The 137,702-nt window shown below is 58.1% G+C and overlaps 7 protein-coding genes across 8 annotated transcripts; 2 read left to right on the top strand and 5 right to left on the bottom strand.

The window, feature by feature from the left end:
• Window positions 1–21,000: 21,000 nt before the first annotated feature.
• PHF24 (PHD finger protein 24) lies at window positions 21,001–24,158 on the top strand (the record flags this gene model as incomplete). The annotated part of the gene is made up of 7 exons (XM_084278098.1): window positions 21,001–21,369; window positions 22,188–22,373; window positions 22,804–22,882; window positions 22,973–23,175; window positions 23,433–23,599; window positions 23,847–23,945; window positions 24,062–24,158. The coding sequence occupies 7 exons, from the start codon at window positions 21,001–21,003 to the stop codon at window positions 24,156–24,158; spliced, it is 1,200 nt and encodes a 399-aa protein (XP_084134224.1).
• A 24,567-nt stretch (window positions 24,159–48,725) lies between these two features.
• Window positions 48,726–57,943, top strand: DNAJB5 (DnaJ heat shock protein family (Hsp40) member B5). 2 transcript variants are annotated; one of them, XM_084277878.1, is made up of 4 exons: window positions 48,726–48,884; window positions 48,975–49,219; window positions 51,372–51,970; window positions 56,172–57,943. In XM_084277878.1, exons 2-4 carry the CDS (start codon window positions 49,009–49,011, stop codon window positions 56,403–56,405), a joined length of 1,044 nt encoding a protein of 347 aa, XP_084134004.1. In that variant the 5' UTR covers window positions 48,726–48,884; window positions 48,975–49,008; the 3' UTR covers window positions 56,406–57,943. The 2 variants fall into 2 exon arrangements, with proteins under 2 accessions (XP_084134004.1, XP_084134005.1); XM_084277879.1 differs by lacking the exon at window positions 56,172–57,943 and adding an exon at window positions 52,310–52,668.
• Window positions 57,944–61,425: 3,482 nt separating this feature from the next.
• VCP (valosin containing protein) lies at window positions 61,426–85,264 on the bottom strand. Its single transcript, XM_084278307.1, has 17 exons — window positions 85,128–85,264; window positions 80,272–80,383; window positions 79,731–79,903; window positions 74,152–74,294; window positions 73,038–73,168; window positions 71,357–71,488; window positions 70,875–70,977; window positions 68,973–69,106; window positions 68,594–68,729; window positions 67,493–67,605; window positions 66,717–66,881; window positions 66,483–66,605; window positions 65,229–65,441; window positions 63,871–64,179; window positions 62,867–63,022; window positions 62,385–62,539; window positions 61,426–61,965 (listed from the first exon to the last, which is right to left on the bottom strand). Exons 1-17 carry the CDS (start codon window positions 85,142–85,144, stop codon window positions 61,860–61,862), a joined length of 2,421 nt encoding a protein of 806 aa, XP_084134433.1. The 5' UTR covers window positions 85,145–85,264; the 3' UTR covers window positions 61,426–61,859.
• Window positions 85,265–86,576: 1,312 nt separating this feature from the next.
• On the bottom strand, window positions 86,577–98,999 carry FANCG (FA complementation group G). The gene is made up of 14 exons (XM_084278918.1): window positions 98,874–98,999; window positions 98,641–98,731; window positions 97,858–97,989; window positions 97,042–97,235; window positions 96,131–96,284; window positions 91,969–92,099; window positions 91,467–91,613; window positions 90,567–90,727; window positions 90,289–90,355; window positions 89,484–89,821; window positions 89,312–89,367; window positions 88,815–88,952; window positions 87,204–87,336; window positions 86,577–86,853 (listed from the first exon to the last, which is right to left on the bottom strand). The coding sequence occupies exons 1-14, from the start codon at window positions 98,970–98,972 to the stop codon at window positions 86,736–86,738; spliced, it is 1,959 nt and encodes a 652-aa protein (XP_084135044.1). The 5' UTR covers window positions 98,973–98,999; the 3' UTR covers window positions 86,577–86,735.
• A 4,096-nt stretch (window positions 99,000–103,095) lies between these two features.
• Window positions 103,096–115,039, bottom strand: PIGO (phosphatidylinositol glycan anchor biosynthesis class O; the record flags this gene model as incomplete). Its single annotated transcript, XM_084278251.1, has 10 exons — window positions 103,096–103,216; window positions 103,844–103,914; window positions 105,084–105,286; window positions 105,586–105,789; window positions 106,275–107,841; window positions 109,706–109,879; window positions 110,713–110,872; window positions 111,838–111,961; window positions 113,084–113,227; window positions 114,547–115,039. The coding sequence occupies 10 exons, from the start codon at window positions 115,037–115,039 to the stop codon at window positions 103,096–103,098; spliced, it is 3,261 nt and encodes a 1,086-aa protein (XP_084134377.1).
• A 951-nt stretch (window positions 115,040–115,990) lies between these two features.
• STOML2 (stomatin like 2) lies at window positions 115,991–121,435 on the bottom strand. Its single transcript, XM_084278003.1, has 10 exons — window positions 121,238–121,435; window positions 120,350–120,502; window positions 119,910–120,009; window positions 119,253–119,311; window positions 118,808–118,909; window positions 118,068–118,202; window positions 117,128–117,272; window positions 116,733–116,812; window positions 116,385–116,513; window positions 115,991–116,278 (listed from the first exon to the last, which is right to left on the bottom strand). Exons 1-10 carry the CDS (start codon window positions 121,286–121,288, stop codon window positions 116,132–116,134), a joined length of 1,101 nt encoding a protein of 366 aa, XP_084134129.1. The 5' UTR covers window positions 121,289–121,435; the 3' UTR covers window positions 115,991–116,131.
• Window positions 121,436–122,437: 1,002 nt separating this feature from the next.
• Window positions 122,438–130,795, bottom strand: ATOSB (atos homolog B). Its single transcript, XM_084278863.1, has 7 exons — window positions 129,636–130,795; window positions 126,297–126,355; window positions 125,923–126,022; window positions 125,306–125,464; window positions 124,319–124,387; window positions 123,692–123,897; window positions 122,438–123,352 (listed from the first exon to the last, which is right to left on the bottom strand). Exons 1-7 carry the CDS (start codon window positions 130,713–130,715, stop codon window positions 123,199–123,201), a joined length of 1,827 nt encoding a protein of 608 aa, XP_084134989.1. The 5' UTR covers window positions 130,716–130,795; the 3' UTR covers window positions 122,438–123,198.
• Between the last annotated feature and the right edge of the window lie 6,907 nt (window positions 130,796–137,702).

Here is a 137,702-nt window from a genome sequence, read left to right as displayed (position 1 = left end):
ATTTAAAAGCCAGGGATGTGTTCTGGTAGCAAAAGCTGTCCTCCTTCTCATTGCTGTGGTCAGCCATGCATGACTCCAGGAGCATGGAGTTTGACACACTTCCCAACTTCCCCTTTGCATCTGCTCGTGCTGATCGAGCTCGTTTTGGGCAGCTGCTCCCCCTTCTCTGCTGAGCCCTCTTCCTCACTGCACAGTTCAGGCTTCATCCTCTGATGCTGCCTTCCTAAACCACACACCTTTGTCACTGGCCTTTTCAGCCCCCACTGCTTTTCTTGCTGTGAAACTTGCTCCCTGACAGAGATATTAAGTAATGCTGGTCCCAGTACAGACCCATGAGGGGCACCACTCATGACCGATTTCCACTTGGACACTGAGCCACTGACTGTAACTCTCTGGATGCAGCCATCCTGCCAATTCCTTACCCACTGCTCTCCCCAAACTGAGCAGAGATGATGGCTGGCACTGCCGCAGCACCCTGGGCACCCTCAGCTTGGTACAGGTCGCACGAGCACACATGCTTGCTGACAGGGGCACTGTGGTTTGCTCCTGCAGTTTGCTTGCACGGCTCCTGCACTGGTCAGCTGTGCTGGCTGGGGGTCTCCTCTGGGCTGGGGGATGTTAGGCTGGGAGGTGGCACAGAGGGCTGGTGTGGCATTCCCTGTGGGAGGCCACCATGAGCCCATCTCTGCGTGGCAGCCTTCCTGACAGGACACCAGCACGGCCCCCAGCCACCGCTCCAGTCCCTCTGTGTCACATATAACATCAGGGCTGAGGGGGTTTTGCAGCCATGCAGAGGTCCAAGGGAGCAAACAGCCCCCAGCTCTGCTGGTGCTTCTCTCTCTGGGTCTAGTCCATGGGGCTCAGGCTCGCAGGGGGACTGAGGTTCAGTTCTGCCCCACAGGGGTGCCCACACTGGGGGCAGGAGGGAGAAGGAGCATGGAGCAGAAGGGGAAGCAGTGCCTGGTGCCCTGGGCTGAGGCAGCAGCCTTGTTGCAGTTTGAGAAAGTGCTGCCCTAGTCCGTGGGCACTGGCTGGGCAAGGGGGGCAGCACAGGTGGTGTGCATGTCGGCTGCACACGGATGCCCTGACCTGCTGAGGTGTGACCTGCTCCAGCTTCAGGAGACACTTTGGCTTCAGCAAGGGGACCCAGGCACGGCAGGGACACCAGCAGCCAGCCACTACCCGCAGGAATTTGGGTAGTGGCTGGTCCAGCCTCTCCATCAACCACCACGGGATGCTGGCTCCCATCCTCAAACTCCTACAAGCACAGGGAGGTGACGTTGGTCTGACAGCCATCGTCTTCCTTTGGCAGATTCCAAGCTCATCCTCCTGGCAGTCCTGCTACCCATCCTGCTGTCTTGTTGGCCGGGCCAGGAGTGGCTGGAGCTGAAGCATCCATGGACAAAACAAGGGTGAACTGGCAATCTTCCTTCCTCCAAGGCAGCCACCCACCTGGGGGAAGGAGGGTCTCATGCATGATACCCCCCCAGCACTGGCTCTCAGCTGGCACAGGAAAAGCAGCACTGACACTCCAGGGCACCGGTCACGTTCCCCATATCCCTGTGTAAGTGCCCCCCCCCCCCAAACAGCGGCAGGGAACCTGCCAGCCATGGCAGATGGCACATCTTCCCATGCTAATGAGCCGGCAGGATTTAATTCCTGCCTCCCATTAACACTCATTAGAGTGTCACTTGGCCATTCTTCTGTGTCTATCACATCCCTGCCGCTCCTGCTTCAAGATGTTAATTCAGGGCTGCCTCTGGGGTGGCCGTCATCCTCTCCCTCCTCCAGAAGGCTGATGCCTCACTGTCCCCCAAATCCTGCATTAAATAGGAGGAGGAGGCAGGCACAGAGCAGCATGCCCCACACCTGTGGGATGGGTGGATGGATGGATGGATGGATGGATGGATGGATGGATGGATGGATGGATGGATGGATGGATGGATGGGTGGATGGGTGGATGGATGGGTGGGTGGATGGATGGATGGATGGATGGATGGATGGATGGATGGATGGATGGATGGATGGATAGAACTGGTCTTAAGCCACGGACTGGGTTTGACCTCAAGGTTTTCCCACGGCATCCCAACCTTGCCCAAAATCCCACACCCCCACCGTGGGCACGGAGCCTCAGGAAGATGCAGCCAGACCTGCTGCAGCTTGCCGGGGGCCAGAAGTAGGTTACTTTTTGCCGTGCATAGAAACGATATGATGCATATTCATCAGCTACGGATGTGCACAGATTACAACAGTGGCATAAATTGCAGGTTTGGGATTGTCAGCTGCACTCCCTGACTTTCCCAGGGCTTTATTCCGTGAAGAAGAGATGGAAATTGGGACTCATCTCATGAAGAATAAAGGTCAGTTTAAGTGATATCTTAGAAGAACAGTGTTTTCTTCCCCCCTCTCAGGTGAACAATCCAGCGATCATAAGCATCATCTTATTATTTAAAATCGTATTTGTCAGCTGTAATTACTCTCAATACATTTTTGTTCTTAAAAATCAATTTACCAAACTCTTCATAGGTACGGTGGAAGCAAATTGAGTTTGAAGCCCAGCCTTGCAGGATCAATGCTAAGCAGGTCACTGCATCTGTTTACAAAGGGAAAATATTCTTTCATGCCGCTGCCTTGGAGCATAGTGGAGCCCAGGGAGCCTAAAAGCTTTAAGCAGTGGAGAGGATTTGGGCATCGATTGAGGCTCTGCCATCGCCTGTAAAGGCCAGAGTGGGGGGCGAGAGCACCCTGGGACATGCTGTCCTGCCTCGGTTTCCCTGTCAGGTGAGGGTCTCTGCAGCCCCTTGTCACCAGCCTGACCATGCCACCAGCTCCCCTTGCCAGCCTCAGCTCGTGCTGGCTCCCTCTGAAGTCATGAGGACACAGTGATCTCTCTGCACCCCTCTCAAAGTGCCACTCAGCATTTCTCGCTCAGTGCATAGAGAGCTGTGAGAGCCCCAAAACTGCTTGATTTCCCCTCAACCTCAGGGTATGAAGTTAAGGGGGAGGGGAGGTGTGGGCAAAGTCGTGCTGCGGTGCTTCAACATGCCCATTACAGGCGTGTCTCATCTGAAGCTCCGAATGGGCCAGAGTTGGAAAGAGAAAATGCCTGACCCAAGCCAGGGAAGTGAGCAGGCTCTGTGCAACAGAGAGCCTGGGCAGTGGGCCCCAGGCAGACCCTCATTTCTGCTGCCTGCTCCTTTGCAGAGCGCTGGAACTGTCGGCTGCTCGTAGCAATGCTCAGCCCAGCTAGTGAACACTCGCTTCTTCCTACCTTCAGCTCCCACCCAAGCAGTTCTCTAGCCTGCAAACAGCCCCACAGACCAAGTATTGCTGCCCTTGGGCTGAGGAGTGGCTGCACAGCACCACAGGGCAACCAGACAGGTTTTGAGAGGCTCAGATTTTGGGGCATCTGGGACCACGGGAAACAAAACCCCAACAGGCTCTTTTCAGCCAAGTCTTTTGTTCGTTTTTCATCCAAAGGAAAAGCTAGTATCTGTGCTCAGCACTGGTGAGGCCACATCTTGAGTGCTGTGTCCAGTTCTGGGCTCCTCACCATATGAAGGACATGGAGGTCCTGGAGCGAGTCTAGAGAAGGGCAACCAGGCTGGGGAAGGGGCTGGAGGGCAAATCCTATAAGGAGCAGCTGAGGGAGCTGGGGATGTTCAGCCTGGAGAAGAGGAGGCTGAGAGGAGGCATTATCCCTACAACAACAGTTGTGCCACCTACAACTACCTGACAGGAGGGTGCAGGGAGATGGGCCATGGTCTCTTCAGCCAGGTGACAGGTGGTAGGACAAGGGGAAATGGCACAAAGCTGCCCCAGGGCAGGGTCAGTTTAGATATTAGGAAAAAGTTCTTCACTGAAAGAGTTGTGAGGGCCTGGAACAGGCTGCCCAGGGCGGGGGTTGAGTCACCACCCGATGTGTTTAAAACACAGGTACTTAGGGATCTGGTTTAGCATAGGATGGGAACAGTTGGACTCAATGATCTTAAAGGTCTTTTCCAACCTTATGGTTCTGTGATTCTGTGATCTCAGTGTAAAGCTGCTTGCTTCCCCAAACATCTCGTTTGAACTACATGGGACTTTCAGCAAAGACCATCTATATCCCAAGCAAGTGCTGCAATTGCCTTGGGATAACACTACAGCTCCCTTTTATTGCTCCTGCAGCAAGCCCTTGTATCATCATCCACATTTTCACATCTCTCTGTCCACAGAGGAGGCTGGGGGAGCGCTGCTGTTAGGAGCTATTCGAGAATGGCTTCCGCGATCTGTGCATCCTCACCAAGAAGAGGAGATAATAACTTCCCTCAATCTGCTGGCCACGCTCCTCCTAATGTAGCCCAGGATGCGGTTTGCCATCTTCGCGACGAGAGTGCTCTCCTGGCTCACGTTCAGCCTGGTGCCCACGCAAACCCCTGGGCCGTTCCCATCAGCACTGCTGTGCGATGCTCAGACCCCAGCACGGGTTTACTGCACCTCAGCACAGCACTCTGCCCCCCCCCCACCACCACAACCCCGCTGCATTTCAGGGGGTCAGAGCTCACATTTATCTAATCCCCCCCCAGGCTGAGGCTGTGTCAGGTGTCAGCCGCCCTCACCCGAGGCTTTTCCGACTGTTCATCCTGTGTCAGTGCCACTGCTTGCTGATGGCAAGCCCTGTGTCAGCACACCCGGGTGCTTCAATCATTACTGGCCACCCACCAGCCGTCGGTGGCCACTCTCGACATCCCACATGGTTTTTCCTCAGGGGGTCTCTGCTTGCCCTTTACGTGCTCAGAAATGGCTTCTGAGACACTGTGCTCCACAGTGGTTCCCACACCAACCACCGCTCCCACTGCTGATCCCCGCCTCCCCTTCCCCCAGAGAACATAGATCCCCCCTGACTCCTTGGATGGATAACCCCCACCAGCAGCCAGCCCTGCACCTGCAACCACACAGCAACAGAAAACACAGAAAGCGGGGGGCAGAGACCATGAAAGGTCTCTGTGCCCCCTTTTTGCCAGCCCAAAAATTCTCCTGCAGGATGAACCACCTCCAGCTCTGAGGAAGGCTTCGGGTGATCCCAGCTGCGAGGTTTCCGCCCAGGATGGAGCTTTGCATACCAGCAGCAGCCTCAGCTAGTTTTATACAAAGACGTTAACGAAATTCAGGATATCTTGGTTTTGAAAGCACTGCATAATTGCAAGCTGTTATTGTCTGGAGCCGCACTGGCAAGATGCAGTCTCAACAGCCAGGCAGTTTCGGGGAAAGGAGCGCTTGGTGTGGGAGAAGAAGCTCCTCTGCAGAGGATACAGCCTCACAACACCCTTGACAGGCATCCACAGGTCTTTCCAGCTGCCCAAGCAGAAACCTGCAGGCAACATCCTACCCGAACTCCCCCCAGCCCTTGCCTTAAGCCCATTCCTCTCTATGCCATGTAGGATCCTTCACCACACCATCAGCATCAGGTAGCAAAGGCCTTCAGTGGCCTGCGAAGGGGCAGGTCTACAAGCTCCCCACCCCGGCCTGCAACATCCAGAAAGCTCTGGCAAAGCCTCCATGTACTCGTTTCTACCCTGCTCACAGCACCGCTGAGGTTTTTCAGATGGTGCCCTTCCATGCAAGCCCTTCTGACCCCTTCTAGGCTTCTTTTCCTCACCTGCTGCAAGAGCAGAGGCCTGGGAGATGCTGGGTTTGCACAGGCTTTGGCAAAGCTGCAGGCACGAGTGTTATTTCAGGCACACGATTCAGGGAGGAACTAGAGCCCTGCAGGAGGGGAACAGATGGATTTTGTCTTGAGTTTTGTAGTTACACATCATCCAAAAAGCTCAGCTACATTGGGCGAGATCCTACACCTGCACAAAGGTTGGGTTGATGGCTCAGTGCTGCTCAGGTTAAGCGACAAGCTCAGCCTTTCCTTGCAGGACATCCCTCGGCCTAGAGAGGTGGCCAAATGCACTCCCCGTCACTGCCCACGTATACCCCATGCTTCATTCACGTCTTCACTCATCAAAACCCATCCACAATCAAACTTTGGAGGACTACTTGGGTCATACATAGGCCAGACCGTGCCTTCTTGGTATTACTTGTGCCCGGGAGCTGAATTGTGCAGTGTATCGTGGTTTGTGATGCATGGGACAGTCCTACATGAAGTCTGGCCACTGACAGGCCACCCAGTCCTTGGGGACAAAGAGCAGGGAGCATCCACATTTGGGACATTATCTACATCTGGCTTGTACCTGAGGGCAGGCAGGATCTTCTGAGGCAGATGTCCCATGCCCTCCTGAGGTGCTGGAGGATGGAGGTGGCTCAGAGACAGAGGGGACATCCCCTGCCAAAAGATGCAGCAGGTCCTGTGAGTCTGCTTGGGTTTGACAGGAGAGCAGCTCATGGGGGAGAGGCCCACCGAGGCCAGCCCAATTCTCCCCCTGCCCACCACTAACCCCAGGGGAGGGTGGCAGGGCTGGTGGCCAGTCATGGTGGCCAGTCATGGCTCCATACACGGCCCAGCAGCATCAGTGTTCACCGGGCTCTGCCCCTGCCCTGCCAGGAGCGCGAGCCTGCCTGCAGAGCTGTGCTTCCAGAACGCGCCTTGCAATTACATGCCCTGCCACCAGGCAGGAGAGTTATTAATATTTATTAGGCTCAATTATTCATGGCCTCTTTAGGATCCTGTTGTTTAAGTCCAGCTTGAGATCTCCAGGCTAGCAATCACAAAAGTTGCTTTCCAGAGGAATTACAGTAAATCAATCCTTTGGAGATACTCCAGGCAGCTGTAAAGCTCACCGATGGAGCTGCCTGGAAGGGAGGCTCACACCCAGCCCTCTGAGGCCCAGAGGTCCCCGAACACCACGTCCCCTCTCACCACCACAGACATGGAGGTCACACTGTCCATCTCCTTTTAAGCTGCGGGGGGAGAAACCGCGCAGAGATAATGACTTGGATGTTTCTCCCTGTCAAGAGGACACCCTGTGAGGATGGAGACCAAACCATGTTGCTTGTGGCAGAGCAAGGCAAAGCAGGCAGGAGGACACAGCCTGTCCTGGCGGCTTTGACAGGGCATGCCTTTGCCTGCCCCAGCTCCTGGCTGGTGCTTGATCTGCAGCTGGGAAGCCACAGGGAGGGTGCAGGGTCCAGGAGGGACACCCCAGGGTGCTCCCACCAGGCAAAGCCCTCGACAGGAGTGTGCACACAGCCCAGAGGGAAGGCTTTGCCTGTCTGCCCTGCACTGTGGCAGCTCTGGGTGACCCCAGTACCCAGCACCGAGCACATCAGTACCTTGGGGTGCAGGGAAGGAGGCAGGGGGTCTGCCTGCACACCATCTGCAGCTGCCGTGAGCTGCCAGGGACAAGCTCTGCCAGCAGAAAGCCATGTGGACCACTCAGAGATGCTCGGCAAGGCTGATAAGCTGAGCTCTGGCACCATGCTCGCTGCGGCCGCCGAGCTGTCTCACGGCTGCTTGCAAAGCCCTGGGCTGCACAGGCGATCCTGGCACCTCTCCCGCAAAGCCTGAGCCACCATCCTGTGCTGATCTCTGCATCTGCTCCCAGCCTGAGGCTCAGAGCTGCCATCCCACAGCTCACAGCCACTTCCAGCAGCTCACAGCACTCTAGAAACACCCAGGTGGGTCAGGGGACTTGCAGGGGCCTGCATGCCACTGGAAGGAACTGTGGAGTGAGCAGGGTCCCCCAGGTCATAAAGCACAGCACAAGAGGTCCCTGCGAGCCTCCGTGAGTGCTGCTTGATGCTCGCTGACCACGATGGTGATGAGGGTATGCAGAGCTCGTGTAGACACCTGGGAGGGGAAGGAAAGAGGCTCATGCAAGAAAAACAGTCCTCTGCCCACCTTCAGTCCCTCCCCTCAGCAAGGGCCGGTCTCTGGAGAGCTGGGGTCTCTGAGGAGCAGAGCGTGACCAGGGCAGAGGTGCACAGCAAGGAGGGAGCATGGTGGACGGGCTCTTCTCCAGGGGCCAGAAACGCCTGAGGAGCAGCCTTGCCCATGGTGACTCATGGCTGAGCCGCCTCACCAGTGTGCAAGGGATGGAGCGACTCACTCAGCGCAGAGGAGGAGGGAAGCAGCCCTACATGTTGAAGCCTCAGTGATGTGCAGGCAGAAGGAACTGGCTGCTTCTCCTCCAAAGCCAGGGCGATGGCCCTGTGCCACCAGGCTCACATGCTGCTCGGGTGGGTGTCAGAGCCCAGCCAAGGGACGCCGGGATGGAGGGGAGCTGGGTGGAGGCACTCAAATGTGGCAGCAAGGGCCATCCCACGAGACGGGATGCCAAAAAGGCCACGTGTCACCCTTCAAAAACTGGGTTTCCTTATATGCCATCCTCCCTCCAACCTGCCCTCCCCTCTCCCCGTCTCCTCCGCATCTCTGCAGCAGCCGGTGCCTCCTGCCCATGACGTAGCCCTCCTTTGACTAAAATCTGCAGAACTGTGCTTTGCTCTGGGCTCCAGCACGGCTCAGCAGATAAAATTTTGATCTGTTAAATGGGTTTGCAGAGCAAAGCGGGTAAGCAGGAGGGGGAACTCACACCCACCTCCATAACCCTCACCCAGGTCTGCTCCCTCTCCTGCACCAGGGTGGTCGCTGCCAGAGAGAATGAAGGTGGAGGGGTGGGGGCAGAAGGTAGTGGGGGGCCTCATGCCATGTCAGTGTAGGCAAGGAAAAGCAGCCCAGAGCCTGCCTGGTTAGGCAGGAGGTGATGGACAGGCCTGATCCAGCTCACGGAAAGGCCAAGATTGGCAAAGAGGTGGATTTGGAAGGAGGAGAGACCCCGGCCCACCTTCAGAAAGTGGGGCCAATGCTGCCAGGATAGGGTTGGGCCCCACACCCAGGAACACACCAGGATGGGGACAAAGGTGAGCCAGAGCCTCTGAAGTGTAAGATCTGCCCCACATTACCCCCCAGCAACCTTTTCTCCCTCCACCAAGCCACAACTGGCAGCACCAGCAGCCCGGGCCGCTCTGGGGACTGTGGGTTCCTGGGGTCAGTGCTCTCTGCCCCGGGGGCACAACCTGGGCCCACTCGACTCACAAGCCCTCCTTTCACCCTGCTTGAAGAAACCGAGGCGATCCTCAGACAGACTCCAGCAGGCAGGGGCATTTTCTTTTTCCCCAAAAAGCCTCTGAATCCCAGCGAGAGCCATTTTAATCAGAGCTTTCTGCCCTGCGGGACTCCGGGCGGTGTAATGAAAGAGGCGCAGACAGCCCTTTTACTCTCCCCTCCCATCAACCCTCTGTTTGGCCTCCACTCCTTTTTATTTCCACACACAGCATCCCCCCCACCCCCCCCCTTCTCTGCACCCCCCCCCATTGCATTTCAAGCCTGCTTGGTAAATGTTTGAAAGTGATGCTGATGTGGTTGGTATGGCAACGCCAGGCTGGGGCCCTCGCCTGAAACCCCAAACACACAATTAGCTGATTAAGAGGCGAGCACAGAGCAGCGGCGTGCCGGGCTTCTGCCGCTCCACGACGCTGCCTCTGCTCACCGCCCTTCCAAGGTGCTTGGGGGCACCCAAAATGGGTAGGAGCCAACAGGTCCTACCAGGGGCTGGGTTGCAGCTCGGGGAGACGACGCAGACCCTCACGTGTGCAAAGGACCAGGTTTCCAGGCTTGGAGAAGCTGGAGATCAGCCTTTGCACGAAACCTGCCTGTAGGATGCTGGAGCATGCGAATGGGGCTGATAGAGACCCCAAAAGCAATGTGGAAGCTGTTGGACCCACTTGCTGCCCAAATAACAGCACCTGGGAGACCTGGATAGCACCTGGCTTGCATGTGGCTGACACCACGTCCTTCCTGCACGGTGGGGCAGGACCCAGTTGTGCCCCAGAGGGATGGAATGGTCGGATCCAACACTCACGGCTCTCATCCCCATTGGACCATGTCCTCCTGCAGCCAGCTGGGCTCTGCATCTACTCCCAGCCCCAGAGACTGCCTGCTTGCCCCCAACACCCAAAACAGACCATGGCAGCAACCTCACTGGCAGGGCAGAGCCATGTGGTCAGGCTCTGGCTTCTCTGTTCTCCTCTCTTCCTCTCTTCCTCTCCTCTCTTCCTCTCCTCTCCTCTCCTCTCCTCTCCTCTCCTCTCCTCTCCTCTCCTCTCCTCTCCTCTCCTCTCCTCTCCTCTCCTCTCCTCTCCTCTCCTCTCCTCTCCTCTCCTCTCCTCTCCTCTCCTCTCCTCTCCTCTCCTCTCCTCTCCTCTCCTCTCCTCTCCTCTCCTCTCCTCTCCTCTCCTCTCCTCTCCTCTCCTCTCCTCTCCTCTCCTCTCCTCTCCTCTCCTCTCCTCTCCTCTCCTCTCCTCTCCTCTCTCCCTTTCTTGCACAGCTTTATTGCTCATAAAGCTGCTCAGGAAGGCAGCAATCATCCCCATGACAGCCTCAGTTAATGAAGTCGGCCTTCATTAGGCGTTTCCGTTCCACTTGAAAAGCTCCTCTGTGAGGATGCTCGACCGGCCTGCAGCAGAGATGGCTCCGCCGAGGGGAGGACACGGGGATGGGTGACGCTGCACGGGGGCAGCCAGGCTGGCAGGGGTGCAGCAGGGAGGGCTGGCACCCCTGCTCATGCCTCCCTGTGGGGATGAGTGTGTCCCTTGCAAGGCCCTGTGGGGCTCACACCGCAGCACCGCAGCTGCAAACCCTGTGCCCATCCAGCCCCCAGCGCTCCCCACCTCCCACCCCAGCCTCAACCCTCCTCCCCAGACCCAGGGCTCACCCTGCTCTCCAGAGCCCTGAGCGTCCAGGGCCAGGGGGTGAGTCTGCTGTTTGGGTACACACATGTTTAGGGCAAGGGGGCACCAGTCCCTGGAGAGCCAGGGCATCTGGGCTGTACCCTTCATGGAGCCTGGCAGGCAGAGGGGAGGAGAGGCAGGGGGAGGGATGCCCGATTGCTGCGAGCTGGCTGGAGTGGCCTTGTGAAAAGGGTCATTTAGCTAATGCCTGGAAAAGTGCTCCTAGATTAGAGAGCTCTAAAGCGCTCAGCTATTATCTGTCCTGAGAATCCTTGTTTCCTGAGGGCCAGGCCTGGTGAGATGCCAGCTGCGGAGATGGGGTCGAAAGACCCACGACTCGGTGCCCCTGCTGCTCTGCAGGGATATGCCCCCTCCCCAGGAAGGACAGCCCAGGGTAAGCCCAGGCAGCTGCCCTTGGGCAACACTTCCCTCCTGAACCTAGACCCTGAGACATCCTCCTAAGGCAGGATGTGTTGTGACTTCCTCCTGCCTGCTTCATGTCCCTGTTTCCCTCCCCCCTGCACCCTCCCCACAGCATTTTGGCACCCGTCTGCACTGTCAGACCATGTCCTTCCCCTGTAATCCCTCCCCAGGTCCTAATGCTGGTCCCCACAAGTTTTTCCCCCTGGGATGGGGGCAGCTCATGGAGGAGCAACGTGGGCAAGTGGCTGCATGAAGCAGCGTGTTGCTGGGTGCCTCTGAGGCTCCTCAGAGCCTGATTTTGTGCAGGGAAAAGGGAACAGCCGAGCAGCAGCTGCCGGACAGCAGCAGAGCACAAACATCAGGATGCAGCTGAGGACTCAACACGAAGGCAAGATGACGGATGGGCTGGGTGCAGGCTGGCTCTCCTCCTTCCAGCAGAAGGAGAAGCTGGCAGGGTGCGTTGCCCTCTCAGGGCTGCACGCCCGTTGCACATGGGGCTGCCCGGTGTGGATGTGGTGCCAGGGGCTCTGCGCAGAGGTAAAGCCACCCAGGCAGCACAGCAGGCTCCTGCTGCAGGCAGGGATGTGGGGGCAGGCTGGAGTGGCAGCTGGGCCTGGATTCGCAGCTGAGCGAAGGTGAGGGGCCTCCTACCTACTGGAGCAGGACCTGGCCCTGCCCCTGCTGGGATTTTGGCTGCCACACGCATCTGGGCAGGGCTGCACTGCAGGGTCCTGGAGCTGCAGGGCTGAAGGCGGGTTCGATAGGCGAATTCTGCTCCAGGCTTTTGTGCTGGGGGATTTTTGGGTGCTGTGAGAGCTGCCTGGGAGCAGGCAAAGCGAGCCCTCGCACCCTGGCCATGCACACAAAGCTGGTTGGTAATTACCCCCCTTCAGGAGCTCTGCACTCCAGCCCTGGGATGGGAGGGAGAAGCTCAGAGCGACCAGACACGGAGCCACAGCAGCGAGGCGCACAGCCAGCATCTGCAGCGTCTTAACCTACTTCAGGCTTGTTACTGCTGCGGGGGCTAAAGGAGGGGCTGGGCCTGTGCTGGGCACCATCCGGCAGCTCCTGCACAGGGCACCCTGGGCACTACAGGCAGCAGGAAAGCCAGGCCCTGCCATCCCCATCCCTGTCCCCATCCCGGTACCTGAGACCGTGGCGGGGTGAATTCAGGGAGCAGGAGCAGCCACCCCCCCTCCCCACTCAGCAGTTGGCACCTGCACTGCACTCCACTGCCAGCTGCAGGGACTGTTGGTGGAGACAGGGGTGGGACAGGGAAGGTATCAGAGCAGCCCAGAGCCAGGGGCTGGTCCAGGGAGTTGCCCCCCCCCTCCCCCCCGAGGGAAGGGGGGACAACAGGGCTGCAGCCTTCCCCCACCATCTGGTAGCAGGAGGCTGTGGGGACCGATGGCTGAGCCGTGGGTGTGTGGGATCACCAAGGCTGGCTGCATCCATGGCAGGGAAGTGTGACAGGCGGTCTCAGTCCCCTGGCCTCAGCAGTGGGCACATGGCAGGCAGACATCAGCATCACACACAGCACCTGCATGGGTGGCCAGGGGTGTGAGGGACAGCCGTTGGTGAGCCAGTGTGAGTGTTCAGGGGCAGGGATGGACAGAAGTGAGAGTGGACATGACAGACAGCTGTCGGTGGACATGAAGGTGGCCTTGGGAGGTGCTTTCTGCAGCCAGCATCAGAACGTGCCCTGCGTGGGTGCTAGTGGAGAGCGGGATCGTGTCTGCAGCTGGGACCAAGTCCATGGGTGGGATCCCCAGCTTCTTCCCCTGCATGGAGCCCACACAGGTGGAGGACGCAGGCTGGGACAGCTGGAGGGAGCCAGGCATGGCACCCCTGCTCAGGGGCTTGCTGCTGCACTGCCTATTCCCAGTGATGGGCGATGCTCTGCAGTTCCCCTCTCACAGTCTCACACAGCAGCCCCTCAGGCAGCCGCTTTCTATCCCATTTCATGCTGACTTTGGCATCATCCTCCCTCCCCGAACCAGCTGCCGCGAGGTGTGCCGATGCCTCCCCGAACCCTCCCTCCTGCAGCGTGTCAACACTATTATCTCCATCAGCCAAACTTGTAATCTCCTGAAAAAAGATAGCTCGCTATTTTGACAAGCTCCCTTCTCCATCACCTCCCGCTGACTGGCAGGAACGCTGGCTTGCGCAGGCGCCCCGCTCCTGCCGCTCCCGCTCCTTGGCAGGAGCCAAAAGTTCGGGTTCCCCCCAACCAAAGGGCAAACCCTTCGCCCTACAGCGCACACACACACACACACACACACCCCCCTCATCCCCCCAGGGTGCTGGCAGTTTTGGGGCTGGGGGCCGGGTGGGAATGGGGCTGAGCCGAGGTGGCACAGGGCAGCGTTCCCAAGCAGTGGGCTCCAGAAGCAGCCGCAGATGGTGAGCCCACACGCCGCGTCGCTGCAGCAGCCAGTGACCTACACGCGGGCGTCATGCGAGATTTTGGAGGGGGGGGGGGCCGCTCGGGGAGGGGGGGGAGAAGAGCTGACGAAAATGCACATTCCCGCTGCAGCTCAGCTCTCACCTCCGCCCCTGCAGCCCTCCTCCAGCAGCCCGGCGCTGCCGGCTCCGCCGAGAGCTTTCCCAGCCTGTTGCCGTCACAGCCGCTCCGGCGGGTACCCAGACACGCTGTGGCTTTTCATAGAGCGCTGGGGACCGTGTCCTCCTTCTCCCTGGGGAGCGCAGGAGCATCCTGCACCTTGCACAGGCTGGATGCTGCTTGCAGAAGTGGACTTGGGCTGCAGCAGGTCTGCTTTGGTGGGACACTGCACCTCGAGACGGGCCCTGGTGCGCCCAGGGGCTGGTGAGGAGCTGCCATGCCCCAGGCTCAGCCAGCACCATCCACGGAGCCTTGCCGCAGGGCCAGAGCATGGCCATGCCACAGAAGGGACTGCAGAGCACCAGGGCAGGCGGCAGCAGGACCCCTAAACCCCTCGGCAGCCTAAGCAGGAGCAGGATTTGGGCTCCTCCTCACCTTTGCTTTTCCAGGAACTGCTGCACTCACCCAGGGGCTTGCCAGGGCAGGGATCTCCCCACAGAGGCAATTAAAGCTTTAGCTGCCTGCCGGCACACTCTTCCTCCTCCCCCTTTTCCCCAGTCCTCTGGGGCCAGGGTTCATCTGCAGAGATGTTTTCCTCCAGTCCCATTTGCAGCTGGCCACTGTACCCACCCCACGTGCACCCCAGCACCTTTCCACCACCTCCCCGGGCCAGATAACACAAAATGTGATTCACCCTAAATTAGGGAAGCATCCCTGTCGAAGGATGAAGCATCCCTGGGGAAGGACAAAGCCCAGAGAGGCACCCCAGGCCAGGGCAGGGCAGCTGCAGGTTCCCTGCGAGGCTCCCACAGCCGATGGAGCAGAGCAAGACAGGACCTGACAGCCGTGAGCAGGCAGCAGATAAATCCTCTCTGCAGCCAGCTTTGTGCATCTCCAGGCAGCAGGGAAGGACCAGCTCGGGTCACAGTGCAGCGCAGACCCTGCCCTTCCCAGCACCCGGCTTTGCTTGCAGGTGTCATGAGCTGCAGACGGTCTCATCTCACTCCTGGATGAGACACACGGGAGTGGGAAGGGTCCATATGGGAGGTACTGGTATCTGGGGACCAGTGTTGGCACCCACAGGAATAGAGGGATGGCGCAGGGTGAGGAGCAGCAGTCAGGGGCCAGGGACCAGCCTGGCACCAGTGTGTGGCACAGGCTGGAGCAAACCTGACCCAAATGCACTGCTGGGAGCACCCTCCAGGCAGTCCTGCCCCAGCTGCTTGCTCCTGGGGGGACGGGGCACAGCAGGGGCATTGGATGCTGAGTCCACCACAGGCTTTTTCGGAGATGGAGAAGACCTCAGGGATGGTGCTGCCCCTCTGCTGGGAGCCAGCAAGCTCCAGATGTTGAAAGGTCCTTCATCCCAGGGCTTGCACACCATGCTCCCTGTGCTCCAGCTCGCTGCCCTGCCAGGGCCTCCTGAGCAACACCGGCACCGCTGCTCACAGGCTCACACGTCCACACCTCCGTGGGGTTGGCAGCCCTGCACGGAGCAAGCCGGGCTCTGCACATTGGGGGTGTGGGGCTGGCATGACTGGGATGTCAGGTTGGGATCTGGGGTTCCCCCCAGCAGCATCCTCAGGACTGGGCCAGTGCAGCCGGGCTCAGCAGAGCATCCCTCTCCTTTAGTCAGGAGAGGAACTCTTGTATCCCACCTGGCTGAGGTGGGCAGCCCCCCAGACATCCCCACTGCCCAGGCCCCTCTGCTCTAACCTTCAGTACTAATCCCAGGCCTGGCTGGACGCTGCTCCTAGGAGGGTTTGGGGGCTCCTCCACCCTAAATCCTCCCTAGGTACAGCTGACAGCTCTTGAAGGGGAAAGCATGACCCCGTCAGCCAGTGGAACCCCCTCCCAGGGCAGTGTCAGGGGCCTGAGTGACCATCACCGGGACAGTGTGGGGCAGCTGGGGATGCCCGTGGAGCAGATGATATGACCCCCTCAGAACCAGTGCATTTGGGCTGTGCCCTCCTCTCCGCCACCAGCATCCTCCCCCCTGCCCCATCACCTCCCTCGCACCCTCCACGAGCCCTCACAGCCCCATTGCAGCCCTGCAGGTGCACGCCCAGGTGACACCCATCCCACCCCATCCCGGGCACCCGGAGAACCGAAAGCCCAGGTGCTGCATTGCACCGGGGCACGGAGTGCTGCACGTAGCCGGGAGTCACCGTGCCCCTGCCGCACCCCGGCACCAGCAGCGCAGCTAAAGCGGCTGCCGGTAGCCCGTGGCTGGGGCACCGGGGTCGGGGAATACCCCAGCGGGTGTGCAGGGGAGACCTTCATCCCTCCCCGGGTGCAGCCCCATCTCCACAGTCCTTGGAGGTGGAAGAAAGGCAGCCCAGCCCCAGGGGACAGGAGGGATGCAGGGAATGCTTCTATTGGTATCTCCCGGCACACGTCAGCCCGGTTAGGGGAGGAAAAAAAAAAAACCCAGCAAAGCTTCATGTCTCAGAGAGCTGCTGAACACAGCGCAGGCAGCAATTGGTACAGGGACAGCAAACCAGGCTGCATCTGCTCAGCCCCAGTCACCAGCTCCCCGCTTCCTCCCTCGGTGTGTGTGTGTGTGTGTGTGTGAGCGTGCGGGTGTGTGTGTGTGCGTGTGTGTGCGCGCGTGTGCTAGACACAGGCATCCGCTCCCAGCATCTCACTGTCTCCCGCATCCTCCGGCAGCAAGCGCGGGGCTCTGGCTCCCCGGGTACCAGCCCCGCCGCTCCATCCTCCGGCGGGGATTTGCACGGGATGCGGTGAGCATCTGCGGGGGGAGAGGGGGTCGTGGCCAGAGGCAGCAGCGATGGACGTCGTGCAGACCGCTCTCTAGGGCTCGTGCTCCCCAGAACGGACCCTGACCCCTGGTAAGTGGCTCTTTGGCTGCTGTTGGTGCCTCGCACGGTGCATGGCATGAGCTGGCCGCGTGTCACGGCACCCAAGGGTGGGTCCCCTGGCTGCCCCCCCCCTCCCCGGGGTCCTGGTGCCGGGGAGGGTGACTAGAGCCCCTGGGATGGGGTGTCCTGGGTGTGGGGATGTGGATGGGGTGGGAAGGTTCTGCCCCAGGGGTTGGGGTCCTCGTGTGGGGGCAAGGGAGAGGGGCTGAGGAGGGAGAGGAGGAGGAGAAGTGGGGAGCTGGGCAGGAGCCGCGGCTGCTGCAGGGGAAGGGACTCTGCTGTCACGGCATTTTCTCCGGGAGACGGAAACGTGCGACACACCTATAAAATCTGCCATGGCACGGCAGGACGGGCAGCCTGATCCATCAGGGAGAGCAGCTCGGTGTCCCCAGGAGGGGCACACGGCATAGCTGGGGCTCCAGCCACCACCACCCCCAACCCATCCCCTGCAGCCCTGCAGAGGGTGGGGAGGGTACCATCAGCCACGGACCTCCCCTGCCCCATGGCAACCAGGTCACCTCACAGCGGCAGCCCCAGCAGTGCCATAGTCCCGGCATGTGCCATCTGCCAGGAAGAGTGGACAAGGGGGTGCTGCCAGACCCCCCTGGGCATCCCCAGCCAGCTCGAGGAGGTGGGATGTGGAGTCCCCCGAGCAGAGGCTGCTGCCTGCACTGCCTGGTCCCCCTCACCCCCAGCAGGCAGCAACTGGCAGGGTGTGCAGGGCTGTGCCAGAGCCATGGCAGCCCCTCCCAGCCCTGCTCCGTGCCCTTCAGACCAAGCCCAGTGGCCAGCCTGCCATGGGTCCTGAGGTGCCCAGGGTGTCCTCCCCATGGGTGCCCCATCCCTCTGCCCCCAGGTCCCTAACGCTGCTCCCAGGAAGGCGCAGCACTAGAGGGATAAAAACACCAGGATCTTGGTGGGGGCAGGGAGGAGGCCGGGCCCACGGGGACCAGGCGTATCCTTCCCCACCAAGCAGGGATCCCAGGAGGGGTCCTGCTCCCAGCACACCCCTATTGCATCCCCCTGAGGGTGGGTGCAGGGGGTGCCATGGATTTTGGTGGGGGCACACATCAGCCCAAGCACCTGCCAGCCCTGGGTTTGCAGGGGGGGTGCTTTGCACCACGGACATGCAGTGGGGCAGGTGAGCAGGGGGCGGGCAGGGTGGCACAGGCAGCCCTCTGCGCCCCATGGCTCCGCACCCCTGGCTCCGCTCGCTGCCACCGGGCACTGCAACAACCCACCCAGCATCCACGCCCCCCGAAACACACCTATCCCCCACCCCCAGCCGCCAGACACCACCCCACACCCACAGCTGCTGCAACATCCCTGCACCCAAAGCCACCACCCACACCGTGCCCACAGCCCCCCCCCACCCCCAGCACCCCCCAGCCTGTGCACTGCCCGCCAGGCCAAAACACTCACCCCGTGCCGTGGCACGTCCACCCCTAACACACCCACCCCCAACACACCCACCCCCCAACACACACCCCCCCCAACACACCCACCCTGGTGCCGCTTCCTGCCGCATCCATCCTGCACTCCCAGCCACCACAACACCCCCACCACCACCACACTGCAGTACACCCACCCACACGTCACCCGCCGCCCTGCACCCACCGCCAAACCTGGCACCCTGGCACCTCAGCAGGGGGCACGGGTGCTCCCCGCTCCCACTGACACGGGAGAGAGGACGTTTTGGGGACCGCTGGCTCTGTTTGCATCGGGATGCTCTGCCCTGCTTCCTTCTCCCAGGGTGCCCCTCACGCTGGCCAAGAGCCCGTGGGCTGATCCTCATTCCAGCTGCACCAGCCTTACCTCCCTGCCTCAGTTTCCCCAAGCACAGAGCTGCAGGGGGCTGGGAAAGATGAGTCCATGGGTGCTAGGGGGATGAAGTGCTTTCCAGCGTGGTGCTTGGCTGCGGGAACAAAGCAGCAAGGAGCAAAATCCCGTCAGAAGAGCAGGGGGAATGGGTGCTGCCCGGGGGACGGGGCAGGGGGCTGGGGGCAAGGGAAGGGAAGGGGAGGGGAGGGCAGGTGCCCACCACCTGCTGTGACAGCCCCGGGTGCCGGCAGGGCTCGGTGGAGCCGGGTGTTTGCAAGCGGATCCGGCCCGTGCCCAGATTTAGCTCCTCCGTGGGGGCGACCTAAAAATAGCCCCCGCACGGGCACCCGGCAGCAAGGTCGAGGCTCCGGCGCCTCGGCCGAGGTGAGCTGGGTGGCCACACGGGGTCTCCAAACACGGGACCCCTCGGGGGTGGGCACAGGCAGCAGCGGAGACTCCCTCCCCGCCAGGGGCAGTGGGGGATGTGGGGGCTGCTTGGGTAGCTGGGCTGCAAGAGGGCCAGGGTGCCTCTGGTCCCCCCCTTCCTACGCCCAGGGGTCCCCAGAAAAGGGGTGACACGCACACACCCCCACCCAAGCCCAGCAGGACCCTAAGGCCGGCCCGGCTCTGTGTGGGGGTGATGTCCCACCCCACACGGCCAATGGGTCAGGTGGGGCATGGGGGAAAAGTGGGTCCTGGGGAGGCAGGAGCAGGTTTGGGTGATCTGGGGAGCAACAGGGCCCGTGAGAGGCAGCGAGTCTGGAGATGGAGCTGAGGGTGAAGCCACCCAGCCCCCAGCGTGCAGGCAGGGTGCTGCTGCGCAGTGCTGGCAGGGTCTGGGAGGCCAGCAGGGCTGAGGACAGACACAACTCATGACAGGAATGATGCCAGCCAGACACTCCGTGGCCAGTGGCACTGACTGTGGCAGGAGACACTTGGGGTGACCTTAGAAGGGGGGACAGGAAACAAGAGGTGGGCTGGGAGTCTCCAGCAGCAGCACACAGCAAGGGGGGCAACCATGCCGTGAACCTCATTTTTGGGGGATCCATTTTTTTTGGGGGTGGTGGGAGGGAATTTTGCAGGACCATACACCAGCTGCTCTGCTGCTGCCTGGGCTGCCCTGCCACGCTGCAGCCCACCAGCCCCAATCCAGCCATAGGGGCCAAAGTTGGGGAGTGGGGGGGGGGCAAATAACCTTGTGTATGCCCACCCACCGCTGAGACACACACATCCCCCCTCCCCAGAAGACAGAACGGGGCCCAGAGCCAGCTCGGTGCGTGGGAACCTGCTTGCAGATGGTCCCACAGCAGCAGGGAGAGGCTGGGAAGTCACATGCGTGTGCACATGGCTGTGTTTGGGTTTGCACACCCACACACACACGCGTGTGTGTGTGTGTGATGGGGGCCCACGCTGCTGCGGGGTGACGGGGCAGGAGTCGGGGGGGGAGGCAGGGGCAGGCATCTGATGGTGCTGGGGGGCACTGGTGTGGCAGGGAGCCTGGGCAGGGGGCTCACAGCTGCCCCGCGGGGGCAGCTGTGAGCCCCCTGCCCAGGCTCCCTGCCACACCAGTGCCCCCAGCCCCCTGCCCTCCCGCAGCTGTGAGACCCCTCTGCCTGCACCCGTGTGGCCAATTATCCCGCTACCTGGGGGGCTTCCCAAAGGGGGAGGAGGCTGCTCTGGAGTCCCCCCCACCGCCCCAGCGCTGCCCGATAGCCCTGGAGCCCAGCCGGGGGTGCTGTTAGGCTGCAGCATCTTCCACCACGCGGCTCCTGTGGGGCACGGGGAGGGGGGGAGAAGCAGGGACCCTCATGGGGGTGATGCTGTGCCCCCATGCTGCTGGGCACCAAACCTTCCTCTGCTGCAGCTTCACCCTTCTCCAAGCCCACCCCGCTGGCATGGAGCCCAACCCTGCTACTGCTGCTGCCACACAGCCCTCCCTGTTTTACCCTAAAATGCTCTTCCCTCAGCCCTACACCTAAACCCCCTCCTTGGCATCCGTGCGCCCCCAGACCCATGCAGCGCACCCCTTCCCTTCCTGCACCTTCTCAGACCTCCCATGGCTGGTCCCACCGTTCCACATGGCTCCTTGCAGGATGCAGGATGCCCAGCAACGAGGGCAGCCCAAGACAGAGCAGGGGGTGAACTGAAATTTGGGGAAGGGAAGAGACCCAGCACCAGCTCTGCCATGTCCCAGCCCTGGGCAGAGCTGCTGGGAGGACACTTCTCAGCCTTGGCTGGTCAAAGAGGTGTTCTCTGATGAAGAAAGGGGCAGGGCTGCAGCTGGTCCCAGTCCCTCTGGGATTTACTGGTCTGGTGTGGGAAGGACAGGGCGACAGACAGCTCCCTGCCTGCTGTCCTGCACCCCCACCAACACTCTGACGCTCCATGCCCAGATCTCCACACGGCTCCAGGTCCCTCTCCCCATGGCCAGCGTGGATGCCACAGTGCTGGCTCGCCAAGGAACCCCCTTTTCTCCCCACCCTGCTCCCCGTACAGCTGGGGGCAAAGCCACCAGGACACCTTTTCGGGCCCAAGGACGTGGCACAGGGGTGGGGAGCTGTACTACCCGCTGAGGCCTCCCCTCGCCCCCACAGAGCCATGGGGGTGCTGATGTCCAGGCGCCAGACGGTGGAGAAGGTGCAGAAGGTCAGCCTGGCTGTGTCAGCCTTCAAGGACGGGCTGCGGGACCAGCCATCAACGCGGCGGCGGGCGGAGGCCGGCGGGACGCGCCGGGGAACGCTGGAGCAGGCGGTGCAGGAGGGAGAGGAGGAGGCATCGGCGGGACCCTCCCAGCCGGAGGAGAGCAGCGCCGGCAAGGCGGCCTGGGAACGGCTGCGGGATGGCCGGGGGGTGGAGCCCGAGGAGTTTGACCGAGCCAACAGGTTCACGCCGCCGGCTTTCATCCGGCCCAAGCGGGAGCTGCACGACGACGAGCCCCCGGACATCAGCCTGGAGCAGCGGGAGCAGGCGAGGGGCCGGAGCAGGGGCAGGGGGCGGGAGGGATGGGGAAGGGGCCGGAGGTCTGCAGGGGAGAACCCAGGGTTGCAGGAGCATCCCCAGTGCCCTGCGGGCAGTGGCAGCCTCCCCACAGCGGCGGCTCAGTGGGGCAGCTGGAGATGCCAGGCAGCGAGGAGGAGGAGGAGGAGGGGGGTGCAACTGGTGAGATGAAGCCTGGGGTGTCTGGAGAGGTCACTGCTGGGCACGACAGCTCCACCTCTGTGGAAGAGAGGAGTACCATCTGCTCTGCGCCCCTCCCAGCCTGCAGCCATCCAGCCTATGGCTCACCCCGTCCGTCTGCACCCGTGGTCCTTAGACCCCAGCCCACCTGCCACCCAACAGTTTATCTGCCCGGGTCTGCAATCCGACAGCCCCCCCCCCCCCCCCATCACCCTGCCCACCCCAACAAACCCACAGCCCAGCTTACCTGCCCACACCTACAACCAGCCAACCCACAGACCAGCACTTCCACCCCACCACAACCCCAAAGACCAGCCAACCTGCATCCCATGGCCCAGACACCCACGCCGCACCCCAGGGAGTGCACAGCCCCACTGAGCCCACAGCCGGACCATTCAACCCCCTGCCCCCTCCCCTAGACCAGTCAGCCACGCCCCCCCCGACCCCACCACCCCTCGGTGTGGCTACACCAGCCCTACGCAATCCCACCCCCCATCCCCTCCCACCCCCAACACCCACCCTAAACCCGCACCTCGCGAAGCCAGCCCCCTGCCCACCGCCCCCCCCCCCTCCCCCCGCCCCGAGCATCTGCTGACCTCTCTCCCCAGGTGCTCAACGATGAGATGTGTGAGATCTGCGAGGTGTGGACAGCCGAGAGCCTGTTCCCCTGCCGCGTCTGCAGCCGGGTGTACCACGACGGCTGCCTGCGCCGCATGGGCTACCTGCAGAACGACAGCGCCGTGGAGGTCACCGAGACGGCGCACACCGAGACCGGCTGGAGCTGCTACTACTGCGTGAGCGCCCGGGGTGGGGGTAGGGGGGTGTCACGGGGCTTCTGCGGGGCGGGGGGGGTGCTCCCTGGGGACACAAGCAGGGTGCCACGTCGCAGGCTGGCCTGGGTGGGTGGGCGAACTCCTCCTCCTCCCCAGCTCCTGCTTGCTGCCCACCTCGGCCCGATGGGGAGCCACGTTCACCACCTCCCCACCCCTGCGGCCAGCCCCCCCCCAAGCCCACACCTTGGCAGGGGGTGTGACAGCACGAGGCGTGCTGCTGGACACACAAGGCAGGGCATGGATGGCACCCAGAGCTGTGGAGCCCTCCCATGGCAGCACCCCCTCTTTGTCCCTCTCTGCATACCCACACCTACATGTCTTCAAGTGATCCCACGTGCTCCCCCCACCTCATGCTTTTGCCCTGTGGCTTCTCTCTGCTCCCCCACCCCAGGACAACCTCAATCTCCTGCTGACGGAGGAAGAGATGTACAGCCTGATGGAGACCCTTCGGCACTGCAAGATCATTCCAGGTGTGGGCCCTCCCTGTGTCCGGTCCCAGAGAGCTGGGAGAGGTGAGTGCCCCCTCCCCAGGTACCACACAGCCACTCTGTCCCCTGCAGAGACCTGCCTGACCCTGGATGACTTCCTGCACTACAAGCACCTGGTCCACAAGCAGCAGTTCGAGCGGCCCATGCCCGAGGCGCAGGAGGAGCAGGCAGCCCTGCAGTTCTCTGCCCTTGACCCTGACAAGAAGGGGCACATCGAGTGGCACGACTTCCTCTCCCACGAGTCCATCCAGCTGCTGCAGAAGCTACGGCCTCAGGTACGTCTGGAGCACCCAGGACCGAGTCCCAGAGCCAGCACCCACGGCTGCAGCACCTGGGGCCAGCTCCCATGGCCGGCATCCACGGCTGCAGCACCCATGCCCAACTGGCACAGCACACACCCTGATCCGGCTCCCACAGCTGGCACCCATGGCAGTGCCACCCAGGGTGGGAGACCACCACGTGGCAGCAGGCAGAGGAGCAGGGAGGGTTCCCATGGTACAGCTGCTCCCCCTTCTGCTCTCTGCCCCCACAGAATGCCCTGCTGCGGCTGCTGACGGCCAAGGAGCGGGAGCGGGCGCGGGCAGCCTTCCTGGCCCTGGACCAGGACAGCGACGGCTTCATCGGGCAGGGCGAGTGCCGCCGCGCCCGGCACACCTGGTTCCGCAAGCACCAGAGGGAGATGCCGTCCTGCAACGTCAGGTATGGGGACGCCCGCGGTGGGGGTGACATCCCTGACAGGGCTTCCACCACAGCCCCAGCACCCACCAGCGGGGCTCAGCGTGCGAATGGGCGCACAGCCACACCCCCCCTTCCCCCTGCCCCACCACCCCCCCTCACACAGCCCTGGCCCTGCGCACACTCTTGCTTCCCCCTCCCCCCCCCCCCTCCCGCCATGTGGGGTGCAAGGAGGGGATGGAAGGGCATCCTCTTCCGTCCCCCCCCACAGCATCAGCCATGTCGGGCCCATGTCGGAGAGCAGCCCCGCCAGCAGCGGCAGCGGCCAGAGCCAGAAGACACCCCTGGCCACAGGGCAGGAGGAGGCCAGGTGAGGCTGGAGGGGGTGGATTCGGGGGGGGGGGGGGGGTGCACCTCCATTTTGGAGAGGGGCTCCAGGGCAGCCGCAGCGTTTGGGGCGGCCGGTGAGCCTGCGTCTGCCCGCAGACCCATCGACTGGCCCGGCTTCCTGCGGGAGAACGTCGCCTACATCCTGGCCGCCCGCCCCAACAGCGCCGCCCTCCACCTGCAGCCCCCGGCCTAGTCCCCGGCGGCGCCATCTTGGGCAGCGAGGCCTTTCCCGCCGCCGGGGCCTGCCCCGCCCTTTCCCCCACCCCTCCCTCCGATGGGCAGAGCTGGCGGCTGATTGGCTGGCGGGGGGGAAGGGGCTGCGCTACCCTCTCTCGCCCCGCCTCCGCTTCGGATAGGCTGGGAAGAGGATGGGTGCCGGGCTCTGATTGGCTGTGGGTACAGGCCTGGGGTCTCCGATTGGCGGGGGGGTGGGGGCAGCGGGGAGCGGCCCCCTCACACCCCTCGGGCTGAGGGGGCGTAGGGAGCCTGTACCCCCCCGCGCGCCCCCGCCCCCTCTGTGCCCCCTCCGCCCCGGCCCGCCAGACCCTGGGGCCCACAGGGACCCTGAGAGAGGGGGGGCCCCGCCCCTGCGGTGAGGAGGAGCGGGGCTTCCCCTGCTCCTGGGCGGCTGCGGGCTGAGAGCGGAGCCCGGGGCTGGCCCGCAGCCGCAGCCAGCCCCCCCTGCAGCGTCCCCCGCACAGCCCGGGGCCTGCAGCGAGCGCTGGCACCGCTCATCCCCGGGGGAAGGGCGTGGGATGCTCATCCCCGGGGGAAGGGCGTGGGATGCCCTTCCGCGCTTGGCCCCTCTCACATCCTTGCCTGGCTCCAGGGGAGTCCGGAGCACGGTCGGACCATCCTTACACCCACAGCCCGTGGCCGTGCCTGGGAGAGCACATGGCTTGACCCGGCCCTAATGGGGACCAACTGTTCAGTGCCAACAGTAACGGGGTGGGAAGGAGCCCTGGGGGGTGGGAGGGCAAGCTCAGGCATATGGGAGTGCTCCCCCAAACCCCTCGTCCCCTTCTGTCCCCCTGGTCCCAGGGGATGCTCTACGCCCCCCCCCTCCCCACTCAGCATTCTGGTCTCACACCAACCCTGTTCATCCCCCATCCCCCCCATCCCTCCCTCCCCAGCATGGCGAGCAGGCATCCTCACCTCACCGGGAGCATTAGTACTCAGGGCAAGGAGGAGAGGGCAGGGCACAAAGCCCCCCGCTTCCACCCCGGGTGTCAGCTGCGGGGGACGAGGTGCTCACCGCACAGGGGTGATGCCCAGCAGCCCTAAGGTGTATGGATGTAGGCAAAGGAGCAGGGACCCCTGGGAACCCCACCCAGCTTACGCCAGCAGTTGGGATGTCGAGGTCCACAGCAGCCTCTGCAGCTGCCCCCTGCCCCCCTACCCCCCTCCCTGTAGTCCCTCCCTGCCTGGCATGCCTTGGCTCAGCCCAGGCCATGCACAGACCAAATGTGCACCCGTGGCAGGCCGATGGCTCCCTCACCTCCACCCCGTCACCCCAATGCGATGGGGTTACCGTCCCGTGCAGTCCCCTTGCCCCAGCCAAGGACCCTCCCCACTGCAAGACCAAGAGGCACACCAGTGCCACAACACCTTCCTCTACCGCCCTGCCATACCAGGCCCATGGGGATATTTCAGGTGCCAGGTTTGAGACAGGGCCGGAGCCGTGGCGAGGAGGTGGCTGGGGATGTGTGTGTCTGTTCTGTACTGAGAAGCGTCCATTAAACAGCTGTGTCCAAGTAGCCTCCTTCCGGTGCGCTCTACGGGGCTTCTGGCTTCTCTCCAGGGATTTTTAGGGGACCCCGCGGCTGCCTGCCTGTGGAGCTCACACTCTGCCCCAGCCTTGAGCCCCTTTCCCATTAGGCAGGCTGGGCCTCATGTCCCCAGGGTGTCCTACAGGAGCAATGGGGGGGATGCCAGGGGGTGCACCCAGGACCCTGCCAACTTGGGGTGCCTGACATCTTGCCAAGAGAGCAGACGGGGGGACAGAATGCCTGGCTGGCCCCACAACCCCTCCAGTCCCTCCAGCAGGAGGGACATCCATTCACTGGTATGAGGGTGCTCCTTGCCTGCGGGGGTGCTGGAGGCTGGGAACAGAGCACTGGGCACAGGGGACAGCTGGGTGCTGGGACAGGCTGTTGGCAACAGTGCTGGGAAACCTGAAATAACCCTGCAGAGACACCAGGGGGTCCCTGGGACAAGGTGATTAGAGAGTGATCCCCATGACCTGAGACTTGTCCAGTGCTAGCCACATCCACAGAGCTCCCAGGGAAAGCTGCAGAACTTGCTGGTAGCACGTGTTCTTCAGGAACCAGGCTGCCAGCAAAGGGGGCTTGTCTGTCTGGAGGTGGCTTCCCTTGCACAGTCCCCATGATGCAACTGGGAGGGCAACGGACCTGGAGAAGTGGACCTGGATGGGGGGGTGGAATTAGTGGGGGGAAGCTGCCCTGGAAGCATCCATAGGATCTGTGGGGACACACAAGCTTGTTGCTAAAGCTGGACTTGGATATAGCACCCCATTTCCACAGCTGCCATTGCATCAAGACCACAGTGGTGGTGTCCAACCGGCCTGCCAGAGAAAAATCCAGCCTGGGGAACAGTCAGTGTTTCAGGCCTTGGAAGCTGAATTTCCTGGGGACCCACAGTCAGCACCCCAAACCCACACTCTGAGCATCCTTCCGGATTCAAGCTGGGAGGGCAGAACCCCCCCCCCCAGACCCTGATCCAGCCCCGCTCAGACCCAAGCCTTCCCCTGGGAACAAGGTGTAGGCAGCTCTCACAGCCCAGCCTACCCTGCCACCTCTGCCTGGGCATGCAACCACCCAGTGTCCCTGGGGAGCTGGCTGACGGGAGGGCCACAGGTGGCCAGGCTGGCCCACACCCCGCAGAGCTGTGCTGTCACCTCCATGGCACCATCTGCCTGGCACACGAGCTCTGACGTGGGGCGGAACGTGCCGCAGACAGCTGTGTGTCTGCATGGGCAGCCTCGAGGTCTGGCCAGAAGCAGAGGACATGGTGAGGGAGCAGGCAGGGTGACCTGCTCCTCTGAGACTGGTGCTTTCCAAAACCCTGTCCCTAGAAAGTCCCCAAGGCCTGGAAACTTCCTTCCTAAATGCCGCTGCAAACCTACCTCTGGACGCCAATGTAAACCTTCCCCTGCTCATTGGTGCAGAGCTCCTCACTGTCCAAATGCTGGGGCAAACCTGCCCTGAACGGCTGTGCAACCCTCTCACCAAATGCTGATGGAAACCTCACCCTGAATCCCCCCAAACTGCTGATGCAAACCTCCAACTGAAGGTTTGTGGAACCCTTTCCCTGAATCATGGTGCAACAGTCCCTGGGAAAAGCCCCAGAGGACCCAAAATGAAGGGTGGGGGTGCTCCTGTGGTATTCGAGGCGGGGGCAGGCATCAGCTGTTAAGCCCACCGCCCCGGGGACCTCACTAGGAAGGCAGCCCTGGGGTGTTAAAGTCATTCTGCAGTGGTGGTGTCTGCACAGCCCCCGTGCCCATCACCCCAGGTCCGTCGCCCACCCCTGGGGCCAAGCAGCGGGTGGTGAGGCTGCTCCCCAGTTCCCGTACGCAGGCTCCAGCCCAGGGTCACCCAGCCTGGGGGCAGCGTGATGGGGTCCTGGGGGGCAGCCCCAGCTGGGGTGTTACGTCTCACAGCGGGTCAAAACACCGACTGCCCTTCACCCACCCGGGTGGTCCTGCCAAGGAGCCGAAGCACCTCGTGCTGCCCGCCCCGTCCGGCCCCGGGTGTCCCCGCTGTGCCATGGGCACCCGGGCCGCAGCCGTGCCCCTCTCCGCGGGGAGACTGCACCCTCTGCTGGGGTGCGCGGCCATTGCGCGGGGCTGCCGCCCACCCCAAAACCCCTCTGTTCCCGGGGAAGGTGTGTGCTTGGCTCTGCACCCTCCTAACAAGCCCGGGCGCTTTCTGGGTCCCCCCTCCCGGGGGGCTCCCCTGCGCCTGGCGAGGCGCCACCGGGCCCAGGAGGTGACCGCGGCGCGCCCCGCGCCAGAGCCAGGCAGCCTTCGGGGACGTGCGGGGGAACCGTGCCGGCCGGGGGGCACCCACAGGCGGCGTCACCCCGACGTGTCGGAGCCCCGGTCCCGTCACCGCCGCTGGCCCGGCCGGGCACCGCCGGCAGGACAGAGCGGGGAGCCCTGGCAACCCGAAGGCAGCGCCGCGCTGCGGGCCCCGGCCGCGCTTCCACTCCCGGCCCGGGCAGGGCTCCCCGCGCAGAGCCGGGACAGGCCCCGGGACGGCCGGGGAGAGGAGGCCGAGGGGATGAGGGGCACAGAGCCGACCTGCGGAGGCCGGAGGTGGGTCCCGCCCCATCCCGGCTCCCTGCGGGACCGACCCGGGGCGCGCCGGGGGGGGGTGGTCCCCGCAGGCTGGCGGCCACGCGGTGTCGCCCCTGCACCGCGCCGGGAGCGGGCGCTGCCGCTTCGCCAGCCGCGCACCGCGCAGCCGCCACGGGGGGGAACGGCCCGGCACGGCCCGGAGGGGCAAGGCACGGCCCGTACCGGCACGGCCCGGAGGGGCAAGGCACGGCCCGGCACGGCCCGGAGGGGCAAGGCACGGCCCGGCCCGGTGCGGCACGGAACGGAGGGGCACGGCACGGCCCGTACCGGTGTGGCACGGTACGGAGGGGCAAGACACGGCCCGGCACGGCCCGGCACAGTACAGAGGGGCAAGACACAGCCCGGCCCGGTATGGCACGGCACGTACCGGCACGGCCCGTACCGGCGCGGCACAGTACGGATTGGCAAGGCATGGCACGTACCGGCGCGGCACGGTACGGAGGGGCAAGGCACGGCACGTACCGGTGCGGCATGGAACGGAGGGGCAAGGCACGGCCCGGCACGGTACGGAGCGGCAAGGCACGGCCCGTCCCGGCGCGGCACGGTACGGAGGAGCAAGGCACGGCACGTACCGGCACGGCACGGCACAGCACGGCATTGCCCGTTCCGGTACGGTACGGCGCGGTACGGCCCGCACCGGCACGGCAAGGCACTGCACGACTCGGCGCGGTACAGCTCGGCTCGGCACAAGGCGCGGCACCCCCCGGCACACACAGCCAGGCTATCCCGGTGGAGCGGACGGGCTGCCGTCGCCGTGCCGTGCCGTGCCGTGCCGTGCCGCGCCGCGCCGTGCCGTGCCGTGCCGTGCCGCGCCGCCCGTGCGCAGCCGCCGGGGTCGCAGCCGCCGGGGTCACAGCCGTCAGGACGCGCAGGGAGGAGGGGTGCAGGACCAGTCCCAGCCCCCAGAGAGCGTTCTGCAGGGCGGGGCGTGACCCCTTCTTCCTCCTGCCCAAACCTGGCTCCCACCTCAGTCTCGGCCCCGTAGCATCCTCCTCCTCCTCGGCTATCGGCCTGCGGTGGGGGAGCGCTGAGCCACGTGCCCCACATCAGGAGGGAGCAGCCCAGGCTCCTGCGCTCAGGGATGGGGGCTTAGGGGGTGGGCCTCATACACAGTAGCACCCAGGAGTCAGACAGCCCAGGAGTCAGACAGTCTGGAGAAGACGGGCTGGCCCAGGGCTCCCTCAGGTTCAGCACCCCCCAGACGGAGTTCCCCCCCTCTCCGTCTCCCCTGGCAGGAGCCATGGGCACTGCCTGCTCTGCACGGAGCTGCTGCAGCTCGAACAAGCAGCCCAGGGTCTCTCCACAGGGCTGGGGAGGGTGCCCAAGCTGTGGAAGTGCAGCCAGGCACTGGGAATGGTGACAGGGGTGGTGGCAGCAATGCCTGTCAGCACCTGCTGGGACTGGCCACATGCTGCCTGGGCCCACAGAGCAGCCTAGGGGGACCTATACAGGACCTGGGGGGGGAAGTGGGGTGCCCTCCCCAGCACCCCCCAGCACCTCCCCAGCACACCAGTTGTCAGGATCAGCAGGATGAGCAGCCTGGACAGGACACGGGTACCCAGCAGGTAGGTGGGATGCTCCTCTCCGGGGTGGATGCATACATTTCTGTTATCCACAGGAGCCCGTGCAGGAGGCTGTGCCTGGCTTCCTGCTGGCACACGGTGCCGCCAGCTCCCACCACCCCCATGCTGCTGGCTCGGTGGCCGTGACACGGCGCAGGGCTGCCAGACACCACCTCCTGTTCCTGGCACGCTCGTCCCGCTTTCCTCCCCACAGCACAGCCGTGCACGGGGACACTGGGTGCCTGTGTGGTGCAAGGGATGCGGGGGGGGGGAGGGGGGAGGGAGCAAGGGGAGGAGGGGGGCATGGTGTGGTGCTGGGTATGGCGAGCATCTTGCTACCCGCAGCGGCTTCACTGTGACTCATCCTGGCAACCCACGCAGCGCCTGGGCTGGGTGTCCTGGTCATGCAGGAGCAACACATTAACACCCCAAGTCCTGGGTGCATCACTGTGCCTATTGCCTGGGCTTTGGAGGGGAGCTGGGAGGCAGCTCTGGGGGTAGCACCCACAGCTCCCTGGGGCTCCTGTGTCCTGCCGATCCTGTCTCCACAGCCACCTGTGCCCTGCTGCCCCTAAGCCACTTGGGTCTGTTGTCCAGGCTGATGTGGAGGGGGCCATCTGCTGCTGAATAAAAGGAAGGGAGGGAGATGTTTCGGGGTGCACCAAAGGTCGTTCCTTCCCATTTCAGTTGCGCGGATCCAAGCCTCATGGCTGGTGTTGGGGCAGATGCTGCCAGTCTCCCCCCAGGGTAGCACAAGTGGGCAGCTGTATGGTGCTGCATATGTCCCGCACACTCCAGCATCCTTTCTCGTAACACATGTGTGCTCCACACCCCAGCATCCCCACTCCATCTGGGATGCACCCCCGGACCTGAAAGGCAGTGCACGTGGTCCCCTCTGCCCTCCCCCACACCCCCCCCCCCCCCCATGTCAAGGCACCTGATGCTGACACCAGTAACAAGGCATCATTCCAGGACTAATTTGGGAAACACATGGGGCCAAAGTGTACCCTGGCTGACCAGGGAAGGCAGAAGGCAGCCAGGCTACCTGGAAAGCAGGGATTTGGATCCGAGCTTCTCCAGAAAGCCTGCGTTGTCCTTGGCACAGACAAAGGCATCCAGTCCACCGCTGGACCGGGACACAGAGCCCCATCTGGGTCATCTGCCAACCCACCTGGCATCCGGAGGTCCACTTGCTCCACGGGCCAGGGGTTCTGGCAGCGATGACAGGGGTAGTAAAGGGGAGAGGCACCTCGTGTTTGGCACAGGGCACCCCGTGACCTGCAGCAAAATGATCTGGGGGCTGGAGTGACTGATCTGCGAGGAGCCGCACGCAACTATATCTGTCTCGCTCGGCTGAGCGATGACTAAGGGAAGGACAGGAGAGCAGTCTGCACACCGCCAGGCAGAGGAGGAATTATTTAGGCTGGAGCGCGGGGGCGGAGGGAAGGGGGCTGGAAGGAGATGGGTGGAGGGAAGCTGGAGGCTGGGTGGGATGCTCTGGCAGCACTTCCCCTCTATGCTGGAGGGACACCCGGTACCGGGATGGCAAGAAATGGCACAAGAGCTGGGGGGGAGGCTGGGAGCTGGCGGCTCACATTTTTTGGGGAAAATACTTTCAGTGAAGGGGGGAGGTCCTGCCCGGGGGCGTCCCGACCTGGCCCCAACCCTACAGCCAGGCATTGGCTCAGAGCCCTGCCACTGGCGCTGCAGGACAGCCAGCATCCCCAGTGCTTGGGAAAGCGCCCAGCAGCTGCCTCACAGGGCAGGGACCCCAGGCACGCACAGCCCCGTCCCTGCCCTCCTGCGACATGCCGGCAGCTGGACCCCAGGCTCTGTGCTGGAGCTATTTCTGAGGGTCTCAGGGCTGTGTTACTCCCACGCTGGGGCCAGCCCTGTGCCTGTGGTTGGGCTGTGCCACGCCGGCTGCAAGGGGACAGATGGACACTGGTCATGTCAGAATTCGCCTCGGTGCCCAGAAGGTGAATTTTTAATGGCAGGGAGGGGAAAGCTGAAAAATTACCCGACTGTCTGGCATTCCTCCTGAGCTCTGGCCCAGCAGAAAGCACTGCCCTCGTGGTGCACAACAAAAACGAAAGGCAGGAGGGGATGCTGAGATCCAGGGGCTCAGCATCCTCTGGGGCAAATCCCTTCTCCTGGGAAGGAAAGGACCCCATAGCGTGAGCTGCTCCCGCATCCAACAGGTACCCAGCCTAACCCCCTGGGTCACCCTGTGCTTTGGGGTTGGCAGCAGGGTGGAGAACAGCCACTCAGTCACACAGAGCTGTGAGTCCTGCTGATAATTCAGCTGGGTGACCCTGCTTCATTAACCTCCAAGTTGCAGGTCTCTTATCCACTCCACAGATTCTTGCAGCACAACTGGGGCACAGACACCCCGACCCAGCCGGCATGGGAAGCTGGGGGAGCCTGTGGGCTGCTCCAGCACGGGGAGCAGAGCCAAGGGACATGGGTGCCCACTGGACTGGCCAGTCCATGAGGATGTTTCCAGGGGAAGCACCATTTCTAACCCAGAGAGCCCTCAAAACTTGTGCCCAGGAGTGCCTCAGGTGTCTGTGGCTTACCTTAAGGGTGCAAACTGAAATGTGTGTTACTGTCAGGGTGTGGGGATGAGGCAGGGTATGAGCCCCACCAACTGAACATCTACAGGCTACCAGAGCAGAAACACCATCCAGGACGGTGCAGGAAAGGGAGTTAAGGAAGGGGCTGTAACCAAGTACAATTTCATGCCTGTGTATTCAACAGGGCTTGTCAAATAATCCTGGCTTCTTGGTTTGATGACTTTATAAACGTTCAGTCACTGCTGTGGACATGCTGGGCTGCTGCCAGGTCAGCCTCCAGTACCCTGAGCTCTGAGCAGTGCCAAGGGATGACCACAAAGCCAGTGACCTGACAGGATCCTGCCCCGGGGACTGCCACCCCCCCCCACCAGCTCCCACAGGCAGCGACACCTCTGCCACTGCCTGCCCCATCCGAGCCAGCCTGGCAGGTCCCTGGGCCAGCAGCCAGGTGGGTTTCGGAGGACATGGCATCACCCCAGCTTCATCTTCCCTATGTCTCATCCTCAAAGCAGCCCAACATCCTCTTCCAACACCCTCAGCGTAGCCTGGCAACAGCAGTACCGCCTGTATCTGCATGGCAGCGACTGTACTGGCATGGCAACAGCGCTATCGGCATGGCAACGCCGCTGCCAGAGGAGACACAGAAATGTCAGGCAGATCTCCCCCCACTCCATCCATCCCTCTGCTTTCCCTCTGTCTCCCCTGGGTACCTCCACTGGGCTATGGGTGCTGGGCACGAGGGGCCCCACCGGCTCCATTTCCTTTTCTCCCAATTGCCCAGCATTGCATGAGATGAGTTGGTGGGTCTCAGCTCAGGTCTCACAAGTGCTGACATGCAGGGAGATACGCTGGCATGCCGGTGTCTTTTGCAGGTCCAGGGGGAGACCCATGCCCCCCCTTTACCTCTCCCAGGCCAAATACCCAGCCTGAAGAGCACAAATTTGGGGGGGTGCAGGGAAAGAGTGCCTCTGCTTTTCGGCTGCCAAGGGCTTTTTCCCTGTAGCCAGTCCCTCTGTCCACTGGAGCAGGCCTGCTGCCTGAGACCAGCCCTCCCTCTGTCACGGGGAGAAAAGCCACCGGCATCCCCGGGGGGGGGGGGGGGGGAGGGGAGGACATTTGGGCTGCCCCCTTTGCCCCGTTTGGCCTCCCTCCTCGGCAGCGGGCAGGGAGGGCAGCTGTAGCATCCCCCTTTTCCCAGGGAAGGAGATCCGGCCAGGGCATCGGAAGTTACACAATGCTGCGCCAAGCAGACAAGGCAGCGAGCGCAGCGGGGGCGCGCGCGCCAGCCCCCGGAGTGAATTCCCTGACGTGGCAAACATCTCCCGAAAGCCCCCTCGACGCCCACCCGCAACACGCAGGCAGGAGCCCACGCGCATACGCAGGCAGGAGCCCACGCGCCCGGCGCATGCCTGCCGCTAAAGGAAAAGCCTCGCCGGAGCCAGCGCCGAATTAGTGAATTGCCTCATTCATTCACCCTCTCCGGAAGCTCTGCCCCTACATGCAAACATACGCGCAGCCAGGCATGTGCGCCCGACACGTGCGCCCACCCCTACGCTCTCCAGGAATCCCCCCCCCCACCTTGCCCCCCCCCTACAACCTCCTCAACCCCCATGTCCCCAGCCACCTTCCTCACCGCTACCCGCTCGGAAGTGCAAGCGCAGCATGGAGCTGTGCGTGTCCCTCCAGGCCAACCCCCAGCTCTAGCAGGTAGGAGAGACCCTGGCTGGAGCAAATTCTCTGTGCGTCCCCCTCTGTGGCGTGGCGGGAGGACTGATGTGGCCCCCCTGCCACTTTTTGGGTCTCAAGTCCAGGCACCCCGAGTTAGGAGATGCCCCCTCAGCACTCGTGTAAGCGCTCCTGGATGGGGTTGCCCCTAACGGCTTGGAGGATGCTGCTGTAGCAAAACCCCCTCACCATGGCCAGATGGGCCCCTCCATCCCCAAAAGCTTCAGTGGGACCTGTCAGGGGCCACGCAGCACACGCATGGCATGGGGCACATGTATGTGCATGGTGTGCAGCGTGTGCACGCCCAGTGCCACATCCCTGGACCAGAAACCTCCGTTTATAAGCTGCGAGGTCCAGCCTAGGGTTGTGACCCACAAAACGCTGCCCTGGGACACACAGGCTTGCAGCACAGGCCTGGGCACAACCTTGGGCAGACCCCACGCTTGCCCACACAGGTGTGTGCACAGCCTTGGCATGCTCTGCCATCCAGACCCCACGTGTGGGTCCAGCACGCGCCGGGCACACGTCAGGCACGGCCAGGCAGCAGCAGGGCAGAGCGATGCCCGTATCCAGCCATGCCTGCCCACAGCCCTGCTCTGCCAGCACACAGCCCTTGTGTAACTCCAGCCCAGTGTGGGACAAGCCACCGGCACCGAGCAGGGAGATGGAAGCGGATTCAGATTGCTTCTTTTCCTGGAATAACTTCTCTTTTTTTAAGCCCTGCGAGGTGCCCAAGAAAACATCCCATCTCCACCACCCGCCCCCTCGCCTGGCAGCCTCCCAGCAGCACCGAGCCGTGGTGCACGGCGTGTGCAGCCAGCACAGCATCCTGCCCTATCCAGGGACCCTTTCCTGACCTGGAGAGCAGGTCACAGGTCCTGGCATCCAGGATGGTCAGCTATCACGACGCTTTCCCTGTCCTCCCCTCCCTCCCCTCCCACAGGAGGGAAGCGCTGATGTACCAGCCTGCACCCCAGGACCTGTGGGATGGGCACACAGCTCAGTTCCCCTCTCTCACTGCTGCCATGTGGACATCTGTGTGGGATGGGGAGCAGTGGGGATCGCAGCTCGCATCGGTGTGGCCCAGGGATGTGGGTGCTGGGCCACACACCTCAAGGAAGCAAAAGCATTACCCCAGAACCTGCACCTTGCCCCCACCTGCCCCTCGCTGGCTGCTCTTCCCATCTAACTTCGAATATTCTTTGTTTCCCTCCACCTCACCTAGAATCTAAGGCTGCTCACAGACTGTACCTCCCCAGCTGCTCTTCCTCCCTCATAAACACAGCTTGTTCAATACCTCTTCAGCCAGGGCAATGCTTTGTAAGGACAGCAGCGCACCAAAGAGGAGCCCTGCTACCATCACAGCACGTGGCAGCGATCCAGGAGCCATGGTGGAGCTCAGCCCCTCTCCCCAAGCCCAGCACACTGCGGTTTTGTTCCCTTCCAGCAGCAGCAATTTCTCCTCCACGCCTTCCTCCCACTTCTCACCCTCCTTCGGGCGGTACATTCAGTGCCACTGCCCTTAACGAAGGTGGAAGCAAAGCAGGGAATTAGTTTGGGGCTGTATTTTCCCCAGCATTAATTCTCCCAGCCCTTTCTCACGTGGAAACGCTGCTGCTCTCCTCGTTTGCTCCCTCATTACGCCGCGCTGTAACTTCTCCTTCTTCGCTCGCTCTCTTCCAGAAAATTGGATGCTGGTGTTTGCCAAGGCTTGCTTCCACCTTAACCCACTGCCGCCCGCCACCAGGATCAGATGGGGCTGGTTTGTGATGGAGGCAACTGCTGCTGGCTGTGCGGTGGTGCCTTGCAGCAGGTCTGGATCCCGCACGCCAGCGTGAAGCCTCTCTGCCATCCCCAAGGGGTGAGGGCCTTGGTTCAAGGGGCTGCTGGGCAGCACTGGGGGGTGCTGGGGAACAGCCAGCCCCCCTGCCCTGTCCGTTGGTTGGGTCTGAGGGGAGAGCCTAGGGCTCTCTGCTCGCTGGGTGTCCTCCCCAGTCAGCGTTACAAGAGGGGTATGGGAAGGCATGCAGGTGACGACCAGGAGCCCCCCTTCACCCTGACCAGGCGCAGGAGGAGCAGGACAGCATGTCACAGGATGCCAGCAAAGCCGACTGGGCAAGCCCAACCTCCTTTCTCCCCAAGGAGCAACACATCCAGCAAATCCCCACGTACAGGGCAGCCACCACAGACATCTCTGCCGGTCAGGAGAGGATCAGTGTGCCCGGATACCACAGCGATGGGCACTCAGGGAGGTTGGATTAAACAGAAACCTCCAAAGCCTGCCCTCTGGGCCAGACACACAGGAGAAAGCTGCTTGACCTGCAGTTTTGGTGACCCATAACACTGTTCTCCACCACCCACCTCCCCACACTCTCTCTGCCTCTGAGAGAGAAACAGGCACAAAGGAAAAGCATCTTTGCTACAGCCAGTCCCCACCAGCATCCCTGGCTCACTCACTACCCCATCCACTCCCACTTCAACCCCAACACCGGCTGGTGCCTCAGGCTCCTGATTAAAAGCTCCAGGCAGGGATGTTCCCTGCCAGCAGCCGGCAGTGACCCGGGAGGCTGCAGAGCCACCAGACGACTGGAACAGGGCCAAGGGCTGGCAAGCACCATGGGTCTGAGCTGAGATGCCCAGGGCCAGGCAGTGCCACAAGCCCATTTGCTCTCCAAGACAAGACTGGGTCATCTGAGCACCCTCCAGCACTACTCTTTACAGCTTTACTCACCCATCATCCTTCACACTGCTGCACCAAGGAGACGGGCTGCTCAGGAAGCAGCAGGGTTAATAGTTACAGGTTATGGTGGGGAGGGAAACAACCTGGCACCAGTGGTGTTTTCTGCCCCAGGATAACATCACCGGCATCCCTCTGAGCATCATCTGCCATCAGCCCAGGGCAGTCACAGGCAAAGAGGTTCAGAAGGCAGTGGAGAAGAGGCAAGACCAGAACAAAGGCAAGCTGGCCTGTGTGTTGCCAGACAGCACCATCTTCTTTTCTTTATGTGTCTCTTTTTTTGAGAGAGAGAGAGGTCACAAATTCAGTAGCACCACAGGGGCATTAAGCTTCCTACAGCAGTCACCTAAGGGGTGCTGCTTTGTGTCCCATCACATCTTACCACTCTCAGCTCATTTAGCAAATTAAGAATTTGATGCCAGGCAGAGCATCAAATGGACAGACCCCCAAGAGGTGCAGCAGGGTTTGTCTCTACATCCCTCCAGGTGCGACCTTCAGGGCCGGCATCCCTGCTGGGAACACCCAGGGATGCCTCTGTCCTGGGAAGCAGGGACTCGGGATGCGTTTCAACACCAAAATTCCCCAAATGGTGGTTGGTGTGGCTGGAGAGACTAAAAGAGCTCAGCGCGCCTGGCACCCAAACTGAGACTGGAAATAACTTGGTTAAAACCTAACTTGGAGAGAGACATTCCCCCAGAGAAACCATCAAGTGCTGCAGGGTGCCTTCGCTGAGGAAAGCGGAGCGAAGGCTGGAAGCTGAAATGGAGCCAAGCCAAACTTCAGCACACGTCCTCCACGCACAGATGGGTCCCCAGGGGCTGTTTGGGGATCCTAGCATGGCTTGCCTCCCTTCCAGGCGGACAAATGAGGTTAGAGAGGAGAATGCCAGGGCTGCAGAGGTGCTGCTGGCTCTCATCCACCGTTGCCCGGCCTCACTGGACAGCACCTCATCCAGCCTCCAGCCGCTCAGGGTTTGGGTCCCGCAGCGACCCAAGATGACTCGCTGTGCTCCAGCATCTGCAAACCGGGCTGGGGACATCACCTCTCCTTTCCCAGGCTGGCAGAGATGGCTACATGAAGGGCTCTCCCAGCCCAGTTTAGACCTGTGTGATGACATGTCAGGGCAAGACCTGGTGGGATGGGTCAGGCCAAACCAAGGTATCCAGAAACAGGACATGCCCGGCGCAGCCTTGCTCCTCCCCAAGTTCTGCCCCCCCAAAAAAAGCACCGTGGCATCCCCCCATGCCACCCTTTCCTCCTGCTCGCTCCTGCCTCCGGGTCTTGGCCGCTCTGGCATAGTCCAGGCACAGGTGGGGGACAGCAGGGAACAGGAGGGGACAGAGATCTCCCACACACCCCTGCCCACCGCCGCGCTGAGCCGCTCGCATCTCCCCCGCACGCAGGGGATGTGGGTGGCAGGAGAGCCCCGGCAGCGCTCATCCAAGGGGGTTTGCAAAGGTCGGCCTGGGAGGAGGGTTCTGGCGAGGGATGCGTGCCAGCACCGGCTGGGAATCACTTGAGAATAGAGGCAGGAAGGAGGGAGGGAGGGAGGGAGGGAGGGAGGGAGGGAGGGAGGGAGGGAGGGAGGGAGGGAGGGAGGGAGGGAGGGAGGGAGGGAGGGAGGGAGGGAAAGAAAAAAAAAGGGGGAAAAATGTATTTGAAAGGAAAGGAAAGAAAAAAAAAAAAAGGAAAGAAAGAAGAAAAAATCCCACCCAGCTGGTAGCACAGACGCTGCCGGGAGAGGAAGCGGCAGGTTGAGACAAGGACACGGCTCATTATGCCACCCCCGCAGGTGCGGAGCGGAGCGGCCGGCTCGGCTGCAACCGGCAGCACGCTGGCACGGGGGAGGCAGAGCCCGCGTCCTCAGCCCCAGCCGGGGAGGACAAACCCAACACCATCATTACGGGTAACAGCAGCTTCCACCCCCTCCCTCCCTCCTGCGTGCCCTCGGAGACCCAGCAGGCTCTGGTGAGACACAGCACCGCGAGGAGGACGTGGGAGATGCTGCTCGAACAAGCTCTTCCAGTGCCATCCGTGTCCTCGGGGATGCTCAGGGTCTGCCTGGGTAAAGCCCTGAGCATTCCGATCCGACCTCACGTCTGACCCAGCTTGGAGCACGAGACTTTCCGGGGACCGTTCCCATCAGGATTATCTCGTGTTCTGAGCTGGGCTGGCACAAGCCCACGGCGTGCTGGGGCTACCAACAACTCCAGGGTGATGGGGAACTGGTGTGAGCCGTTTCCTTGGGGGACATGCCAGGGGCTGGATGAGCTCCAAGAAAGAAGGTCTCATGTCCCCAGGGCAGGGCTTGCCTGCACAGGCAGGGCTTTCAGCAGCAGGTAAGACCCAGGCCTGACCTGGAAAGGGACCCACCAGCATCTTCTCCTCAGAGATGCATCAGCTTCAGACCACAGCCAGGACAGCAGCAGGAGAGGAATGAGGAACGGCAGTAATCCAACAACAAAATGAAAAAAAAAAAGACCAGGCATGGATTTTTAAATTTTTTTTTAATTATTTTTTTTTCTTCTTCCCTTGCAGCCCTTTCCTCATCCTGCAGCTCAGGGTGCTGGAAAAGGCGGGTGGCATCTCCACGGATGGGAACAGGCAGGAAGGAGAGACAGCACTGAATGCGTGGGCGCTGCTCTCGCTGCGGAGAACAGAGTACAAACCCCGCTGCTGCCAAGCCCAGTGTCCTCAGATGCATCTCCCCAGCTCACCCAGCCACAGTCGCTGGAGACTTCCTCAAGCCACACCAAGCTGGGGAGTCCGAGCAGGACAGGGGGAACACCACAGCGCGGAGGGAAAGGTCTCCTCCATGGCTTTGCAGTGCCTGCTGTGAACACACATCACTGCTGGCCCTCAGGCAGGAGGCTGCAGAGCTTGCTGGCCTTGTCCACTGCTCCGACACTCAGACACTGAGCGATGATGCTTTGACACAAGAAAAGCCCAAGCCACAGCTCCCCACCTTGCCATCCTCTCTGGGACAGAGACCTGTGTCCAAAGCCATGGGAGAGGCTGAAGCTTCTAGGGAGCACAGTACAGGGATGTGATCCCTGCAGCCTGGGGATCTCCCACACCAGAAGCACCGTCACTGGGCTCACCAGCCCTCAGTAGATTTCTCTTTAAGAAATTTGCTTAATTGCCTTTTTGACTACAGACAAGCTTTTCCCAACTTCCCTCCATCCCTCCTCCCAAGGCCACCACCAGCTCGCCCCGAACTGCTTCACAAAAGCCCGCTCGTGCCGGGACGTGCCCCTGCCCCGCCAAGGGAAGGGAGCTCCAGCAACCCATCCCCTCTCACCTTCCCCCCCCCCACCCCATCCACCGCAGAGGGTTTTATTATTCCCCGTCATGCCTCCCTCAGTCATCTCTTCCCCCAGACGGAAGAGAGCCAGTTTATGTAATTGTTCCTTCTATGGAAACGGCTTCGTACCTTTAATTATTCCTGCCACCCCTCCCTGCACTTTCCCGGCGTGTCTTTAAAAGGGTGCGGATGTGCCGGCAGGCTGACGGGGCTGTGAAGGAGGAGCGGGTTTGGATAAGACCCCCCCCACACTAAGAAGGGAGCCCGTGCTCTGCCCTAACCCCACTCCATCCCGGTTGTCAGTGGCAGAGGGGCTGCATCCAGCCCCAGAGCACAGATCCTCATCCGTGCCTGGGCCGGCTGCGCGCCACGCGGATCATTCGGGAGCGTGGGGCTGGCAGCGCCGGCTGCTGCCGGGAGCACGGGGCCTCCAGTGCCCCCGATGACGAAGGGCCGATGGAAAGAACAAAAAGCACACGCAAGGCCAGGGCACAGGCTCGGCACAGGCTGAGCCCAGCAACTCCCCCCACCCCCCCGCCCCGGGGGGCACGCGGCCGGCCGAACGAACAGAAACAGGCGGTAACAGTAAGTGCTGGTTTAATATCAGGATGACTCAGCCGCTGCTGCACGGGGAGCACAGTGAGAACACTGACTCTCCCGGCACAGAGGGGCTCCACAAACACCTCACGTGGGGGTGAAAGGAGAAGGGTGGGTGGGCTGCTCCACACCCTGCCCCAGGGGACCCGAGACCCCTGCCCCATCCCAAGAAACAACAGGCAGACAGGTGCTGTGACCAAACCACAGGGAAAGGATGCGAACCCCAGGAATCCCACAACGGTGGGAGCTGGCATGGAGCTCTAGAGATCGTCTGGTCCCACCTGCTTCCAAAGCAGGATCACCCAGAGCAGGATGCACAGGGCAGCATCCGGGTGGGTCTTGAATCTCTCCTGAGAAGGAGACTCTACAGCCTCTCAGGGCAGCCCGTCCCAGCGCCCTGCTGTGCCTGAGTGAGGAAGCCGTGCGTCATGCTGAGATGGAACACCGTGTTCCAGTTTGTCCCCATTGTCCATTGTCCTGTTGCTGGGCACCATTGGGAAGAGCCAGGCTCCATCCTCTTGACATCACTCCTTTAGGTCTTAATTTCTAAGTGTTGATGAGATCCCTTCTGAGCGCTCTCCAGGCTGAACAGCCCCAGCCCCCTCACCCTTTCCTCATCATTGAGATGCCCCAGCCCCCTCATCACCTCTGTAGCCCTCCCCCGGACTCTCTCCAGCACTTCCCAGTCTGTCTTGAACTGGGAAGCCCAGAGCTGGACACAGCACTCCAGGTGTGGCCTCACCAGGGCAGAGCAGAGGGGAAGGACAACCTCCCTTGACCTGCTGACCCCCAGGTAGCATTGTCCTTCTTGGCCAGGAGGACACACTGCTGGCTCATGGAGACCTCGTTGCCCACCAGGACCCCCAGGTCCTTCTCTGCAGAGCTCCGGGCTGGGCGAAGGGGCGGCTGCCCTGCCCGGGCGGGGCGCTGGGTGGGGGCCGGGAGCCGCCAGCCGCGGGGTCCCCCCGCGGCTGGCGGCTCCCGGCCCCCGCCCACCGCCCCGCCCGGGCCAGGCGCTGGGACCCCGACCCCCGCAGCCCCCCGCCCTGGGCCCGCTGTGTGTGTGGGAATGGGAGGTGGGGGGGGGCGCTGAAGCTGATGCGCGGCCCGCCAATGACATCACACCCTTCCAGAAGATTCCCTCGGGGATCCCGCCGCCGCGGCGGCGCGGCCGGCCAATGAGCGAGCGGCGGAGGGGCGGTGCCGGCTTGAACTGGCCAATAGAAGGCGGCAGCAGAGAGGTGGGTCGCGGAAGGCGGGGGGGGGAGGGGGGAAGGGTGGGTTTCTCCGCCTAGCAGCCCGGCTGGCCCCGCCCCCTCCCGCGGAGCAGGAGCCAATGGGAGCGGCGAGGCGAGTGGACGGGCGGCCCGAAAGGGGGCGGGGCGTGCGCGGGCGGGACTCCCCCTGACGTGGCGGCCGGTGGAGGGGGGAAAGGGGGAAGGGGGGGGGGCGGGGGCGGCTCAGCGAGCGCGCGGCGCCCCGGGACAGCGCGAGCGGTGAGTGCTGGGGGGCGGCGGCGGCGGCGGCGGCCCTGCCCCATGGCGCTGCCCCACACCGCCGCCCCACACACCCCCCTCCCCCACACAGCCACCCCCCCACCCCACCCCCACCCCTCCGCCGGTACCGGCTCCCGGTGGGGACGGGCCCCGCGGCCCCTCCGCCCCCTGCGGTGACAGGGTGTCGCTGGGGGGTCACTCCCTCCTCCCCGTGGGGTCGCAGTGGGGCTGGGAGGGGGTTGTCAGGCCCTCTGCCCCGTGGGGTGACGTTGTCGCTGTGGGGCTGGGGAAGGGGGGAGGGTTGGGGGGGGGTCAGTCCCTCTGTCACGTGGGGTGACGGTGTCGCTGTGGGGTTTTGGGGGACACACACACACACACTCAGAGCCCCCTGCCCCATGGGGTGACTGGGGGTCGCTGTGGGGCAGGGAGGTCAAACCCGTCCCGTCCCGTCCCCGCGCTTCATGGCGCGACGGCGTCTCGCTGTGGGGCTGGGGGGGGTGTCGGTTCCCCCGCCCCATGGGGCGACAGGGTGTCGCTGTGGGGTGGGGGGTGCTTAGTCTCTCAGCCCCCTGGGGTGACGGTGTCGCTGTGGGGCTGAGGTGGCTTCGGTCCGCCTGCCCCGTGGGCAGAGAGGTCAGTCCCCCCTGCCCTATGGGGTGACAGTGGGGCTGGGGGGGGGTGCCAGCCCCTCTACCCCGTGGTGTGACAGGGCGTCGCAGTGGGGCTGGTGAGAGAAACCAGCCGCTCTGCACCCGTGGGGTCACAGGGTGTCCTGTGTTAAACCTCAGCCTCACCAAGTGACAGGGTGTCCCCGTGGGGCTGGTGGGACCCTCCCCTCTGCCCACGGGGTGACAGGGTTTTGCTGTGGGGCTGGGAAAGGGAGGTTAGCCCCGCTGCCCCTTTGTGGGTGGGTAGCAGAGGCTAGCTGCTAGCCCTCTTGCCCCATGGCGTGCCAGGGGGTCCCCATGGGGCTGAAGGCAGGGGAGGAGGGGGTTGGCGCCCCTACCCCCTTGGGGTGACAGGTTTCCCAGTGGGGCTGGGGGTCAGGGTTACCTGCTCTGCCCCCCATAATGACAGTGTGTCCTCCTGGGTCTGAGGGAGGTGCAAGGAAGGGGTTAACCCCCCTGCCCCATGGCAGTAACAGGCCATCCAAGTGAGGCTGGGAGGAAGGGGTTAATTCCCCTCCATGGGGCTACAGCATGTCCCTTTGGGGCTGGCAAGGGCTTAACCCCTCTCTGCCTCCACGCTCCAGAAGGAATGCTGTGCCCTGTCAGAGCACTGTGCTGTGGCAAGGAAGGGGTTAAAGCCCCCCACCCTCACCTCCCTCTGCCCCACCGTGGGCGCCAGTGACGCTGGCCTGGGTGGTGAGAAGATGGGTAACCCTCCCGCCCCCGCGGTAACAGTAGTGGGGTCGGGGGTGCCGGCAAGGCAAGGGTTAACCCCTGTCCCTAAGCAGAGGTGAACGTGGTGTTGGTGTCCATTGTCCTCCCCCCAGTGTCGAGCTGGGCGGGGAGGAAAGGGTTAAGTTGCTTCCCCTTGAGCCTGACAGCTGGTCCCAGTGGGGCTGGAGGGGTCACCCCAGGCAGCAGCCCTGCGTCCCCATGGGGCACAGCGAGGGGAAGGGGTGAACCCTTCCCCGTGCAGGTGGTGGGTCCTCACTGAGCCCCTAAATGGGGCACCGCTAAATGGGGCAGCAGCAGGGTGCATGGGGGGAGGGTGCAGCGAGGGGGCTTATCCCCATCTCCCTGTCAGTATGAGCGCCCTGATGGGGCTTGAAATGGGGGGACCCTACACGGGGAGACACTGGGGGCCTTGACCCTATCTCTGTACCAGTGTGAACTTCCCAGCAGTGGGGCTGGAAAGGGGGTATCATGTTGGGGGGTTGCTGGGGGTGGCTTGACCCCATTCCCATCTGGGATCCAGCACCCAGCAGGGCTGGAAACGGGGGACCCTCCCGAGGGGGATGGGGAGTGTGGCTGTCCCTGTCCCCACGCAGGAACCGTCACCCCGTGGGCATGGAAATGGGGGACCCTGTATGGGGAGACATTGGGGAGCAGGGGGGGGACTGCCTTGACCCATCCCCACGCAGGAGGCAGCAGCCGGCGGGGCTGGCAGCGGGGGCTGTTCCGGCAGAGGCAGCGAGGGGAGGGTTAACCCCATCCCCACGCAGGTGCCGGCACCCCAGTGGGGCTGTCGGTGGGGAGGGGGAGGCGGGCGGTGCGTGTGGGGGCTCGGGGAGGGGATGATTCATTGCGGGTAGTCATGACATTGCTGCCTGGTTGCCTGCGGCTGCCAGCCGGCACGGGCACGGGTGGCTCTGCCTGCCCCGGCACGCTGAGATCCCCTCCAGCAGCTCCCTGACTGCACCCGGCACCCGCTGCCATGCCGGCCATCCTGCTCTTCTGGAGCCGCGCCGAGAGGTACGCGCTCGCCCCGCGCTCGGTGGTACCCAGCCACCGGACCCCCAGCCCCGGGGGACGCGGCAGGACTGACTTGGGGGGCTTTGCTCGCCACGGGTGGGATATGGGCGCTGGCATCCCGCTATGGGTGCCCAGGGCGCCGGGAAGGAAGGATGCTCTCCGGGAGAGGATGCTCTCCACAGCCCCGCCGGCGGCGGTGCGGGGAGATGGGACGCGGTGGCATTTTGGGCTGTTCTTGGTGTGTCTGAAGGTGACTTCTCAGAAGTAGGTTTTGCACCGCCGGGCTCGGAGGAGGAGGCACCTTCCCAGTGCCCTGCTGCCCTGGGGATGGGAGTGCGGCCGTCGGACCCCTTCTGCTGGGGGACTAGTGCCAGTGCTCGGGTTGTGAGGTGTCAGGTGGGGGAGATACGAGGACCCCTGCGCATCCGAAGGGGAGAGCTGGGGAGGTGCAGGCCGGTTAACGTGACTTTCTCCCCGTGTCTCTGCTGCCCTACTTTTCTCCCTCCCCGGTTTGCCCGGAGGGCTCGCGGCCCGGGGTGTCGGCAGAGTGGGTTTCGGGGACGCCGGGGGGCTCCTGGCTGCGCTCCCCGCTCCTCGGCGGGGGCTGCGCGGGGGACGTGACGGTAACGGGGCGGCCGAGCGCCTTGCGGCAGCGGGGAGGGAGCTGACGGCAGAAGTGTCTTAATCCGTCGGCTTAGCGAGGAAGCGTCAAGAAACCAATTAAAAGGGAAAATTACGGCTCAGCAAGTGACTCCATTGAAGGGTACCCACCCCCCACCGCCACCCCCCTTTCCTCCGTGCACGGGTGGGGAGCGCACAAAGGGCGGCAGCTCCCCGGCGGCGGCAGCACCGTCTCGACCGACGCCAGCTCGGAGCCCGTTCGGAGCCATCCCGGGAGCAGAGGTCGGAGCCGACCCTGGCTGCCCGGCTGGCGAGGGAGCTGCCTTTGGAACCGCCTTTTTGGTGCTCCGGAGGAGCCGGAGCGGGAGGCTCACCAGAGCCAGAGCATCCCTTGGCGGCAGCGGCATCCCTTGGCACCAGCCGGCACCTTTCCCTCCCGCCGCCGCTGGTGCCTGGGGAGCGGGCACGCAGCACCTGCCCCAGCAGCAGCACCTGCCCCAGCAGCGCCTGCGGACAGCCGCGATGTTCAAAATAAAACTAGAGCCTCTAAAAATGACGGCCTGGACTCTGAATGTGTTCGTAAAGTTTCGGTAAGTGGGCTTGGTGTCCCCCTCCAGTTAAACCCTCGGTGGCCGTGGCGGGCGTCCCGCGGTGACCTTGCACCCCCTCCCCGGGGCGGAACAAAAGAGCCCCGCGGATGGCCGCTGCCGGGGGTGGGTTTGTTCCCTGGGATGAGTGCTGAGCGGAGGGATGGTGATGTCAAGCGATCGCTATTCCGCCGGCGCGCTCATCCAGCGGTTGCACGGGCTGATGTCATGTGCGGGGCCGGAACAAAAGGTTTAGTTTTTTGGTTTTTTTTTTTTTTTTTTCATTTCATGCTCTCCCCGTGCGCCTGCGGTCGCGAGAGGGGGGGGAGGGATGGGGGCCGGGCTGGCTCCGCGGGGTCGCGGCGTGCTTGTGGTTTTCTCCCAAGGCCAGGTGGCCCTGCCTTGTCCAGAGGCATCTGGGTCGGGAGGGGTCGATGAGCGAATGGCTTTGCCAGCCCTGCCCACCCCCCTCCCCCCCCCCCCGCCCCGCTCCAGCCCCCCCTAACCACCCCCCCCCCTGCTCCCGAGGGGGTTAAATGGGAAGGCAGGAGAGGATGACTGAGCAGAAGAGGGAGAGGAGCGGTGGCAAGGCGCAGCTGATCCCCCTGAGGTGGGAGGGAAGGAGAGAGGCTCTGCGGGGACAGAGTCGTGTTTTACCATCACCGCGCATGTGAGCGTCGCCTCCGGAGTGTGCCGTAACCCACCGGGTCACCCGTCGGAGGCTGGTCCTCGCCGGCACGGTAAACCGCGGCGTGGGGATGCGTTTCGGGACAGAAATTCCCCACCCCCACACCCCCACACCCCGAGCCCAGATGGATAAAAGGGGTCCTGGGCTGGGAGAGCATCTCTGACGGGCATCCCCAGCCCAGCCAGAGCCCCCTCAGGGGTCAACACCGGAGATGTCGTGGAGGGGGGGGGCAACCGGAATGGGATGTGTTTTTATGGGAAGTGCTGTGGGGTTTTGGCTGTGCGAGGGGGTACTGGTGGTGCTGTCGGTGTGGCTGTGTGCTGTGGTCCCCAGAGTGGGGACAATGGAGGCTTTGCTACCCCCTTGTCTCTCGAGCCAGGGTGCAACAGGGCTGTTTTCAGTGCTGCCTGGATCGCTCGTGCTGCAGGAGGGTTGGCATCACCCAGTCAGGGGCCAAATCCTGGTCCAGGTCCTGGTGCCGGTCATGGGGAGCCTCTGCCCCACACTGCAGGCTGATGTAGGGAAGGGGAGTGTCAGAGTGACTTTTGGCAGGGTGAATTGGCAGGTTACCTCTCCCTGCCTACAATCGCTTGCCTGGGGTCTCCAGCAGCCTCCCAGCCCCTTGGGGAGGGCAGATGGGCAGGGGGCAGAGCATCCCCCAGCACCTGTGTGGGCTGGACACAGTCCAAGGCTGTCGGATGCTTCTTATGCCCCCACGGACCTTCTCCCACCTCTTCTGTGCCCCCCTGGGCTGTCCTGTGCCCCCACAGGTGTCCCCATTTCCCCTTGATGTGTCCTTTGGGGGTCCATGCCTGGGGTGCCTCAGCCCCATCCCCACCTACAGCAAAGCACGCGTGCCACAGCCGCAACAAAGAGGAGCAGAAGTCGGTGTTTCCGAGAGGGGTGGACCCCATCAATGGTCCTACACGTCTGTGGTTGGGTTGTTTACCCAAGGCATGACCCATGGCAGACCTTGGATGCTTGGGATGAGCGCCAGGGGCTGGGTGTGGAGCTGCGGGCAGGCACCCCAGGGTGCCCGGCCATTCTCTGAGCTGCTGTGGTTTGTGTGGGGTGGGGATCCCTCTGTGACCTGTGCCAGGAGGACAGGGGAGGACACCTGGTAGGTGGCAAGGTGGTGAGGGCACCAAGCCATGCAGTGTGAGGCTGGAGACAGCGGGCCAGGCTCGGGGATGGGGGGTTGGGATGTGGTGTGGGACAACTGCAGCTCGAGGAGCAGCAGGAAGCATCCTTGCAGGAGGTCGAGGCTCACTCAGCCTCTGCTCTGAGTAGCTGAATCCCCCCCACCCAATCTCCTCCAGCTGCTCCCTGGGATGTCTGTGACCCCAGCGCCATGCCCAGGGGTGAGTTACTTGTCCCTCTGCCCTTTCCCTCCCTCAGGTCAGAAGCATCAGGTGTTCTGTGCCTTGGCACAGGCATGGCAGGCCCTGATCTCGGCCCCCGCACCACAGAGTGAGCGAGCTCCAGGTTTCTGGCTGGCTGCAAGACGTAGCTGAGGGCTCTTGGGGAGTGCAAGTCAGGCTAGAAAGTGTTCTCTGGTGGGTTTTTTTTTTTTTTTTCTTCTTCTTTTTGGTTAAAAAAAAAAAAAAAAAGTAAAAATCTAGAAGCCCTCCCACCATCACAAGATGTTTCTGTCTAACGGCTCCGTTCCCTCTTCGCTAAACACAAATTACGGCTCTGACACACCGGAGGCGCTTCTCCCTCTCCAGCTGAATGCCAATTGCTTTCAGGAACAGAATGCTTGGAGTTCCTCTAAGGTGAAGGTGGCGGCACACAGTCCCTGCCGCCGCTTTCAGGCTCCCAAAACCTGCTGTCGTCACCCCGGCTCCCATCCCGGCTTAGGAAGAGAGGCAGAGGGAGGGGGTGGGGGGGTGGTGGGGGGGTGGTACAGTCACGGGCCGACGGCTAGATTTAGACACGGCTCAGCCCTCCTGGCTCGGCGGGGGACGGGGCAGGGCCGTGGCCCCGGCCTGACGTTAGCGGTGGCGTGGCCCCTATAATAGCGCCGTGCTCCATTTCGGGCTCCCCCTCTCCCCGCCAGCCTGAGAGATGTGTCTCCCCATCCAGACCGTGGGGCTCAGCGGGGTAAATCCGGAGCCAGGGCACCTCCCGGCGCCGGGGCTCTGACCTCCGCTGGGAAGCGTGGACTTGAGCCGGCTCTGGTGCTGCTGGCCGGTGGGACGCAGGGAGCATCGGATCCGTGATAAGTGCGTGCCGGACCCGTCCCTGGCTGCCCCCCTGCCCCCCTCATCCCGTGCCAAACTCGGCTCACAGGGAGCTTGTCTTTCTGCTTTCAGGAATAAGTACTCGGCTCCCGGCAGCGTCGCCGTCATGGGGAAGGACTACTACAAGATCCTGGGCATCCAGTCGGGTGCAAACGAGGATGAAATCAAGAAAGCCTACCGGAAAATGGCCCTGAAGTACCACCCCGATAAGAATAAAGACCCCAACGCTGAGGAGAAGTTCAAGGAGATCGCGGAGGCTTACGATGTCCTGAGCGACCCCAAGAAACGAGCTGTTTATGACCAGTATGGGGAGGAAGGTAAGGAGACGAGTGCTGCCCGCTTTGAGTTGGGGTTCTGGGCTCTGAAAGCCTTTCTGTAGGCAAGGCAGTGTTTTCACACAGCTGTCCCCACGCCTGCCTCCCTAAACGGGGCTAGGTGGCCCCAGAACTGGGGAGGGGAGAGGCTCCACAGGTGCCAGAAGTCACCTCTCGCCCCCACTCCTCCCCAGGCTTCTCCAGCCCACCTCCCTGCTTCCCAGGATGGCAGGGATGGCTCTGCCTGCCCTGCCCCAAAAAACCCCGGCAGCCGGCACAGAAGAGGAAGGAGCTCACCTCCTGGGTCATACCCGGGGTAATTCGTTAACAACTCTTTAATTGACCTAAATATCCCAGCGTGGGGTTGGGGGTGTCAGTGCTTTTACCCACATTCCCCTCCTCGTCCGGGCACCAGTCCTGCCGTCCTCCCCGGGTACGGGCTGACCTACAGGATTCAGAGCTTTTCCCAATTTAAGTAATAGGTCCTTGTTTTGAAACCAAGCGGCCGCTGTTGTCTGGTGGTTGGCATGGAGGAGGAGGAGGAGGAGGAGGAGGAGGAGGAGGAGGAGGAGAGCCGCTCCACCGCAGGCGGCCTTATTAGTCGAAGATGGAAGAGCGCAACCCCATTCGAGGAGAGCGCGGAATAGCATCTGCATTAATCAGCCCAGGGCCTGGGTGCTTAAAAGAGCAGGAGGTCTGGCAGGATCAGGCTGACGGGTGGAAGAGGCAGCCCCTCTCTCGGGGGCCGGCGGGCAGGTGCATCCCCTGACGACCCACCGGCCAAATTAGTCAGCGGTGGGTTAACTCTGGACTTGTTAGTTATGTCAGGGCTGCGATGGACGTCAGGAGCCGGGGTGATTTGCCTCGTAAAGCGAGATGAGGTTGTTTGGAGTGCGAGACCAGCCCTTCCCCAGAGGCGCCTGAAATCGGACCCGCTGGGGCCAGCGTCACGGGGGGCACCGAAAGCAAGAGCAAGTTCAGGAGCGGGAGAAGAGCAGCCCCCTCCTCGCAGTGGGAGGGGGGCGTACCAGCGAAGCCAAACCCCACTGGACCAGCTGAGGTCCATGCCCCTTCCCACCCCCCCACCCCCCCCCCTTTAATTTCCCATCAGGCGCTGGTTTTTGGAGCAGCATGTCGTGGGGGTCTGCATTTTGGGGGGGCTCCTGGGTCCCACATGCCACGATGGGCAAGGTGAAGCGAAAGCCACCCACCCGCACCGAGTATGGACTTCCCCGACCAGAAAAGACACCCCCCACAACCCAAACTTGCCCTCTCTGTGCTTGTCCCCCTTTTATCTCCCGCTGCGGGGGGCCGCAGGAGGGACGGCCCATCAGAAATAGCCCTTTGCTGTCACCAGAGCACCCTGAAAATAGTCCCTGAGCTAGGCTTGGCTTAACCCTTCCTGCCCGTCCTGGTCAAAAATAGCCTTGCACAGCATGTGGGACCTCTCTGGGGTCCGCTTGTCATGCGCCTTGTCTGCCTGGGGTGTGGAGAGGGGTCACAGTGACGCAAGGCTCAGCCCAGGACCTGGCAGAGGAACAGTTCTGATGGGAATTGTTGCCAAAAAATCCAAACCTGGATGTTACCTGGCATCTTGTCCTGTGGTGTGAACACAGGGAGCTGTGTGCTGACACCGGGGTCTGCTGATGCCCTCCTGCTCTGCCACCCAGAGACAGGGTCGCTTCCTGAGCTGGAATCCCACTCTCAGCTGCAGGACACGATGCTCCTGGGCTGTGGCTTGTGGCAGGGTTTGAGACCGGGCTCTTTGGGATGACAAGAGCCTGCCCATGGTGGGGAATGGAGGTGGACTGGTCAGGAAGTGTTTTCAAGGAAAACGCTGGGAATCAGGTGGAGAGAACCAAAGAAACCCTTCAGGGACAGCAGGGGCAAAACCTGAAGGGAGTTTGAGCTTGCTGGGCATAGGGACAGGACTGTGTGTCATGGGTTGAGGTGGTGCCTTCCTCGCTGGGGCTCTTTGCAGGTGGCTGGGCTGGAGTCAATGACCGGCATGCCCTGGAGATGCTGGAAGGGCGCCCTGGAGGTGCTGGAAGGGCTCCCAGGAGCCATTGGAGACCACAATCCCGCCTGGAAATCATGGTTCATGGCGTCTGCCAGCAGGGAGAATTCATGTCTTGTCTTCCCCCTTCTCTTCCAGGTCTCAAAACTGGAGGTGGCTCCTCAGGTGGCTCAGGGAACACTTTCCACTACACCTTCCATGGAGACCCCCACGCCACCTTCGCGTCCTTCTTCGGAGGCTCCAACCCTTTCGACATCTTCTTCGCCAGCAGCCGCTCGCGGATGTTCAACGGCTTCGACCAGGAGGACATGGACATCGATGACGACGATGACCCGTTCAGTGCCTTCGGCCGGTTCGGCTTCAACGGCATTAACGGGGTTCACCGGCGGCACCAGGAGTCCCTGCACACACGGAGGAAGGTTCAAGACCCGCCGGTCATCCACGAGCTCAAGGTGTCCCTGGAAGAGATCTACCACGGCTCTACCAAGAGGATGAAGATCACCCGCAGAAGGCTCAACGCGGACGGCCGGACCATGCGGACGGAGGACAAGATCCTAAACATCGTCATCAAGCGGGGCTGGAAGGAGGGAACCAAAATCACATTCCCTAAGGAAGGGGACGCCACCCCAGACAACATCCCCGCCGACATCGTCTTCATCCTCAAGGACAAGCCTCACTCTCACTTCAAGAGGGACGGGACAAACGTGGTCTACACGGCAAACATCAGTCTTAAAGAGGTGGGTACGGGTTGGGGAGTCCCAAAAGCTGGGGGGGGGGTGGCGCTGGGGGGTGGCACTGCCGTCATGTCCAATCTGTGTCCTGGGCCAGGTGAGGAAGGAACAGGTAGGTTGGGAGAGACACAAGCAAAGACCTGTGCTGAGAGGGCCTGCAGAGCCCAACGTGTGCTTCGTTTTGGAGGCGTTTGACCTCTGTGCTGCGCGCAGGACACAGGTGCCGTGGTCCCTGCTGAGCGCGTTGTGCTTTCTGGGGGGCTGTGCAGGTGTGTTATACCCATTTTCTCCCCTCTCATACACTGCTACACTCCCCATATGTCTTGTCCTGCTGTTTTATCGTAGGGTGCTCACATGTGGGAGAGAGCCAGTAGGAACAAGGGAAAACCTGGGCTGGCATGAATCTGGTCCCCACTTGTTCCTGTAGCCAAGCCTGCTGTGGCTTAGTTATTGTCCTGGGTAGCACAGGGAGCCTCCCCCCATGGAGAGAGAAAGGTGGTACCTCGCCCTCCCTGCAGCTCTTTCCCTTGGGTCCCCCCTGAGGAAACCAAATCAACTATACGCTAGGCAGCCAGTAAAACCCCAGCACAGCCTGGCTGCCGGTCCTGGAGGTCACGGCAGGGCTGGTTGCATCCAGCAAGCTGGGTGAAGGTGGGAGAGGAGGAAGAGGAGATTACCCCAGAACAAGATGTGCCGTTCGCCGCCGCTGCTGTATAACTGCCTTTTAATAAACCCCAGCTGGCAGCTGCATTTAAGGCTGACGTTTTTGGCAGCTGCCATTTGCCGTTCCTTTCAGGCTGTAGACGCTGTCTGTCTTCTTAATGAGACGGGTTCTTTTTATTATTTTTTTTTTTTTTTTTTAGATTTTATTATTCCTGAAGACAGATTTATGTTCTCAAGAGCGTTTAATAGAAATAAGCTGAATGGGCCAGAGCTGAGGTGGGGGAAACGTGGGCTCGTTAGCGTGCCGGCGAGGCGGGAGAGCTTTTGTGACAGCCCCACATCCAGCCAGGGCTGTGTCCAGGTGTGCTGGGGACACAGAGCAGCCGCCTGGCTTGGGCAGAGCTGGTGGCTCCTCCAGCAAGCTCGGGTCAAATTAACCTCCTGGCTTGGGAGTTAAGTTTCCTCTGCAGTGCAAAGCGAAGAGGTTCATCCCCGCGGCGGCTGGCTCCCCTGGTCTCCCAGAAATACTCAGGAGAGGCTGCTGTATTTATGGAGCTGTGCATGCCATATCTCACATGTTTCCCTCTGCACGCTCCCCCTCTGTAAAATTAACCCCAGGCTGATGCCCGGGCCGCGCTACCCCAAGCTCATGCTCTGCTCTTGCCTGGCGCTGCCCTTGGAGCAGCAGGCAGAGAAACCTGCTCCGGCGGCACGCCGTGTCGCGCCGGAAGCGCCGGGTGCCTGGGATCTGGGTGAGCTGGGCATGTGGGCTGGCGTGTGGCTCGCACGATGCAGTCACAAAGGGGAAAACTGCCGGTCCAGGCAAATTCCTCCTCTCTTTTTGAGCTGGGTTGTTGAGTCTGTGTCGTCCTCCACCACAGACCCAACATGCCAGGCGGCCTCAGGGAGCTGCCGGCCTGCGGTTTGCCTGGGCTGGGTGACCCTCAGGGACTGTGTGACCCTCCGGGGCTGGGGGACCCTCTGCCACTTTTATTTTCCATGAGAAGAAGAACCTTAGGTGCTCCAGCATGTGAGCAGATGCCAGGGTCTCCCCCATCCCATATGCCACCTTCTCAGTGTGGGACAGAGCGCAGCCTCTTCATCACCTGAGCCCACGGCCACAGCCTTGGGCACTCCCCAGCACCTTTCCTCCTTGAGAGATCTCCTTGTTTTCAGCTTGAGCTGTAAGTCTCATCCGCTGCTGTGAGAGCATCACGGCACAGAGCTGCCGGCGGTGGGTGCGGTGACTGGTGGCCACGCTGGAGACCCCTCCCCAGCACCCTGCTGCTATGGGGAGCAAGGTGCTGGGGGCATTCCAGAGGGCATCTTCCTCCTTCTCCTCCTCCATCCCACAGAGGATGGAGTGTCCTCCCACCTCTCCCTGCTGGGTGCCGCATCCCCCACACACACCCCGCCGAGCCGGGGCAGAACAGAACAGGATGTTTGCCACCCGGCTGCCGCAGAAGCCAGAGGTGTACAAGGGGCTCACGGGCTGTGGGGAAGTGTCCCTTCCTAAAATCCGTCCTGTCCACCCCCCCGCAGCTGCCTGTGCAGGAGGCAGATCCCGAGGCAGCGCTGGCGGCAGGAGCTGACTCCCGCCCCGCACCTGCCCTCGGCAGCCGCCGCTTTGCATCCTTCCTTTGCCCGGCGTCACCTTCCTGGAAGCTCTCGCGTGTCAGCGCCGGGCTGCGGTGATGTGTCCCCCCCCACCCCCTCCGGCGATGTCCCCTCCCTCCGGCATCCCTGGGAGCGGAGGAGGACCCGGCGCTGACCTAGATAAAACCCGGCTCTGGCAGCGCAGCGCTGGGCTGGGCTGTCAAACCCACGGGGATTTCACCCGTAGGGAGGGACGAGCCGCGTCTCTTTCTAGGACGCGGGGCAGCTCCCACGGCTGGTGGTGTCACTTCAGCAGCCGGGTCCCCAAATGCGGGTGGAGCTGAGCAAGGGTGGAGAACGGGGACATAGGGTGCAGTCCCCTTGGATCCCTGCCTCTTGGCTCCAGGGAGGAAACATTAAGATCCCCTTCCTTCTACTCCCTGCTTTGAGGCTGGAGATGTCCCTTCCCTGGCACGTGCAGTGCCACCCTCCCTGGTGTGTGGTGGTGGCTGAGCAGGAACACCCCAGCATCCTTGGGTGAGCCCAGGCCAGAAGTGCACTGACAGGGGGAGATCAGCCTTTGCTTCGCCCCCGCCCCCCCAGCTTGCTGGAGATCCAGCCAAGCATCCCTGGTTCATGTGGAGCTGGCCTTTGGGAGCTCTTCTGCAGCTGGGAAACCCCATCCCCAGAGGAGACTGTGCACAGTAGCTGTGCCCCAGCTCACGGGAGACCCCCGTTCCCAGCCAGCCCCCCTGGGTGGGTCCCTCTGCAGCCGCTCCAGCTGCCACCCCGAAGCCACAGGCATCAGCACAGAGCTGGTGCCCAGCACAAGGAGAGATGTTTCTTCTGGTGCCACCAGCAGCTTTTCCTGGGGAGGGGGGTGCTAAGCACCCCTCCCCCAACCCTCGAAAGGGCAAATTGCAACTTCCTCCCCTCCCTTCGCAGGGTGTGGTGGGGGTTTTTTTCGGGGGGAGGGAGGGATACAGGAAGGCTGGGACCCCGAGGACCCAGCTCAGGAGGCAGAAGCCTGCACCATCCCCCCCCACCTCAGCCGGAAGCTCAGGGCTGTACCCCTGCCAAACGCCCCCACCCCCCATCCCCATTCCTCCTTCCAGAAGCATCACTGCGCAGTCCTCTTCCCTCAGCCTTGCCGAAAGCCTGGAGACGTTCCTGCCCACGTGTACTCCTAGAGCTGTCTGAGTTATTTAAGGACAGCGGGGTTTTATTGCTGCATTCCCGCGTCACGTGGCTCATTAATGCAGCCCGGCTTGCGGCGGCTGCGGCACCCACCGCCCCGGCTGCTGGTGGGGTCCCGGGGTGCGGCACCGGGGGGGCACCCACACAGCCGGCTCGTGGGGATCCGGCTGACAGGATCCGGCCCCTTCAGGACCCTGCCCGGCTTCTGGGCAGGCTGGGTGCTGTGCTGCAGCCCTAACCTTCTGGGGGCTGCCGGTGGGGCGGGCCGGGCCGTGCTATAGATAACCCCAGTGCTGGGCAGAGCTGCCGGGCTCCCGAGGGCGACAGCTGATGGACCGCGGCGGCATCCGATGATCTCAGCTGGATTCTCGGCTGCCCAAAGCTGGGCGGAGAGGTCCGAGGGAGGCTAAATTTAGGCTGTCGTGTTGCTGCAAGTGGCGTGCTGCCTCCTGGGCAGCCCAGGAGATGGGGAGGGGGTGTCATTTCCCCCCCCCCACCCCCAGCCATGAGGTTGGGGCACCTCTCTCTCTGGGGGCCGCCCCTCTCCTGGGGCACCCCTCCCTGGCACGGCTCCTGCAGCCCAGTTCATGGTGGTCAGACTGGGCTGGAGCCAGTGGGCATCAACTGGGGGATGCAATGTGGGGAGTGGGTGGGGGGCAGGAGTGGGGGGTTGTGGTTTGTGGCTGTTGGGATGCTTTGGGGTGCCAGCCCCGTCTGACTGGCGGTGTGTTCCCCCTCTTCTCCCCCCCAGGCCTTGTGCGGCTGCACCGTGAACATTCCCACCATCGACGGGCGGGTGATCCCGCTCCCCTGCAACGACATCATCAAGCCGGGGACCGTGAAGAGACTGCGTGGGGAGGGGCTGCCCTTCCCCAAGGCCCCCAGCCAGCGAGGAGACTTGATCGTGGAGTTCAAAATCCGCTTCCCGGACAGAATAGCTCCCCAGACGAGACAGATCCTCAAGCAGCACCTCCCGTGCTCTTAGAGCCCCGGGACTCTCCTCCAAGCAGCAATACTCCAAGCCTGTGCCGCAGCACCTGCCCTCCAGGGAGTGGAGGTGCCACAGCACTTTCAAATGCAAAAAAAAAAAAAAAAAAAAAAAAAAAAAAATCCAGAAAAAACCAAACAAAAAAAAAGCCAACCCCCCCAAAAAACCCCAACCAACCCACCCTCACACCACTTTCCTTCCCCAAAAGTCCCATCCAGCCCCCCCCCGCCACATCCCTCCATCCCTTCTTCCCTCCCTCCCTCCATCCCTCCCTCTCCCCATCCATCCTTCTCAGCCCGTTTTCACTCCAGCAGCGGGGAGGCTACTGCCCACCACAGCTCTCCCAGCTGCCCAGCTTTTCATTTTCCTTTCCCCAAGTCCAGCTTTTCCACCTCGCACCAGCGAGCAGTGTGGGCGCTCTGCCCGGGGATGTGCATCACCTTCTGGAGTTTTTTTTCTCTTCTTTTGGGTATTTTTTGTTTGTTTTACTTTGTCACCTGCATTTCAGGCCACTTTTCTGACAGGAGGCTGGACTTGCCGGGGTCCGTCACGCTGTAAATAGGACTCCGCAGGATCTGGCATCCCCTTCTCCCTGCTGTTAGGGGTTGTTTTTTTTCCTCCCCTCTTCCCCTCTTTGATACTTGCTGCTGTTCGAGGTCCCAGCTGTACCGCGGTGCCGACGGCTCCTGCCTGTGGTGGCCCCCCCCACCCCCCCCGGAGCCAAGACTGTTTCTCACCTGGGACCACGGTACCGAAGTCCGACCGCGGTCCACTCTCCTGTGCCAAGCCTACAACCGAGCCTCGGCTGTGCCAAACGACGGAGCACGTGGGGACAGGTCCCCCTCCAGCCTCCTGCGCCTGCTCGGGGACGTGCCCGTGGGCAACCCCTGCCTGCACCCGCTGCCCACCGAGCCCCAAGGAGGAGGGGGGGGGAGCCCAGGGTGGAGCTTTCTTGTTCAGACGTGTTGAGTTTGCATTGCTGCTTTCCTTTTGTTTTTTTTTTAATATACGTATATAGAGAGCTCATTAGATAAACTCCGCACAGGATTTTGTTTATTTCCCTCCCCCCCCCCCTCTCTGCCCGTTTTGGGGTTCCTGGCATGGTGCACCCTGACTTACTTTTTTGGGGGATAGTTCAGACACATGAACATCAAACCCCTGGGGGGAGGGGTTTGCAGCACAAGTCTGGGTGCAGATGCCAAACCAAGCGTGAGCAGAGCTTTGGGTTTCACTAGTGTTTTGAGGTCAAACTTAGGGATTTTAATAAGGAGAGAGAGAGAGAGGCCCGTGTGTGTATATATATATTTTTTTTTCCTACAGGGACAATCCATTCAGGAGGAGTTTTCTGGGTGCCAGGGTGGGGCTGGGAGGCACATGAGGCGATCATGCTTTGGTGGTGGCTTTGTTTTTCAAATGCTGTATTTTTTTAAAAAAAAAAAAGAAAAATCCAAACCTTCGGGTTTCCATCAGGAGAATTTTTTATATTTCTTAACCTTTCTCGGCCCACTCTGCCTCGTGCCAGTTTATTTCCCCACCACCCACCCCCCCCCCCCAGGAAAGGGCTCCTACCGAGCAGGAGGCGCGTTCGACCTGGCTTTGTAACGGCTCCTCTTCCGGCGCCGCACCACCGAGGACAGGCCCTGCCAAAATATCCCCCCTTGCCATGGGAATAATTATTATTTTTATTTTAAAAAAAGATAATTTACTGACTTGAAATGGTGGGGGGGGTCCGTGGGGTGGCTTGTGGGGGTGGTGAGCGCCGGGCATCCGTTGGGGATAGGTGTACAGCTGTACAGTGTATCATACGGGCCGAGGACAACCGTTTTTAAGGGCGCTGCTTAATTACTCACCCGGTTTGGCTGGGGAGGAGATGCCTCCACTTCCCTCCGCTGGTCCCTGTGGAATTTGGTGTAGAGAAACCTGGTGGACAGGGTGACCTGAGAAGACAGGCCAGCGCGCAGACGCAAGCTGATTTGTTTTTCTCGGTTTCAATGAGACCTGAATGTTTTCTAGTGGGTTTTTTTTGTTTGTTTGTTTTTTTAATTATTCTTTTTTTTTTTTTTTAATGTCAGTATTGAGAGAAAAATAAAGTATTTTAAAAAAAAACACAACCCAAACAATGTGTGTATTTCCTGGAGGTGTGTTGCGATGGGAGAGACGCCGGGCAGCAGGATGCTGCTGTGCGCTGGGGGTCACTCCACTCCCCCAAGCCGGTTGGGTGCCTGGGAGCTTCAAGGCTGGTGAGGAAGGGATGAACCAGCCTGATGCCCCAGGAACCTTGAGTCTGGTGGGGAGGGGAAGGAGAAATCTGTTTGGCTTGTCTGCTTGGAGCACAGGATCTGGTAATGAGGCGAAGCCAAAGAATACACAACCCCAGAGAATGGCAGCCTGCCTGAAAACTTGGCACTGGCTGTGCTAACCACAGTATCCCCCAGGGTCAGGAGCTGGGGGGGCACAGTCAAGAGCTCTACATCCCCTTGGGGCTCCCAGTGGGCTGGTGTAGCTGGGAAGGGGAGGGTGAAGGTCGCTCCTTGGGAGCTGCCCATTGAGGGGCTGGAGAGACGTGGGTGCCCAGCTGTTCTGGGAGGGGCCTGCAGCAGGGCAAGGGGCAGTGGTACAGGTTGCACCAACCTCCTGCTGATACCCAGAAAGTTTGCCCAAAAGCTCCCAGCAGCTGCATTGCATGAAGACAGGCAACAAGAGGGAAACCCAAAGGCACTGTGCCTTGGGAGGGGCCTGGGCAGGGGCTCCAAACCCCACATGGGGACCATGGCTCACTGCCCCCTCCCAGGTAAGAGCAGGGGGCCATGAACTGGCACAGCAATATGCAAACCCCAAAGCACAGACAGTGGTCAGGGATGTGAGCAGCTAATGGGCTGGGCAGACACAGGGGGCACAGAGCCAGCACAGCCCCACGGGCTGAGAGCACTACTGGGGATGCTCACGGGGCAGGGGATGGCCATGGAAAGGGGGGGAATGTCCCTGGAGCAGGAATACTCACATGGAAGGGGATGTCACTAGGGAGGAGATGTTTATGGAACAGAGGATTCCCATGCTGGAGGGATGCCTGCAGCGTGGAGATGCTCCTGGGGCAGGGAAAACCACAGGGAGAGTGTGGGGCCAGGGGGTGCTGGAGAGGATGCCCTTGGGGACAGGGGTGCCCCTGGAAGGACACCTATGCCTGGCCCAGAGCAGGACCTGGGACACTCGGCATGGGGGTTGCCTGCCTCCTGCTGTCAGGAGTGTCTGCAGGACCCACAGGGTTTGGGATGCTGCAGGAGGACCCTGATCCCCCAGGTCAGGGACCAGCTTCTAATTCCCATGCCTTGGCTAGAGGTCCACCATTCTGCCCCCACCATGGCTGGGCTGGGGTCCCTATGAGATCACATTGTGCCCTGTGGGGCTGGGACAAGGCAGGGAACGTGGCTCTGGGGGCCACATGGGGAACCCCAGGGAGCCAGGAGACACCAACCACAGTGGCAATTAAAGGGCTGCCCCCCTCACTAATCCCACACCATCCAGGGTGAGACCCGACCTAGAGCCCCTTCCTTCCCCCAGCCCCTTCAGGGGCTGCCCAGTTCCGCCAGCAAGGTGTTGCATAGCAGAAGAGGGTGCCCTGGGAAGGGTCTGAGGTGAGGGAGGCCTCTGAAAAGGGGTAGAGCCTGGGGCTAAACACAGCCCAACTGCTCTCCAAGGGCAGCTGAGGGTTCATAGGGTGTGGGGGCACTCAGCCAAGCTCACCAGCTGCTGCAGGTGCTGTTCTGGGGGGGCACACTTAGTCCCCCAGCACAGTGACAGTGCTCCAGGCAGGGGCAGATGCTCTTGGAGCTCCCATGGGTGCTGTACCTTCCAGGAGCTGTATCCCACAGGTGGTGGTGAAGAACATTTCCCTGCCTTTCTACTAGTTTTAATTAGCATTTGCAATTAGGAGAGACAGCTGGGAGACTTCGGTTGCCCCTGAGTTGGGACACACACCTCAGTCCCTCATGCCCTGCTTGTCCCAGCCTCCACAGCAGAGAGAGAGGCTGGGGTGGATGGGGCCTGGGGGAGTGGATGTGGGTCCCAGACTCGGTGGGGAGGAGGAAGAGACTCATGCCCAGAGCCAGGGAAGGGTTTAGGGAGAGCCCTGAGGAGCTCAGGGCATAGGGCAGAGCAGCCTTTGCCCCTCTCAAGGTTCCTGGCTGGCCCCAGGCTGGAGCTGCATCTCTGCCTCTTGCTGTGGTGAATGAGTGGGACAGGGAATCAATGACATCATCTGCATCCCCGCAGAACAGCGGGAAGTGCAGGCAGGGGAGACGTTCCCAGCTGCCAATTATCCCCAAAAAAAGGGCACCCAGTTCCCCCCCAGCCCCCCCTGCCGCAGGGGGTGGCGATGCTGCTGGCACGGGCAGCAGTGTGACAGAGGTGGTACGAGGACAGGGCACCGCGCAAGTAGGACACAGCACCTGAGCTGCCCCCCTCCCCAGGGTCCCTCCCCGCCTCCCACCCCCGCAGGAGCTTGTGCTATTTAGGCTCAGCGTTCCCAATTCCGGCGGTTCTCCCCGCTGCTGTGCACAAGCCCCCTCTCGTGGAGAGTCCCATCCTGTCACTGCTCCAGTAGCCCCCCCCTGCGATGGAGCTGGTTTGGTGGAGCACCCCGAGATCAGCCGGGCTCTGGGGCAAGAGCTCCCACCAGCCTCCCACCCCTTCCAGCACCTGACAGACCCAGAGCCAGAGCTCCTCTCACATAAACACACCTTTCAGGTGGGAGAAGGAAAAAGAAGAAGCAGGAAGGGAAGAGAACCGTGATCAGAAGCATGACAGGAGGGTGGCTGCCATGGGAGAGCCAAGGCTGACGTCAGTCCCCAGGCTGAAGCCACCCCCTTCCCTGAGCACACGGGCATCAAGCTGCACAAACCCAGAGCCCCCGTGCACCAGCAAACAGGGATCATCGCTAGCGAAGGCCACAGCAGCAGGAGCTGCCACAACTCAGGGCCAGGTACCTGCTGCCAGGACCCTACCCAGCACTTCCCAGCACTCCCACACCAGGCTCCACCAGCATGCAGGACACTTGGGCAGCCCCCCGAGACAGCACAAAGGAACAGTGGGGCCTGACAAGAGTTTTGTGGGGGTTTTATTTTTTTTTTATTACTTTTGTGATTTTTTTTTTTTTGTGGTTTTCTTTATACAGGCTAGCGTTGTACCCCTTGCTAAAGCTGCTGATTCTGCCACATAAACTAGAACAGAAATTTCTCAGAAATTAAGTCAGTTCCCCTCCTTGTTAATTCCCTGTCTGCCTCCCTCTGAACACAGGTCTGGATTTGTGTTTGCAAAAAATATCCCCTGTACACAGTCTGACGTGCAGCTACACTGTTCTGACTGAGGAATGAAGAAGCCAAGAGTCCACTGAACATAGGATTTTGTCTGTACAACGTGGCCTGATTTGGAGTTTGGTCCACCGAGGACAGCGCGTTAACCGTAGAGATCATCGTCATTGTCTTCGCTGTACACATTGCCCCCGGAGCCACCTCCAGTGCCTTGGCTGGGACCGGCACCGCCCTGGTTACCCGACGGGAACCTGTGTGCCACAGGGCAGAAGGAGAGATGTTGTTCAAAATCCTCCTCCTCCAATGGCACTATCATACCCCTTCCCTCCACGCCAACACCCTGGTGCTGAGTAAGACAGGCAGGGGAATTGGGATGAAGCCTTAAGGCAGGTGACACACAGGGCTCACGGGGCCACGCGTGATGTCACTGGTGGTAAGTGTAAAAGGGTTGATGGGACTTCAGGAGCACTGAGAGCAGTGACAATCCCTCCCGCAGCACAGCCTACACTTGTCATGCTGTGTGCTAGCTGCTGCTGTATGTGCTGGGGAGCATGGGGAAGCAGGGTGGGAGAAGGGTTTGTTACCCAGGATGCAGGGGAAAGTTGCCTCAGCGCTCTGCTCTGTGGCTGCCTGAGCCCCTTCTGCCCTTCCCACACACCCCCAGGGTTACCTGAAGCTGCCGAAGCCACGGCTCTGCTGTAGAGTCTGTGCAAACATCTCATATTTCCTGATGTCGTTGTCACTGACAGAGCGGCGAGCAAAGCGCATGGCCTCCTCAAAGTGATCCCTGCGTATCTCGGGAACAGGGTCATCCTCCTCCACCTCCTGCAGTGGGACACGGGGCCGGGGTGAGCTGTGTGCCTGAGCTCCATCACCCGCCAGCTGCCCACAACCTGCCTGTGGGCCAGGCTGCTCCAACACCCCCACGGCAGGGGCTGGAGCAGAGGCTGCGGCAGGCCGTGAGTCAGGGCTGCGGCGGGGGCCCGCTGAGCAACGCTGACAAAGAGGCACCCCAGGAGGGCCTCAGCCTCCCACGGGGATGAGAACAAGTTGCTCCAGCTCCGCACCGAGAGCCCACTCGTCCCCAGGCGAGGAACACGCGGCAACCCCGCCCACGGGCTGCCCGTCTCTGAGGCAGGGAGCCCCACTCACCATGGCGGAGGGGTTGGTCTGCCTCTCGCGCTCCCGCCGGATCTCGCTCTCGATGGACTCGCGGATGGCCAGTTTGCAGGCACGCTGGCAGATCTCCGTCAGGTCGGCCCCCGAGAAGCCATTGGTCATCTTAGCTAGGAAATCCAGGTCGACATCCTAGTTAAAAAAAGGGAAAGTAAAATTAAAAAAGGCAAGCAAAGAAAGCAAGAGAAGCCTCTCCTTAACACCTTACATCCATCCTTACAGGTGACACAGAGGTGTCTTCAGAGCCCACGGTATCAAGGTGCTGATGCACCTCTGGACAATCAGCTGTTAAGAGTCTTGTTTTGGGGAAGTTAACCCCACACTCTGCACATGTACCTTGCAAAAAGCCACGAAGTAGCTGTAAATGCCTCTGCACTTGTGGGTGTAGGATATAACCTGCTCAGGTCTGAGCATTAGGAATCAAATAAAGCTCGTCAGACAAGAAGTGGTGATATGGCACAGGCAGACCAACTGCAGCCTCCTTTGAGGTTTTCCTTCCCAACAGCACCAAAAGACCAAGTTCAGCGTAACAATGGTTGAGCTCTCACCTGACACCTGCCCTTCCCTGACTATCAGATGCACTACTGCCTGCTCCCTACACAGGGCATGCAGCTTTGTTAAGAGTTCAGCAACAATTAACTGCAGTGCTTCCTCTTCCACTTCCATTTCCCACCCCCGTGCTCCACATTTACTTTTCTTTCAGAGCAGAGGAATCTTTTCCACCTTGCTGTAACAGGCTTCCTGCTCCCCACACTGCAGGCAGAACTCCACTACACACCAAAGGCTTGGTGTGCTTACACACAACACCGAGCTTCGCTGATACCAAGCTTCAGAGCTCAGGCCTCCCCTCACCTCTTCCACCCTTTGGAGACAGAAGGTTTCCCAGCTCCATACCGCACAGAGCAGCCACCAGCCCACTGCTCCAGCTTGTGAAGAGGACGTGCAACACACAGACAACCCAAGTTGGACGCAGATCCTACCTTGGCAACTGGTGATTTCCTCAGGTTGGCCTTGAGAATAGCAACCCGTGACTTCTCGTCAGGCAGGGGGATGTAGATGAGCTGATCCAGGCGGCCGGGGCGCAGGATGGCTGGGTCGATGATGTCGGGCCTGTTGGTGGCACCAATGATGAAGACGTTTTTCTTGGTGGACATGCCGTCCATCTCGGTGAGGATCTGGTTGATGACACGGTCGGCGGCTCCGCCACCATCCCCAATGTTTCCACCTCGAGCCTTGGCGATGGAGTCCAGCTCATCAAAGAAGAGCACACAGGGCGCTGCTTGGCGGGCCTGCAGACGGGAACAGGGACCCCCACGTTAACACCACCGGGCGAGGAGCATGTGGCTTCCTCTACCATTACAGCAGCTCAGAGGAAGGCAGGCGGAAGGGTGGTAACCCCGACACCTGGAGGGAAACCTGGAGCCCATCTGTCTGGACTAGAAGTCTCCCCACAAGGCCTGGGGACATCAGTCAGTCATCTGGGCACTCAAGTGTCAATACATGAGATGTATCTAATGGAAGGTGGAAAGGTAATCATCTCCCTGAGTAGTTACAGGGAAAAGGGAGACATCTTTCTTCAGTGTGCAGAGAAAGGATGAAAGGCCACAGTCATAAATGGGTGCAAATAAAATTCCAGATAGAAATAAGGAGGGAAAAAAACCCACTTCACAATGATAAAGTTCTAACACCCTAGCACACAGGTCCAGACGCCAGGGATCCTCCACCCTTAACTCACAGGAAGCACCAGGTAACCTCATCAAATTTCCAAGTTACCTCTCTGCTCTGGACAAACAGCTGGACCAGATGGCCTCTGAGGTTCCCTCCTGACCTAAATTTTTCTCTTTACTCCAGGTTTGTTCTATCAGCACCTCCCCTGGCCACAAGAGGATTCCCAGGATGATCCATGCAGAAACCTTCTGGGACAAGAGCTATTTGGCAAGAGGGAAGTAGGAGTAACTTCCTTCCTAAGCCACATATATTGCAGGACAAGAACCCACAGGTTATTCTGAAAGTCTGTAGATGGTGATGGCCAATGAGGTATCAAGCTAAGTTTTTTGGGATGTGGAGGATTATCTATTCCAGCCAAATGCTAGCCTTGCCGCTAAGGCACCGGGGCATTTAACATCCTGTAACCGGAGATGCAACCTGCAGCCAGAGAGTGTGGTCTGAACATCTATTTTACTGAAGTGGAGCAGAAAGCAGCCCCTGCTCTCAGTGCAAGTGGGGAAAACACAGAAGACACAAACAAGAACCAGGTGAGCAAGACAGACGCAGTGGAGACAATGTTTTGGGGGTACCTCAGCACGAGCACAGCACAGGGGGTAGAAGAGGCACTTACCTTGTCAAAGATCTCACGCACGTTGGCTTCAGACTCTCCAAACCACATGGTGAGCAACTCAGGCCCCTTGATGGAAATGAAGTTTGCCTGGCACTCATTGGCAATGGCTTTGGCCAGCAGCGTCTTGCCACAACCTGGAGGCCCGTAGAAAAGAACCCCTTTGGATGGGGTCATACCAAATTTGAGGAACTTGTCCGGGTGCTCCACAGGATACTGAAGGAGAGCAAAGCAAACACACGTAAACCTCCCGTGACGAGGCAGAGCAAGCAGGCTTCTACCTTAGAATCACAGAACAGTCTGGGTGTGGAAAGAGGCTTTCAAAGACCACTTAGTCCAGCCCTTCTGCCATGGGCAGGGATGTCTTTTACTCCATCAGTGTTGTTTCTCCTCCTACCTAAAGAAGTACCTGAGATTTCTGGTGGGTTACACATGAGACCATGCCTGCTCGATACCACAGGAGTTTTTAAATTGGTCTGAAAAGCACCACAGCTACACTGGAAAGGTGCCTTAAACAACCTATTTACCTCTAAGAGCTAAGTAGCAGTTCAGGTAGTTTTACAGTGCACCTAACCCCAACTTCTCTCTGCCTTGGGGAAGCAAAAGGGAACAGCTCATTATCTAACCCATTCCCTCACCCTCCAGAGACAGGCAAAGCATCAGAGACAGGTTATGATTTTAACCTCAGAAAATTAGACTGAAAATTAGATTCTTTTATTCCCAGACAGGATGTTTTTACAGTGCCAACTGAAAGCAGGACCATATCAACTCCGAACTGTCCCAGTGCAGGCACCATTCCACAGACCATTGGTGACTTTTTCTCCCAGTCTTCCCCTTTGTACAAGGCTTCACAATTACTTCTCACCTGTCCCTGAGCTAATGCTGATGGAAGCCCTTCAGAGGCTCTGTATCAGAATCTCAGCCACTTTCTAGCATATAAAGCCAACATGTAAGGGTGACACTCAGTGGTGATGTCCACTTAAGAGAAGCAGAACTGCTGTGGTTTCTGCATGTAGCACAACAGCCACCCAAGATCACACTGCAGTCTCAGCTAAGAAAAGCCTGATGCTGCTACCCAGCACCTTCCTCTCCAGGTTGACCAAGATGGAACTGCATGGTATTTTTAGCCCATTACAAGCAAATATCAAAACCCCTCTGTGTTTACCCTGTTCACAGCCCCAGTGGGGATCTGAGGAAGTTATGGATTTTATTACAATTTTCAAGCTGACCAGACAAAAATCTGTTGGAAACCCTTACCTGTACAAGCTCCTGGAGCTCTCTCTTCACATCTTCCAGACCACCAATATCTTCCCAGGTAACCTGTGGCACCTCCACCACAGTCTCCCGAAGGGCAGAAGGGTTACTCTGGCTCAGAGCCCACTGTCATTAGAAAAAACAGCACCACGTGAACTCTAACATGTTATGTTCACTTGCTTCAGATAAGCGATTACGACGCTGCACCCAAAAGGAGAAGGGTCACCCCCACATTACCCTGAAGTCATCCATGGTCACAGCCAGCGAGTTCATCACTTCAGCATCAATGGTCTCATCTTCAAGGTCTATGAGATCCATCTTCTTTCTGATAGCCTGAAGAGCAGCTTCTGAGCAAAGAGCAGCCAAGTCAGCACCAACATGGCCATGGGTCTCGTTTGCCACCTGAAAGCAGAGCACTATGACTCACAAGGGCCATGCACACTATGGTCACTCATTGGGAAGTGCAACAAAGCTCTGAGGACAGGAACTACAGCGCTTTGCTGAAGATTCAAGGCAAGTGCTACCACACATTCGACAGGCAAAGACACCGCTGCTGCAGCTCCTATGTGAGAGCAAAGCTGTGGAATTCAGGTGTGCACCAAGATAGCCCTGCAGACAGCAGCTCTTCATCCAGGACAGAGGTTATAGGAACCAATCACTGACATGTGGTGTCTCACCCAGCTCTGAGCGCGCTGTTTTGAGCTCGCTTTATTTTTAAAGAGAATGCCACAACAAAGCCACCCAGGAAGACAGTGGTGAGGAACTTCTAGACTGGACAGATACATATTTGTTTCACCTAGCCATGTCATTTTTAACTAGCAAGTGAGGCTATTTGGTCATGGATAAACAAGTCAGAAGGAAGCCAAGGGATCCCACATTCCCCCGGGTTCATGCCGTTCCAAAGAAGTAACTACATTTATGTTACCAAGCCTTAGCAACTCTTCCGTTACAAACCAGAGCATCAGTAACACCTGTCTGCAGAGAGAAAAACTTCCTAATACCATGCTGCTCACCTGCTCCAGGTCCACATCATCAGCCAGTTTCATGTTTTTCGTGTGGATCTGCAGGATCTCCAGGCGCCCAGTGGCATCTGGGATTCCGATATCCACCTCTCTGTCGAAACGACCTGGGGAGTGGAAAACAGTTGTTGAGCTTCTGACTCTGCCAACCAGAGGAGCTGCTGCCTTCTGGTCTCTGGACAACACAATGACAAGCACAGACACATAACAACTTCAGAAAATGCCTGAGCTCTGGGTTCCTCTGCAGCATAGATCAGCTGGATCAGAGGAGGAGGAAAGGCTTTGGCCATTTAGGGAAAGTGAGATTATTACAGTATTAACCAGAGTTCAAGAGTCTGTAACACAGAGGACTGCCGGTTTAGTAAGTTTTTCTGAACCTTATTTATAGGGAAGTATGCTTCCCCAGACCAACACGAGACATTTTTTATTTGTACCTTCGCATCCTCAGCACAAGAGTCTGCAAATACTGAGAGATTTAATTTTTCAGAACTTTCACAGCAGTACCAAAGTGGTGAAAATTGCAAATTGCCCCAGTATCTGGAGAGGCAGGAAACCCAGGTATTACTGCAGCATTAACTATGGCATGTACACCTACCATGTTCCTCTAGCCATAGCTGTGAATTCAGATGCCTCAACACACATTCATGAGGCTGTTTTTCCCTGCACACTGGACTTGTTTGCCAATACAGACTTTATCAGCTGGTCATACACCAGACATCCACTCACTCTACAAAGTTCTGAAAACCTGACTCTGAGAAAACATCACCTTTGTCACGAATAAAAGAAAAATCAGACAATTTGGAGCCTTCTACAACTCAGACATAAACATCCCCTTAAGCATTTACTCCTTCAGTGTGTCCTGGAACTGCTTCACCTAACAGAGGCTAGCACACTCTTCTACTTCACAGTATTTCTTTCTGCAAGTTCTACCCTAATATGGCACAGAAACGAATTTCAAACAAGCAGCTGGAGCCAAGTCAATAGTTTACGTAGCGCTCAGATGTTTAGTATTAAATTGTGCTCAGCCTTTCCCAGGCCCCAGAAGCACAGCCTGTAAGAGGTGATACACAAGGAAGAGACTGGAGTCGTGGTTACCGAATCGCCTGAGTGCTGGGTCGATGCTGTTGGGTCTGTTGGTAGCTGCCATAACGATCACATGTGCTCTCTGCTTCAGCCCGTCCATCAGCGTCAGCAGCTGAGACACTATGCGGCGTTCCACCTCCCCGTGTGTCTACAGAGACAGAAAGCAGCAGTTGGACCAGAAGCTCCACAGCACAGAGCAGGAACTAGCACTGCACCACAGCAGACAGACAGAACAGTGGTGAGCTGCTAAGAAACATCTTATCTGATTCCTCTCACACCCACAAAATCAGGCATCAAGATAAATACCACTTCACCCTGTAGTCAAAGGCGGAGATTCATGCCAGCTGCTACCAAAAGATGTGCTACTGTACCTTCTACAGGCTTTCCTCACCTTCTCTCTCTTAGGAGCAATGGCATCCAGCTCATCAATGAAGATGATGGCAGGAGCATTCTTCTCTGCTTCTTCAAAGGCTTTCCTCAGGTTGCTCTCGGACTCACCAGCCAGCTTGCTCATGATTTCAGGACCTGAAAAGCAGCGGCACTGTGGCACCCAGGAGGCAGACAGCGAGCCCCAAGGCATGCAGCTCGGGTTTTGTAGTACAGTGTGCACTTGGGACAATCTGTATTTCAAGCCAAAGCAACCACGATCAACCAAGTTCCCTAAATTTGCAGCTGAACAGGCAAGAACAGCACACAAAAGTACTTTCTATCATTACTCTGGTGTTTTCTGGTTACTCTGGCAGAACACAGTGCTGGTGAACAAGCTACTTCAGCTGGCCTCTTTCCTTACTCTATTTTACAGTTGGTGAGCTTCTCCATAATATGCCACCACACAATGTTAATGCTTGTCTTACTTTGTAAGAGAAGCAATCAAATTCTGTGGTGAAGAATTACCAGTGCAGGGAAGGAAAAAGCTCCGAGGTGCTGAAGCTGCCTTTACCCTACATTACACAGGTATACATTTACCACTGTAAAATCCTCTACATCAGTCTAAAAAAACCCCCAACACTCAACAACTCAAGGCCCATCTCCTCTTAAAGAATAAATTTTAAAAAATAAAAATGTATAAGCACATCAGTCCCAGAAGGAAGGACAACATTCCCCTGAGATCTCCTACAACTGCTGAACACTAGTGCTGGCTTACAGATTTACTCTGGCCTGACAGATTTTCCCATCATGCTGACAGGAGTGGTAACAAAGGAAAGGTATGTTTCTAAAAGGTCCAAGGAAAAGAAGCCTGACCCTCAGGAGTGCAGAGCTGGGAGCTGACAGCAGCATGCCAGCGACAGAGCCGGTGCTGAGGGCAGGTACTATGGTGTTTCATTGCAGGTACTCATTAGTTCATACCACCTCTGACTACAACACTGCCTGCAGCTCCAGGCTTGTGACCAGCACACAGAGAACTCATCCCTGACTCTGGTAATGTTAGTTAATTATGCAATACAAGTGTCTAAAGAAATGGCTGGCTCATCTGCATTTGGTGACAGCTTCCACACACTTCAGGACGTACATGACAAGGGAGACATATGGCTACAACCAGCCCATCTACATCTGATAAATTGAGATACAAAGCACGTTGCTTCCCTCCGGCTGGTCACGGCTACGCTGGGCTGTACGGGCCCCTTTGTGGTGCCCTTCATAGGGCCAGGCGATGGAGATCAGAACAGCAAAGCAGCACTCCTAAGGTACAGACCTTCAGCTGTTCCAGCACTGACTGTGCAATGGGACAGGAAAGCAGCAAGGACAATTCAGGATCCAGTCCTTGCTGGGCATAAACCAGCAACCACCTCCACTGCTGCAGGGGAGTTATCCATAGGAGGCTCTGTCACTTGTAGCTAAGTACCAAGGTACTCATTACAGCATTCTCAATTAACAGTATGTGAAACAGAACAGGTCTGTGCGTTACTCCAGTGGGAACAGAAACCAGCACAACAGCTTTTTTTTCTGAATGGAGCGTGGTGGCAGGAACAGCATCCTGCACCTGTATACTTAAAAATAATCCCAACACTTCGCTCCCAGCTCTGCCCTCACAAATACAAATGAGCACCCAGACAGACTCCAAGCCCCTATGTTGCAAAGCTGCCTTCCTACCACAACATGCTCAAGCTTAAAGGAAGTGCCATTACAGATGTTGCCCCAGAAATGACCTTCACATGTCCCCCAGGGCACAACAGAAAGAGATAAGGATATCAGGGAGACAATGTGGCTCTATGAGCCCTATTAACATCATTCATTACCATAAGGTGGATGAATGAGCACACAGATCTGGGGCCAAAACAGCCACAGAACTTACCGTTGATCAGGAAGAAGAAAGCTCCTGTTTCATTGGCCACTGCTCGAGCAATCAGTGTTTTACCAGTGCCAGGAGGACCATAGAGCAGGATCCCACGTGGAGGCTAAGGACAAAAGCAAGGGATTTCAGTGGTTACCTGAATGCCCAAAGAGCTTCCCAGTGAAACTGTAAGCATTTGGTAAAGCCAGTCCAAAATTGTGATGCAAACCCATGCAACAGCTGCCATCCCAGTATTGCTATCAACACGTTCACTGCTTTGCATGACACACAAACAAAAGCCTTGCCAGTAGCTGACAGCACTGATTCAAAGCTTTACAAGCTGTCAGTACTGTAATCTGTGTCCAGAACATGTAAGGAAAGACTTTCCTAACATCAGCATTAAAACAACCTCACAAATTACTTACTCCACTGCAACGCCTCGTAAACCTTTGAGATCAAGAGTCATCTCCAAGAACAACCCCACTCATCCACCTGGGACTCACCTTTACTCCTATGGCCTTAAAGAGTGCAGGGTGTCTGAGGGGAAGTTCCACCATCTCTTTGATTTGAGCCAGCTGCTTCCGGCAGCCCCCAATGTCATCATAGCCCACCTCATTCAGTGACTCCTCTTCATCCTATCCAGAAAGAAATATATTAAATATCTGAGTGAAAAAAAAATAGCTCAGCAACCCATCCCAGTCTATTCATGACAGGAACCCAGGGTTTTGCTCACAGCCACTTCTTTGCTGTCTTGTGACTCTCACTTTCGAGTCTTTCTGGTGTCTTCTACAACTGCTTCTTAACTCTGTCTTTCCAGACACACAAAGCAAATTGCCTGGATGTATCCAGATGAAGTTCAGTATAAAAAACATTTCTTTCTGACACTGTGATAGCTCTAACAACTTGACACACCCTAGCTGTCACACAGTTCTCAGATGTGGCATTGCCTTTTGTGATCAACTCAAGTTAACTGAGAATGTTAAGATCCAGCATAGCCAACTCCTCCAGTACAGCTCTACGGCATCCATTCATTTGGTTGTCCAAATCTCTAGTGGCCACACTAAAGTAACAAAATAACACAGCCTGGAATCTCAGAGGGGCTCAATTCCAGCCCCACAAAAGTTCCTCCCCTCCTACTTCACACAGGTCACTCAGTCTGTCCCCATGAAGTGTGGCAGGTCTCCAGGTTTGCAGATTCCTGCCCTCTCCAGACCCTGCCCCAGGGTTTGGGGAAACCTTTCTCCTAGTATCTACAGGGAATTTCCCTTGATTCAGTTTACATCACTGCCTCTAGTCTTGTCCCTGGCACACAGCTCTCAAACCAGCCTGGTCTCCTAGCCCTTCACCTCAGGCAACTGTCAGTAAGCCTGCCCCTTTGCCTCCCTCCTCCAGACTGCATCAACCCACTCTCCTGGCTGCTCCTCACTCATTCTGACCTCCTGCACCTCAGCATTTTGTTGGCCTGGGATGAACCTGCTCCCATCTGTCTCTGCTATGTTCTGAGAAGCCCAAACTGGCCGCATCCTGTGTGTAGACGCCTCACAAGCATGTCTCAGAGGGAGCTTTTTCAGTAGGCAGCTAATTAAGAACCAGCACTCACACTGAATTGCAGGTGGTAAAAAGGCACTTTACGAAGTATGCAACCACCTAGCTCATTTCTCTGAGATCTCCTTCTCTGTAACAGTTAGGAGACCAAGACCTGACAGATGAGCCCCTCTGGGTGCCTCAAGCTTGGGATGCTCAGCACTACGTATCTTAAAGGACTGGGGAGAAAAATATGCACATTTCAAATTTCTCAAGCACCACCTGCTTTCTTTCTGTGTGTCATGAAATCTAGGAACACTGTAAACCCTCCCTGCTATAAATGAAGGGAACTCTGGAATTAAAAGATGTGCTTAAGTCCAGCATGAGACAACTGGAAGCAGAGGCAAAAGCAGCTGCTGCTGAAGTATGGCATCTCACCAGTAAACCTACGCACTGGTGCAGTTTCAGTATGTGAGGAGAACACTAGGAGCACATCTCTCTGCCTACCTTTAGCAGCAGCTCAGCTCCTGAAACTGGAGTTTTTAACTATTACATTCAAGACACAAAACGCCACACCAGGAACTGCTGCTCCGAAGCAGTGCCACAGATTTTGGACAGAGGGGATGCAGGAGGAGAACTGCACGGTAGGATTCTGCTCACCTCTCTCTTGATGGGCTCTCCTTCACAGTGGATAACCGTGTCTGGAGCCACTATGCAGTACGGGCTGGGGTCTGTCTCTACCACTTTGAACTCCACGGCACGCATCCCTCCGCGCACCAAGAAGATGTCACCTGTAAGAGCCCACACTCCATCAGCCTGCTGCAACAGACGTCTGCAAAAAGTCAACCCTTGTACCACCAGCAGCCCAGAGGACAAAGCAGCAGGTTACACAGGCATACACTGCCAGCATTTTTAACACTGCTCTACATTTAAACTCAGAGCTCTGTGTGTGCACTGGGACTACCCGAGCACCATTTAGATCCGCAGCAGTTGAAAGTTCTCAAATTTCATCCAGAAACAAACAGCAAACAAAACCAGCAAACAATAGAAAAGAATACTCTGCCTAAACACAAAGGCGAGGAGTCACATTCCTTTTCCATTCAGTTTCTATTTAACACTTCTAAATCAGGCAGAAAGCCCTAAATTAACAAAAACTCATTCTGAAGTTATTAGAACTAGTTGTTACCAGCTGTAACTGGTGGTCTCCAGAAGCAGAACAACATATAAAACACACTAGGGCTCCTGGATAAACTGGGCTGCAGAAGCTGCGTAACTTCAGCTTGTTGTTTATACTGCGCTGGGATCTGTTTGTTCCAGCAGAAGAGCTACTCGCACAACTCAAAGCACATTTAGTTTTATAAGCACTCTCCCAGTTATTAATTAAATTACTCTGAAGAAGCTAATTTAGTCAGGGTACCAGCTGGTATATCCAACCAATTAATACATGGACAACTCTCTGATTCCATCAAGTGGTAGCAATTTAATTTAATTAGACTTTCTCCTGGACTCTTACCTGAGCCTTTCCTGATGCTTTCCCATCTCATGTAACAAAAAGCCACAGAGCTACCAAGCTGCTGTTCCAGCCAGCAGCAGGTATTACCCCTTCTTCTCAAGATAAGGAAAAAGTTAATTGAACACCAGCAAAACCTCACTCTACAGATACCAGTCTAACACTTCATGGAGATCCGTGCAAGCTTCTAGAATTTCTCCTTACTCAGTGCCTGGACTAGCTCACACTTGCTGCCACCAGGACTGGAGCAACAGGCACTATTACCTTTCCTGATGGGTCTGTAGGCTTCCAGGAAGTACGGCTTGAGGTAGACCTCAAACAGATTCCCTGTGATCCCTTCTACTGTGTCATCAATCGGCAGCACGTGGATACGTTTGCCATATTTCACATCTGGGCACGGCTGGATGCTGCAACAGAAGAAAACTCCAGTTAGCCACAGCGTGCTAGACCTAGATGTACCAAAATGCAAGCTGGGAAGAAATAAGGCTGGCCTGTCTGAACAGAGAGTTTTGGCTGGAACTCAGGGAGAAAGCAGGAGAGTGTATGACCTTTGGAAAGGGGACAGGCAGCTCAGGAAGACTGCAAGGATATCATCAGGTTGTGCAGGGGGAAAATCAGAAGGGCCAAAGCCCAACTAGAACCTAACCTAGCTACTGCCATATAAGGCAATAAACAATGTTTCTATAAATACTTTAGCAACAAGGAGGGCTAAGGAGAATCTCCATCCTTCACTGGGTGTGGGGGGGTAAATGTAAGGACAAACGGTGAGGAAAAGGCTGAAATGCCTTCTTTCTTTACAGTGATACCAATTGTTCTCCAGGTATCCCGTCTCCTGAACTGGAAGACAGGGAGCAGAATGAAGCTCCCTGTGGTGGGCTGGCTCTGGCTGGAGGCTAGATGCCCTAGAAAGCCACTCTATCACTCACCCTCCTCAGCTGGTCAGGGGAGAGAAGAAACAATGAAAGGCTTATGGTAGGAGGTAAGGACATAGTCACAACAGAGTAGGATAATGAGAGACAAAACCAAATCTTAAAACACCTCCCCTTACGCCTCCCTTCTTCCTGGGCTCAACTTTATCCATGACTACTTCCCCTCCCTGAGCAGCACAAAGGGATGGGGAATGGGGGTTGGGGTCAGCTCATCACACATTATCTCTGTTGCTCTTTCGTCCTCAGTAGGAGGACTCCTCACTCCTCCCCTGCTCCAGCATGGGGTCCCTCCCACGGGAAACAGTCATCCATGAACTTCTCCAACATGAGTCCTTCCCACAGGCAGCAGTTCTCCATGAACTGCCCCAGTGTGGGTCTCTCCCACAAGGTACAGACCTTCAGGAACAGACTGATTCAGTGCAGGTCCCCCACAGGGTCACAAGTCCTGACAGCAAACCTGCTCTGGTCTGGGCCACCCTCTCCACGGGCTGCAGGTTCTGCCAGGAGCCTGCTCCAGCACGGGTTTCCCACCAAGTCACAGCCTCATTCAGGTGTCTCCACCTGTTCCAGTGTGGAGTCTCTCCACAGGCTGCAGGTGGGACCTCTGTTCCCCATCATCTTTCACGGGGTGCAGGGCAACAACCTGCTCCATTATGGTCTCCTCCACAGGTTGCAGGGGAATCTCTCCTCAGCACCTGGAGCACTTCCTCCTCTCCTGCACTCACCTTGGTATCTGCAGTATTGCTCACACCTCACTCCATTCTCCGGAGGCAAAAAACATCTGATTGTGGTTTTTTGGTTTTTTTTCTTAAAAACATGATCACAGAGGCACTGTGACTATTGTTCGTTGGCTCAGCCTTGGTCAGCGGTGGGTTCATCATGGCCTTGAGCCAGCTGGTATTTATTCTATCCAGCCTAGGGGAAGTTTGTTAGCAGCTTCTTGCAGAAGCCACCCCTGCAGCTCGCCCCTCCCCGCTACCAAAACCTTGCCACTCAAACTCAATAACCCCCCATAATCCAAGGGGAAATTGCTAGTGACCTGCCACACCACTTAGACTGACACAAGTCTATGGAGCAGGCTAATCCACCCTGGGGTACTGAGGGAGCTGGCAGAAGTGCTCATCAAGCCATGTTCCACCATTTATCATCAGTCCTGGCTAACTGGGAGGTCCCAGTTGACTGAAGGTAAGAAAATGTGACATCACTCTACAAGAAGGGCTGGAAGGAGGATCTGGGGAACTGCAGAGCTGTCAGGTTGATCCCAGTGCCAGGACAGGTCTGAATCAGACCATCCCCAGTGTCATCATATGGCACATACAGGACAACCGTGATCAGGGCCAGGCAACATGGGTTCATGAGAGGCAGGTCCTGCCTGACTAACCTGATTCCTGCTATGACAAGGTGACCCATGCAGCAGATGAGGGAAAGGCTGTGGATGTTGTCACCCTGGACTTCAGTAAAGCCTTTGACACTGTTTCCCTCAGCTTCTCCTGGAGAAACTGGCTGCTCGTGGCTTGGACAGGCACACAGCTCGCTGGGTGACAGACGGGGCCCAAAGAGTTGTGGTGACTGGAGTGACAGTCAGTTGGTGACCAGTCACCAGTGGAGTTTCCCAGGGCTCAGCACTGGGGCCAGTTTAGACACTCTTTGGTGTCTTTATCAGTGACCTGGGCACGGGGATTGAGTAAACCCTCATTAAGTTGGAAGATGAGTTGCGAGAGAGTGTTGATCTGCTGGAAGCTGGGAAGGCTCTGCAGAGGTGTTTGGACAGTCTGAGGCCAACTGTAAGAAGCTCAACAAGGCTCAGTGCTGGGTCCTGCACTTGGGTCACAACAGCCCCAGGCAATGCCACAGGCTTGGGGAACAGCAGCTGGAAAACTACCAGGAGGAAAAGGACCTGGGGGTGCTGGTCAGCAGCCGGCTGAAGATGAGCCAGCAGTGTGCCCAGGTGGCCCAGAGGCCAGAAACAGTGTGGCCCCCAGGACCAGAGCAGTGATTGCCCCCCCAGAATGGCACTGGTGAGGCTGCACCTCCAGTTCTGTGTCCCATTTTGGGCCCCTCACTAAAAGGAAGGCACGGAGGTGCTGGAGCATGTCCAAAGGGCAGTGAAGCTGGCGAAGGGTCTAGAGCACAAATCTGATGAGGAGGAGCTGAAGGACCTGGGGTTGTTTAGCCTGGAAAAAAGGAGGCTGAGGGAGACCTTATCACTCTCTGCAACTCCCTGAAAGGAGGGTGTAGCCAGGTAGGTGCTGGTCTCTCAAGTAACAAGTGATAGAACAAGAGGAAACGACCTCAAGGTAAATGGGGAGGTTTAGATTAGACATTAGGAAAAAATTATTCACCAAAAGGGTTGTCAATCAGAGGGTTATCAATCCTCAGAAAGGACCCTCCTGCATAAGAACATTCCAATGCTCACATGGCAAAAATCATGGCCATCAAGAACTAGTCTTCACAACACACACTTTCCTTCACTCCTCTCAGCCCTATCCAAGAATGGTAGTTTCATACTTTCCTCCTACACCCCACTCTTCTGTAACCCCCTTTGCCACCCCTAAGCCACATTCACAAGTTACTAATGAAGCCTAAGAACCTGTGAGTCATGAGCCAACTTTTGTTTGAACACGGATCTACTGCTGAACCAGCTGCAAGGGGAAGGGAGCTGGGAGAAGCCCTGCTTTCCTCTCTTCCTCAAAACCTACTCCAGAGACCAGAGCCCCTGTCGCTGGTAACCCTGATTCTGAGCAATGGCGCTCTCAGTACCAGCCAGGGGTAACCAGTTTGCAGCCACATGTCTGTCAGTCTCCCTTTGTGGACTAAATTCCCTTAGGAATTTAACCCTTTTTATATAAACACTTCATTTGTTACTTTGTAACGTAGAGCAACTGCCTACTGCAGCAACAGCTCAGAACATCGGGCCTTGGCAAAGCTCAAACAGGCTTTGCCAGCTAACACAAGCCTACATGTATCTGCAGCTGAGCACACAACTTTCACTGGTGACTTTCCTCAAGACTCTTAGTAGGTTTTACCACATGCTTTAGAGAGGGTACAGACAAAGGGTAAAGGAAACACAGACCAGCCTAAAAGGAAAACAGTTGGCAGACCACATGTAGGAAGCAAACAGCACACTAATCTGGATTTTGGCAGACACCATGCCATGGAAAGTGACTAAATGAGCAGTTAAAGATCAGCAAGAAAAACTCTAGAGGGCAAGAGGTGTGGAAATCCTCTGACCCTTCCAACAAAGCGAAGGCAATCAGTAACACATTTGGAAGGCTGAGAACCAGTACAGACACAGTCCAGCAGAGAAAGGGAGAGCACAGGCTGAACTGTCACACTAGAAACAACTTTGACAGTAACCTCACATCAGATTAAACTAAGGATTCACCTTTATTTTAAATCCACAACTGGCTCAAAGCACTGTTCTGTCCCAACTACAGCGGTAGAGGGATGGAACAACCTCATTCCTCTCCTCTACAAAGTTTGTATGAAAAATAATTTGCATTTAAGGATTATTCTGAGCCACCCCAGGGAGAGCTGTTAGTGCTCTCATCTTTAAGCCTGCAAATGAGTGTTTTTATGTTTAAGAAACGCTCACGAGTTCCATGTTCAAATGCTCATTCCCATCACAGAATGGAACTTGTCTCCTGTAAGCCAAGCTGTATACACATCAATGCTCTCCCTGTACCTCGTACACGGATCGCGCAGCAAATTCCTGCAACACTTTTTACACATTCCTGGTGTCGTGGTTTTACCCCAGCTGAGAGCTGAGATCCAGGCAGCTGCCTGCTCCTTAAAGGAAAAGAGGAGGGGAAGGGGGGTTGAGGCAAGGGAAGGGAAAAGGAAGGGGCAAATAACCCCAAAACCAAGAAACCAAAAGGCCCATGGGTTGGGATAAGGATAGGTTACTAGAATAGCAGAAAGATACAATATAACAATGCTAACAGGACTTTAGAGCAAAAATCTATGAAGCTGTTGATACACAATGCAGTTTCTCACTGAACCCACAGCTCAGGCCGTGCCACCCAGAGCTGTCCCAGAACCCGACCATCCCCCCAAAACCGCGTGTCCTGGAGCCGCCCCCTCCTCCCATCAGCCCCCCTTGATACTGAGCAGGATGGAATTGGCATGGAATGCTCTCTTTGGCCCGTTTGGGTCACTTATCTTGGCTTCGCCCCTCCTTTCTCATTAACAGAGAAATAAATATGAAGAGCTGAAAGTCCTTGACTGTCTGACAGCAACTAAAAACATCAGGGTGTTATCAGCACTGTTTTCATTTTAACACCCAAACAGCATTCCATCCGCTGCTACAAATGAAGTTAACTCCATCCTGACCAAAACCAGGACACCTAGTTAAAAAAAAACCCAACTAAACCCCAAAACTGGAACATAAGCCTCCTTCAGGGATTTTAAATCTTGCTATATCACTGCTTCATGTTTTTGTTGCTTATTTCTAGCAAGTTTTAACTTCTGTTTGTCACAGGGCAGCTCAGATACTATGAGATTAAATACAGTTGCTGCTTAATGCCACTACAGGGTAACACTGTGGACATAAAAATACAGACAAGAAAAATTTGCCCTTCACCTAAACAGGTAAGTTTGGGAAGATGACTGTTGACAACAGGGGAACACAAGAACCACTCAATTTAATGACAGGACCTGTGATTTGAAGGTTCTGAAGAGACTTCAAGAATCTTCAGCAGTAATGTGAATACACAAACAGCCAGGAACATGTGGAAAGGTAAACAGAAATCTCTGATGAAAGACTCACACTTGAAAACCTTTCTGTTCTCTCCTCTGGAAGATGCACGGATTCTTTGTGCAGACACTGCCTCTGCTACTCACTCAATCCAGAGCCAGCACACACATTATTTAGGCAGCCCAGGGATACACAGTAGTTAGCTAACAAGCCCTCACCTGATCACATCACCCAGGCGCACTCTCAGGTTGTTGCGGACAACCCTATTCATGCGAATCTTCTCATCTGAGCAGGTATCATCTGACAGAACAATGCAGACTGCTTCCCTCCTCTTCTTTCCTTTTAGCAGGACAGTGTCTCCTCTGAACAGCTGCAATTCATCCATTTTTGCCTGTAAACAGTAACAGCATTAGAACAAGCTTTTGACAAAACAGGAATTCAGGCATTTAAGGGAAGTTACTTGACTTGGGAGAATTATATCTTGGAAGCCCACAAGGCTCCCACTATGCTGGTCAAGAGCTAATCCTGAAGCCAGGCCAAGGGCACAAGCTCAAGTGACTCCTACGAGTCAAAAATCAAAATGTGTTTTAACATGGGAGAGCATCAGAAGACAAGACAACCCACCCCCCTTGCTTGAAACTGCTGCAGCTTCTGACACAAACACTTGAGATTCGTGTTGCAAAATTACACTTCAAGTTAATACACAGCAACAGCTTGCAAATTACCAGATTAAATGCTCTGCTTTTACAGATGACGCACCTGGGACAGTGACACAACACTGTTGTCTTCATTGATGGCTTCATCCACAATTAACCGATTGGGCCTGTTCTTCTGCTTCAGAATAGCAGTTGATAAGTCATCTGCTTTAGAACTGGTGAGGAAAACAGAAGTCATGAGTCCAAGTGATACTGCTCCTCCCCTTTTTCCAGCAAGCCCCCTGTTTTCATCTCCATTTTCTACGGGTTTCTCTGTTATCTTTCAGAAACTATACTTGCTTTGAAGACAAAGGAGAACATTTTCCCCGGGCACCAGTTGCCGGAGTTCAAAGCACAATGTTTTCTGTCAGTAAACACAACTACTTTACTATCCTCCAATGGGAAGAGCTCTGAGGCTATCTATGAAAAGAAGTGCCCTGTGAGATGTTGCTGACTGTAAGATGTTTTGCCTAAAAGAATTAGTCGGACTCATCTGAAATCACATGTAACCACTGCCACCGAAGCAAAAGTTCAAGTCTATTTGCTGTCAAATCCCAGATAAATAGGGGCATTAAAGGACAAAGCTGCAGCTCCCCTGACAGGAAGAGTTGTAAGAGTTTAGCCTGTCCAGGCATATTAGTTAAACCTAGCAAACCAGTAGAATTATTTAAGTGGTCATGAAAAATGGGGTTTTCTTTTTTAGGATAAAAGCACCTTTCTTAATACCTTCACAGGAGTCCCTGCAGCTCCAGCCCACTATGCTACAGGAAATACAGCAGGCAATCCATGACAAAAGGGAATGAATCCCAACAGCAAGGAGACGGAAGAAAAGCAGATTGTTTTCCTTCAAAATCTAACACACCGAATAATTCACTCCATGAAAGAAATATGAATATGAACCAAGTGACTCCTGAGGTGCCCTGGGAAGCTGTGCATCACATACACAAGAGCAGCAGACTGCTGCAACTTCCCTTGGCAGGCGCCTGGCTCCTTTTTCAAAGCAGTGCAGTGTGCCAGTGCCTGGAGGTGGAATAGAAAACTCTGCAGTTTGGTTCGATTCTGACAAAGTAAATAAAATAAAAAGCCTTCCTTTGCCCTCAGCAAGCAGCTAGCACTGGCAGAGAGCAGGAAGCTTTGTGGACAATGGCGCCTGCCGTACCCTTTGCTCCTTTAGGGACAGAACAACCAGGAGAAGTCAAACCCTGGGTGGAAGCCACAGGGCGAGGAGCTACGCGGCACCAAGGCTGCCGTGGCAGCTGCATGTCCCTTGGCACACTCACTGCATTTTTAAAAGTGCATCAGAGAGGGGTGACATACCTACAGTGTGGTGTTACACAAGCCCCCTCCACCCCCCCTCCCCTGCTCAAGATAGATATTTTTCCAAGATGGACTACACAGCGTTGGCTCCTCTCCCCAACATGTATAAAGGGGAACAACACCAAACCAGCCTGTAAGGGCAGGCAGCTTGTTTCCAGGAGTTTTTCACACTTTGCATAAGCCCTGGTAGCACAGGAAACATGTTGGAAATGAAAGACAACATTATTTCAGGTTAACAAAAGGAGGAGCTGTAAAACGTGTCTTTCCTGGGGTTTCTTTCCCTCTTCACATGGAAGGCTGCAAGAGGCAAGAAACAGACATCTGTCCCTTTCAGAGTGAGGTACCACAGGTCAAGCCTCTGAACCCAAAATGACACAAGAGAAGCTGCTGAACACATCCTGGAGGAAGCTCACAGATTCCATCTTCAGCCTAAAACGTGGTCTTGGAATTAGGTCTGGGAGTTCCAGGAAAACCAAGAGAGCAGTGAGAAAAGAGAACCAGTACACTGCCAGGCCAGACAGGATCTTGTGGTTGAAACAGTGCATAGAACCAACAACTTACTTTTAAGGGTCTTGCATCAGAATTAGCTCCTGGCCACTGAAATAAATCTATCTGGTAGATTTTAAAAGTTGAGCTAAGGGACACCAGACAGAAACAATACTCCTATTTAGTCTGCCAGAAGTGTGAATGTAACTCATATCCCTCTGCATATGAGAGTTGGAGCAAAGGACCTTTGATAAGAAACTGCTGCCAGACTTTGGCTACATAAACTGTCACTGAAACTGTCTGGCTGTCCTTTGGGATGCAGGGATTGCCATGCAGCCTGAAAAACGAGTCTGGAACATAAGATAAAAATACAATGAAGAGGAACCGGGCAGCAAGTGGAAGCTTTTTGACCCAAGCCATCAATAAATCAGAAACTGTAAATTTGGAAAGTCTGGATGCCTCCTGAGGCAGAGCAGTGCTGAAGAGAGCTCAGCAAGAAGTCCACCAGCTTCTGCTGAATGTGAGAAAAAAAGTTTTAGTAGTGAGGAACTGAATCTACAGTTTCCTGAGTAAGAAGGGAGGGCTGGATCAATGCTGTCAGTACATTACTTTACAGGCAGTAATGGAAAAGCTCATCAGCAATAAAGATGGAATGAAGGTCTCCAAGAAACAACATGCGGGGTCAGCTTCTATTGTCTGACCTGATGGCTCTGCACACAAAGGAACAAAGGTGTTACAGATCAGCCACGAAGGAGAGCAATTTTATTTTTCCTACAGACTAGAGTAAGGATTTTACAAGACAGCCTGTACACATCTTCCAGTTGTAATTTAGAGTATTATTATTATCATCACCATTTGCCCTCATTGCACCTCTCCTGCGGGTTCCTTGAGCTTTAGCTGAGGAGACAGGGCAAAACCTGCCAGTGCACCTCAACCACACTCAGACAGTCCCCGACAGACACCTATGCATCAGGGAGGGAGAGTCTGAACTGAAAATGCTAAGCAGGAAAGCCTAAGGCGTGGGTTGGGACTCTCTGCTCTCAACTTCCCTTTATGTGCTGGTAGACTCCAGCCAAGGGCAGGACAGACAGCTGGCCTAGGTAATTTTTAATGCTCCTCAGTGAGTTTTCTGTCAGAGAGAGCCTGGTGCAAATCCTCTAGATCATCTCCCCTACTCTACCCCTTTTGTCCGCTCCCTCACACACTTTCCCTCTCACTCCTTTCTTTCACTGACTCAGCAAAGAGATAAACTGAACACAAAAAGTAGCTTTAGAGCTGTTTTGGAGTTAAAAAGGAAATTCAAAGCCTGCATCAAGCCCGCCTTTACACTGAGGCCAGAAGTGAGGACATAATCCCCAGCGCCAGAGAACAGCCAAACATCAGTGAAACTGAAGCAAACACGTACTGGCCCTAAAGACCAACAATAAATGTGTTCCCAGTTCCCATCCTCAGCCCCCTTTTCTCTCTCATTACAGCAGTACAGTAACTCCATTTGACACAGGGAAGGAGGTAGAGGGTGGACTTTTTAAAAGTTACATCACTTCATCCTTTTCCTGCATGTCAGAGCTCCTCTTGTTCAGCATGTGATAACACCCAGAGGCTACATGTTGTGGTGGTCAGCATGAAAAGCCAGGGCACAAAGTAATTACCAATTATTGATCCCCCTGAAAATTACTACCAACCCCCAAAGCGCCACTGAAACTCAGCTGCCCCTGTAAGTCTGTAATGAAGATAAAGAGAGAAGGCATGGACTCAAAACTGATCCCAGCTTCAGTAACAGAAGTGAAAGCAGTCACGCCTCCTGCACTCACGCTGCTGTGCCTTTTTATCACTGTCCTCACAAACTTGCTTCTGAGATAATGCCTGCCAGTGGTTTCTAAGTGCCCTGGACACACGTGTGCCTGCCAGCACCCGAAAGTGAGAATCCCCTCAGAAACCACACTGTCCTAGCTTCTCAGCAAAGCTACTCGCTACGCTAACGCCCAACTCTGCAAGATGGCTGCCAACTGCGTTGACCCAAAAATGGCAACCAAAATGTAACTGTTTTCCAACTGCAGAGTAACTTTTGTCGATTCCCATGTGGTGAAAATAACTCTGCTAAAGTAGGCGTTTCCTTCTCAAGACACTGTTCACCTTGCTCAGCTACAAAACCATGAGACTGAGTCTCAGCTCTGAGACCATGGCTTCCATTACAAGCTCTGCCATTGACTCTGGATTCTTGGCCAACCTTGCTGGAGCTGAGTCAGTAGGACTGAGATGTTCCAATTTTCAGAAGTTGCAAAACAAAAGGAGAACATAAACAACGTATGCAAAAAGGACCAAAAGTGCCCCTGGCCAGTCCAAAAAGTTACTTCAAGTATTCTCAGATTTGGGAAATTTTATCTTCGGGTTCCATTTTCGCTCCTCACAGGATGGAGCAGAGAGGCTCTCACACATGAGCTGGGATCTGAGATCACTGTTGCTCAATTCGTTTCTGAGGACCAGGAAAGATGATCCCCAGCGTGGAGCTGAGCAGAGCGAGGCAAGGCACCGGAGGTTAAAATATAGACGATTGCCTCAGCTGCCAAAGAGGCCAGGCCAGCACAACATGTCCGACGCCGCTAACGCCCAGTCACTCGCTAGTCCCGGCCCGAAGGCCACTGCGAGGGCCACTCTCACCCGTCACTGCCCCGCCAGCCGCTCCGGGGCCGGGAAGACAAAAGCCTTCCCTGGCTGAGGCGCGACGGCGACGGCCGGGCCGGGCCACTGCAGACGGGCGGCGCGGGGCCCGGCCGGGGCGCAGCGGGAGGCCCGGCCCGGCCTCAGCTCCCAAACCCCCACCCCCCCATGACTCGACACTTCCCGGGGAGGCCCGGCCGCGGCGGAGGGGGGGGGGGAAGGGGGGGGAAGGGAGGCGCGGCGGCGACTCGCGGGGAGCGGCCCACCCTCCCCCTGGCACCTCCTCTGCCTCCTCGGCGCCTACATGACACAGCGGGATCGGGGGGGCGGATCGGGCCCGTCGCCGGGCCCGGCCCAGGCCTCGCCGCACGGAGGCACGGTAAGGCAGGCCTGGGCCGGGCCCTTCGCCGCCGCGGCGGGGCCTAAGCCGCGGCTCGCCGGCGGGCAGCCTTCACTTACTCGGATCCTGAGGCCATGACGCTGGGGGGGAGGGGTTAGGGGAGGCCGGAGGTGGTGGCTTCTCAGAGCGGGCAGCAGCGGACAGCAGGTCCCGGGCAGGCCGACAGCAGCGACAGGCCGAGACGCTTCGCGCTGACTGAACCTCACCGCCGACTCATCGGAAGGGCGAGCTCCTCCCCGCGCCCGCTCACGGACCTAGCAACAGCGTGCGCTGGCCAATCAGAAATTCCAGCGGGCCAGAGCCCCAGCCAATGGCGGGGCGGGAGCGAGGGGGGAAGGGAGGCCGAGGGAGAAAAAGAAGCCGAGCGCCCTCTCTGCTCGGCCCCGCCCCTATCCTGCTCCTGTCCCAATCGTCACCAGCCAGCCGCGACGTCCCGCAGCCAATCGCAGCGCCGCTCCCGCCGCAACATGGCAACATGGCTCGTCCAGCCAATGGCAAAAATCCGCCAATGAGAAAATCCGTACGGGAAGCGTCGCCCCGGCGGCCGTCTGGGCCATCCCCGCCTCGCCAATGGCTGCCGGCCGAGGGACGAGGACCGGGCGGCAGGCCGGCAGCCAATCGGAAGGGGCGGGAGGCGGGCGCTCGGGGAGCGGCGTGACTGTGTTGAGCGCGTCCGGCCTCAGCCGGCGGGGGCGGCTCCGGCTGGAGGCCGCAGCATTCGTTTACCCCCGGGGTGAGGGGGGCGCGGGTGGCCGGCCCTTCCCCCCGCCCAGAGCCACCCCACCCCCCCACCCTCCCCGTTGACGCCCGGGTTGGGCAGCCCCTCTGCCCTGATCGCTTCGGTGGATGCGGCGGGGCCGGGCTCGGCCCCTCCCGCGCCCCCGTTCTCCGCCCGTTCGGGCGCTCCCATCCCCGTGGCCCCCCCACCGCCCCCGGGCCCCGCTCCTTCCCCGCCGAGGTTTGTTTTTCCGCAGGAGCGGCGGGGCGAGGCCGGCGCAGGGCCCTATCTGCCCCTTCCGGGGCAGCGCCTCCCGCTTCCCCGCCGTGGCCCGGCTGCTCGCACCCGCTCCCCTCTCGCTCATCAGCTCCCCCAGGCACCGTGCAGGAGCCCTTTCGCGCCTGCCCGCGCTGAAAGCGGCCCAGAGCCCTGCAGGGGACACGGCGAGGCTCAGCCCTGTCGCCATCCTTGACTGCACAGAGCTGCACGCTGAAGACAAAACCACTTCTCTGGGCCACAAAGTACGTGGAGCCAGTACCGGGGAGTATACAGAGCAAGGTAGAGCAGATGATCCAACACCACTTCATCAGACTGGCTGGCTCTGCCAGCAGCTCCCTCACCTCCCATAGCTGGCCCCAGCACACGGAGCAGCCCCTGAGCAGGGGTACCTCTGCCCTCCATCCCTGCTGTGCTCAGGATACAGCCCCACAGCAGCTGCAGGCAGTGCCCGGGCTGTAACTGCTGAAGTTTTTGCTCTGGAAGAAGGATCTAGTAAAACTTAAAACTGGAAGTGAGACTTTTATTAGAAAAGGAGATCTATTCCGTTTCAGTCCTTTGGGAATGCAACCTGATCCAGGAGCAATTCTCAGTGTTGGAGGAGTTGCCCAAAGCCTTGTGGCAGTTCGGTGCAGGGAGAGGTCAGCACGTAGGGATGGAGAGGCGGAGCAGGTTAGCTCAGGGGGTCCTGGGCTGTGGTTTGGAGGTAATCCCTTATGCTTCTGGCGAGAGAGTCGCTGTGTGGGAAGGTCACCTGCTTCAGACACAAAACCAGGTACAAAGGGAAGGGCCTGAAAGACAAGGGGACAGTGCAGCAGCAAGGCCTGTGCCCAACTTCCCACAAGGAAGTTGGCTCCCTGTGTGCTGCACAGACCCCCCAGCTTTGCCTCTGCCCTCCCATTTCCCATCGCAGAAACAGACTTTGGTTCCATGTTGGATCTTTTATGCCCTGGGGAGTCCCAGCAGAGCCACAGCCTGTTGTCTTTCAGTGCAGACATGGGAAGAAGCTCCTCAGACATATCTGAGCTGTGGCTGCAGGCTAGTGGGGGCCAATCTGCTGCACACACAGCTCCAAACACACAGGCTACGCTGCTGGAGCTCTTGTGTGGGCAGCTGAAATGCCACTCATCCCTCTACACACCTTCCCTGCCTTTCCTGCTGCCAGTCTTCCTGGGGAGGGCTCTGGGAGAGCTTCTGCCAGTGAGCAGCCGCCTCCTGCTTGCGGTTCAGTTTCCACAGGGCCTGCACCAGGTAGGAGGCACCAGCTGGGTCACCTGCAAGATAGGAGGGTGAATTCAGCCCTTAGCAGGGAAGGAGCAAGTCCCCAGGGCTGCTGTGGGCTGCAGGGCATTGAGAAAGAAGCCATGAGGGAAGTGAGCCTGTGAGAGGTGGCGTAATGTGAAGGAGGCTGTCCCGGGCTGTGTCACAGGCTCTCATTAACCCTGGGGCTGGCAGCCAAGGCAGACGGGCCTGTGGCAGAGCCAGCCACGCCTCTGTTTGTGTGCAGGTTGGGGTTTTCCTCGCAGCACCGCACCCCCCAAAAGGGAGGGAGCCACAGGTCTGGCAGATGCTGGTGGAGTTCACATCAGAGTTCAGCTGGAGCACTGAGCAGGACAGGCCCCGGGAGCGGAACACGCCATGGCTCAGCTGTGAGCAGGGCATGTGCAGCTCCCCTCTTCCTTGACAGGCCTCTGGACTGCCAGGCATGGACATGCTGCTTCTGGGGATGAATCACAGAGCCACAGAACTGTAGGGGCTGGAAGGGACCTCCAGAGCGCATCGGGTCCAACCCCCCTGCCAAAGCAGGTTCCCCAGGACAGGTCACACAGGGAGGTGTCCAGACAGGTCTTGAATCTCTCCAGAGAAGGAGACTCCACACACCCCTGGGCAGCCTGTCCCAGGGCTCTGTCACCCTCACTGTGAAGAAGTTCTTCAGCATATTGGTGTGGAACTTCCTGTGCTCCAGCTTGAGGCCACTGCCCCTTGTCCTGTCTCCACACACCACTGAGAAGAGGCTGCCAATTTCCCCCTGTGTCCCACACTTCAGATATTTATAAACATTGACCAGATCCCCTCTCAATCTTCTCAAGGCTGAACAGCCCCAGCTCACTCAGCCTTTCCTCGTAGGGGAGATGCTCCAGGACCTTAATCATCTTTGTAGGCCTCCTCTGGGCTCTTTCCAGTAGATCCCCGTCTTTTGTACTGGGGAGACCAGAACTAGGCATAATACTCCAGCTGGTGCCTGATCAGGGCAGAGTAGAGGGGGAGGATCCCCTCCTTTGACCTGCTGGCCATGGTCCTTTTGATGCTCCCCAGGATCCCATTGGCTCTCTTAGCCACCAGGGCACACTGCTGGCTCATGGCCAACCTGTCATCAACCAGGACCCCCAGGTCCTTCTCCACAGAGCTCCTCTCCAGCAGGCCATCCCCCAGAGAATCCAGCTGCTGTTCCAGGAAAGCAGGCGCTCTCTGGGGGAAAGCTGGCTGGAGTCTGGTCATGAAGAAGAGACATTTTCAAGCTGACTCAGGGCACCGTTTTTGGGCAAGGTTCTGGTACACTAACAGTTTTGGTCTGCTCCTCTGGGGCAGCGAGTTGGCCAGGCCCAGGTAAGCATTTAAGTCTGTAACACTGCCCTGCTGAAGTCCTCAACAAATGGTTTAAAGCACACTACCTTTCTGCTGAGCACAGCAAAACACCCCGGGCCAAATTTGTGTAAATCCTTTCTGTTCCTCACAAAAATGAGGCTTTTACCTGGCGAGATCTGCAAACTGTGCTGGAAATCCATCAAGGCTTCCTTGTGCCTGCCCAGCTCCAGAAACTGCACTCCTCGCCTGATGAGGGAGAGCATCCTGATCTTCTGGAGCACCTCTACCTCTGGCAAGAGATTCTCTGGCACAGAAAGACAAACACACCTGGAGGCAGTATCCTTCAGACATCCCCTTCCTCATCCCAGCAGGCTGAGGCAGGTTAGTAGTGAGGACAGGCTGAACATTTAATTGGGCTGCTCGTCTCCCAGCTCCCCAAACCCCCAGTCACAAGAGCTCAGTTATTGCCAGGCTGGGAGAAGCCAAGCAGGAGAAGAGTGAAGAAGGACAGGAGTTTGGCATGTTACATGGCTGTGGTGAACAGCGACCTGGGCAGCAGCATGGCCTTTGGCTGCCCGTGTGCAACATGGGTGCTGGGGGTCTTCCCTGAAATCGGGATGTGGGCAGCTTCCTGGTTCCCAACCCAGCTGTGCAGCCTCCTACCTGTCGATTCAACACCAGACCCATGCAGCTGGACTCGCAAGAGATCGCTGAGGCACCTGTGGGTGGGAGGACAGAGCAGCTTTGGTACTGACCCCACACTGGGCCATCAGCTCCGAGCTGCCAGGCCAGCCCCCACCCCACGCTGTGCCTTCTCCCAGCCTGTCCCTGTCACCTGCTGAACTGCGTTATGGCCTCCTTGCTCTGGCCCAGCTTGGCCCATGCCCAGCCCTGGTTCAGGTATCCAGCTGTTCTCCAGGCAAGGCAGCACAGACTCTCCTTCTTCTGGGACAGAAGTCCAGCCCCCAGCCCTGCCCCAGGCAACAGACACTCGGGCTGCTCAAGCCTCTCCTCCACTTGTAACCTCCGTGGGATCAGGTCAGTTGTGCGGCTGATCACCTCCTCACACACAGTGATGGCATCCTGGTACCTCCCAGCCTGCCCCAAGGCAGACGCCGCTTCCAGGAACACCTCAGGGATCCTGGGCAGAGCTGAGCTACCATCTAAGGGCACCTGGAGAACAAAGGTGATGGTGGCAGCGCTGGGAGGCAGAAGAGCAGAGCACACAGCCAAGCTGAATGACCCTGTGCTAACACGGAGCTGCTGCCCCAGGAAGCCCAGACTCGCTCCCACAGACATCAGAAGGAGCAGAAACTGCCAAGAAGTAACAGCTCACAGAGGCAAGGTGGTAAATCCCTGCTCTGTAAGTGAAAGGGATCCAAAATCAGGCTGACAGCTGGTCCCCACAAGAAAGGGGAAGCTGTTTCTCCAAATAGCAGTGGTAAGCGGTCTCTGGTATGATCAGAGAGAAAGACAGGCCACAGGGCAGAGGTGCCAGCCCCCACCTCATTTCCTTCATGTCTCAAACCAGGCACTGAAACCTGGTGTCCAGGAGTGAGGGCTGGGCCCAGGCCTTGGGATGAGGATCCAAACGTCATCCATCCCAAGTCACCAAGGGAGCCCTTCACCAGGACGCCTACCTGCTGCTGTAACCCCTCCTGAAGCAGAGCCAGAAGATCCAGGTAATGTTCTACTGCATCATCCACCCTGCAAGAGGGACAGGACGTGGTGGAGGGAGCAGGGGGACCTGGATCGCCAGCCCATGGACTCTCCCTGAACCACACCCGCCCTGGTAATGACACACAAGTTTTGAGCAGACTAAAAAAGCAGTACTGGACAAGACGATTTCCAGGAGCACCAGGAAAGCTACAAAGTCCAAACAAGGGGCATGTTGCAAGCAGACCTGAGGCACTGTTACCTCCCGTACTGGAGACACCGCTGTGCCAGCTGGTACTTCACTTCAGAGGGGTGGCGGTGCCGAAGGAGGGAAGCCAGTATTGGTGTGTGGACAAGCAGCTCTGCTCTGACGTGGAAATATGGACTGGGAGAGGCAGCTGCTTGAGGGTTTTTTCCCAGAGCCTATGAAACAGGAACAGAAAATACGATCAACACAACACTGGTCAAGTCCTGAGCAGCAGCAATCACTTGCCACTTGTTGCGTCTGGAGATGTCCCCAGATGACCAGAAATGCTGCCTCTCATTAGTACAGCTATGCTGTTCTCACTCAGCACAGCACAGCTGCTTCCAGGAAGAGCAACCTGGATCATGGAGGGAGAGGCAGACCTCTGATCACCACATGGCATCAGATTTCCAAGATCACTCAGATCAGGTCTGGATTTTAGTGCAAGGTGCTCTGAGCTTCTTTCCATTGTAGCCACAGACCCAGTTAGACCAGATCTCAGGCCACTGGTAAGGAGGGAGATGCCCCTCCACAGCAGTGTTTGCATCTTAAGGATTTCAAACAGCTCAGGAGCTGACTCAGCTTCCACTCCTGTGACCGGCTCCTCCCAGCAGAACCCCTCATGGCCACCATCTGCCTTTTAGAGGCCTCTTTACTTTTGGGTGCTTTATTAGGAGATTGGTACTTTCTGACATGTGAGTACAACCTCTTCTCCCAAGCCACCAAGAACATGAACCAAAGGTCCTGCCACACCCAGCTCCCAGCTGCTGAGCAGGAATTCCGGATCTCACTGGGCTCTTTCCTGCCTGGCATGATGTAATCTACTTTGGGGATGCCTCCAGGGTCAAACAGACCCCCAGAAGGCAGGAACCAGCTGGAAGCTCTGTACCCAGAGCTGCAGGAAGCAGACAGACATACCTCATAGAGCAGAGCCAAGGCCTCCAGCTCTGCATTGGCCTCCCCCAGCTCGTGGTACACCGCTGCTGTGTGGGACAGGGCAGGGAGGCAGTGGAAGTCTAGCTGGAGGGCCCGCTTCAGGTGCTGAAGGGCTGTCTGAAGCTTGCCCTGGTTAGATGGGAAGAGGTGAGTGACACAAGGACATTTTGTGACATCTTTACTACTTGGTGAGATCCAGATCCCTGCAGTCTCACTCAAGGCAGCATTTTAGCTAAAGCCCACCCTCCTGGGGCTGGTTTTTAAGCTTCCTTCTCTGCAGCAGCCCTTCAGCTCAGCTGAAACCCCTGCGGGGGTTCTGCAGCTGCCCGAGGGCTGGGCCCACAAGGACAACTTCTGCTCAAGATGTCACCTCCTGCAGCAGCCCAGGACCACGCAGAGGCAGAGCAGACCCCAGCCCCAGCCTCCCCACCCTGCCCTAAGCTGGATGCCCTCCCTGCTGACAGGGGAGCAGCCCAACCATTACCATTCGCTGAGCGCAGCAGCCAAGGCAGGTGTAGATCTGAGCCAGGACCCTCTTGGAGCAGAACCCTCCTGCTGCCTCCTGAAGGAGGGAGTGGGCAGTGGGGAAGTTCCCAGCCTCCAGCTCCTGCAGCCCTAGGATAGACCCAACATCTCAGCTCTGCGGACCACCCCCCTTACCACCCAGACCCCAAACAGATGTACGAGCCCCTTTCTTCCCAATGCTGTAGGGACCTGCCTGGTCCCCTCCATGCCCAGCAGCGCACAGCAGGGTGGTGCCAAGCTGCTCTCTTTGGTTTGATGGTGTTGAAAAAGAACAGGATGCCTCCCTGCCTCAGCCCAGAACCAGGCAGCAGTCGGTGCTGTGCAGGAGCACCTGCACATTCACCCACAGCAACAGCAGCATGGGTTGGGAAGCACACACAGCCTTAGAAAGGCTTTTTTTTTCCCCCAGCACATGTGGGCCGTTTCCCAGCAGGATGCTCTAGGATATTACATTATAAATATTTACTGTGAATAGTATTTGATTTTCTTTCGATCCCCTTCTCAAGCTTCCCTTTGAGGCCACTCACACACGCCCACATCACGTTCAGCTCTGCTGCCTCCCCACTGGAAGAGTTATCCCCTCCACACAGTGTTCTGAGAGGTCTGAGGACAGGAGCTCCTGCTCTGCCTTCTGGCAGGAAAGCCTGAGCACAGCCAGGCCGCTGGCTGCCCCCGGAGCTGCTGGGGTTGTCAAGAGTGTCCTGGTTTTGGCTAGGATGGTTTTAATTTCTTTCCAGCAGGTATATTGGCCAGAAGAGACAGGCCAAAGAGAGTGTACCCCCTCTGGTAAATGAGGAAGGACAATTGGCTGCAACAGATGTGGGGAAGGCTGAGGTACTGAATGAGCTCTTTGCCTCAGTCTTCTCTGGCAGTCAGGATTCCCCTAATTCTCAAGTCCCAGAACCTTGCATCCTGGCACCTCTAGGTGGGAACTGGGGGACGAAATCCACCCCCCCAGCACTGTATGGGCAGAGCAAGTCTGAGACCGTCTCACAAGACTGAATGTCTACAAGCCTATGGGGCTGGGTGACATGCATCCCATGGTCCTGAAGGAGCTGGCTGATGTGGTTTCTCAGCCGCTCTCCATCAGATTTGAAAAGCTCTGGCTGACAAGAGAGGTCCCTGGGGACTGGAAAAAAGGTCACGTCACTCCCATTTATAAGAAAGGGAGCAAGGAAGACACAGGGAACAACAGGCCCGTGAGCCTCACCTCTGTGCCTGGGAAGAGCGTGGAACAGCTCCTCCTGGATGACAAGTTGGAGCCCATGAGGGATGAGCGCGTGATCCGGGACAGCCAGCACGGCTTCACCAAGGGAAGGTCAGGCCTCACCAATCTGGTGACCTTCTGTGATGGAGTGACAGCACCGGGGCATTAAGGGAAGGCACCCGATGGCATCTACCTGGACTTGTGCAAGGCCTTTGACACAGCCCCCCACCACATCCTCATCTCTCCAATTTAGAGATGTGGATTTGATGGGTGGACCATCCAGGGGATAAGAAGAAACTGGTTGAAACAACGATGACAAAGGCTGGTAGCCAATGACTCGATGTCCAGGTGGAGGCTGGTGACAAGAGGTGTCCCCCAGGGCCCTGTCTTGGGACCGGTGATCTTTAACATCTTATCAGTGACACCGATGATGGAATTGAGTGCACCCTCAGCAAGTCTGTCGGTGACGCCAAGCTGAGTGGTGTGGTTGATACAAGAGAAGGGAAGGAAGCCATCCAGAGGGATCTTGACAGGCTGGAAAGTTGGGCCTGGGTGAACCTGATGAGGTTCAACACTGTGAAGTGGGAAGTGTTGCACCTGAGCGGGAAGAATCCCACATGTATTTACAGTCTGCGAGAAGAGCTCCCTGAGAGCAGCCCTGCTGAGAAGGACCTGAGTGTCATGCTGGATGAGAAACCTAACATGAGCCAGCAGTGGCTCTTGCAGCTCGGTGGCCAGTGGTATCCTGGGCTCCATCAGAAGAGGGGTGGCCAGCAGGGACAGGGAGGGGATTGTCCCTCTCTGCTCTGCCCTTGAGAGGCCCCAGCTGGAGTCCTGTGTCCAGAGCTGGGGCTCCCAGTGCAAGAAAGGTGTGGAACTGCTGGAGAGGGGTCAGAGGAGGCCACAAAGATGATCATAGAATCACAGAATCCTAGGAGTTGGAAGGGACCTCGAGACATCATTGGGTCCAACCCCACTGCCAAAGCAGCTCCCTAGGACATATCACTCAGATAGGCGTCCAGATGGGTCTTGAATCTCTCCAGAGAAGGAGACTCCACACCCCCCTGGGCAGCCTGTCCCAGGGCTCTGTCACACTCACTGTGTAAAAGTTCTTCTGCATGTTGGTGTGGAACTTCCTGTACTCCAACTTGCAGCCATTGCCCCTTGTCCTGTCCCCACAGACCACTGAAAAGGGGCTGGCTGATTCCCCCTGCATCCCCTGCTTCAGATAATTATAAATTAGGTCCCTCCTTAGTCTTCTCTTCTCAAGGCTGAACAGCCCCAGCTCACTCAGCCTTTCCTCATAGGGGAGATGTTCCAGGCCCTTAATCATCTTTGTAGCCCTTCTCTGGACTCTTTCCAGGAGATCCCTGTCCTTTTTATACCAGGGAGCCCAGAGCTGGACACAACACTCCAGGTGGGGCCTGACCAGGACAGAGTAGAGGGGGAGGATCACCTCCTTTGACCTGCTGGCCACACTCCTCCAGATGCACCCCAGGATCCCATTGGCTCTCTTAGCCACCAGTGCACACTGCTGGCTCATGGCCAACCTGTCATCAATGGAGGGCTGGAGCACCTTCCTTACAAAGAGAGGCTGAGGGAGCTGGGCTTGTTCAGCCTGGAGAAGAGAAGGCTGCGGGGGGACCTCACTGCAGCCTTCCAGTCCCTGAAGGGAGCAGAGAAACAGGAGGGGAATCAGCTTGTTAAAAGGATGACAATGGCAGGACAAGGGGGATGGATTGAAGCTGAAGGAGGGAAGGTTTAAATTAGATATTGGGGGAAGTTCTTTACAGAGAGAGTGGTGAAGTGCTGGAAGGGGCTGCCCAGAGAGGTGGGGGATTCCCCATCCCTGGGGGTGTTCAAGGCCAGGTTGGATGGGAGCCTGGGCAGCCTTGTGTAGAGCCAGGTCTGGATTGTATGATTCTATGGAATGTCCTGTTTGGGAGTTAGGATGAGAGGCTGATAAGACCCTGATGTTTCTAGTTGTTCCCAAGCAATCAAGGACTTTCTCAGTTGTTCATATTGCCCTGCTAACAAGAAGGGAGGGGACACAGCCAGGACAGGTGACCTGAACTGGCCAAAGAGGGTATTCCATGCCAATTACATCATGCTCAGCATACAGGGGGGCTGGTGGGGGAAGAAGCAGGCAGCTCCAGGACACATTGTTTGGGGACAGTCTGGTTTCAGGACAGCTCTGAGCTGCAGGGCCTGAGTTGTGTGGTTCAGTGAGGCACTGCATTGTGTAGCACCAGTCCCATATATTTTCCTATAAAGTTCTGTTATTGTATCTGTCTTTCTGCTATCCCAGTCAACTCTCCTTATCCCAACCTGTGAGGTTTTGGTTTCTGGGGTTTTCTTTTCCCTGCCTTTCCCCTTCCCTCAATTCCCACCCCACCCTCCCTTAAAGAACAAGCAGCTGCTCTCAGCTGGGGCAAAACCATGACACAAGAGACGTCGAGCAAGGGAAAACCACGAGCAGGACAGCATGCAGCAGTCAGGGGAGATCAACCTCCCGCTGCAGCATCAGGCTACAAAGCTGCACAACAGCACTTTAATCAGACAGGAACAACATGCTTGCAGCAAGGCAGGTGCCAGAAGACAGAGAGAAGAAAGGAGAATCCTCTTAAGTCCCCTGCCAACCTCCTGCTTTATGGAAGGTCACTGCAGGGCGCAGGCACCTACCTAAAGCCACAGACAGGCAGAGAAACCCTGTGACCACACAGAGAAAGGCTTAGCTGGGAAAAAAAGCAGAGAAGCTCTTTGAATAGGAATGGCAAAGTTGAGACCCAGAGGCTCAGCCCAGGCCCTCTCCCAAAGGATGGTCTGCTTAGGAAACCAGGATAAGGGCATGTTGAGGGGGTCCTGTGACTAGTGGGCAGTGGGGGGACTGTACTGGCACCTCATCCACACAGACCTTGCAGGAAGGCTGCTGCAGTGCAGAGGATCTCTTTCAAGTCCTTGGTGCTCTGTACAAGAGGCAGGGAGTCCTCCTCAGCAGGTACTTGCCATGACTTAAGCAGGGGAAGGAGCTCGTTCTCCTGCTCACTGCAGCGAGCTGTTTTCAGGCCCTGTGAATGCACAGACAAAAGAGAGCGAGAAACGTTGAAGGGACACAGCAAACACTGATCCCAGGCCACAGGGAAGCTGAGGTTCCACCAAACCCTTCAACAGCACTGTGTGTGCTGGGGAGCCATGTCCTACCACCCCCATCACTGCAGTGATTCCTGTCTGTCCCAAGGCAGCAGCTCAAGGGGCTCCTGGCAAGTCACATCTGGGTGCTGTTGGAGGACATTCAAAAAGGTGGACCCCTCAGTAGCCTCCTAATCATCAGGGATGGTTCCTCTGCATGCCAGTGCTCGCAGCTCGCTCCCTACAGAGGCTGCGAGTCCCCCTGCAGCCCCCTCCCAGTCTGCACAAATCTGTGCCTCACAGGGCCCCAGGAGGCAGGAGATGTTCTGGGAGTCATTAGCACACTCGGGGCCATTATGTTACACCAGGGAGAGGATTATTCACACTGACTGGGCAGCGCTGACAAGTTCAGGTCTCCAAATGCCACAGAAACATTTTGCAGAGTGGGGTTTATGACAAACACAGCGTTCACACCAGCTCTGTGTCCTCTGGCAAACCTGCAGAGACTTGTATCTGCACTGATCACAGAGTCACAGAATCGTAGGGGTTGGAAGGGACCTCGAGAGCTCATCGGGTCCAACCTCCCCAGCTCACATTGCACAGGGAGGCATCTAGATGGGGCTGGAATATCTCCAGAGATACCCTGGTGGAGGTAACTGGGATCTGCACAGCATCTATCTGCCCGTGACCACTGACCTGAGGGTTGCTCAGGAGGCGGAGGAGGCCGGCCGCACTTCCCAGGCGGCTGGCTGCCAGCCACCACGCTGCCTGCAGGGACCCCAGCCGGCGCAGCGGTGCCTGCAGCTCCCCGGCAGTCACCTCCTGCAGCACCTTCTGCCACAGCTCCTCGGTGCTGAGATCCTGCTGGCAGCCCCCACAAGCCTCCAAAACTGCAAAAAAAACCCAAACAAACCCCAAACAAAAAGCCCCCAGCCAAGAGACAACAGGTTGTAACAGGCACGCTCCCTGAGGGGAACTGCCTCTAGCAAGCACAGGTTCCTCGGAGCGAGGGAATGGGGCTACAGGGTTGGCTCAGTTTAAGCAGCGTGGAAGCCAAGCTTCTGGACAGGGGGGTTAACGATGGCACACTCAGGAGACGACACAGGGTTCAGGACTATGACTCCAGCTCTGCTGAGTCTGAGGTCACTTGCCCCTGGGCAAGCAGGTGCCAACACTGCAAACTCCCCTCTGACCTGCAGCCTATTTCCTTGGAGCCAGCAACACCAAAGTTAAACACTCGTTTTCCACAGACACTAAAACTTTGCTAGAGAGTTGATACCTTATCCCTTAAAGCCTCTCATTTCCCTTAAAACCTCTGGTCCATCCCTGCAGGCAGCCGCAGGCAGCTGCACATCCTCTCTGGCCACAAGCTGCCCCAGCTCCTGCTCTTCCTGACAGGACCAGGCTTCCCTGCTTACAGACCCCCACCTCCTGCCAGTCACCACACATCTCCAGCGCAGAGACCGCTCTCCTCACCCCAAGGAGCACCCATGCAGAGAATGATCTTCTTACCCCTGAGAAGCCCCTGGCGTATTTCTTCCACTTCTCCTTCAATGGCAGAGTCAGATGCCCACAAGGTAAACAGCAGGGAGTTGTAGAGGACGGTGAGCTCCAGAGGCAGGGTGGGGAAGGCAGCTGGCAGCCCTGTGATCACAGCCAACCCAGCAAGAAATTGAGCTGGCTGGGAAGAACCCACCAAACACCCACACTAAGGCATCATCACCCGGATTTGTGGGAACAGAAGTTTATCAGTAAGCGTTTTTGTTGTTGTGGTGATGAGACCCTGTAGCTTGTAACTGCACTAAGCAGCGAGACAGTGGGTGTCACCTCTCCGGGGGCTTTAGACACCCCCTGCCTACCCAGGTGCTGCAGTCTTGCGGGACTGGGAACTTCCAGCTCTTCTGAAAGCGCATCAAGAGCCTGCCCTCTCCCCAGAGACACGCACCCTTCGGCACAGGCTCCCTGCAGCGTGCGTGTCTCTCTCCCCATCCCTCCCATCAGCCTTCCCCTATCCCACAGCGGTGGCGGGGAGCCCCTTCCCCCGCTCCCCTGGGCAACGGCCGCCCCTCGCTTCCCCCCGAACGCCCAAGCTGTGCCCGCAAGAGGGGGCGGGTCTCGGGGCTGAGCCCGAATCCCCCCGCACGCCCAGTCCAGCTTCAGCCCGCTTCCCCCGCGCTCCCCTCGGGCCTTCGCCCCCAGCGCTGGGAACAGCGGAGCCGCATCCCGCCCAGCGCCCGGGAACCCGGCGCTCCTCGGGTCGGGGGCGGGCCCGGCCCCAGCTCTCCCGCCGCTCACCCCGCATCCTCAGGAGCAGCTCCCCGAAGCCGCCTCGCCGCTGCCGCGCCTCCCGCGCCGCCGCTCCGCCGGGCCCCGAGCCCTGCGCTGCCTGCAAGGGACACACTCACCCGCCGGCCCGGCACCCCCGCGCCCGCCCGGCTGCCGACACAGGCGGCGGGGGCCCGGCCAAGGCATCCCCGGGGCTCAGAGAGCGGGGGAAGGGGCCGGGGGAAAGGAGGGACCCGCCGCACCCGCCAGCGGCCGACCAGCGCCCGGCTCTCGGCGGCCCAGGCCTGCAGGCAGCCCGGCTCCCGCTCCGCCTGCGGGGCCGCTCCGCGCCGCCGCTTCATGGCGGCCGCCGCTCTCCTCCCGCCTTCCCGCCGACCGGGCGGCTTCCGCCTCGGCGGAAGAGCCCATCGCCGAGGCAACGGCCAAGCATGAGAGGGAGCGGGCAGCGGCGGCGGCCGAGAAGGGCCAAACCTCTTCCTTCCGCGAAGCCTGCGGGGGCGACCGCTGCAAGGTCCCCGCGTCCCGCACCGGCGGCGCGAAGGAGGAAGAGACGACCCCGGCCCCGTCTTTCATCTCATGTTTTTATTCAGACAACGCGTTTCACAGCCGCCCGGGGGGGCGGTATATCCCCACCACTGATTAATTAACTATTGAAGCGGCCCCTCCCCGGCTGCCCCCGCGCACGAGGTAGCTGAGCCGCAGCCCAGGGCCGCAAGCGGGGCGTGCGGGGCGGCGTGCGGGGCGCCGGCCCCAACTTGCCTGTTTTGGGTGCTTTGCTTTTAAGGACCCGGGCATCGCTTCCACCTTCCCGGGCAGCTGCTGGAGGGGAGCGAAGCGCTGGCAGCCAGAGACGCCGAGACACCCAGGGAAGCGCCGCACGCAGAGCGCCCGCACCGCCTTCCGCAGCTGGGCTCATCCCCTTTCAATGTTTTCCCGAGTGAGGAAACACTCTGAGGCACAGAGAGGTTAATTACAAAACATAGAACGACCGTCTCGCTCCAAGCCCCGCGGCCAGGAGAGTTAGGCTGGGGAGAGGGGCAGTGCTCCCCCCAGGCTGGCTCCCCACATGCCGGCAGCGCTGCTTCCTGAGGGGAGAGGGAGACATGCACACTGAGAGCATGGCCGTGCCTTGGCGTGAATAAGCAGCCCGAAGCATTGGGGGAAGAAGGGAGAGAGAAGGGAAGGAGGAACAGGCATGGGAACTGACACACGCTGAGGGTTGTCCTCCCCACAGCAACACCATCCCTCGGGATGCTCACGCAGGCAGCGCCAGCCCCTTGGCTTTGCCCTCTTCCAGGTGGCACAAACAAGACACGAGTCCATTCCTGTCCCATCCAGCACCATGGGACACGCTGTCCTGCTGCCAACCCAAGCCAGGGAACTTTCCCAGCAAAGCTCTCCCCTGCACAGAAGGGCAACACGCTGGGAAGCAGCCCTAAGCAGCAAGCACGCGATGCCTGCAAAAGCCCAAAGTACAGCAGCTTTGTGGAGTGTGTGATAGAAACCACTCCTCTGAGCACACTGAGGGGGGCAGGTCCCCTGTCACACTCATCTGAGAGATGGGACCAGAAACACGCTGCAAGGAATAACTGCTCCAGGAGAGATGAGCAGGCTCCAGAAACAACCTCAGTGAGGGAATGTCAGGCACAGCCCCGGAGAACCTCGGTTTGCACCAGCAGGCGCCCTCAGGAGGACAGCAGGCAAATAATTAACTCCAGGGCAGCTGGGGAAGGCAGGCAGAGACTAAAACAGTCCACGAAAGAAAGCAAGAGCATCACCAGCCCTTGGAAAACTTCTCTTCTTGCATCTGAATTCTTTGGTGTAGTAGCCGGTCTGGCTGGGTTGGGCAGTTCGCACTCCTTGGCATCTCTGCGGTGACAGGCATGTGTGTGCAGGTTTGTTACTGCAAGTTCTGTTCATCTCCAGGGAAATAAGTGTGTGTTCCACGGTGCTGCAGCTCTGCCATCCTCTCTGCTCTGCCCCAGGCTCCCGAGCCACAGCAGGAGGGCAGGGGGGATGAGACGGAGGTGTGAGGAGAGGATGCCCACGCGCTGAGTGCTCTAACCATGAACAGCGGGCACAGGAAGTCTCAGCAGCACCATGGTGGCCTTTGAGAGAAGAACTAGTCCCAGAGATGGGGGAGAACAAAGCCCAGGGGCCTTGGTGGCAGCTGTGGGGGTGTCAGAGGCCAGTTTTACAGCATGAGCGACCGTAACAATTTCTGTCAGCACAAAGGCAGGCAAGCAGCCAGCTCCTCACCCAGGTTAGGAGGCTACAAGGCCTGTTTGGGCTCCAGCCTCAGGATTCAGCAACAACTGTTACCTAGACTAACCTCACATGAAATGAGATTTCACTCAGCAGCCGCTACCTCCATCCCTTTGTCCTCTCCACACTGATGCAACCCACCCCTCACACATCAGCACGGACCCTTCAGCACCAAGGACCATCTGGCCACTGAGGAGTCACAGTACACAGCAAATGAACTGTGTTTAAGGGTGGGAGTGCTTAAGTCAATCTAACTGGGGTCTCGTGCATTCCTGCCCCCTCCAGCATCCCCGCTGCGTGCTGCTACCCCCTGCCTTGCCCTAACACAGCTGTCTGTGCAACCAGGCAGCTCAGGGAGTCATGCCAGGTACAAGCAGTCCCTGGTTGTGTCAGGTACAATGAGGCAGCACAGGCCCACAGTGCAGAGGAGATGTGAGGCTGAAGTGGGAGAGCACAGCCAGCAGGTCAGGAGGAGCCCAAGCAATAGATACCCTACATCAGAGCAGTTTAAGCTTCCCTGGAATTGCATCTTAACACCTGAGCAAGCCTTCTGCAGGGGTAAAGCTCAAAGCCAAACCTGCCCTCAAAAGTAATTTCCCAGACTGATGGGGCACTTGGGCAAACCAGCAAGAACTGAAACAATCAGAGGTGGCAAGACACTTTTGCTGGGACTTTCCAGAGCAGAGGAGAGGAAAAGCCTGGAGTTCCATGAGCAGTCTGCAATGAGGAACTCAGATGGGGCAGTCATGCTGCATGAGTTAAAAACCAGATGGGATCAGAACAAAAATCAACACAGGAATCCCAAGGAAGCAATCTTCAGCTCTTTCTAGAGGGGAGAGAGAGAAGAATTTGTAGCACCAAGTAATGCCACACAGTGGTTCAGGGCAGTAAGAGATCCCAGCTCCCATCAAAAATGCAGGGTCAATTTAGCTGGGATGTTGCCAGGCACCATGGTTGCTGTGCTCTACCTTTGCCTGCAAAGACACACAACTCCCAGCCATGAGCACTCAAGGGCAGGTTTGGGGTAGCTCACTTGTGGCACCAAGTTCCACATAGAACACCAGTATCAGGAGGGAGACAGGCACCAAATACGGGGCCACAGATAGTACTGGCTGCAGTGCCTGGAGTCCCATCAAGGTCACAAAAGCCCCTGCACATACAGAGGTACCAGTGGGCTAACCCACCTCCCAGAAGAGTTGTCATCTGCTCACAGCTTTGGTGCATCTGTTCCCAGGCACCAGAGCTCACACCAAGGCAGGATCCTCCTGCAGTTGGGATGGCTACACCAGATCCCCCTTTCCTCCTGACCAGACCCAGCATGGAGATGAGCCAGTGCTCTGTCACTACATCCCCATCTCAACCATCCACAGTTAACAGCTGGCATCCAGCAGCACATGCACAGGAGATGGGGAGCCCTGGCTGCTACAGCCCAGGCTGAGACCACAGGTGGACACTTCCTTATTCATAGACACAGCTCTCCCTGCTACCCCCCACCCCTGCCACAGGCTATGCCTGCTTCAGGCTGGGCAAGGCAGCCCAGCCTGCTGCCCTTTGCCTTCGTAGGGCTGAGGAGGAGCAGAGGAATGGGCGTGTGGGTAGGACAGGAGGGGCCTCACTACAGAGCAACCGGCTGACTGACAGAGGAGCAGCTGCCACCCAGATCCCAGGATCCATCTGCATGTGTAACCGTGTGCGCTCCGATTCCAGCACGAAAACTGAGTGAAGTGGTGGCTGCAGGACCTTCCCTCTCCTCATTCCTCCCTCCCCTCAGCAGGCCCCTTCCCACGAGTCCCTGTCTCTGCACAGGCAAGGTTGCTGGCCACCAGAGCTGACCAGCTGCACAGTGTGGACAGTTGTCAGTTACGTAGCAGCAAGACCCCCGGCTGGTGTTTCTCCAGAGGAGCACTTCAGGCCTCTGGCTTCTTGGGCTCCTGCAGCAGAGTCCTCCTGCTGCCAGCAGAAGCCCAGTGAGAGAGCTCTGACCTCCCCTGCTGAGAAACACCACCCCAGTGAGCGGGAAACAGTTGGCTCCGGTCCTTCTGTGCGGCGCCGAGGCGGGGAGCTGGGGATGATCCCAGGCTGCTGTCAGCAGGCACTCCTTGCTGGTGGCTCGTGGATCCCTCCCAGCCCCAGGGGAGGCAGGGAGGCGACCGCGGGCCGCGGCTGACGAGCGGCTCAGGTTCCCCCACAGCTCCGGCGCTACCTGAGCTGCAGCTGGCTGAACCAGGCGCTGACGGCACAGTCCACGCGCATCACCAGGGAGATCCCCAGCAGGAGACAGATGCTGCTCACCACAAAGCCCAGAGACTCAAAGAGGAACCTGCAGGCACAACAGACACTGCTCAGGGGATTGCAGCCCGCGTGCCTGCAAAGGCAGGCTGCTGTCCCCACTCCCAGCAGGCATTTTCCTGACAGTGAGAGGCACTGGGAGCACCCCACTCCCAGCACTCCCACACTGGGAGCACCCCAGACCCCAAAACCTGCATTACATTCACTCCTCAGCAGCTGCTGCCTGCAACCTGGGAGCCAAGCATGCCTCTGGTTTAGAGGGCGTTCAGGACAAGTCTCTGGAGGGATTTTGAATCCTTCAGAGGTTGAGACCACCCCACATGCCTACCAGCCCAAAGGTTTGCTAGTTTATCATTTCTGGGTTTACCATTTGTGCTCTGCTACCCCCACCTTTGGGTCTCTGACCTGAGTATTCTTAGCTTCCAGCTCTGTGTGTCCTTAGAAAGCAAGTTAAAGAGAAATTTCTGCACTCTAGCTCAAGTCCAGCTTCTGAATTTGAGGCAGAAATTAGCTGAGGACATTTCTAGAGCCTTGATCAGGCAAGAAGTCATACAATATCAATCACATGATCTTTTCCATCATTACTGCCTGCGAACATTAGACAAGATACCAGGGACATGAGCTCTAACCCAGTATCAGAGCAACTCCTGGGACTTACTTTGGGGCAAAGACCTTCCAGACCATGAGGTGCCTCCTGAGGATCATAGCTGCACAAACACAGGCCAAAAGCTGTGGGGAAGATCAGGAAAAACAAGTTACAAACAACTCTGGAGAGCTAGGTTCAGCACACTAGGTTCACATCTGAAGGCTGAGAGACTTGGACTTGTTCAGCCTGGAGAAGAGAAGGCTCTGGGGGACCTTATAGCAGCCTTCCAGCATGGGAAAGGTGCCTATAAGAAAGCCAGGGAAGAACTGTTCATGAGGGCATACAGCAATAGTACAAGGGGTAAGTTTTAAACTAGAATAGGGGAGATTTAGATTGGATATTACAAAAAAGGTTCTTCAATATGAGGGTGGTAGATGACTGGCAGAGGTTGCCCAGAGATGTAATGGAGGCCCCATCCCCGGAGATATTCCAGGTCAGGCTTGATGGGGCTCTGAGCACCCTGATCTAGTGAAGATGCCCCTGCTCATTGCAGGAAGTTGGGCTAGATGGCCTCCAAAGGTCCCTTCCAACCTTACACATTCTGTGATTCTATGGCACTAAACTGCACATGCCTGGGAGGCTGGCACTGTGCACACCAGAAATAAGCACCCCAAAGAAGGATCCCTTCCATCGTGTCCTCAAGTCAGGGAACACAAGCAGCTTGGGGTACACACAGGCCCTCCCAGCACCAGGCTGGGACAGCACAGAAGAGGACTCAAACTGTGGCTAACTGGACCTAGTATTTCACAGAGAGAGGCCCTCCTGCTGTGGGACTTGCCTCCTCCCTTGCTCTGGTCTGACCACACAGGAGAATGATTTGAAGGGGTAAAACCCCAGAAAAATATTTGCTTCTTCCACTGCATTAAATTTCTGGTGTTCAGCTCCTTGCATCACCACAGCACAGGACCAGGTGAAAACCAGAGCTGGTGCAAAATTGTTAAGACATGGTCAGGAAGAGGGGGAGCAGGATTACAACCCTGTGTCTTCTGTACAGATGTTTCCACTCTGGGCAGATGGCTATAAAAAGCAGCCTGATCCATACTGCAGCTTCCTTGCTAAAGCCCCTGCCAAAGCCCAGAGCAAACAGCATGGCTGAGCAGAGGACCTGTGCAGCTGCTCTTCCACCTGCAACCAGACACACTCTCAGCTCTGGCCGAACCCTTTCGCTCATCAGAGTCCCCCAAGGTTCTCACAGCACACTAGTTTCCTCTTGGACAGCCTTCTCCACAGCCATCCTTGCCTCTGCCCGTACCTGTGTCCCAAGGACAAAGAGGTACTTCAGCCCCAGCTGCAGCAGAGCAGCGGAGAACTTCTCCGGGGACTCCCGCAGCCTCATCTCCATCATGTGCTCCTCCACCTCCTGCAGCTCCTCCCGGGGCTCCTTCCTGGGCTTCTTCCTCTGCGAGCTGGGCATCTCACACACAAAAGGCCAAAGCAGGAGCAGAGGGCAGCCGACTACCTCAAGGACAAAGGCACATGAAGTTACTGGAGCCCAGGAGGTGAGGAGCAGTCTAGGCTCTGCCATCATGCCCTGGACGTGCAGGAAACATATAGCCCAGCTCGTTTACTGGTCAGGCACAGCTGCATGGAGGCTGCAGGCCACGGGCAGCTCCGTGGCCCCAGGTAGGGACAGCAAGGATGCTGCTGTTCAGCTGGTGCCAGAGCCTTCATTGCCTTGTGCTCAGCCTGCAGGCCTCGAGAGAAGGCAAAGCAGTGAGCTGTGTCTGCTCAGGCCCAGGAGGAGATTGATTTACCTGCAAAGAGGATATGGGAGGCAAAGGTGTTGGCGCCCACCAGGACAGCAGGCAGGAGGTTCGTGCTGTGGTCAAGGTGGAAGCCCACGAAGGCTGCATTCCAGTGGATGGCCGGGAAGATGGGCTGGTGGCCTGTGGAATAGAAGAACTGGGAAGCAGCAAGGAGCCAGGAGATAACTGCATACCAGGGCACTGAAAAAGGCTCTGAAGATAAAATAAAAAAAATGAGAGAGGTATCAGCATCAAGGAACAAGAGATCCATGGTCAAAAAAGGCCTACTGACTTTCTTCCAGGTTCCCTTTATGTGCTTTCTCATCTGAGAGCCAGAAACCAGTCAGGTTCCCACCACAGACACAGTGAGGGCTAGGCATTCCTGCTGCTGCCTGCCCTGCTGCAGGCTCTGTCAGCAGCAGTGGGGTTCCGTGGCTGCTCGCACTCTGGGGAGACGGGACAGGTGTAGCACCCCCCCTTCCCCTCCTCCTCTTCCCACATTGCATGCCTGCTGCATGCATCTCTCTTCCATGAGAGGACTGAAGCAGCTCTAAGAAAAGCTGGACAGCTCCTGAGGATCAGTGCACCACTGTTCCCCAAAAGCAGAGACTGGACCCCCACCTCTCCCACTGGAAACAAGACAAGGTCACCACCACCAGGTTGCAGTCCGGAGGATGCTTTCCAGAGCCCTGACTCACCAGCATCTCCAGCAAGGCCTCTGGCACGTGTGTGGATGTGCAGCAGCACGAAGGCCTCCAGGAAGAGGAGCAGGAAGGCGAGGCTCAGCCGCTCGCTGTGCAGCAGCATCAGGAGGAAGCCCAGCAGGGTGAGCGCGATGACCAGGGCCGCCGAGTACACGCTGCCCAGCCCATACGCTGCGATGGTGGCCTTGCAGCCCCCCTGCTCCAGGCGGCTCTTCTGAGACTCCTGCATCCTCTTGTAGATCTGAGGGATGACGTGGAGGAAGTCGACTTCGGAGCTGGGAACCCCCAGGTAGGGAGTGACGATGGATCCTGCCGACTCCCGCGTGTCCTTCGCGAACACCGTCATGGGATTGCACAGCAGGAGCAGCAGCCCCACAGAGGCCAGTCCATAGACTGCCCAGGGAAAGGCAACAACCGCCACCTGCACCAGCTCCTGCAGCTTGCCCAGGGAGTCTTCAGCGCTGGAGGCCACAGCCCAGTAGCAGGCAATGCAGAGGACCACCAGTGGGAAACCCCAGCGCACAAAGAGCACGAGGGGCTCCGAGCTGTTCAGATTGCCATAGTGCCGCAGCCAGCTCCGCACTGCATAGACCAGCCCCGCCAGCAAGGCCACGCACAGGAGGTAGAAGAGGTTCTTGGCCCGTGTGTTTCTCAGGCTGGCGAGGGGGGAGAGGAAAAGAGAGGGCCGGCACTGAGGGATTTCTTCGCGGCACTGGTGGAAGAAGCCAGAGAGGCGCACGCAGACCAGGAGCATGGCCACCAGGCACAGCAGGTACCAGATCTCTCTCCGGTAGGAAAAAAAGCCAAGGAGCTGCTGCCTGGGGCCTTCGGGCACAGTCAGGCGACCGTCCCAGTGGAGCTTCCCAACCAGCAACATCACCAGCGAGGCCAGCAGGAAGGGAGCTACCTGAGCCTCAGCCACCACGAAGCTATCGGAGAACATGGCTCCGCAGCGGAAGAACAGAATGCCCATGGGGAAGGCCAGCCCCAGCCACGCTCGCAGCCTCTGCCTCAAGCCAACGCTGGCCAAGGGTGGCTGACTGCCCGCCAAACGGGCTCGCTTGGGACCCCGACCCCACCAGTGCCAGAAAAAACCCAGCTGAGAAGCAGCAGCTGCCCAAGACAACACCAGGAGGAGATCCAGCCCCTCCTGAGTGAATGCATGGGCCAGCCCCAGGACAGCCACCACCAGGCCCCAAAGCAGCGGGTACAGGAGGCAGCTGCGATAGGAGTCCGATGCTGTGGCCAGCTCTGAGGCCATGTAGCAGAGCAAGCAGGAAGCAGCAATAAGGATGCATCCCCCCACCATACGCAGGGGGTGGAAGCGGGCCCAGGACTGGGTGCACACAGCCCGTGCCTCCCGCAGGTAGAGCTGGAAGCGACCGATGAGGCTTCCCAGCCTGGACTCCAGCTCCGGCGGCGCCAGCGTCGCACCCTGCACCTGGGCCAAGAGCTGGGTGTGCTCCTCCACGGCACCGGAGAACAGGTCCTGCAGGCGCTGGAGCTGCTCTGCTGGCAGGTCCTGAGCCACCAGTGAGTAGGAGTGCAGGAAGCGGTCCACCTACAGGAGAGGGGACAGGGACATGGGGGTCACACAGCGGCACTGGCACCACTGGGAGTGGGATTTACTGACTCACCCAGCCCCTTGGGAATGGAAACAGTCCCAGTCTGCCAGCCCCTACGAGGACAGGCCCACCCCCACCTCCATCGCCCAGGGCTGGTCATCCAAATCCAGGATGTGACCAGCAGGAACCACAGTCCCTCTGCCAAAATGAAGTCACTGTAAAGGGACATCCACCCTAACAGCCACACCAACTCCTCTCGGTTCTTCATCTGCAGGTGTGCCTCTGGTAAGGCTGGGCACCACCAAAGGGCTTCTAACTGGCACACTGAGGAGCTGGAGGACTTAATTGAAAGGTCTCCTTTGGTAACAATAAGGCAAACAACCCCTAAAAGCTGAAGACACTACTAGCTATTAATCTGCATCCAATGACAACTTCTATGTTGTTGGACTGAGGACAGACACCAAATTAAAGAGCTTACAGTGGGTCAAATCCAACTGCTACCTCTTCTTCAATACAGGAATGTTAACCCCCCCATACCATAGGCTAAGGACTTTCCTGCTTCAAGAGGACAGGAATAGAGGCAGCTATGATCCCAAAATCGTTTTTAAAAGGGCATTACCAGGGCAGGGCACCCATGTATGCAACCAACTGCTCAGCAGTGTAGATCCACTCAAGCCCTGACACACACTGGTACTTTCCCATGCCTTCCAGTCGCCTCAGAGCACAGGCAGAATCAGCATGCCTCTGCCCATGAATGGCAAATACACACACCAGCTCTCCCCCAGGCCTGCACAGCCTTCCCTGGCATGTAAAACCTTCTTCAACACCAATGTGATCAAGCCAGAAACCCCCTCAGACAAATGACTGCAAATATTTCAACAGGCAGGACTGGATCAGGCTAATTCCTAACAGACAATGATCGATACCCGCAGTGACTAACGGGCAGTAACGTACACTGTCATCAGTGACAAAGCACTCTGTGATTCTAGACATACACAGCAGAGAAGCTGAACATTTCTGTCCTCCAGTCAGCAATTGTGTCCTCTCCAGCCCCTCATTGGCTTGCACCAGCAGCATCCACCTGGCTTGGAGCTGGAGGAGTTATTCGTGTGCTCCCAGGGGTGCCTCAAAGCCAGGCCAGCACTCAGGTAAGAAACATGCCTTCTAAACATGCAGCAAGTCTGATTCTGTAGCACACCCAGAGCAGCAAGAGACAGCCCTCATGTCCTCTGCAGGGGCTCTGGCTTGCCCTGGGTTGTGGCCTGCCCAGGGCAGCAAAAGACAGCCCTCATGTCCTCTGCAGGGGCTCTGGTTTGCCCTGGTATGTGACCTGCCCTGCTCTCTGAGCTCCTTTTATACCTGGTAGAGTTACTGTTTCAGCTCCTGTGGTTCTGTATTTCACTGCACTTGGTACCAGATCTCTCTCTGGTTCCTTCTCTATCACACTTTCCTATCACCTGTTACACAGTGTCTCCTCATGACTGGTTTTCTTCTGCCACTCCAGATCGGTGGCTTTTTAGCTGAAAAGCATTTCTCCTCCAGAAACTGAAGCAACATCAAAACATCAGTTTGTATTCTTGAATCTCCATCAACAGGACTTGCCCCTAGTCGTCTTCTGCCTCCTCACCAGCCTCTCTCCCCAATAACCAAAACCACCTCTGATGAGATGGGACCAACCCTCATCCTGAAGGGAATGCCGCCTTCCCAGCCAGCATTTCCCCCATCACAGCACTTGCCACTGAACAAGCTCCCTGTGAAGGTAACACCATGTCTCCACCCCACCTCCACCAAAGAGAAGAGGAAGGTGCTTATCAGGTCATCCCTCCTCAGTGGTTCACGGAGCCCTGCTGTCAGCCGTACCTGCTTGGCGTTAATGTGATAGACCGAGAGCTGCTGCAAGGCTGCAGACACCGCGTCCCCATCCCCGGAGAACAGCTCAGCCATCACCTCCCCGATGTTGCTGTAGGGGATGGGCACACCCAGCAGCAGGGCCACAGTGGGCACCAGGTTCACCTGGGGAACAGCCTCAGGCTCCTAGAGAGGGGGGAGGAATTGGTAATTCAGGAATAATCAGAGTCACAGAACTGTAGGGGTTGGAAGGGACCTCCAGAGAGCATCGGGTCCAACCCCTCTGCCAAAGCAGGTTCCCCAGGACAGGTCGCACAGGGAGGCGTCCAGATGGGTCTGGAATCTCTCCAGAGAAGGAGACTCCACACCCCCCTGGGCAGCCTGTCCCAGGGCTCTTTCACCCTCACCGTGAAGAAGTTCTGCTGCACATTGGTGTGGAACCTCCTGTGCTCCAACTTGAGGCCACTGCCCCTTGTCCTGTCTCTACAGACCACTGAGAACAGGCTGGCCATTTCCCTCTGTGTCCCACACTTGAGATATTTATAAACATTAATAAGATCCCCTCTTAGCCTTGTCTCAAGGTTGAACAGCCCCAAAAAAACGCAGCAGTGTGGCTTTTCACTCAGGCTAGAAGATGGTGGGGTGACAACCCTGATCAGAGGGGAGTAAGTGGATGACAGGAAGGGGAAACAGCACAGGGGAAGGCAGAGGCACAGCTCAGCTCTCCCTGAGCAGCCCACAGAGGGGAAGGTGCCTGCTGGGAGCTGCAGGTCCTTGGGTCTGGCCCTGGCTGTCTAACAGCTCACCTGGCCCTCCCCAGACACCCCTCACAGCTGGAGGGCCCTGAACTTGGATCCCAAACACTTCAGTCACCCACATCCTGTGTCAGACTCCCCACTCTTGGCAAAGGCAACAGGTTCACCACCCCTCTCGATCTAAAAACCCCCACTGAACCATTACTCTCCTTCACTCCTGATGCCACCTCAGGTGGTGACAGCGAAGGACCAGCTGCTTCTCACCTCAGGAGGGCCAGTGCCAAACAGGGGTGTTTTGCTGTACACAAACAGCGCTGCGTTCACTTCCTTCTCGCTGTCACCGCCATGGTCTCCGGTCTCTGTCATGCCGTGGTCCCCAGCAACGAGAAGAAGGGTGTCATTCCCCAGGTGATCCACCAAGGACCTGTCACAGGGATAAAGAAGGTCAACCCCTGCTTGGACAGGGGCCCAGGCAGGAGAGGACATGTCCCCAGTAAGCCTGCTGGTACCACGGAGGTGAAGCCCATGAAAGGATCTGAGCAAAACCTGGTGCTGACACAGAGGTGTGGAGAGCTGAGACAGGGAACAGGGGCACAGACACTTCACAAGGGAACTGAAAATTCAGAGCCATGAGGCAGAATGGTCCAGCCTTGGCTAGGTTGCCTGTGGACAGAGGCTGGTTTCTCAGTGCTCATGTCATGCAATCTCCTGCTTTTTAGGAAAAAAAAGGGATTTGTCCCTGAAAAAGGCAGTAAGCATGACACAGAATACATTATGCTCTCAGATGCAGCAGGGGAAGTCACCTGCTCCTTTCAGCAGCAAAAATCAAAGCACTTCTAAGAGTCAAAAGCTGCAGCATTTTCTGCTAAAGCACAGCTGTGTGATCGCGATTTCTGGATCACATTCTGCCTTCTGCCACAAAATCACAACTCACAGGCCTCTGCCATAAATGCAGCATTCCCCAGCCAGGGTTCTCCAACAGCTTCTCAAACATTAGCCAGACCTCAGTGTGACAATCTCAGTTTTAATGACTGAGAGAGCAAGACTCAGATGTACTCCAGCTGCACAGTCTGGTTGAGAACCAAGGCTCCAAGACCTGAAGACAACTTTACTTCTGAAACCAAACCTCTTGTGAACATGTAACAGAGGCTGCCCCATAGCTGGGGTTCCACCTGCTGCTGGTCAAAGCTGTTCTCCACGTTAACAGGCACAGTGAACATTCCCTGTTGACCTCTACATCTCTAGAAGGTTGGAAGACTTCATCATCTTTACATCATCATCTCTACATCATCATCTCATCATCGTCTCTTCCCTCTACCTCGTGGGAAGACCTCACCAGCCTAGCTGAAGGAAGAGGCCACCTGTCAACATCCCCAGTGCAGTAATCACCTGAGCATCTCATTCATCTGGGTGAGCTTCTTAGCCATTTCAGCATGGTCAGGTCCATGTTTGTGCCCACAGTGGTCCACGCCGAGGAAGTGAGCAATCAGCACATCCCATTCGCCACCGTCCACTGTGAAACAAGAGCAGCCCCTATCACACACTGCCCCAGGATTTAGGCAGGGGTGCTAGGCCTGGATCCTCCTGCCAGAGCTTTCTGGTGGCCTCTGGAAACAGCTGTTTCTTACCTTCCTGCCACTGTCACTCTCAGCCCTCCAGCAAATCGATGTGGGCTTTAACAGAGGCAGGCTGTTGGTTTGCGGGTGCCGGGGTGCAATGCCGCGGGGAGCTCAAGCGTCCCAGTATCCACTGGTTTTGCTCACCACCCCTCAGAAGGGGAATGACCCAGGTCACCCTGAAATACCCTAAACTCAAACTATGCTAAACCGAGGGGATGCTTAGGAAAGGGAGCACCCAGAACTCCAGTCCTCTGCCAGAGATATTTCATCAGCAAATCCCTCTGCATCCCACCCAGGACATGGGCCTCAGACTCCAGTGCCATCCCTGGTCTCTCCCACCTGCCTCAGGATCTCAACACAAACAAATATGTAAAAACAACATATTTGGGGGTAAATGATGAATGTCAGCTTTCCCACAAGGTACAAGACCTCCCTCTGAAAAACCACTACATCCTTGATTTACTTAAGACTCATACACAGATAAAGCAAAGAGCATTCCAACCCCTACAATTCTGTGATTCTGTGTGATTCCCCTTGGCCCCAGGGCTTCTCAGAGTCTGAGATCACTTATAATTCATTAATTAAAAAAAATAGTCTCCCATTTCACCTTCTTCCCAAGACTGGGAGCACACTGATGCTCTGTTGCATGCAGTGCTGTGCCCCAGCCTCCCATGGGGCTGCCGTGCTGCTGTGTACTTCCCGGAGCACTGTGTGCATGCCCAGGCAGTTAAGCTGATCCTGGTGCTCCAACCTGGCAATGTGTTTCCAGGACAGATGTAGGACTTTAACCTCATCCCATCAAGCTGCATTCCCTCCCAAACAAAGGAAATGCATTTTTAAAGAAAGCTGGCTCATCTGTGAAGATCCAGCTAGCGCACTGTAGTCCCCAGGCAGCAGAGTGTGACTGCCCACTGCTGCTTCCTAACAAAAAACCTCTTCAGTCCTACCCCAAACTTGCAGTAAGACCCCCACATAACACAAAGGGTTATCTGGGCCCTGGGGAAAGAGCTGCTTACCAGTCGGATAGAGGTGCTGCAGGATCCCATCATCCACGGTGTGAAGATCCTTCACGTTAAAAGAAGGGAAGAAATAGGAGCGGAAAAACTTCTTTGGGAAAAGTCCTTCCCAAGTGTCGTCACCCATGAAGACCACTCTCCTTCCTGAGGCAGCAAGAAAGGCAGGAATGAGAGCCATGAGCCCACCCAAGTCACACTGTCACCAGTGCTAGTGAAGACCCTGGGTAGACCCACGTCAGGGTCTGGAGCACTGGTTCTTCTCCAACTCATATCTAAAATTAATTGGCTGTAAATGAGTTTGAATTTGGGGAGTGGCTAGCCCTGTTTCTAAGCCTCCAAGTGACCTCCACGTCAAATTTGCCTGCAGAACCTCACGACTTATCACTGACCTCTGAAGTGTTCCCCAGCAGAAAGACCCCTGGGTTAAAGGGGCCAGGAAGCAGGCAGGTACCCGCTCACCCCACGGCAGCACTCAGCAGGGTGCAGCACAAAGCAGACAAACCCCCACCCAAGGCCCCACTGTGAAACACAAGGTAGCAGATGGCTGCTGACAGCCAGGAGAAACTGTGGGCTCCAGCTTTAAACACACAGCGGGGTGAGTTTTCATGCATGAAAAAGAGGAGGCAAAAACACTGACACTTCCCACTGCCCTTGCTCTGCTCACCCTGCATGCCACCAGCCAAACTTCTGTGTTTCCACAGAGCCCCTCTGCCTGGGAGCAGGAACCATTTCCTCCTGCTCTGGTACAGGGTTTACCATCAGAGCTTTTTTGCCTCGGATGATTTACTGCACTTGCCCATCTTGCTTGCTCACAGGGACAGTGGGACAACCCAGTCACATTGCCTCATCCCAGGTACTGGTATTTGTGCCACACTGAGTCCTGTAAGGAAACCTCTCTGGTTAACAAAACCTGCACTCTGTCATCTTCTCTCCACTGCATCGTCCCACACTAACAAGCTCTTCGCAGCTGCACTGAGCACACTCCAGCAGCACCAAACTAAACAGAGAAGGCAAAGAGGCTTGCTGCCTGCAGGACACCCCCACAGCACACCTGGCACAAGCTCCTCCCTCACTGCATTTCTCACCTGAACACAAACACCACATGACTGACTGCCCCTGGTGCTGTACGGCCATTCCTAGTGGTGACCTTGTAACAGTCACCAGTTACAAGGTGACTGTTACCAGCGCACCCGCTTCCACCTGCTGGGTCACCATCTTGGGAGAAACCCTAGCCATGGTCCCAGCTGCTTCTTAGTCCCAGCACAAGCCAGAAAAGCCTTGACTGCGTGACAGCTCTGTATGAGACAACTGCCATCAAGCAGGGCAAAAGAATTAGCTGTCAGAGTGGAAGCACTGTGAGCAGTTCCCTTCCCAAGGAGAGAGGGATACAGGTCCCGTGTCGAGTGCTGGCCAGGTGTTCACACGTGTCCTGTCCCAGCGGGACGCCGCCCCTGCCCACCTACCGTTCTGCACCAGCTGTGCCAGCAGGTTGTCCTCCTGGATGGCGTAGGTGGCAAAGTTGCTGCCCACATCGATGAACGTGGGCAGCGAGCCGGTGGTGAGGCCCTTGATGCGCTGCATGGTGGCGGTGGGGGGATCGGCTCGGAAGCGGTAGAGGCGGGCATGGCGGGGCTGCGAGGTGGCCAGGTGGTGCAGGAAACTCAGCTTGTTCTCGTAGGGCAGCGGGCTGGCCTTGGCCGGGTTGAAGCGGGCAAACTCGAAACGCAGGGCGTCGATGATGACGAGCACGGCCTTGGAGAAGCGTTGCGGTGCCCAACAGGAGCCCGGCGGGAGGCTCTGCCTCTCCCAGGGGGGCGGCACAAGCGGGTCGGAGCAGGAACTGCTGCTGGCCAGCTCGATCCGCGTGAGCAGGAAGCCGCTCATGAAGAGCCCGATGCCAGCGAAAAAGAGCAGGCAGACCCAGGCCAGGAAGAGCAGCACCGGCCACCGCTGCATCCTAAGGGCAAGGACCGCCCGGCTCAGCGCCCGCCAGCCCCCGAGCAGGGTCGCGGCCCGCCGCCCGCTGCCCCGCTGCTGCCCCACGCCGGGCCGGACACCGGACCGGTAACCCCCGCGCTGCGCCCCGGGGCCCTCCGGCTTCACAGCCCCGCCTCGGCACCGTGGCTGCTCTCACGCAACCCCGGCCGCCACGCAGCGCCCGGGCCCCGGCCCCCGGGCCGCCCCCTTACACCGGGCTCCGGCTCCCGGGCCTGCCCCTTACACCGGGCCTCCCCATTGCACCGGGACCCCCCCTTACGCCCTGGACCCCTCCTTACACCGGGCCTCCCCGTGACACCCAGGCCGCCCGAGCACCCCCGACCCCCGGGGCCTCCCCCCCGGCGCCCCCGCCCCGCCCGCCCTACCTGCGGCCGCCGCGGACCGGCGCCAACCGCTCCCGCCCCACCCGGAAGCGCCGCGCGTGGCGCCGGCCCGCCCAAGAGCTGCGGCGCGGGGAGCGGCGGGCGGCGACAGCGCCGCCTGGCGGCCGGGAGCCTCCCGCGGGGGCCGGGACGCCCCGGGCACCCCCCAGCTCCGCGCAGGCGCCGCTTCAGTTAATTAACTAATCGCCTGGCGCGTGTCCCGCCCGGCCGTGCGCCGTCACGGACCACGGGGCAGCCACCGGGAGAGGGAGGGGATGTGGAGAGGAGCTCCCAGGCCCGAAAAAGGGACGCCCCTGCCACGGTATGGGGGTGTACCCCCCCACACACACCCAGGAGAGGGGTCCCCCTCGCCCGGCACAGGGGTCACGCCCTCAGAGAAGGGTCGGGTCCAGGAGAGGGGTCACTCCCCACCCCTCAGGAGAAGGCTCAGCACCCCCCCAAAGAGGTGTCTGCCACCGGCTCCTCTCACAGACCACAGCATGTCCTCGGAGCTCTCGGCAGGACACAGCTTGGGAGGGATGTGAGGTGCTGGGAAGGGCTCCTGAGGCCCAAGGGGAGACAATTTATTACATGATTCAAATCCAAATACAAAATAAGGACCAAGGGAGGGCAGCAGAACAGGACCCGCCAGCAGCCCAGGCCAGGGAGAGGGATCCTTCTGGCCTCACTAGCTGGAGCTGGCCTGCTCTGCCTTAAGCACGTCTCTGGTGGGGGGCTGGGGGTCCTCACGGGCTGGGGGTAATTCATCCTGGGGCTTCACGGCCTGGGGCTTCACAGCCTGGGGCTTGGTCAGCGTGGTGTAGATTCCCAGGGCCTGGAGAGAACAAGAGCACCGTGGGAGACGGGAGAGCTGGGCCCCGTGGGGCTGCCACCTTCACCTCCCCTGGGGAAGAGCCCAGCCCCCCCCAGACCACACTGACCTGCGCAACCATGTTGGTGACGTCGCCGGTGTTGGCGGGCAGCAGGAGGGTGTTGGAGTCTTTGGCAAGCTTGGAGAAGGCGCTCACGTACTGCTCCGCCACGGAGAGAGAGGCAGCGGCGCTGCCATGCTGAGGGGAAAGGCATGGGGCTCAGCAGGGAGTCACCCACCCTCAGGAGCTCACTCCTGCTCCCACCACACCCCGCTTGGCAGCAGCCCCAAAAAGGGCACAGCTCCTCCCTTGCTGCTGCTGAAGGTGCTGGGGAACACCCAAAAGAAAACCAGGTGCCACCACTGCTGCTGTTTCACCGCCCTCCCAGTGCTAATGCAGTGGCTGCCACACTCTCACCTGCTGTGCCAGAGCAGCTGCCAGGAGCTGAATAGCCTCTGCCTTGGCCCTGGCCCTGACCAGCATGGCGTTGGCTTCTCCTGCAACAAACCACAGCAGAACGCGCATCAGAACTGCGACGAAGCGCTCACAAGGAGCAAATCGTGACAATTTCACACGTGCAGCGACTCCTCTTCTCCAACAGCAGCACGGCGGTCCTCCTGCCCCACACCTCCTGCAGCCCCAGGCTGTGGGGCTGCAACAAGGGGCCGGAGCTCAGCCCCACAGGGGAGGATCAGCGTGGCTGAGGAAGCCTGGTGCACAGCGCGATGAGGTCCGGTCCCCGGGTGCATCACTGCTCGGCGCAGAGGGCTACACATCCCCCAGGTCCCACACGTTCCAGCCCCAGGCACTACCAGCAGCTTTGTTGATTTGTTCGGCCTTCTCGGCTTCTGAGGCCAGGATCTGGGCCTGCTTCTGCCCCTCAGCCACGTTGATAGCCGACTCCCGCGTCCCCTCTGACTCCAGCACCGTCGCTCGCTTCCGCCGCTCTGCCTCCACCTGCAAGCACAGGTCAGACGCCAGCCTGGAAAGCCCATCTGTGGGGTGAGTGCAGCAAGGGCACGCTCCTGCACCCCACGGGGGCAAGCAGAGCTCAGCAAGAGGTGAGGACACAGCTGTGGAACACCACATTATGGTCACAGAACTCTAGGGGTTGGAAGGGACCTCCAGAGACCATTGAGTCCAACCCCCCTGCCAAAGCAGGTTCCCCAGGACAGGTCACACAGGGAGGCATCCAGACGGGTCTTGAATCTCTCAAGAGGAGGCTCCACACCCCCCTGGGCAGCCTGTCCCAGGGCTCTGTCACCCTCACCGTGAAGAAGTCCTTCTGCATACTGGTGTGGAACTCCCTGTGCCCCAACTTGAGGCCACTGCCCCGTGTCCTGTCTCTACCGACATCCCATGTCTCTACATCATCCCTGGTGCCACACCACACAGCCTGCTGCAGCCCTGACACACCTAACCAGGCACCTGCTGCCCTCTCCTCCCCTTCCAGCCGTGAGATATGGCCTTTGCCAAGAATGGACCTCCAGCTCTGGGATTCACTTCCCACAGAGCACAGCAGGGTTTCTAAAAGGAACTGGCAGGGGTTGTGTGTACCACACAGGGGCCACAACTGCCAAAATAAGGATGGGAATTAATTATTCAATAGCTCTACATGTGCAGCCACAGTGCCAACAGGCTTTCCTCGCTACAGGAGGGCCCAGTGCTGCCAGCTCCAGACAGAGAACAACCCTGCGGCGTGGCAGGCAACACCTCCCTCTCCTTCTAGACCGCCCTGCCAGAGAAGCAAACCTGCATCTGCATGGATTCCTTCACACGTGGGGGGACATGAATGTCCTTGATCTCATAGCGCAGGCACCGGATGCCCCAGCAGTCTGATGCCTGGTTGATGGCGTCCACGATGTTGGCGTTGAGGGACTCCCGCTCCTGGGAGGTGCAATAAAACCCGCAGAGAACAAAGAAGCAGCACTTAGCACGAGGCAGCAGTGAGGAGGGAAACAGATACCCTCCCACCATGGGCTAATGTCATCTGGAAAAGCCCATCTCCACAGGCATAAGGCAGCGTCAAGTGCTTCCCATGCCTCTTGAAGGGGTCACTGTCCTCTAGCGTGGCGAGTGTCCCCAGCTGAAACCGCTGGGATACAAACACCTGGCGTACATCTGGATGCAAACATCACCCAGGAACACCAGCAGCCCCCCTGTGAATTGTGTCAGCCAGGACACTCATCGTTGGGCTTGAGCAGAGGCCCCAACTCAAGAGAAATGCAGCTGGACTCGATGGGTCTGGGTGCACGCACCCATCACCCATTCCATCTAACCCAGGGCAGGGTACAAAATTACTCCTGTTAAAAACAAAAAGGAACCAAAACAGGGCCCATCTCTGAGGATTTACTAACAGGTCAACTGAAACTGAAGCCAGAAGCCCTCTAAGCACAGGGTGCTTTGCTGTTAAGCACGTAAGCCTGGCTGTGCAGGCTGCCCCGGGGTGGTGAGAGACACTTGCAGCTCCCTGATCCACTCCCCCAGCTCACCCGGAAGACTCTGTCAAGGGAGAGTTTGCCCAGTTCAGATCTCATGGTAGTCTGGGCCAGCTGGGTCACTGCGTACTCAGGATCTTCCACCCCATAGCTGGCCTGGAGAGCAGAAGCAAAAAACAGAGTGGATAGTGGTGCCAGGAGGGACACCGAACGAGGCAGGTTGGACAAACAGCACCGAGATAGGAAACCAGCTGCAGAAAAGCAGAGTCCAGAGCCTCATGAGGGGTCAGGGTGCTCAGCCCACCTGCCTCACAGGGCACAGCAAGCCGGGCAGCAGCTGCAGCAAGCACTGTGGGGAGTGACAGTGGGGCCAGGTGAGCAGTGCCTGAGGGGCTGCCAAGCAGCCAGCTGAGCAGCACAGCACACAGATTGTGCTGGGTGCAGCCACAGAGGCTCCAAATTCGACTGGGGGTGACTGTCAGCACAGCAGGGATGGTACCTTGTAGGGGTCCATAACCCGCAGGTAGAGCACGCCATCTATCTGCAGGGTGACGTTATCTGCAGGAGAGAACAACACGTCCTGTTTACTGAAGCAGCAAACTCCCTGTCCCCCCCACAGAACTAGCAGAGCTGGGCAGGGTCACCCCTCTCCACACCGGTGTTGGGAATGTGACAAGGAAGAGGGGTTGGCTGAAATGGATCTCCCTGTCTAAAAGGGCTGGAAGAAGGACCTCGATGTTCCCTGAAAACATTACATTTTGATGCTTTCCTACATGGTAAGTCTCAGGTTTCCAGTTCAAGACATTTCACACTACAGTTATCTTCATAAATAAAAATGTAAGGTGGGGAAAGAAAACAAAAAAACCCAAACTAGAATTGCAGCAGAGCTGTCAGTTAGTCTGACCTAAAACCTTTTTTATAGAAACACAAGAGATTTTTTTTTTTTTTGTGGTTCAAGGAAAGGAAGACACCTGAAAGATGGATTTCTGCCCAGGGCCTCCTGCAGTCCTCCTGCTCACTCACAGCACCAGAAGCACAGCCAAGCCAGGGTCCCCAGGGACAGGGCTAAGCGCAGGAGACTGGGACACTTCCACCTTCCACTCCTTCCTCAGAGGCAGGGGAAGGAAAGGGGGAGGACACAGAAGCTGTTCCTTACCCAAGGTGACAGCTGACTGCTCTGGGACGTTAATGACGATTTCTTTGAGGCTCTGTACGTAACGGATCCGATCCAGCAGCGGGATGAGGAAGTTTAAGCCCTGGGAAGAGGGTGGGATGAGACAACTGAGCCCTCTTATCTGGCAGTTCCACCCCCCCCAGAGAGTTCAGCTGAGACTAGAGAGCTGTGCAAACAAAGCCCAGGTACACTGTGTGTTGCAGATGCTGCTGGCAGAGTAAACATGCTTTACGCATGGGTGGAATTCAGGCTTCTCGGTGCTTTCAACACCCCACCAAAGGGAAATTAGTCGCCAGGCAGCCAAAAGGACAGCAATCTGGAAGAATGAGCATGCCTCCCTGGGGCTCCTGGAGCACAGGACGCGCCTCGCTACAGCTTTAGGAACCTGCTGAGTCCAGGAGGGGAGAAAAGTGGCTCCTTACAGGCTCGAGGATTCGGTGGAACTTGCCCATCCTCTCCACCACCCAGGCCTCCTGCTGCGGCACAAACAGCACCCCAATGTTCATGGGCAGGCCGGAGTTCAAGCGGCACGGTGCCGGGGCCAGCCATGCCGAACGCTTCAGCTGCTGGGAGCGCTGGAGAAAGGGGAAAGAACGGGACTGAGCCGGGCTGCCAGGACCTCAGAGCCAAGCACCAGCTCTCCCATCTGCCATCGCTGCTCGTGGCCCTGACACACCAGGGCAGGGAAGAGCCCTGATGCTCCACACACACCCATACAGAAATGGGGATGAGACCTGGGCCCCGAGGCCCTCCCTGCAGGTGTAGGGGGAGCTCCCCGGGCGCTGGAGCTCCCAGACTGGCCAGACCCCTTCCTCCTCCCCCCTCTCCTCACCTCAGCCGCGGGACACCTCCCTGCGACAGCCTGTCCCTGCCCCGTTCCGGTCACCGCCTGGGCCTCTCCACAAAGCTTCTGTTTGCCCCTCACCCCCCGGCTCTCCTCACTGCCCCACGGCCGGCCGCCCCCAGCTTCCTCGCCATCCCACCCCCGCCTGCCCCTCGGCCTTCAGTCCCGCTCTGCCATGTACCCACAGCCCTTCCCGCCCACCCGCACCCCCCGCTCACACCCTGCCTTACCCCCGGGGTACCCCCGCACCCCAACACGCCCGCTAACCCCGCCTCCCCCCTTCAGCCCGACCCCCGGCCTCCTCAGCACCCCCCCGGCAATACCCACCTGCCCCCAGCCCTCCTCCGCACCCCCCTCCCATGCCGAGCCCACGCCACCCCAGCGCTGCCCCAGGGCCCCGACGCCGGCTCCCTCAGCCCCGCTCCCCTCAGCCCGGGCTCCCCGAGCAGCCGCAGCCCGGCCCCACCTGCAGCAGGCAGAGGCCGGTCCCGGCCCGGATCCCCGCCCGCGCCAGCATCGCTCTGCCGCGCCAGGAGCCGCCGCCGCCGGTGCCCCGCCGCCCCGGAAAGCCTCCCGGGAAGATCCCACCCCTTCCGAGTACGTTCGCCCGGAGCGGCCCGTCCCGCCGCGGCGGCTGCTGCCCCTGGTTCCGCCCGCCCGTTCGTCCCTGGGAGCGCCGGGCTGTGTCTTCAAACAGGCTTTTATTAAATTAGAAACAAAACACAACATGTACCGGTACAACACCCCCGCCGGGGCGCCGCGAGTGGGGCCGGGGCAGGTGGGACCGCGGGCCGGGTGCTGGGATGGTGTTACGGGAGATCTGGGGAGGGGTGAGGGGAAGGGGTACGCGACCCCGGCCCCCCAGCCCGGCAGGCAGGAGGCAGTGGATCCTCGTACCCCCGCCAGCGCCTTTCCCTGCGCCCCAGCTCCACCAGCCGGGGAGCCAGGGGAAAGGGGAGGTGGGGGGGATGTGTGACCCCCGCCCCAGGGCAGGTTTAGATTGGATATTAGAAAAGAATTTTTTACTGAAAGAGTTGTCAGGGCCTGGAATGGGCTGCCCAGGGAGGGGGTTGAGTCACCACCCCTGGATGTGATCACAAAAAGGGTAGATGAGGTACTTAGGAATCTGGTTTAGCAGAGGATGGGAACGGTTGGACTCGATGATCTTCAGGGGACTCCTCCAACCTTGTGATTCTGTGATTTTGTGTCTGCTGCCCCATGCAGGGTGGCACACGGCTGCAGGGACCTGTTCCTCTCTCCCCCACGAAGCCTGAGCTGGCACCAGGAGCCCAGCAGGGACCCCAGGTAGGGGGGTGGCGGAGGCGGGGTACAGGCAGGTTCGTTTTGCCCTTGTCCCCTGCCCCTCTCGCCTTTCTGACCCAGCCTGGGCCTGGCTGCGGCAGGGATGGGCAGCGCTTGAGATCAGCTCGGAACCCCTTTGTGAAGGTCCAACCTGACTCCCCTCAGGCACCCCCCACTGCTTCCCCTCTGTCCAGGCACTAAGCCAAGGCTCCTGCCCACCCCAGGACCTGCCATCAGCACCCTGCCCATAGCCAGCTCCTGGCTTTGTGATTTCAGCCACCCCTGTATTCTTGCAGATCTACACACAGGGGTTGTGGAGGCTCCTGGGGAGAGGGCTGTCCCCGAATTCCTGCACAGAGGCCCAGGTTCCCACCTGCGACAGCCACTCCTCTTTGCCCCAGGGCACATGGCAATGGCCAGTTCCCCGCCAGCTGCAGACTTCTTGGGGTGGTGGGAGACAAGTCCAGGCCTCCCCAAGCTGTCTGAAGCAGGGCTAGTCCCACAGAGCTAATGCCCAGCAAGTCTCAGCCCTGGCTGGGAGAGAGGTGGGTCACCTTCTCTTCCACAGCCCGAGGTGTCCCTGTCCCCAGTCACTCTCACAGCCCAGCCGCACCCCAGGCAGCCCCGCACGGCCAGGGGCCTCCTCCTGCACCAACAGGGTGGGGAGTAAAACAGCACAGTGCCTCCAATCCTCTACACAAGCCGCCTCCGTGCTCCCAGCAACAATAAATACTAATAAATACAAACTCTTCTTCCACACTTTCAACTCCTGAACGTAGAACCACCATGGCCAGCCTAACCCAGAGCACCCCTCTGCTCCCAACTCTTCCCTGCCCCTATCCCCAGCTCCAGCCAAGTCTCAAAGCTGGCAGCAGCTTAGGCAGAAGACGTGGGCATGTCCTGGAGTGCCAGGGGTGCTGCTCAGACCCTGACCCTCCTGGCGAAGCCCCCTTGGTGATCCCTGCCCCAGGGCACGTGCATGGTCTCCTCCGTGCTCTTCTGGAGGCTTCAGGGGCTTTGCAGAGGGGGTGATACTTCAAGGTGGTGGTTGTTTGCTGGCCATTTAGTCATCTCTCCCCAAAGTGCCGGGCTGGAGGGTGGCCAGGGACCTCTGGATGATGGAGGTCAGGCCCGGGGCGAGTAGCAGGGGTTCCTCGGCATCTCTGTGAAGGATTTCAGTTCGTAGGGGATCCCCGAGTCAACCTCGATCGACTTGCGGGAGAACAGCAGCCGGATGTCGTCGTGCAGGTAGATCTTCCCCGACTTGGAGCTGTGAAACCTGCGTGGAAACAAGAGCCAGGGGGGAGGGAAACTCAGGCTCCCAGGCAAAGGCAGCACAACCTCAGTGGAGGGCATGACCCCCCTTGCCTCCTGTGATCCCTGGTTAAGCTGGACACGCTCCAGTTGCCTTCAGAAGGACGGAGACTGCTGCACTTGGGCAGCGTAGCAGCTCTGACCTCCCGTAAAGGAGCAGCTGGTCCCTGCTCCTCCCCAGGGTGAGGGGTCAGGATGTCACCCCCCAGGTCTGGCCTAAAGGTCTGGGGGAGGCAGGGACACACAGGAGACGAGCCCAGGGGTGTCCCAGGGGCAGGAATCCATCCCTCCTGGCATGCCCTACCTTAGGTGCATCAGGTAGCAGAGGACTCTGCGGGGTGGGCTGGCCCCCCGTGGGTCGCTGGGGGCCACGGTGGCCCCCTCCTCCTCCCCAACAGGAACCAGGAAGATGCGGTGGCGTAGGAAGGTCATGTGGTTGGCTGGCATGTCCTGGAAGTCGTATGTCACCAAGAACATCTTCACCACAGTCTTGTTTGGGTTAAATAAGGTCTGGGGGCAGAGGGATAGGGGGTGAGATTGGGAAAGGCACAGGAATGGACCCCATAGGGCAGGGCTGGAGTGTCAGAGGGGCAGCACCAGCAGGCCCAAGGGTACAGAAAGCCCCACACCGGCCACAGAGGGCTTAGCCTGAGTCCCACAGGTTGGTCTTTTCCACCATCTTCCACTCCTGTGCACCTACCTATCCCCACCACACATTCACATTCTCCTGCCAAGACCCCATCCCTGCCCACCACCACCTTCCTTCCCTGCTTCTCCCAGCATCTTGTTTCCCTGCCAGCACTCCAGGGTGCTGTCTCAGTGGCCTCATATCCTGTAGCCAAACAATGTAACGGAGCACACTCACACTGGGGGACAACTGGAGCTCACCCAGCCCTCCTCCCACGCTGCCAGAGGCCAGAGGCCAACTCACCACTTGGATGGTTCCAGCTTTGGGGACGCTGTAACCCTTCTTTCCCAAGGCCTCCAAGTCAATCACTCCCTGGAGCAAAAGAAAGAGCAGGTGAGAGAAGGAGAAAGCCCACGGAGAGCCCAGCTCAGGGAGCCGAGCCCCCCTTGCTGGGAACACCTGGCACAAGGAGACAAGACGACGCCCAGCTCAATCCCTCTCCAGACCTGGGGACAAACAAGCAGCAACACAGACATGAGGACACAGGAACCGCGATGAGGTCGCTGGGCAGCAGCCTGCATGTTTCTGTGCCTGCAAGGGTTCCCCCTTTTTTCACTTCTGTGTTTTGGGTTAAACACTGATGCTGGCACAGCCTGCGGTCTCCTCAGGTAGGCAGCTGCTCGAGCTGCGCTCTCTGAAGAGGGGCAGTGTCGGGGAAGGCAGCAGGCCTGCTGGTGGCCTGGCTCTCCTCACCAAAGACATAGGCCCTGACAATATCCTCAAGTTCCCATGAGGCTGGAAAGCTACTCATGCTGAGAGGATTTTGGTAATCACATTCTCAAAACAGAACAGCCTTGATGACGGGTACAGACTGCCCTAACCCAAGAAGGAGTTGTGGGAAGGTACTTGGGAGTAATGCAACATGTTAAGAACCAGCCATAACAGATAGTCACACAGCAGGTGTGCAGTTGCTTTTAGGCATCAAAGGTAAACTAACAATAATTAGCTGTAAGGTATGCTTATCAGAACTCATTTTAAACACCAACCAATCAGTGTGGTGTGAACACTGTACGTAACCAATTAGCAGTCTTTCAGCTTGCTGTGTTGCAGTAAGAAATGTGTATAATCTGTGTGATTTCACCCAATAAGCACCTTCACCTAAAATTCACATCAAATTGCGCGTTGCTCATCACCGATCTCAGGGCAGCCCCCAGGATGCTTGGTGCTGGTGTACGGCCCTCCACTCCCCTCCCTGCCCCCAACGGTCCCAGCCCTCCCTTATCTGCCTACCAGGAAGGGCGAGGGCACGCTGTGTTCTGAGATGTCGAAGTAGGTGACGTCAACAGGCAGGGTGGCGTGCTGGGGGCAGTAGGAGCCGCTGGCACCGATCTCTGCCGTGAATCCCTCGATCCGCCCCGATGGTGCAAAGCGCCCTTTCAGGATGGACTCCTGAGGGAGAAGGGAGGCGTTAGGGACCTTCCAACACCAGTGCTGCTCCTCACTCTGAAGCTGGAGGTGACATCAACCCCATCTCCACGCCCATCACATGTCTGCTTGCCTTCGTGTGTCTCAGCTTCATGCCCTGGCCACTTGCTCTGAGACAGACCCATCCTGACTTGGTGGGCTAAAACCTGCCATCTGATGCACAGAAGCAGTGAGAGGGCCTTGGCTCAGCTTTGCAGCAGCCATCTCACCAAGGTCCAGGCGCATCACCCTAGGATCTGCTGGCTGAGACACCCTGCTGGTGTGACACAGCTGCGTGACGCAGCCATTGCATGCCAGGCCCCTGGGGACATCAGCTCAGACCCACAGGAGGGACACTGTCAAGTTCAGCCTCTCATGTATGTTGCCAGCCCAGCCTGGCGCCGCCAGAGCCCACCTCCCACCCTGGCAGAGGTCACCATTACCTCAAAGTTTCCCAGAAGAGCGTGGCTGACAGTGGTGGTGGCAGCCCAGGGCGCTGTGGGGGACCTGGTGCCCCTTCGGAGACTGCTCCGGAGATGTCGACTTTGGGAGAGGAGAGAAGATCAGTGTCAGACCAGAGAGCGTGCAGCCTTGGGCTGCCCTCTCCAGGTCCCCCTGTCCCCATCTTGGTGGAAGTTGAACCCACTTTCCTACCCACCAGAGGCAAAGGAAACCTTGTTACACCCCACAGACTGGGGTCTTGTGGAGGGGAGAGGACGAGACCCAACCTGACCCTCCCCTGGGGCTGCTGGGTGCTGAGGTGGCTGGGGAACCCCAGCCCCCTGTGTCCACCTTGCAGGGCTTCTGGGACACTCACGATTTGAGGCGCAGCCCGCTCTTCAGCCTCCTCCCAACTGTGGTGCAATCTGCAGAGCCCTGGAGGGAACACAGAATCAAGAACCATGTTAGGGCAGCAACTGGGGACCCAGGAACGTGCCATCACCCCTTGATTTGATGCACAGGAGTCCCAGCAGACCAGAGAGGTTCTCATCCATGGGGAACCATCAGTGGCCTCTGCAGAGGATGCTAGCAGAGCAGTGCCTGGTGGAGTTGTGGGGCTGGCTAAACCCCAAAGTGGCTCTGCTGGGGATGAGGGTGCTAATCCCAAAGTCAGGAGTGCAGCACACAGCTCCCACCCTGCAAAGCAAGTCTCAGGCCCAGCCCCAGTGACAAGACACTCCCAGAGAAAGCCACGCACAAACATCTCATCACGACCAGCCCAGAAGAAGTCCTGTCCCATGGTGATTCATACAAAGCCCTTGGCAATGCAGCCAGTGCTGCCCACCCCTGCCCGCAGCCAGGTTCCTGCAGCTGTGGAGTGGGGGAGGTTAAAGCCAGGACCACACTGCAGCCTCCTTTTAAAGATGTCCCCTTTTCAGGGGATTTCCCTTCTGGAAGCCACACAAAGGGCAGCACAACACAAAGGCATGATGGAGCTGGCTGGCATGACTGGGCAGGAAAACCCAGGGAAGCTGCTGAAAAGGGGAGGAATGATTCAATGAAATGTAATCATGCTGAATAGATTGATATAGGTGTAGCTTAAGAGACAATTAACATAACTTTAATATAAGAATTTTCGTGGGTTTAAGAATAGATTAGTTTAGGAGAAAACTGTAACTGTGTAAACTGCTTGTGAGAGCAGCTACAAAACTTAACCACAACAATGCAATAGTAACAGCCTTGAAGATAAAGAAGTAAGAACTTGTGTGTTTTTAGGAACAGATTAGTTTTGGATTTTAGCAGAATCTGTCTGTAATCACATAAGCTGTTTCATGAAAGCAGCTACAAAACTTAATCACAATAGTGTAACAGCCTTGAAACTAGAGGAAGTAGAAGACAGGGGAATCATAAATAATGAGACTAATGACCAATTAAGAGACAGAGTATATCTTGTTTTCAGCGAAAAACTAACTAGTTGGTGCAGGTGCTGGGAGCCCAGATAACCATGGAGAGGAGATGTGGGGAGCGTGTGCTGAGAGCGAGGAGGGTGTTCAGCCTTCATCCCTGGGGACCACCGAGGGACCCCCTGGGTGTCACTGAGCATGCTCTATCTGTGAGGAATTAATATAAATGACTTCTTAGAAATAATTTGCATAACTCTGCCTTTTCCTAGAAATTATAATGAATATGTATAGTTAATCTGTATAAATATGAGGAATTTGGCTTTAATCAGGGCACACATTTGGAGGAGTGATCGATCCCCTCTGTGCCCAGCTCTGCAGTAAAGGACCCCTGCTTCATAGTCACCCAGGCTGTTGAGTTTTGATTCCGGCTTTCCAAGGCATCAACTTTGCAAGGGCAGTGCTGGGGGATGGTCACTAAAAATGGCACACAGGCAGGGGCAGAGCTGTGCCCCATGGACAGTGTGTCCCATCTCCAAGCAGCAAGAAGGCAGGGTAGCTGTGCCATCAGTCCCTACAGGGCCCTGCACCATGCAATGACTCAGGGAAAGAGAGGAGCGTGCCAGCTCTGGGAGGAGTCTGCTGGAGCCTCAGCTGGCAGGACACAGTGAAGTGGTCAGGAGGGGCAGCTGAGCATCAAAGAATCACAGGGAGGTTGCAAACCTCCAGAGTCCACGCCATTTCTGAGAGCTTGTGGCACTCTGGGAATGTGTCATGAGCACCAGTGGTGTCTCTGCATACAGCACTGGGGATCCCACTCCCTGGCCAGGGCATGTCCACTCCTGCTCCCTGCCATCAAACCCTTACCCTGATGGGTATCATAGCCAGGGACATAAGACATCCCACGCCTCTGTCTCCCTCCTCATCAGGCAGGCAGAGGCCTGTTGTTCTCCCCAAGCCTGCCAGTAAGTCTGCTTCAATGTGAAGTGGTTCAACATGGAGTGTGGCCCCATGCTGTGTCATGGGGAGTCATGCCCTGTGTAAGAAAGGCTTTCCAGGGTAAAGAGCTGGTAGCAAATAGAGGATCCAGTGACTATGAGGTGTCAAAAGCTGGCAGCAATGTACAGACTCCATGTCCCAGAGCTGGCTGCTGCCCTGCTCATACAAGTGCTGCAGCACCAGGACAGGACAGGGGTTCCTGGGCTCCTCACCATAAAAAGGACATTGAGGTCCTGGAGCAAGTCTAGAGAAGGGCAGCCAGGATGGGGAAGGGGCTGGAGGGCAAATCCCATGAGGAGCGGCTGAGGGAGCTGGGGATGTTCAGCCTGGAGACGAGGAGACTGAGGGGAGACCTTATCACCACCTACAACTACCTGAAGGGAGGTTGTAGAGAGGTGGGCAGTGGTCTCTTCAGCCAGGTGACAGGAGATGGGACAAGGGGAAGTGGCACAAAGCTGTGCCAGGGTAGGGTCAGATTACATGTTAGAGAAAAGTTCTTCACCAATAGAGTTGTTGGGATGTGTATCGCAAATGTGTGTCTGATGCAAAGATGGAACAGAACAGATACAGATCCAGTGACTTAGGATTTGCCCAACAATCCCACCCAACCGTCTTGTTTGCCATGTCTGCTGTCCAAAGACCTTAGATGAATGATTAAGGGCCTGGATCATCTCGACGAGGAAAGGCTGAGTGAGCTGGGACTGTTCAGCCTTGAGAAAAGAAGACTAAGGGGGACTTTATTCATGTTTATAAATATCTTAAGTATGGGATGCAGGGGGAAATGGGCAGCCCCTTTTCAGTGTCTGTGGAGACAGGACAAGGGGCAATGGCTGCAAGTTGGAGCACAGGAAGTTCCACACCATGCGGAAGAACTTTTTCACAGCGAGGGTGACAGAGCCCTGGGACAGGCTGCCCAGGGAGTGTGGAGTCTCCTTCTCTGGAGATATTCAAGACCCGTCTGGACGCCTCTCTGTGCAGTATGAGCTGGGGAGCTGCTTTGGCAGGGGTATTGGACCCAATGATCTCTGGAGGTCCCTTCCAACCCCTATGATTCTATGATTCTATGTGGAACAGGCTGCCCAGGGAGGGGGCTGAGCCACCACCCCCGGTGTGTTTAAAAAAGGGGCAGATCAGGTACTTAGGGGTCTGGTTTAGCACAGGTCAGGAACGGTTGGACTTGATGATCTTGAAAGTCTTTTCCAACCTTGCGATTCTGTGACAGGGTGCTGTGAGGGACCACACTGCCCAGGAGGACAGCCCTGAGCTCTGTGTGTCCCCAGGCTATTCCCTGCTTTCCCCCACAAGCAGTGGCCTACCTTGGCCGTGGGAAGCAGGTGATTCCAGAACGGAGCCCCCTTGGCATCAGTGCTGCGGCAGGCTGTGGGCACGGGGTGGCACGGCAGCACCCGCTTCTTCTTTGCCAGTGGGGACAGGCTCTCATCCTCGGAGCAGGAGTCAGTGACAACCTCACTAGCTGGCAGCAGCTTCCTCTTGGCTGGGCAGCTGCTGCTCAGCTGGCTGCTCCCACAGGGTGTCTTTTCCAGGGAGGTCAGGTTGCTGGGCTCAGGGCTGAGTGTTGTCTGTGGAGCTGGGGGCTCCTTGCAGCCGTTGGCCACCGCTGGCCATTCCTCTTCTCTGCTGGCCCTGCTGCTGTGAGCAGGGCTGCTCCCTGGATTCTCTATCTTCCCATCAGAGTCCAAATGGGTTGTTTGTGCAATATTGTGCAAATCAAGGTGAGGCAAGCTGTGGCCGCTTGCCTGCTCCCCATTATCTCCATAGTCCATTGTCTGATCCCCTGATGAGACAAGGCAACCATCTCTCATGTGCAAAGTACTGCAAGCAATGTGCTGTGGCCAGGAAGAGGAGGAGGTGACATCCTGTGACTTATCCTCTCTGCTGGCCTTGGGGCTGTGGCTAGGGCTGCCCTCGCAACGGTGTTCCACCACCCGCAGCCCACTGTGGGAGAAGTGCTGGGCAGAGCCACACAGGGAAAGCTCCTCTACCAGCAGACCATCCTCAAAGGTATCATCATCATCGAGGGAAGCCTGTCCAGGGCCCCCATCGTGCTTGCCATCCACCCCTCCACCACCCCAGTGAGTTCGTTTGGGATCTCGCCCCCCCTCTGGAGTTCGCTGCTCGGGGTATCCCCTCTTGACAGCCAGCCGGCTGCCTGCCCGCTGCTCTGAGCCCTCGGAGGAGCTGGAGAGATGGGAGAAGATGGAGACCTGGTACACCTTCTGGCGCTTGATCTCTGTCTCATTGTAGCCCATGAGGATGCTGTGGTGGGTGCAGTGCTGTGAAGAAGGCTCCAAGGGTGCCTCTCCACTGGAGTGGGACAGGCTGGGGTCCCTGCTGTGCTCGGGGGGCAGAGATGTCTCTGCGTGGATGTGCCGCATGGAGCCTTACTTGCTTGGGCTCTGAGTGGAGCCGGAGTCAGAACAGCCCATGCAGCAGCAGGAGGGGGAGGATAAAGTGCCACAGGTCACAGGGATTGAGAACAGGGCACAGCAGCTGGACCCCTCCTCACTCAGGACGTCCGGTGAGCCCTCCGCTACGGGGTGTGCTGCAGTGCAGCATCTGCAAAGAGAGCAGGAGGATGGAGATCAGCCTGGGATCCCTGTCCTTATCTGGATTTTTGGCTGCAAGGAACCTGCCAGGACACAAGCAGCTCCTCATTCAGCCCCACTCCCTCCGGGTCCAGGAAGAGGAACCAGGCTGGTGTGTCTGTCTGTGGAACCCTCCCATGTCACCCACCTGCCGGATCCATCCCCTGCCTGGGCACTGCAGCGAGGAGTCTCCAGCTGGGATGGAAGCTACTGGGGACAGGTCTGGACAAGTGGGGAGGAGGGGACCTGCTCTCTCCCAGGGACTTGATGTGCTTGTGCTGTTCTGGAGCACAGGACCCAGGCAGGTCAGACCAGTCCCAGGGGCTCAGGCCTGTAATCAATTTGGGCAACAGCAACAAGATCTCTCACGGCTCCATGAGACAACCTGTCCCATCTGCATGGCAGGGCTGCTGCCAGCCCTGGGCAGAAACCTGCCCTAACTTCACAGTTGTCTCTGCCAGCTTGGAGCAGGTACTTCCATCACCACAGTTAGCAGCTGGGCCATACCAGGGGCTGCAGAGCCCACCATGGGCTCCTGTACCATCTACCCACCCCTGCCTGCCCCAAGGGCCTGACCTCATCCACACTGTATGGTGCCTCACTTTTGATTTGCAGCCCATTTTGAGAGATATGAGGATCCTGGCCACAAGGTTTTTCTGGCATGATAAATACTGAAATGGCTGTAAGAGCTGGGGACATCAGAGAAACACAGAATGTCAGGGCTTGGAAAGGACCTCGAAAGATCACCCAGCCCACCTCCCACCCCCACCCGCCAGAGCAGGATCACCTAGATTAGGTCACACAGGCACATGTCCAGGTGGGGTTTGAATGTCTCCAGAGGATGAGACTCCACAGCCTCTCCGGGCAGCCTGTCCCAGAGCTCTGTCACCCTCACAGGGAAAAAAAAAGTGTTTGCTTCTGTTCCTGCTATGCTCCAGCTTGCACCCATCACCCCTTGTCCGTCCTCCTGACTCTCGTCCTTTAAATATTTATAAACATTAGTAAGGTCACCCCTCAGTCTCCTCCAGGCTAAAGAGGCCCAGCTCCCTCAGCTTCTCCTCATAAGGAAGGTGTTCCACTCCCTTCATCATCTTGGTGGCCCTGTGATGGGCTCTTTCAAGCAGGAAAAGACACCAGCAGGCCAAGAAGCTCCAGAGCCTGACAAACTGGCCATGCCTGGCAGCTCTGCCTGCTCCTGTGGCACAAAGGCCTAGGGGCAGGTGAGAAACATGAGGATTGGTTCTCCATGTGGGTCAAGGCCACCTTGATGTTTTGACCCTGATATGATGGGGATGGGAAAGTAGCAGGCCAGGGTGGTTGAACCCAAGGATTTTGTTTAAGAGGAGTGATGAAAGGTATAATTGAACACCAAGACGTGCTGGAAGCTGACCAGCTTCTCAGAAGCATCTCTGCAGAAGAGGCCCAGGGGACACCAAGTTGACCACGGGCCAGCAATGTGCCCTTGCAGCAGTGACAGACAACAGTGTCCTGGCTGCACTAGGCAGAGTATTGCCAGGTCAAGGGAGGTGGTCTTACCTCTCTGCTCAGCACCAGTGGGGCCAGAGCACACCTGAGACAGGGCAGTAAAGGGCCACTAAGATAACTGGGAGATTGGACCACTTGTATAACTGAGAGGCTGGATCACCTATGAGAAAAGACTGGAGAGCTGGGACTCTTCAGCCCAGAGAAGACTCAGGGGGGGATCTCATCAGTGTATATAAATACCTGAAGGGATGGTGCAAAGATGGGAGCCAGGCTCTTTCCAGTGCTGCCCAGTGACAGGACAAGAGACACTGGCCACAAATTGGAATACAGGAGGTTCTGTCTGAACATCAGGAAACACCTTTTTTATGGTAAGGGTGACCAAGCACTGGCACAGATTAGTTAGAGAGGTGGTGGAGTCTCCATCCTTGATGATACTCAAAAGCTGTCTGGACATGCTCCTGGGCAATGGCTCTAGGTGTCCCTGCCTGAGCAGGGTGGGTTGGACTAAATGACCTCTGGAGCCCCTTCTAACCACAACCCCTCTGTGTAACCCACCATTCTGCAGCCTGGTCTGGCGGCCTTCTCCACTTACCCCTCTGCAGCAGAACCCCAATTTGCTCCAGCTGAACCTCCCTGTCCCGCAGTGGGCTGTCGTTGGCACAGCTAGCTGAAGACACCTGCCAGCCAGGCACCCCCCAGAAGCGGCGTGGCTGCCGTGGAATGGCTCCCACCATCACGGTGTGCCTCCAAACCTCTGCACCGTCCTCTCCAGCTCTTCAGTGTCCACAGCAGCTCTGAATGGAAGAAAGGAAAGGGGGGAGATTCAGGGCTGGAGAGATTCAGGTGATTTCCAGAAGGAGCGCAGGAGGGTACTGCCTTTGGGACCAGACAGGCAGAGAAGGCAGCATTGAGGCTCAGCCTCTCCCAACCTCCCAAACCCAAAGGCCTCACGCAGCCTTCTCAGGCAGTGCTGTCACCTTGATTTCCATTTAAACCACACATATTTTAAGCTAAGCCATGAACTCTCACACCTGGCTCACGTTTTACATCTCTTTTGCATGAAAACCTGTGCACATGAACAGAACCCTGTTTCTTCCTGGTGACCATTTCACGTCTTGCTTTCCAAGACACTGCAGATCACCAGCAACCTCCAGGTCTCTAGCTCATCACTGGTCTCATGTCCTCCTCCTGCCTCTTTCACCCACAGCACAGGACACTTCCTGGCCCTACAGACAAGGAGAAGCAGCTTGCTATTGTATTCTTCCAATAAGAGATGCCTGTCAGGGAAGGCAGAAACCTGGAGCCTGACAGCCCTGAGCAGTGATGGCCCCCCACCAGCTTCCCCCAGTGCAAAGACAGCAGTCCTTTCATGTGCACAGCACTCATCTGCTCAGAGGTGCCCTTGATGCACAATGGAGATTGGCAGATGCTACACAGCTCCCCTGTGGTCATAACCCACCAGCACCACAGCTTTGATGCCTGGAAGGGAGAAAAGAGGAGAGTCAGCTCAGGCAGCAGCTCATGGTGCAACACCTTCAAGAGTGGGCAGGAACCTGTGGGCACCTCAACCCACAGCCCCTCAGTGGCAGGGGCTGCCCATGAGCTTTGCTTGCCCAGGAACCTCCAGATGAAGGGGGAAATGCTGCCCATCCCTGGGGACCATGCCCTCCCTGTCTCCCTCCCTTTGCAGCCCATGACCTGGGGTTCACTGCAGCAGCTATCCAGTGGAAAGCCACCATCTGTCCCACTGGGCATCACAACCAAGCAGTGAGCAATGTTCTGAGGGCTGAAAACAGCAGGGTCAGGCAGACAAAGAAAATCCCCAAAGGGATGCGTGGGGCACCGAACACCCCAGTGCATCCCCTTTCTGGCACCCTCATCCAGCAAGGTCTGCATCCCATCATCATGCCAGCTTCAGCAGGTTACTCGCTGTGCTCGCCTGACCTCACCTGCCCCAGTAAACGGGCTGTTCCTTCATGACATTTCCAGTAAGATTTGGAAGCAACCGGCAGTCATGGCCAGTCCCTGAGAGTCAGCCAGCCCAGAAGTCACTGCCAGCAGTGCTAGGGAGGAGCAGAACACAGACACAGTGCACCAGCTCCCAAGGAGCGCTTGCAGCAGGACAAATCAATGCCATAATCAAATCATAGCATAACAAACCTCTGGTCCAAAACCTCAACAAAAGCTCTTTGTAAAGATCAGCTCCTCCTGGCACCCCTCACGGTGCCTGCACTGAGCCAGGTAGACAAACAAGTGAATGCCCGTGGCTGTGGGTGGATGCTGAGGTGGTAACATGCTGTGCTCTGCCTTCCTGGAAGGTTGCTGCTTCCCTCCTCCATCCCTGAGGGAGATCTGTACCACAGCTTGCATGGCACAGTCAACCACTGGGAAGCAGAATCAGCAACCAGCAGGAAGAGTCAGCACAGTGTGGCAGGAGAAAGCCACATCCTTCCCGCACGTGAACATGCCAGGACAAATGCACAGCTTCACCTGCATCCTTTTTTTTCTCCTTCCTGTGACCCTGTGCAGTCACAGCACTTCCCAAATCCTGGTGCAGGCCAGCTGAGCCCTCTGCTGCCCACTAGCAGCTGTCTTTCAGGAGAGTGGGTCCACCAGGAGAGGCTGATGTGCTGCCACCACAAACCCATCCCAGACAAGACCTTAACACAAGTCACTGGGTGGTGCCAGCAGCAGCCAGCAGTGCACAGGCCCAGCACCAGGGGCTGCACCATGTTTTGCCACCACAAAGTACTGTTGCTTCAGGCATCATTTTGGGAAATACCCAGATTCCCCAGCCCACCCCAAAAATGTATTCCAGTACAACCCAGGACCTCCTTGTACATGCTCCTGGAGCCTGGGATGGGGAGCAGCTGGAGCACAGCACCACTTCTCAGCCTCTTCAAGGTGCAAGGCACTGTGTCCATGGGAGGTTCCCACACCCCTCCCCTTCCCTTTGGGGTTTCTCTTGGCTGTGTTCAGCTCTGCCTCCCAAATCATTTCCTCCCTGCTGACAGACCAGCCAGCTCTCAGCAGGGTTCAGCCTCTCAGAGCACCCAGCAGGAGCCTACCAGTCCCCTACAGAGCCCTGCTTCTGGCCTTTGGGATGGGACAGAGCCAGGCTCAGGTCCTCACCAGCTCAGCAGAGCAGCACAGGTACCGTGCACCCCCTGGATGCACCACATGGGGCTCTATGTGCACAAGACAAGGGTTTGGCCCCTCCCAAACGCAAGAGATGGTGATTTTATTGGTGGTTCAGCCTGTGCTGGTGTTCTAAGATAGGACTTAAAGGACTTTGCCTGTTGGGAAAAAGCCAACTCTCTGCCCTGCTCCTGCCAAGCTCCCAGGCCCCCTCAGTACTCAGAGGATAGGATGGGCCCTGGGCTTTTGCCAGGGCCTCCCAGCACTCAGGTCCAGAGCTAAGCTAGGCAGAGCTTTCCTCTCTTTCTCCAACCTGCCGAGGCCTGGGGACAGGCACTACACATCAACAGCTATGAAACACCCAGTGCCAAAGGACCTGAGGGAGGGAGCATCTTCCAGGCACTGGGGTAGAGACACTGCATTCCCAGGGCCACTGAGCCACCAGACCCTGATGTGGGATGGCACAGCCACGCCTGGGGAGCGTCAGGGACTTGGCTTACCTGCTAGTTTCACTCCTGTTAGCACATCCCAGGGCAACCCAGCATTACCAGACTGTGGTCTCAGTCTGGTAGCAGTCAAGGGGACACGTGGCCAGTTGCTGACTGGGTAAGAGTGCCATGCCTGAGAGCTGACAGGGCTAAGGGGGGTCCTTGCATCATTCAGACCACAAAAACCCCAACCCTAAACACACCCCCAAAAGTGGCCTTTGCTACCTTCCTTTTGCTCCCTCTCCTGAGAAACACTGAGAAGAACTTCAAAGCCTCACTAGGGGTGAGGCAGGAACCACGTGGCCAAGAAAGAGAGAGGCCATCACCACAAAAGGGCAAATAATCATTCTCACTACAAGCAGAGCACAAGGCAAGAGAAGAGACAACAGAAACTGCTGGAAACAGACTGCTGGGAGGGTAAGTCACAGCTTCACTGGTCCTATCTAAGCCCAAAGAGAGGAAGGAAATCTAACCAGTACAAGTGCAAACCTGAAAGCTCCCTGTCACGAGCAGAGCTTGAGAAGCATCAGCAGGCAGAAAGTTTCCATCACAACCCTGAAGCACGACAGCATCAGCAGCAATGCTGCCACCAGAGAAGGGCTTCTCCTCAGCCTGACCGATCAGGCATATCACCCTCAGGGGACACAGACACATGGGGCTGGGGACCACCTCCAGCACCATCCGTCGGAGAGGCAGCAATCCTGGAGAGAAGATGGTTAGAGAGATGCTAGAGGAGTAAACTGTGCCTACAGGGACAGACCACTGGTGTGGACGTGGTTCTGGTACTCCCCTGGGATTCAGGTTGGGGAGGATGGAGCTCACGCTTGGTGGAATCAAGGGAGAGGGAGGGAGGATGCAGAGGGAGGGAGCATCCTTGTCCCACTGCAAGGGCAAGTGCTCCTCTCAGGGATCCTCCTGCCATGCCAGATTTATGCAGCCGCAGAGCCTCACTCAGTGCTGGCCCCTGGGCTGACAATGGGGAGGAAGCCCGAGAGCAGAGGGGAAGGATGGGGCAAGAGGCAGTGCCCATGTTAGGAGTGTGAGCCCCTAGAAGCCACAGCTTTTACAGAGCCAGACCTGATGCCTCCCTCTGCCCCGCAGCACCCGTGTTCGTGAGGTGCTGCTGCTGCAGGAGGGGACACTGACAGGGTGCAGAAGCCCCCGGGGACAAAGCAGCCCTCCCTGCAGGCTGCCTTGCTGGGACTCCAGGCTGCAGCAGGCTCCTGAGGCGCTGAGGTCTGCCCAGCGACGTGCGGTGCCTCCCCAGACCCACGCACAGGTGCCGTAGGGACAGAGCCCTTCTGCTCAGCCGACCCAGGATATAAGACAATGAAAACCTCTCTCAGGAGCCTGGGGAGCCGGAGCAGAGCTCCCAGTCCCAGCGCGTACCCCTGCTCCCTCTGACGCCCCATGTCTCTGCCTGGATCCCCTCCACACACCTTGCCCGGCTGCCTCGCGTGCAGGCAGCGACGCTGACAATAGCCCAGCAGCTGGGCAGGGGGGCTCGCAGGGTCCTCAGCAGACCCTACTCTGCAACGGCCACCTGTGTACGGCTTTCCCCCACGTCCAACGCCCCCCCCCCCCCCGCCAGCCTCCCCTCCATGCACGGCTGCCCCTCTCCCCCAGGGAAGCGCAGTCAAAGAATGAAAAGCGGCTTCAAATCCAG

This window comes from Gallinula chloropus (genome assembly GCF_964237585.1).
Source record: "Gallinula chloropus genome assembly, chromosome: Z".
Classification (NCBI taxonomy): Eukaryota; Metazoa; Chordata; class Aves; order Gruiformes; family Rallidae; genus Gallinula; species Gallinula chloropus.
Note: the sequence above shows the minus strand (reverse complement) of the source record. Positions and strands in the feature narration are given on the sequence as shown.

Coding starts and splice junctions, on each gene's coding strand:
- DNAJB5 (XM_084277878.1), top strand. CDS start 49,009: ATGGGGAAGGACTACTACAAGATCCTGGGCATCCAGTCGGGTGCAAAC. Junction 49,220..51,371: donor TGACCAGTATGGGGAGGAAG/GTAAGGAGACGA, acceptor CTTCTCTTCCAG/GTCTCAAAACTGGAGGTGGC. Junction 51,971..56,171: donor CAAACATCAGTCTTAAAGAG/GTGGGTACGGGT, acceptor TCTCCCCCCCAG/GCCTTGTGCGGCTGCACCGT.
- VCP (XM_084278307.1), bottom strand. Junction 74,295..79,730: donor CGCCTGGGTGATGTGATCAG/GTGAGGGCTTGT, acceptor CTTCTGTTGCAG/CATCCAGCCGTGCCCAGATG. Junction 67,606..68,593: donor CCCAGCACTCAGGCGATTCG/GTAACCACGACT, acceptor TCCACTCCCCAG/GTCGTTTCGACAGAGAGGTG.
- FANCG (XM_084278918.1), bottom strand. CDS start 98,972: ATGAAGCGGCGGCGCGGAGCGGCCCCGCAGGCGGAGCGGGAGCCGGGC. Junction 97,990..98,640: donor GCTGCTCCTGAGGATGCGGG/GTGAGCGGCGGG, acceptor CTGTGATCACAG/GGCTGCCAGCTGCCTTCCCC. Junction 89,822..90,288: donor AGGAGGGGTTACAGCAGCAG/GTAGGCGTCCTG, acceptor TTTGTTCTCCAG/GTGCCCTTAGATGGTAGCTC.
- STOML2 (XM_084278003.1), bottom strand. CDS start 121,288: ATGCTGGCGCGGGCGGGGATCCGGGCCGGGACCGGCCTCTGCCTGCTG. Junction 120,010..120,349: donor TCCACCGAATCCTCGAGCCT/GTAAGGAGCCAC, acceptor CCCTCTTCCCAG/GGCTTAAACTTCCTCATCCC. Junction 117,273..118,067: donor AGGAATCCATGCAGATGCAG/GTTTGCTTCTCT, acceptor CTGTGCTTGCAG/GTGGAGGCAGAGCGGCGGAA.
- ATOSB (XM_084278863.1), bottom strand. CDS start 130,715: ATGCGGCACATCCACGCAGAGACATCTCTGCCCCCCGAGCACAGCAGG. Junction 126,356..129,635: donor ACCTGCTTCCCACGGCCAAG/GTAGGCCACTGC, acceptor TGTTCCCTCCAG/GGCTCTGCAGATTGCACCAC. Junction 124,388..125,305: donor GCGTGCCCTCGCCCTTCCTG/GTAGGCAGATAA, acceptor CTTTTGCTCCAG/GGAGTGATTGACTTGGAGGC.